Genomic DNA, 140,390 nt, shown 5'->3' with positions numbered 1-140,390 from the left:
AGAGAAAGGTCTTCTATCCGATGGTTCACTCCCCAGATGGCTGCAACGGCTGAACTGCACTGATCTGAAGCCAGGAACCAGGAGTTTCTTCTGGGTCTCCCACGTGGGTGCAGGGGCCCAAGGACTTGGGCCATTTTCCACTGCTTTCCCAGGCCATAGCAGAGAGCTGGATCAGAAGAAGAGCAGCTGGGATTAGAACCGGCATCCATATGGGATGCTGGCACCACAGGCACAGGATTAGCCTACTGGGCCACGGTGCCGGCCCCACAGCCGTGTGTTTTAAGGCTTAGACTCAGTGAAGAATGCACAGCCTTGTAGAGAAGCAACTGGAAAGCAAGACTGGGCTCAAAGGGTAACAAACGGAGGGGGCCCAGCCTGGCCCTGCTGCTCAGCCCCTCTCAGCCTCTGGGAGTCCATACCCAGCTCCAGTACATGGCATGGCACTTGTCACTTGAGGTTCTCCAGGGAGAGAATAGAGAGGCATTTTCCTAGGTTGGAAGAGGAATCTTTCTCTCTCTCCTTTCTCTCTTTCTCTCTCTCTCTCTCTGCCTCTCTCTCAGATTTATTTATTTACTTGAGAGGCCAGACAGAGGGAGAGACAGAGAGAGAGGTCTTCCATCCACTGGTTTACTCCCCAAATGGCCACAATAGCCAGAGCTGAGCTGATCCTAAGCCAGGAGCCAGGAGCTTCTTCTGGGTCTCCCACATAGGTTCCCAAGCACTCGGGCCATCTTCCACGGCTTTCCCAAGCCATCAGCCGGGAGCAGGATCAAAAGTAGAATAGCCAGCACTCAAACCAGTGCCTCTATGGGATGCCTGTGCCTCAGGCAGATGCTTAACCTACTACACCACAGTGCCTGTCCTGAGGAATCTGGCTTCTATGACTTGTTTTGGGACAAGGGTTGGGGATTGAACTAACTGAAAGCATATTACTCATCCAACAAATACTTGCCAAGCAACTATGAAAGGCACTGTTTATATATAATAGGGAAAATCACTGAATAAGAAAAAAAAAACTCTCCCTTCACATAATAAGGGGAGAAAGGCAGAATATAATAAAATGAATGAATGAATAAACTTGACAGTATGTTCTTCATTAATAAGTGGATGGAATAGTTTAATCAGCAGTAACAGATTTAATCCGTTTATTTATGTATTTGAGATACAGACAGTTTCCCATTTGCTGACTCACTCCCCAGATGCCCACATCAGCTGGTGCTGGGCCAGGGACAAAGCCAGGTGCCTGGGTCTCCATCTGGCTCTTCCACATGGGCAGCAGGGACTTGACCACATCTGCTACCACTGCTGTTCCCAGGGCGTGCCTCAGCAGGAAGCTGGCATCAAGAGTGGAGGCAGGACTTGAACCCAGGCCCTGCAAAGTGGGACTTGGGCCTCCCAGCTGGTATAGTGACTGCTAAGCCAAACACTTGCCCTGCCAGTAATGGATTTAAAGTCCTACATTTAAGTTGGTAAAAGGAACTTTCAAAAACCAAAACAAAGTCTAAAATAATGCTCTAGGGCCAGCATTGTGGTGCAGTGGGTTAAGCTGCTGCCATGCGACACCAGCATTTCATATCAGAGCACCGATTCCAGTCCTAGCTTCTCTGCTTCCCATCCAGCGCCCTGCTAATGCACTTGGGAGGCAGCAGAAGACAGCCCAAGGGCTTGGGCCCCTGCACCCATGTGGCAGATCCAGAATAGGCTCCTGGCTCCTGCTCACAGCCTGGGAAAGCAGAAGATGGCCAGAATGCTTGGGCCCCTGCTACCCACATGGCAGATCCACATGGAGCTCCTGGCTCCTGGCTTCGGCCTGGCCCAGCCCTGTGTTGCACGCATTGTACAGGGTGAACCAGCAGATGAACAATCTCTGTCTCTCTCTGTTACTCTGCTTTTCACATAAATTAATGAAATCAATCTTTTTAAAAAATAAAATAATGCTCTGAGATATTTAAAGGTACATTTTAAGGCAATAAATATGAAAATGTGACTGAATATCTCTGAGGAGAGAGAAAGGGAAATAGGATCTGGAAAATATGAATTACTTTATCTGCAACTGTTTTCAATAAAAAGTGTAAAGCAAATAAATAATAGAAGTTTCAGTAAAAACAGAATGTGACCGGTTCACTAGGAGACAGAGCAGGAAACATAAGACTACTGCAGTGCCAGGATCCCATCTGGACACTGGTTCAAGTTCCGGCTGCTCTACTTCCCCTCCAGCTCTATGCTATGGCCTGGGAAGGCAAGAGAAGATGGCCCAAGTCCTTGGGGCTTGGCACCGATGTGGAAGACCCGTAAGAAGCTCCTGGCTCCTGGTCAGATTGGAGCAGCTCCAGCTGTTGTGGCCATTTGGAGTGAACCAGCAGATGGAAGACCTCTCTGTCTCTACCTCTGCCTCTCTGTAACTCTGTTTCAAATAAATACATAAATCCTTAAAAAAAAAAAAAGATTGGTGGAAAGAATTGTGGAAAGACCCTTGATGGCTACAGGTTTCTGCTGGCTCTGACACACTGCCATTGGCGGGGTCAGGGTCTGGAGAACAGCGGGGCTCCATGGCAAGCAGGCCAGACCTTGCAGCATGGGGCTCGGAGAGAAACCATGTGGTGCTCAGGAGCCTGCTGAAGCTGACACTCGTGTTTGAAGGCTTGGGGGTGTCTGAGACATGGGAAGGCAGTTCTGTCCTTACAGCAGGGCAGAGTGCAAACACTTTTTCCAGCTCAGAGATTTTGACTTGGGGGCAGCGTCTGAGCATGGGAACAACCAGGACCAGACCCGACTCAGGATGGAGGGCCACCCTTGTGGAGTGGAGAAGACCCTGGCCCAGGCTGGGGCTTCCATGGCTCACTCAAACTCCAGGTGATGCCATGACCTAGCCATGAGTTCCACCATTCAATCTCAGCATTCTAAATAAAAGCTCACACAGGAGCTGGTGCTGTGCTTTAGCAGGTGAAGCCACCACCTGCTGTGCCAGCATCCCTTAGGGGTGCCGGTGTGTGGCTCAGCTGTGCCTCTTCTGATTCAGCTCCCTGCTAATGCGCCTGGGAAAGCAGCAGAAGATGGCCTAAGAACTTAGGGCTCGTCTAAGACACTGCCCTTGGCTTTCCTCACTGACCTTAGCTTGGATTTTAGGGGCCTTCCTAAGAAGCAGGCTGCTGTCTTTGGGAAATGATAGGAAAAGGAGGTTTAGACTCCAACTGAGTGCCCTTCAACCTGGGATCCTGACCCCATCCAGGTCTCCCAGGCACTGAGGGATGGGGCTGTGTTTGCAGAATTGTGCACAGTCAAGGGGATGGCATCAGGGCAGGAGAGGAACAGTCAGCAGCCCAGAGGGCCTTGGGAGCTCTTCCTGCTGGAAGGGTCCATGTCCTGGACCTGGAGGAAGTGACCTCACTTCCTTGGTGACGGGCCACAACAGAACATGGAACTCTGGTAACCAGGCACCCACATTCTAGTGGTAGCCATTGCCAGCTCACTTGATAGGAAACGTTGCAGGGAGAACTATGTTCCCTTGCTGCTGCCCTTCAAGGCGAGGCTCTCGCAGAGCCAAAGCCCAGAATGAAGGTCTCTTCCAGCGTGTAACACGCTGGCTGAGCTCTCACTATGGATGCCTGTGGCCACGGGGGAGGAGGCAGCCACAGGTAACAGGGTTTAGCAGCCCCGGGGAAGTCCTGTCCAGGCCTGGCGTCTCTGGTGACCCCACATGGGCTGTTCTCCCGTCCCCACGAAGGGGACAAGAGGAGGGGCCCTTCCTGCACAGCACCAGGACTCAGGTGTTGGAGGACGGCTGTGGTGCCATCTGTACCCATTCCAGGGATGGTGGATGGGAAAGTGGGTGTTGGGGGCCCTTTTGTCTACTCAGGAGTTACATCTGAGTTCTCCTGTGTCCCCTGGAGTCCTCCTGGCTGGGGGTATATACAGATGTCCCTACATATGTGACCTGGGGAGTGGAAATACTCACGGGGTGTCTCCTGTGGGACACTGACGCCTTCTGGCCTGGCTCCGGGCACTCTGTTTGCAGGGCTCCACGCTGGAGATCAGCAATGATTCCCATGAGGAACTCATCTTCTCAGGCAACGGACAGGTGCGTCAGGCCAACAGCCATGGACAGTGCTGGGCTGGGCTGAGGGAGGGGCCTAGGGAGATACACAGGCAGGGACTCAGATGAGCAGGCTGGGCCGAGGACCAGAGCCTGGATATAGGCACCTCTGGGCCCCGTCCTGGTGTTTCCCACCTGAGTGACTGACCCCAGTCTGGTTCCTCAGAGATCTCGCCCCTCTGCTGCCCACTGACAGCTGGGTTATGGCAACCCCATGTCGGGCCCTGGTGGGATTTTCAGGGGACAGGTTACTACTGGTTCCCTGGATACGAAGTCAAGAGCGTCCGCGTGTGGGACAGCACTGTTTTCCCACCCAGCCCGGGAATCCCGGGCAGGGGTCACCTCCGCTGTGCTTCCAGACCTCCCCAGAGCCCATGACAGAGAACCCAAACCCCACACACAGGCGTGAGGCTTACACTCAAGAGAGAGAGAGACTACTCCATGCACGTGTCGGCAGTGTGTCTCTCGGTCAGCCCTGGAGCCCCCACCCGTCTCCATCCTGTTCCATGAGAAAGGACATTTGTACTGCAGCTCAGCTGGGATTCCAGTGCTCGTCCCCGGCTACCCTGCTTCAGGTCACAGCCTCAGAGAGCGCCCCTGGAAGCCTGGTCTGCTGGGCAGTCACAGCCCAGGGCCCACACGAGGGCAGCTCTCACACAGCAGTTTGCACACAGTGCTGGGGGCTGGATGTGCCTGTGTCTCCTGCTTGTACATGTCCATCTCTGTTCCCATGTTCTCGTGTTCTCCCGTGCTTCTCTGTGTCCTTGTCCCCTCTCCTTATCAGCATGGCAGAGCTGGGGCCCACACCATGGCCTGGCCTAACGTCCATCACCTCCTCAGGAGCACATGGCACATGCAACCACACTCAGGGACGCAGAGTCAGAGCGTCACCGTCGCTCTCACAGGAGCTAATGCCCTGCTGAGACAGAGGCCCAGACAGCACTTGCTGGGGAGAGGGGCTGAGGTGTCCCCTGGAGCAGCCATGGTCAGATCACCGTGCAGAAGGGCTGTGGCCGGGACACTGCCAGCTGCCATCTCTGCACTGCTGCTCCCAGCTGCTGGCCTCCCTGGGGGGATACTCTGCCCTCCCCACTCTCCCACGCTGCTCTCTAGGCGGCCAACAAAGTCACTTTGGGCCTTTCATTCCCAACCCCCCAGGGATGTGAGGGGTCACCTGGTGCAGCTGGATGCCCTCTGTGAGGGGGTCTTCTCCCAGCCCAGACTCCCATGGTCGGGGGTCCCTGGAGCTACCTCTGAATCCTGTCTCTGCTGGTCCCCCCTAGTTTGGAGGTGTGTCCACACTGCACCTGGCGGAGGTCTGGCCCCTGCGGAGCCTGCAGCCAGGCACCGGGGTGAAGCTGGAGGAGTCCCTGGTCCAGGCCTCCCCAGGAAGAACCATCACTTACCTGTCCACTCTGCTGTGCTCATATGGTGACTTCAGCACTGTTCCGTATTTCCTGGACCAGATATTCCATAGGTGAGCGTCTGTGCTCTCCAGGCACATGGGGCCTCTGCTGCCCCCTAGCCGTGGCTCTCTGTGCCTGTGTGCTCCTCTGAGAAGTGGGGTGGTGTGGGCGTGAGCCTCAGGGGTTGACAGGGACCATGTGACTGCAGACATGGCAGGGGCCTGGTGCCTGCTCTGTGGCCAGGGCTGCTGGCGCTGCGCTCATCCCTCTTCTTCTGGTCTCTGCACCCTCGGGACTCAATAGCCCATGGCCCTCGAGGTTTGGAAGACCCCACAGAGAGCAGCCCTGCCTTCCCATCTGTAAAGGAGGCCTCCCAGCCCCAGTCCCTGATTCAGACAGAGCAGGGCCCGGGCACTGGGTGTGGGGCCCAGGCCCCTCAGCTCTCTGGCAAGGGTCTGTGTGTGGTTCATCCCCACAGCACGTGAATGTTAAGCGCTGGGCAGTCACTTTGCAGACACATGTCACAGCTCAGCGAGCAAAGCAGACAGCATTCACAGGGCCTCTTGATCTGGGAGGATCCAGACTCTCCCAGCTGAACGCCTGCCCGGATCCTGTCCACAGGGTCAGAGGGGAGAGGATCGTCCTCCCATGGTCTTGCCAGGATGTCAGAGCCCAGGCCCCACTAGGACATCACGGACTGTGGGTCCAGGCAGGGGTCTTCTGTCCCTACAAACTGTAGGAGCGAAATGTGGGCTGCGGCTGGGGAGGGACAAACAGCGTGTGGATCTCCCACTTCCTGTGACTCCTCTGAGAGTACTGAGGACCAGGGACTCCCCGCAAAGGAAAGGAGAACAGAGCTGGGAATGGGGTCCCAGAACTGCAAAGGAGAGGGGAGGCTGGGGCACAGAACAGCCAGGGGTCCATGCCCAGCACAGGTGCTTCCCAGTTCTGCCCACGCTCTCAGCCCACCCCAGGAGGCCCAGACCTACAGAGATCCTGAGAAACCTGCTCCTAAGTCTGCCTGGAGCCTCCGTGCTGAGTGCTGGGGGCCCTCCCCTCAGGAAAGAAGGTCACTGGGAGGCTGTCACCACGGGGTGTGCACCAGCCCTGTTGACCAGGTCTCCCACGGCCGGGGCAGCCCTGGAGGACTTGGGGGTGGGGTCATGCTCTGGACAGGCTGAGGCATGCCCAGGGTCCCAGAACCACAGAGGGGCCCCAGGCAGTGCAGTGTGACGGCCAAGGCCAGCCTCTGACCCCACTGCCCTCGCTTGTGTCCCCAGCAACATGGCTTCCTTCCTGGGACGCTGCAGAGACCTGTACAAAGCAGAGCTCCATGGCCGCACCAGCCTTCCACTGCTGAAGATGAAGGTGGGCTGCAAGCCTGTCAGCCTGCCTGGAGGAGACCTGGGGACCCAGGTGTACTTTCTGTATGCCCTGCCCGGACACGCCCAGCACCCTGAGGCCAAAGCAGACGGTGAGGGGCAGCGCAGTCTGCAGGTCTCTCAGGGGTGGTGTTTGGGGCTGGAATAACCTTCCAGGCAGTGCGACCTCTCAGGGTTTGCAGAGGCCACTGGAAGGTGATTCACGTTGGCGACCCTTTCTCTTCTTCCAGCTCCTGCTCTGCGTGCAGGGCCAGCACCCTTCCGCGCACTGGCTCTGGAGCCAGCTGCAGCACCACTGACTCAGCCAGGACCTGCTCCAGAGCCAGGGCCAGCTTCCCCACGGGGCCTGCCTCCATGCGCACAATCAGCACCAGGGCCAGCTCCACAGGCCTCCTCTGGCTGGGCTGGGACTGCAGAGGAGCTGCCTGGGGCGGAGATGGTTGACATCACCGCCTTCTCCCCCAGGACGATGGCAGAACAGCTCACACTTCTGGATGCGGTGAGCAGCCGGCTCTGCTGGGCAGGGCCAGGACCACGGCGTCCCTGTGGCACCTGCTGTCCCACACAAGCCCTGGCCAAGTCCAGTGTTCTGAGTCAGCCCAGGCTTCATGTCTCAGCCCCAGTGTGACCCGGGCTCGTTTCTCATGTCCTAACCCACCTGTCCCCTGTGCACAGCAGAGATGGGACACACTCATGCCAGGTGCACAGAGCGACAGACAGAAAGCTGGGCACGGTGTGGCCCAGTGGTGGTGGAGGGCACTCACTGAGGTGCAGACAGGCCCCCGTCCTTGCTGGTGTGCCCAGAATGCCTACCTGTCTCAGCACTGATCAGGCTTCAGAGTTGGACGGGGTCCCAGAGCAGACACACAGAGCCCTTGTTGTAGCTGCCACAGGGAGGTGCGCTGGGATGGGCACATCAGCACAGGGCTTATGGCGATGGGCTGAGGGATGGGGAGTTGGCCAGGATGCCCGGGAGAAAACACCTCTGTGTCTTCTCTCCAAGAATGGGCTCTGGGCCGTGGGGCTCTGAGCACCCTCAGTGGGCTGCTGCTCCCACCGCTGTGAGCCCCATGCACAGCACTCCTGCACTCTGAGTGGGGGTGGCTGTGCCCATGGGACACTCTCCTCCCCAGGAGCTGTTCCAGAAGGTCATGCCCTTCCACTGCCTGGGCTCCGTCTGGACCAAGAGCAACAAGGGAGGCAAGGAACACCTGGCCTCCACTGTCCATGCCACCGTCCAGCAGTTCAACTGCGTGACAAATTGTGTAGTAACCACATGCTTGGGGGACCCCAGCATGAAGGCCACGGACAGGGCCCGTGTGGTGGAGCACTGGATCAAGGTGGCCAAGGTCAGCCATGGGCAGACAGGGCCCTCACTCACTGCACTCTGGGAATGGCCACTTTGCTTTATCAGCCGTCGGGAGTACACCCTGTGGCTGAAGACCCTGCACAGACCCTGGGCCCTTCCTGGCAGGGAGGGGCCTGACCTGACTCACTTCCCCCAGGGGTGCATGCTCACCTCCCACCTGAACCTCCGTGTGGGTTGAACCCAATCCTCTCCCTGTGAGGGTGGCCACAGTGCCCTCGTGCCTTCCTGTGGCTCCGTGGGCATCTGATGCAGCAGGGGGATGTCAGCCCAGGGGGATCAGGTGACTTCTCCCTCATCTGCTCTGCTCTCCAGGAGTGCCAGACCCTCAGGAACGTTTCCTCGGCCCATGCCATCCTCACTGCTCTACAGACCTCCCCAATTTGTCGCCTGCAAGAGACGTGGGGAGAAGTCTCCAGGTGGGTGCCTTCTCCCACAGGAGCACCAGGGTGTACCTGGGACCCTAGGACTCAGCACTAACCCCCATGACTCTGGGAGGGGCCAGACATGGACTCTAAGTGGAGGCATGGGGAATGGCACCTTCGAGACCCCTAGACCTTCTGCCTAATTTTTGCTGCAGGATTATATTTACTTTGCTGAAGGCACCAGTTCTTTAATAGTGCTCCTGGGCAGCACCGGAGCTCCCTGTGCAGGTGAACTTGAGGCTGAACAGTGTTGCTCAGTGGAGGGGAGGGGCCCAGGAGAACCACTTGAGCTCCCCGCCTGTCCCCTGGGCACCAGGGCTTAGGGAACTCAGTGGGAAAGTCACCTGGGCCGTGTGTATCCTCCTTGCTCTCAAGAAATGGGAGCTACACTCACCACCCTCCCATCACACCGAGTAGCTCTTCCTGGTTTCCCATCTCCACAGGAATAGCTGCAAAAAATTTGAGCGCCTGTGTGAGAAGGACAATGGCTTGAGCAGAGATCGGCTCACCAAGGTAGGGAGGCTGGGAGGCGGGGCAAGTGCTTGGGGGGTAGGGAGGGAGCAAAGTGTCGCCACCCAGAGCCTGTGCAGGCCCTGCCTGTCACTAGAGATGATCCCTGGGGTCCACTCCCTGAGTGGCAGGGGAGATGTGCAGCAGAAGCTGTGGTTCGTGCTCAACCCTGCTGGGGCTGGGGGGAGCACCCAGTGGGGCTGGGTGGCCAGCACCTGTCAGTCAGGCCTCCTGAGACCACCTGGCCCTCTCTCTCCATGGCGGTGCCTGGCCAGGGACCAGGACACAGAGAGCCCTGATGGACTCCTGGCCAGGGGTGCAGCTGGAGCTGGGGTGAAGCAGTGGGGTGCCGGTCAGCTGGGGGCAGGGCAGGCTCTCCTGTGTGGCCCTGGGCTGGTCACTGCCCATGGCCTCTGATTTCTCAAGTAGAGGATGGGGCTGATGAGCCTGTTGTGCAGGGCTCCCGGGGATCAGTGAGGCACCAGGAAGGGTGATATGCGGTGCAGGGCCTGGCCTTCCTCCCAGGGGACAGTGAGCAGGAGGAGGGCAGGTGTAGGATGCTGAGTCAGAACAGCTGTGGTGGGGGGGCACCCAGCACCCTCGCCAGTCAAGGAGCAGACCCAGGGAGGCCCCTTGCTCAAGGTGCCCCCAGTGAGGGTGGCAGCCACAGCATCCAGATAGAGTACATTTGGGGGAGGGAGTCAGACATGCAGTGCCTCAGCAGAGGGCCCAGGTGTGGGCAGGGGTCAGAAGGACAGGCCCTAAGACCCTGACCTTGATCCTGGCAGAAGGGAGCCTTCAAGCTTGCTGCCCGGGAGAAGAATCCGCAGAGAGCACAGATGAGGCTGCGGAAACAGCAGAAGGTGCGTGTGCCCGGGTGAGGGGACTCCTCCGTCACACCGGGGCCCGAGCCACAGGAGCAGGGCCTCCACCTCCAGCCCTCCCTGCAGTCCCCACACTGCCTCAGTGGCCTCCACCAGAGAGACCAGAGCCAGGGCCTGGGGCAGCTGGGCTCTCAGTGCACTTGGGGCTGAGGTGGCACTCGGGGCCACACGGCCTGTGTGCCCTTGGACATCCCAGCAGGAGTCCTAGGGGTGCCTGCTGTCCTGGGAGTAGCTGGGAGGATGGAGAATGGGGGAGGCTGCCAAGGTCCTGGATGGCTCCCAGGGGAGACATGAGCCAGGGTCCAGGAGCTGGGGTGGAGGGGTCTCTGGGGCCAGGGCTCGGGGGGCAGCTGAGAGCAGGTGCTCATCACCACCCCCTGTGGCACAGGGAGTCGTCCCCTTTCTTGGCACCTACCTGAAATACCTGGTGATGTTGGACACTGTGATGGGGGACTCTGTGCATGTGAGTGATCCTGGGGCAGGTGGGGTGGGCCCGGGTCCCTGAGGCTCAGGGTGGGGGGTGTGGGGAGAGCCTGGACTGCATTCTTAGCCTTCAGCGCTGCCCCCCTCTCCTGAACCTCACAGCCATCCCTGGGGCTGGGGCTTCACTGCCTCTGCCCTGGGAGTGTCGGGGCCTCCAACCGGGTGCCCCTCCCTTTCCTGGAGGGACAAAGCTACACAAGGTCTTGGCTGAGCCTCCTTGGCCTCCCCTCGGGTAGGCTCCATGGGCAGAAGAGAAATTGGGCCCAGCAAGGTCAGGAAGCACTGACATGGTCAAGCACTGCCGCCCATCCCAGCCTCTGTTTCCCTCCTGTCACCAGGCAGGGGAGAACAGCAGGTGCCTGAGCCTCAGCTGCCATGTCCCCTCTCCAGAGCTCACCCAGATCCTTGTCCTTTCCCACCCACATCCCCTTGATGACCTCATGAAGGGGAGGGTCGGGGCTGGGCCCGGCTGGGGGCGGTTATGATGGACTCTGTCTGCCTTCCAGCAGGCTGATGTCAGCTTCCAGAAACTGAATAAGGTGAGCAGCTGTGGCCTCACTCAGGGCAGGAGGGCACTGGGGGTCACAGGTGGCCCCGGTCGGGAACCCCATGCATCACCCCTGCAGCTTTGCTCTATTAGGAGGGCTGGGTGCACATGAGGGGGAGACCCATCCTAGGGCGGGTGCGGGTAGAGGACTGGAATCAAGGAGAAGCCCCTGGGGAGGGGCTGTTTGCACCCCCATCGGAGGCCAGGGTGGGGCCTGCATGGGCTGGAGGGGAGGAGGCCTCTTAAGAGGAAACACCCAGAACCCCACAGCCCCTCCCCTACCAGGTCCCCACAGCGTTCCCAGCCCAGGCCCTGACAGTGTCCTGTGTGTCCCTCCATCCCCAGGAAATGAAAGTCCTGCAAGAAATCCAACTGCTTCAGGTGGCAGCGAGCAAGTATTATTTTAAGCGTGATGAGGAGTTTGGCGTGTGGTTCCGGTCTGTGGAGTTTCTCACTGAGAAGGAGAGGTGAGTGATGGGCAGGAATCAGGTGAAGCCTAGTGTGGGGGTGGGGAGGGCTCTCCCTGCTGTGCAGCTGCGGGGAGCATCATCCAGGCCCCCTGGTGGGCAGCAGGCCCTGTCCCATGGGCACTGCTGGCCCCAGGACTGCAGCTCCTGGACAGGCCCTGGGAGGGAGGCCTGAGCTGAGGCTCTTGGTGGACTCATGGCTGTGCTCTCTCCGTTAGCTACACCCTGTCCCGCCAGCTGGAGCCCCCTGTCAAGAAGCCCACAGCAGCCTCAAGGCCATGAACACCATCGTGATGCCCTCGTGACCAAGTGCCTGGGACCTCAGGGGCAGATCTGAGCTCATTGTGAGCCTGGTGCCTGGGACAGTGGCCTCCCTGCTGTGAAGCTGAGGCCTGCGTTGTATCAGTTTAATTGCCCCTCTTATGTTTTCTCTTTTCCTCCATTTAACTATAGTCACTGTTAGTAACTCCCTAGTAGAGTTTTATTAAAGTTAACATAAATATGTTGCACCATGAGTTTCATTCTTCCTCGTCATTGCTTCCCCATTACTGAGGTTGTGAGCGGTGTTCCACCCGTGCAAATGTGCCGCGGACATGGGCCCCTCCTAGTTGCAGCTCCTGGAGCTGCACCTGCTGGTTGAGGTTCCCTGAGGTTCTTCTCCTAAGAGGAGCTGGCAGATCATGTGATGCCTGGTGTAAAAACACTACCTCACTCCTCCTGCATTTGCTGCCCTGGGTTTAGGATGTTGGGTCCAGCCTGGCCTGGCCTGACTGTGGTGGGCAAATGGGAGGTGAACCAGCAGATGGAAGGTCTCTCTCTCACTTTGCCTTCTAAATATATAAAAGAGGGGATGGTGCTGTGGCATAGTGTGTAAAGCTGGCACCTACAGTGCTGGCATCAGGGGTGTGTTTGAGTCCCGGCTGCTCTCCTTCTGATCCAGTCTCTGCTATGGCCTGGGAAAGCAGTGGAGGATGGCCCCAGTCCTTGGGCCCCTGCACCCATGCAGGAGACCCTGAAGAAACTCTGGCTCCTGGCATCCGATCAGCCCAGCTCCAGCCATTGTGGCCATTTGGGGAGTGAATCAGCAAATGGAAGATCTCTCTATCTCTCTGCCTCTAACTCTAGCTTTCAAATAAATAAATAAGTAAAATAATAAATCTTTAAAAATAGAAAAAAGAATAAAAAGCATTTTAGATGGAATGTAGAAATACTACCACAATGTCAAAATGCTTTATCATAAAAGTTTGTTTTGATATCTGTATCACTACGGGACACATTAATGGCTAGTATCCCTAAGACATCCAAATGAATGTGGTGCTTATTTTCATAGGAACAAGCCGTCTGTTTCTGGAAATAATGGACACACTAAGGGCTGGGCTTCATGGCAGCAGGTGCCCCTTCCTGACACTTGCTTTGGTCTCTCATTCTCCATCTTCTCTGTATTAACTTTTCTATGTCCCCACATTTTCACTGGAACTTGCATCTTCAACCTGCGAGGCGACAGCAGTGCTGCAGGGTCAGCACCTGTGCCTGTGGACGGCACATTTGTCTTCAAGTCCCCTCAGGCAGAGCTGTCTTAGGAAATGTTCCTGACACACCTGGGAGCCACCAGCTTTGCAGAAGCTAGGCACACCTGAGGGGAGTCCCAGGGCCTCAGGCACCAGCGCTGACACACAGTGGGGCCAACCGACACCTGACGCTTGCTGTAAATGATGTCGGAGGGCAGGGACTCTACCTGGTCTTTCTGATTCCAAAGGCTGACTTGAACTTGTCTTCTTGCACTTTGCTGTGTCTCACCTTTGCCAGCGTTGAATCATTGCGTGAGTAGTCACCATCAGGCACATGGCAGTGTTTTCCGGTTGGGGCTCTGAGTGCTGGTATTTAAACTCTGGCACAGGTTTTGGTGACACGGCACAGATCTGTCAGGTATGTACATAGTGGAGGAGCTACAGCGTAGAAGCTGCATCTCTGCACCCTGGGAGACACTGCTGGTTCCTGGAACGCTTGTAGCATTGCACACCCACAGCACGAGCTCCCTTGCATGGCCGCGTCCCTGCCAAATGGTGCTGTCATTCCCATTGTGATTGCCTGACTGCTCTGTGCTTTCAGGCTCCATCTGAGTGTACCTGATTCCTAAAGAACTTGAACATTGTTGCAGGTGTTGGTCACTGAAGAACCTCTTTTATAGAGACATTAGGGGTGCGTGATGGGGTGCTGTGGGGTAGGCCGTTGCTTGGGACAGCTGCATGCCATATTGGTGTGCTACCCTGCTTCCCATCTGGCTCCCTGCTAGTGCAACCTGAGAGGTAACGGATGCTCGCTCAAGTGCTTGGGTCCCTGCCGCCCACACCGGAGATCTGGATGTATTCTGGGCTCCTGGCTCCTGCCTGGCCCAGCCCTAGTTGCTGCAAGCATATGGGGCCATCAGCAGATAGATCTCCCACTCACCTTGCCTTTCAAACAAATAGTTATTTTTAATTTATTTTAAAACATTGTTGCTGGGGCCGGAACTCAGCTTAGCGGGTAAAGCTGCCACACCTGCAGTGCCGGCATCCCATATGCGTGCTGGTTTCGATTCCCAGCTGCTCCACTTCTGGTCCAGCTCTCTGCTATGGCCTGAGAAAGCTGTAGAAGATGGCCCAAGCCCTGCACTAGCGTGGGAGACCCAGAGGAAGCTCCTAGCTTTGGATCCGTGCAGCTCCAGCCACTGAGGACAATTGGAGAGTGAACCTGCAGATGTAACACCTCTCTCTCTATCTCTGTAACTCTGACTTTCAAGTAAATAAATCAATTTTTAAAAAATAAACACATTGCTGCTTTTTTTTAATTTTTTTATTATTTTTTTTATTTTTATTTTTGATAGGCAGAGTGGACAGTGAGAGAGAGACAGAGAGAGAAAGGTCTTCCTTTGCCGTTGGTTCACCCTCCAATGGCCGCCGCTGCAGCTGGCGCACCGCGCTGATCCGATGGCAGGAGCCAGGAGCCAGGTGCTTTTCCTGGTCTCCCATGGGGTGCAGGGCCCAAGCACCTGGGCCATCCTCCACTGCACTCCCTGGCCATAGCAGAGAGCTGGCCTGGAAGAGGGGCAACCGGGACAGAATCCGGTGCCCCGACCGGGACTAGAACCCGGTGTGCCGGCGCCGCAAGGTGGAGGATTAGCCTATTGAGCCACGGCGCCGGCTCACACATTGCTGCTTTTTATTTTTAGGTTTATTTTATTTGCTTGAAAGTTACAGAGAGAGGGAAAGAGATCTTCCATCCATTGGTTTACTCCCCAAATAGCCGCAGCAGCCAGTGCTGGGCCCGGCCAAAGCCAGGAGGATGGAACTGCACCCAGGCTTCCCACGTGGATGCTGGTGTTGCCAGCTGTGACTTTACTTGTTACGCCACAATGACCTCCCCCGCCCCTAAATAATCTGTCTACAGGCACTTCTTCAGCTGCCTCACAAATACCTTGTATATTTTACCCACCTCAGCTGAGGCCAGAAATGCCCGTGGCCAAGGGAAGACAGATGCTTCTGCTCCAGCACCCTCGGGCCTGGTGGGCTGGGGGCCGCAGGTTCTCTCAGAGAAGCCCCTGGCCATGCCCCAGCCCTGCAGGCTCTCCAGACACAGGCCACAGTCTTCCTGCCACCAGGTACCTGGCTGTGAATCACAGCTGGGCGCCCTGACAGTACCTGGGGGGTGAGACTGCCTCCTCTGGGCTCCAGTCCATCACAAAGCCCGACTTGCAGGTAGACACTCACCGGAGAGCAGAGGGCTCCTCTCCCAGCCAAATGTCCGCAGCCATAGGAGAAATCACCTCCCTGAGGCCAAGGACGTGCTGGGCACACACGGGTCTGGCTGGGATGTCACAGAGTGGACGTCACAGAGGGCCCATCTTCTGCATGGCAATGCCCCCATCCTGGCTGACTAGAAACCAAGGGCTTCGCCAGTTCTCTGAGGTCTGACTGCAGGGTTGGACCATGGTTCCTGTTCCTAGGGAGTGGGTCCATCTACCCAGCACTCACTGAGGCTACAAAGCCTTGTAACTGGGTGTCAGGCAGACGCCTCTTGGTGTGAAGTGACGGGGTGACATGGAGCACTGGGCACCTCCACCCAGCCTGCTGCCCAGCGGTGGGCCCGACACAGGAACACCCAGCTGATCCTGGCACCCCAGCTCAGCTGCACAGCCCCCAGGCCTTCTCACTGGAGCGGAGCTGACACAGCTGCCTCCCGGGAGCAGCAGCACCAGCTCCAGCAGACCACGGGTGCAGGGCCTGTGCTGACACAGGTGTGACCATGGGTGCAGGGCCTGTGCTGACCCAGACGTGATCATGGGTGCAGGGCCTGTGCTGACCCAGACGTGACCACAGGTGCAGGGCCTGTGCTGACCCAGACGTGACCACGGGTGCAGGGCCTGTGCTCACCCAGACGTGACCACGGGTGCAGGGCCTGTGCTGACACAGATGTGACCAAGTGCAGGGCCTTTGCTGACCGAGACGTGACCACGGGTGCAGGGCCTGTGCTGACCCAGGAGTAACCAAGTGCAGGGCCTGTGCTGACCCAGACGTGACCACGGGTGCAGGGCCTGTGCTCACCCAGACGTGACCACGGGTGCAGGGCCTGTGCTGACTCAGATGTGACCAAGTGCAGGGCCTGTGCTGGCCCAGAAGTGACCACGGGGGCAGGGCCTGTGCTGACACAGACGTGACCACGGGTGCAGGGCCTGTGCTCACCCAGGTGTGATCACGGGTGCAGGGCCTGTGCTGACCCAGACGTGACCACGGGTGCAGGGCCTGTGCTGACCCAGGTGTGACCACGGGTGCAGGGCCTGTGCTGACCCAGACGTGACCAAATGCAGGGCCTGTGCTGACCCAGGTGTGATCACGGGTGCAGGGCCTGTGCTGACCCAGACGTGACCACGGGTGCAGGGCCTGTGCTCACCCAGACGTGACCACGGGTGCAGGGCCTGTGCTGACACAGATGGGACCAAGTGCAGGGCCTGTGCTGACCCAGACGTGACCACAGGTGCAGGGCCTGTGCTGACCCAGACGTGAACACACATGCAGACTGTGCTGACCCAGGTGTGACCACGGGTACAGGGCCTGTGCTGACCCAGACGTGATCATGGGTGCAGGGCCTGTGCTCACCCAGACGTGACAACGGGTGCAGGGCCTGTGCTGACCCAGACGTGACCACGGGTGCAGGGCCTGTGCTGACTCAGATGTGACCAAGTACAGGGCCTGTGCTGACCCAGGTGTGACCACGGGTGCAGGGCCTGTGCTGACCCAGGTGTGACCACGGGTGCAGAGCCTGTGCTGACGCAGGTGTGACCATGAGTGCAAGGCCTGTGCTGACCCAGACGTGAACACGGGTGCAGGGCCTGTGCTGGCCCAGAAGTGACCACGGGGGCAGGGCCTGTGCTGACACAGACGTGACCACGGGTGCAGGGCCTGTGCTGACCCAGGTGTGATCACGGGTGCAGGGCCTGTGCTGACACAGATGTGACCACGGGTGCAGGGCCTGTGCTGACCCAGATGTGACCACGGGTGCAGGGCCTGTGCTGACCCAGACGTGACCAAATGCAGGGCCTGTGCTGACCCAGACGTGACCACGGGTGCAGGGCCTGTGCTCACCCAGACGTGACCACGGGTGCAGGGCCTGTGCTCACCCAGACGTGACCACGGGTGCAGGGCCTGTGCTGACACAGATGGGACCAAGTGCAGGGCCTGTGCTGACCCAGACGTGACCACAGGTGCAGGGCCTGTGCTGACCCAGACGTGAACACACATGCAGACTGTGCTGACCCAGGTGTGACCACGGGTACAGGGCCTGTGCTGACCCAGACGTGACCACGGGTGCAGGGCCTGTGCTCACCCAGACGTGACCACGGGTGCAGGGCCTGTGCTGACCCAGACGTGACCACGGGTGCAGGGCCTGTGCTGACTCAGATGTGACCAAGTACAGGGCCTGTGCTGACCCAGGTGTGACCACGGGTGCAGGGCCTGTGCTGACCCAGGTGTGACCACGGGTGCAGAGCCTGTGCTGACGCAGGTGTGACCATGAGTGCAAGGCCTGTGCTGACCCAGACGTGAACACGGGTGCAGGGCCTGTGCTGACCCAGACGTGACCACGGGTGCAGGGCCTGTGCTGACCCAGGTGTGACCACGGGTACAGGGCCTGTGCTGACCCAGGTGTGACCAAGTGCAGGGCCTGTGCTGACCCAGACGCGACCACGGGTGCAGGGCCTGTGCTGACCCAGACGTGACCAAATGCAGGGCCTGTGCTGACCCAGACGTGACCACGGGTGCAGGGCCTCTGCTGACTCACGTGTGACTGCACTGCAGAGACTGTGTACTGAATATCCCCTCCTGTTAAAACCATCTTACCAGGGCGGACATTGTGCCCACCTCGTTCAAGTCCAGCTTCCTCCACTTCCCAACCAGCTTCCTGCTAATTTGCTCCTAGGAGGAGCAGGCGAGGGCCCAAGTTCTGGGGTCTCTGCCACTGATGGGGAGCCCCAGACTGGGCTCCGGGCTCTCCGGCCTCGGCATGGCCCACTGTGGGTATCTGAGGAGTGAACCAGCTAGTGGAAGCTGTTTCTCTCTCTGCAATTGCGTTTCTAATAAGTGAAAACAAACACACACAAATTTAAGAAGGAAAAATGAAAGCCGCCTCGCCTGGGTGAGGGTCAGAGGGCGCACCCCCGCGTCACCCCCTCTCCTGCACTCTGTCCCACCACTGGCTGCTGAGCCCCCAGGGCCCACGCCTGGCTCTTTGGCCCCTGAGCCAGGAGGAAGACACAGCCTTTGCTTGTCCCTCCTGGCCCTGGCCAAACCCTGCACCTGCTTCCCTGCGGCCCCGTCACAGAACGAAGCAAACAGGTCCCCAGGGCTGGTGTGTGGAGCTGAGTGAGCTGAGCTTCTCTGCCCTGCTCTCACTGCCCGGAGGGACGGCTCAGGGTGGGGGGAGACGTGAGGTCCCCGGCCACGCAGGAAGCAGCAGCCGCAGCCTGCCCAGGGGGCCACTGCTCTGCCTGCCGCTGGCTTAGCCGTCCAGGGAGCAGCTGCAGAAAGGGCGGCGGGAGCTGACCCAGGGCCAGCTTCTCCCCTGGGCTGCACCAGGGGCCCCCGGCGGCTGGGCGAGGCCTGGTCCCCAGCCTCACTGGCCAACTCACCAGGACCTCCTGGGTGAGAACAGGTGTCTGGGGTCCTGTCCGCTGCCGGAACTCCCCCACTCAGCCACAGTTGAGAGCCGCGGTTCTGCAGTCAGCGCCTCTCACCTGTTCCCCTGGCGCCTCAGGAGGCAGGAAGCTTTGCTCTGGGTGAGAAGTCAGTGCTTTGCCTTGGGCGCAGAGATCATCATTCAAAGATGGAGACATGCCAGCAATCGGGTGCTTAGCAACCGGTTAAACACGAATTCTCTCCCTAAATACAACTGCAGCGACCGGACTCATCTTACTTTACAAAATACTTCCTTGCTCAAAGGATTTGTGTCAGGAGCCCGACTGTCAGATGATGTCGCCGCCTACTGGCCGCGAGCGAGATTGCAGCCCGGCCAGAACAGGAGAGAGGAGGAAGAGCCCTGAGCCCCATGCAGGAGACCCTGGATTCCAGCTTGGGCTTGCGCCCTTTCCCGCCTCCAGCGCTGTGGGCCGCAGGGACTGGGGCCCGCGCCTGACGCGGGGCCTGAACGCCACTTAGTGTTGGATCACATTGTGCCTCAATACAGAGAAGAACAAAGTACGGGAAGTAAGAACTCAGAATATTGGTGGAGTAATTTTTTTGACTACTTTTTACTTGTTGAATGCTATGGTTAGTGGTGCATTAAGCCTGTGATTATAGAGCACATTGAAATCAGGCTTTTGCAAAAATTAAAGAAAAAAAGGAAGGAAGCAAGGATAGAGGAGGGGGATTGATGGGGGAGGGAACGTGGCTGTCTTCTTGGAATTGTACCTATGAAATATATGAAATCTGTTCTCTTTATATAAATAAAAAAATTAACAACAAGATGACAAAATAAGCACAAAAATAATTGCTGGGACATCAACATTAACTTTTCAACTGACAGAATAACTCTAATTCTTGAATCTACATGATTGAGACATTCCCAAATAGTTGATTTTGAAGAACGGAGATTTAATGGGGGAGGGGATTCTTGGATAGTTCACCATAAACTATTTTGGATTTTTCAAGAATAAAAATGTTGTAATTTTTAAGATTTATTTCTTTATCTGAAAGAGTTACAGAGAGAGAAGGAGAGACAGAGAGGGAGGTCTTCCATCCTCTGTTCACTCCCCCAATGGCAGCAGTGGCAGGGGCTGGGGTCAGGCTGAAACCAGGAGCCAGGAGCTTCATCCAGGTCTCTTAAGTGGGTGCAGGGGCTCCAGCGCTTGGATCATCTTCTGCTTCTCCCAGGCTCTTTAGCAGGGAGCTGGATCAGGAGTGGAGCACCTGGTATGGGATGCTGGTGTTGCAAGCAGTGGCTGAACACGCTGCACCACAATGCTGGACTGATGGGGTAATCCTAAAAGCCTTCGAGGGTTGAAGCAAAGCACCACAGAGTTATGGATCCACGGTACTGGAAACCCCTCCGAGTGTCTGAGTCCTGCTTTGCTGTCTTCATCAGCCCTGCAGCAAGCAAACATTTTACTTTATTTGTAAAATGTCTCCCCACTGATTCACTTCCCAAAAGCCTGCAACAGCTGGAGGTCAGCCAGGCTGATGCCAGGAGCCAGCAAATCCATGTTGGTCTCCCAGGAGGGTGGCAGGAACTCAAGTACTTGAACCATCTCCTGCTGCTTTTCAGGGCTTGCATTAGCAGGAAACTGGAGCTGGGGCTGGAGCCCAGACTTGAACCAGGCACCAGGGTGTACGGGTGGGGGGAGGCTCACTGGGGTCTTCACCGCTGTGCCCAGCTGCTCCCCCTTCTGTAAGTGGAGAAACCTCATCATTAGTCACCTTGAATGTAAATGGCCTAAATTCTCCAATTAAAAGATGCAGACTGGCTGAATGGATTTAAAAGCAAGATCCATCTACTTACCATCTACAAGCAATGTACCTCACAAACAAAGATACACACAGACTGAACGTGAAAAGATAGAAAGAGATAAGGAGATATTCCATACCAACAGAAAGCAGAAATGAGTAGGCACAGACATCATAGTATCAGACAAAATAGACTTTAATACAACTGCTAAGAGAGACAAAGAAGGGCACCTTGTAATCATGAAGGGATCAAGTCAACAGGAAGAAGTGACTGTAGTAAATGTATAAACCCCAGGGGCCTGGCTATTTAACACTCTAATACAATAGAGATGGGGGACTGCAACGCTCACCTCCCTCAGTGGACAGATCAGCTGAGCAGAAAGTCAAACAAGCAACAGCGCTAATGGACACTATGACCAAATGCACCTAACTGACATCTAGATACTTTCATCCCACGGGTGCAGAATACACATTCTTTCCTCAGTGCATGGAACTATCTCTAGGATAGACCACACGCTAGGCCATAAAGTAAGTCTCAGCAAATTCAAAAAAAATTGAAACTATACCATCTGTCTTTTGTGACCACAATAGAATGAAGCTGAAAATCAACAACTCAAGAATATCTAGAATATATGCAAACACATGGAGACTGAACCACATACTCCTGAATGAACAGTGTGTCGTAAAATAAATCAAAAGAGAAATAAATAAAATTTCTGGAAACAAATGAAGATGACAATGCAACATATCAAAACTTCTGGGATATAGCAATTTGTGCCTATATCAAGAAATTGGAAAGGCATCAAATAAGTGAGATGTAAATGCATCTCAAGGATTTAGAAAAACAACAAACCAAACCCAAAATTAGTAGGAGAAAAGAAATAATTAAAATTAGAGAGGAAATTAACAAAACTTAATGAAAAAAAATAAAAAAGATCAGTGAAATGAGGAACTGCTTTTTTTGAAAAAATAAACAAAATTGAGACATCATTGGCCCAACTAACCAAAAAAGAGAGGAAGAAGACCCAAATCAGAGATCAAAATGTAAATGTAGAGGCCAGCACTGTGGCACAGTGGGTAAAGCTGCTGCCTGCAGTGCCAGCATCCCAAATGGGTGCGGGTTCAAGTCCCAGCTGCTCCACTTCTGATCCAGCTGTCTGCCATGGCCCCTGCACCTGTGTGGGAGACCTGGAAGAAACTTCTGGCTCCTGGCTTCAGATCAGCACAGCTCTGGCTGTTGCATAGAACTGAGGAGTGAACCAGTGGATGGAAGACCTCTCTCTCTTTCTCTCTCTCTCTCTCTCTTTCTTTCCTTCGCTCTTTGTGTAACTCTGACTTTCAAATAAATAAATAAATTTTTAAAAAATTTTTAAAAAATGTCAATGTAACAACAGATGCCACAGAAATACAAAGAATTATCAGGAATTACTGCAAAGAGCATTATGCCAACAAAATGGAACATCTAAAAGAAATAGATTCTTGTACACATACAGCCTACTAAAATAGCCATGAAAACATAGAAAGCCTAAACAGACCAATAACCAAGACAGAGATTGAATCAGTATTAAAGACCCTCCCAACAAAGAGAAGCCCAGCACCAAATGGCTTCACTGCTGAATTCTACCAGACTTTTAAAGAAGAACTAATTCCAATTCCTCTCAGGCTAGTCAAAACAATATAAAGGGAGGGAATTCTCTCAAACTCCTTCTATGAGGTCACCATCACTTTAATTCTTTTTTTAAAAAAATTGTATTTATTTATTTGTAAGTCAGAGTTACACACAGAGAGAAGGAGAGGCAGAGAGAAAGAGAGAATTCTTCTATCCGCTGGTTTACTCCCCAATTGGCTGCAATGGCCACAGCTGCACCGATCTGAAGCCAGGAGCCCGGAGCTTCCTCTGGGTCTCCCACATGGGTGCAGGGGCCCCAGGACTTGGGCCATCTTCCACTGCTTTCCCAGATCACAACAGAGAGCTGGACTGGAAGTGGAGCAGCTGGGATGCCAGCACTGCAGGTGGTGGCTTTACTTACTATGCCACAGTGCTGGCACCACTGTAAATCTTAAATCAAACAAAGATACTACAGAGAAAGAGAACTATAGGCCAATCCCTGATAAACTTAGATGCAAAAATACTTAACAAAATACTAGCTAATTGAATCTAACAAGACATCAAAAAGATCATTCACCAGACCAAGTGGGATTTATCCCTGTTATTCAGGAATGGCTTAACATTCATAAATCAATAAATGTGATACATCATGTTACCAAATTGAAGAACAAAAGCCACGTGATTATCTCAATAGGTGCAGAGAAAGTATTTGATAAAATATAACATCTTTTCATGAAGAAAACCTTAAGCAAACTGAGTATAGAAAGAACATTTCTTTTTTTTAAGATTAGAATATTGGTATTTTCATTACTCACTGATGGTATTTCATTGTTTTATAAAGCAAATTACACTGGTTTCTATTTTTATTTATTTTTTATAAAGCTTTATTTAATGAATGCAAATTTCATAGGTACAGCTTTAGGAATACAGCGGTTCTTCCCCCCATAACCACCCTCCCACCCACAAACCATCCCCTCTCCTACTCTCTCTCCCATCCATTCTCATTAAGATTCATTTTTAATTATCTTTATAAACAGAAGACCAACTCTGTACTAAGTAAAGATTTCAACAGTTTGCACCCACACAGACACACCAAGTGTAAAGTCCTGTTTGAAGACAAGTTTTACCATTAATTCTCACAGCACAACTCAACAAGGACAGAGGTCCTACAGGGGGAGCAAGTACACAGTGACTCCTGTTGTTGATTAAACAACTGACACCTTATGTATGATGTCAGTGATCACCTGAGACTCTTGTCATGTGCTGCCAAGGCTGTGGAAGCCTCTTGAGTCCACAAACTCTGTCAGTATTTAGACAGGACCATAGCAAAGTGGAAGTTCTCTCCTCCCTAGAAGGATCATTTCTAAAGACAATCAAGGCAATTTATGGTAAACTCACAGCAAGAATCTTATTGAATGCAGAATAGTTCGAAGAATTTCCTCTAAGATACAGAACCAGATAGAGATATCCACTCTCATTACTGCTATTCAATATAGTCCTAGAAGTCTGAGCCATCAGGCAAGAAAAAGAAATCAAAGGGATAAAAATTGGGAAGGAGGAAGCAAGGTACACCTGTTTGCAGATGACATGATTCTGTATATGTAGGGGATATAAAATACTCCACTAAGAGAACTTTGGATCTCATAAAGGAGTTTGGGAAAGTGTCAGGATGTAAAATCAACACACAAAAATCCTTAGCCTTTGTATACGCAGACAATGCCATGGCTAAGAAAGAAATTCTAAGATCAATCCCATTCACAATAGCTCAGAAAAAATTAAATACTTTAGAATACATTTAACCAATCAGAAGAAAGATATCTATGATAAAAATTACAAAACATTAAAGAAAGAAATTCAAGACACAAAAAATGGCAAAATCTTCCATGTTTGTGTATTGTAAATTAATATTATCCAACACCAAAAGCAATTTACAGATTCAATGCACTGCCAATCAAAATACCAATGACATTCTTCTCAGCTCTAGAAAAAGCTAGGCTAAAATTCATATGGAAACACAAGAGTCCCCAAATAACTACAGCAATCTTATACAACAGAAACAAAGCCAGAGATGTCACAATACCGGATTTCAATACATACTCCAGGCAGTTCTAATCAAAACAGCTTGGTACTGACACATAAATAGACATGTAGATCAATGGAACAGAATAGAAACTCCAGAAATCAGTCCATGCATCTATAATCAACTAATCTTTGACAAAGGAGTTAAAATCAATCCCTGGAAAAAGGGCAGTCTCTTCAACAAATGGTGCTAGGAAAATTGGATCCTCATGTGCAGAAGTATGAAACAAGCCCCTACCTAACACCCTATACAAAAACCAACTCAAAATGGATCAAGGATCTGAATCTATGACCTGATACTATCAACTTACCAGAGGAGAGCCTTGGGGAAACTCTACAAGGCATTGGCATAGGCAGACTTCTTGGAACAGACTCCAGACGCACAGGAATTAAAGCCCAAAATAGACAACTGGGACTACATCCAACTGAGACGCTTCAATATTGCAAAAGCTTCAGCAAATTCAAGAGGCAACTGACAGAAGGGGAGAAATTATTTGCAAACTATACAACTAATAAAGGATTAATATCCAGAATATATAAAGAGATCAAGAAACTCAACAACAAAACAAACAGTTCAGTTAAGAAACAGGCAAAGGATCTGACATTTTTCAAAAGAGGAAATTCAAGTGGCCAGCAGACACATGAAAAACGCTCAGGATCACTAGCCCTCAGAGACATGTAAATCAAAACCACAATGAGATCACCTCATTGTCAGAATGGCTTCCATACAGAAATCAACAAACAACACATGCTGGCAAGGATGTGGGGAAGGGTACCCTAATCCACTGTTGGAGGGATTGTAGACTGGTATAGCCACTATGGAAGACAGTATGGAGATACCTCAGAAAGCTGAAAATGGACCTACCATATGACCCAGCCATCCCGCTCCTGGGAATTTACCCAAGGGGAATGACATCAGCATATGGAAGAGTGATCTGTACCCCCATGTTTATTGCAGCTCAATTCACAATAGCTAAGCTATGGAATCAACCCAAATGTCCATCAACTGATGACTAGATAAAGAAATTATGAGATATATATACACTATGGAATATTACTCAGCCATAGAAAGAATTAAATCCTGTCTTTTGCAACAAAATGGGTGCAACTGGAAACCATCATATTTAGGGAAATAAGCCAGTCCAAAAAGACAAATACCATATGTTTTCCTTGATCTATGGTCACTAATAAAATACCAAAAATGTAATGTATAGGACTGAAATTGACATTTTGAGCTTTGATGATTGTTTACAGCCCTTGTCTCTACTATTTAGGAACAGTGATTTTTCTTCTTACTATGTGTTGAACCCTTTACTTAGTATAGGGCTAATCTTATGAGTATAAAGTAAATTGAAAGTAGATCATTGTAAAAACTAAGAGAGGGATAGAGAGGAAGGTGGAGGGAAGGCGGGAGCCTAGGCAGGAGGGAGGGTGGGGTGGGAAGTATCACTGTTAGTAAATCTGTACATGAAATTCATGAAATCTGTATACCTTAAATAAAATGTAAAACAAACAAGAGGCAATAAAACAACTGGGAACACACTCACACAATACAGGAGCAACTGAATACCCACAAATGGGAAGGCAGAAGCACAGTAATGCAGCAACAATAGGGGACAATGGAGAGGCCACCAGACATAAAGTCACCAGGAAATACCGGGACTGAACTACACTGTGAACCAAAGAGACCCACGAGGCACACGCAGCGCATGCTGCCCAACAGCAGTGTCAGCCACGTGGAACAGTCTCCATGATAGGTCACTTGGGAGGCCACAAAACAAGGCTCACCAAGTTCAAGAACACTGAGATAATTGTATTTTCCAACCACAATGCTATGATGATAGACATCAACCACAGGAGAAAAATAGAAATTTTTAAGGGAAAGATTTATTGTTGGGTGGGGGAAACCCAATGGGCCCAAGGGAGGGGGCAAAGAAGAGAGAAGAGTGAAGAAGAGGGTGCGTGTGTGGGAAGGGGGTCCTGTTATACCCTTTGTCAGGTGCAGGGAAACAGGAGCAGCGAATCCCGTTAGGGTGGGGGGTAGAGCTGACACCTGTGCTTGGGCCTTCTGGTCACCTGCCGTCCAGAAATGGTGGCAGGGCCTAGAGCCTAGGATAGTGTCTGGGACATAAACTGGACCACAGACAAGACCATGCTATTTTACTAACAATAATTAGATGAAATTTCCAACTTAATCCATCGACTAGAAATATTCATCTATTAACCGTTAACATAAAACATTGAAGTTTAAACAACCGAATCAGGTTGGGAAGCCAAGTTCTGTTCAATCCATAACAGTATCCTATCTTAATATTCTGAAATCTAGAAAGTAAATTAGAAAGTTAACCACAACCAACACACCCTATATAACATCACAAGGGCAAATGTAATCAGAAAAAAGAATTAGCTAGTTAATTAAAAAAAATGGATCAACAACAGAGTAGTAAGGGCAAATAAGATAGCTTCTGCCTTCTGGATTCTTCAGTTAGTAAGGAGACTAAACATACTCCATAGACTCACATCGGATTTCCTAGGTCTGGTTTACATTCTTCTGAAAAATAGGAAATTGACAATCTGTGAACGTAAAGCCAAATGCTACAGAATAAACAATAAGGTAAAGAGAAAATTACAAGGAATTAAAAGAAACTTTAGACAATAAAAACAGAAATACAAGATATTCAAATTTGTGGGATACAGTAAAAGAAATTCCAAGAAAGAATAGAAAGCAATAAAACAAATACTTTAAAGAGAAGAAATATCTCAAATAAACAAACTAAAATCCCACCTCAAGAAAGCAGAAAAAAGAATGAACAAAGAGCAAGTAGAAGAAAGAAAATTATGAAGTCAGAGCAGAAACAAATAAAACAACAGAACTGATCAACAATGCAAAGAGGGGTAAAAACACTGACAACACTGCAGTCAGTCAGAGGACACAGAGAGAGAAGTGCAGACTCAGCAACGCGGGGAGCTATCACAACAGATGCAACAGAAAGACACAGCGGCCGTGAAGGCACTGTGCAAAGGTGTGCGCTGTCAGACGGGGGAATCTGGAAGAGATGGAAAATCTTAGACACCTCTCTGCCAAGACTGCGCATGAACAGAACATCAGAACAGACCAATAACGAGTAACAGGATTAAATCACTAAAACCCTCCAAAGACATTCCCAGGTTGGCTGGCTTCAGGGTAAGTTTTTAAAGAGTTAATGCCATGCTTTCATGAACTCTTCTGAAAGGCGTGGCAGAGCAGGGGACGCTTCCACACTCATGTCATAAAGCCAGAACCACCTGATACCTAAGCCATTCAAGGACATCACAAGAAAAGAAAATTGCGGATCATTAATCATGATGACCGTATATGCAAATATCCTCAACAGGATACTGGCAAAGACGCTTCACCATGACAAGTGGGATTTGTCCTTGTAATTTAAGGAGAGTTCAACATAAGTAAGTCAGGAAGTGTGATCCCTTCCACTAACAGAAAAATAAAAACATGACAGTATCAGCAGTTGCAGAGAATGCACTTCACACATTTCCGGATTCTTTTATGATTAAAAAACCTGTCATCAAACTAAGTACAGAGGGAGGTACTCACCACGATAGAGGGCGCAGCGGCCAGCTCTCAACCAGCCTCCTACTCCGTGTGACGAGCAGGAAGCTCTTCCTCTGCAGATCAGGAACAAGCCACAGCCTGGTTCTCACCTGCTGTGGTCAACACAGCGTCCTAGCCAGAGCAGTCAGGCAACAGAAGCAAGTGTAACGCATCCACATGGACAAGCAAGAAGCGACGCTGTCTCTGTTAACAGGCAAAAAATGAAGGTATACACAGAGCATTCTAAAGACTCCATCAAAAAGGGTTTACCATTTGGAACCGGTAAGGGCAGTAAAGTTGCAGGATACAGAATCAACATACAAGCATCAGCAGTGGTCATCGCAGGTCAACAGGATGACTGGCTAGAGGTGCAGCTCTGCTGACCCAGCCCTGTGAACCAGCCCATGGCCCCACCTACCCGACTAGGGCCCTGGGAGGCCCCTGGGTGACCCACCCTGAGGGGCTCCACCTGCAGGGGCTGCAGGAAACAGCTGGGCGGCCCCACCCACACGCTGCTGCTGCCCTGGAAGCCATGAGGCAGCCCCGCCACCCACTCAGGAGCCAGGAGGGGCAGAGCAGGTGTCCAGGAAGCAGCTGAGTGGCCCTGGCCTTCATCCTGTGTCCCCAGCAGGCTGCGATGAAAAGGCTGGGTGCTCACAGCTGAAGAGACGCTTCACATCGCCGGGGGAGTGTACAGAGTGCAGCTGCTGCGGGGAATGGCACGGAGCTCCTCGGAAAGCCGGAGCAGAACCAGCACAGGACCCAGCCACGCCCCCAGCGCCCATGCGTTCACGGGGACGCGGGTCGGGCCGCTGAGGAGACACCTGCGCTCCCACGGTCTGCAGCACTGTTCTCAGCAGCCGGGTGAGGAGTCAGTCTCGGGGCCCATTAACAGACAAAGAATAAACACACACATGTACGCACACGCATGCACACATGCACACACATGCACACACGCACACACGCACACATGCACACGCACTGCTGTACTCTTCAGCCTTATAAATAAGGACGTCCTGGCATTCGTGCCAACACGAGGAAGCTGCAGGGCATCACGCTAACTCTAAAAAGCCCAGCACGGGACAGACCCACAGTCTCTCTTACACAGGAAAGCTGAGAGGTTTCCACCCAGGGAGTGGACAACGGTGACCACAGGGGATGGAGAGCTGATGACCAAAAGGCTCAAGCCTTCAGGGAGACGAGAGTGAGCCGGGCCTGCTGTGGGCAGGGTGCCTGCACTCACGGGTCGCGGACGGTGGGGCTTCAACAAATCACCACCTCATCGTAAAAGAGTGCTGACGCTGTATCATCAGCTTAATTATTCCACATCACGCGTGTACATCACATTTTCCTCATCAGTGCATCCAAAGACACAGGATTAATGTATCCAGATTATATAGAAGTTATAAAAATACTAAATAAAATATAAAATTGGCGATATAAAACAGAAGGATTACAAATGTAATCATAGCTATATATATATAGTTATTGAGAAAGACTTAACTGAGAAGTTAGCTAAATTCTATGCTGAATCCCAAAGATAGCACAAAACACAGAAAATGTGAATGGATTGGAAAAAAGCTTACACAAATGTGAAAGTTAACCGGAATGAAGTACAAATGCGACATGAACATCAGAGGGGCAGACAAAGAGGCCGCTGCCTGGGACGCCTGCACCCCTAGCCTGGGGGCCTGGGCTGGAGCTCCCCCTCCGCTTCTGTGCACCCTGGGGGCAGCAGGTGACCGCTCAGCTACATGGGTCCCTGCCACCCAAGCAGGAAACCCGGATGAGTCCCTGGCTCTTAGCTTCAGCCTGGCCAGCCCTGGCTATTGTGGGTGCTTGGGAAGCGAGCCTGCAGGTGGAAGACATCATAGCTTCTCTCTGCTTTCCAAATAAGTAAAATTAAGCACATGCACTGTGGAGTGTTAGTATCAGAAAAGGTAGTCGGCAGGTGTGCTGGCTGCGGGTCTGAGAGGAAGCCGTGAGGCTGCACGGGAGGCCGCGCTGAGCCAGCAGGAACCCGGGTGGGAGACTGCGCGTTGCCTGACGGGGCGGCACGCCCGGGCGCTGCTCGTGGCAAGGCGGGAAGCCACAATTAAGAGTAGGATCTCGGGTGCCCAGTGCTTCAAGATCCAAGGTTCCAAAGAAGGAGACACCCAGCAGGAGTGGCGTTTGGTTTCTGGGTCCCTGTGAGGTGCAGGGTCAGTGTGAGAACCATCGGTGGGGCCGGCCCTGGTGAGGGCAGCGGACTCACAGGACAGGGTAAACCAGGCGGCGTTTCCAGAGGAGGCGACGCCGACAGGCCGAGCTCATCAAACGCCCGGCACTGTTGACAGAACGGTGTGTGCATTGCATTGTTTGTTCATCTAGAACTCTTACTAAAAATATCCTTAGGCTACTGTGTTTAATTGGAGTCCCGCAGGTCATCGTCCCTCAGGGATCCCATAGGGGTTTGTGCTCAAGCCCGAGCCGCTGACTTGAGAGCTGCGCAGATTGTCCCTGTCGGCAGTCCCTGTCGGCTCTACCAGCGAGGCTGCATAAAGCCCCCGCAGGCCCCGTGGCCAGAGTGCAGAGGCGCTGCGGAAGCCGCTGAGCCTGGCGACAGTTAGGCCACGGCAGAGCGAGGGCAGGTGCACAGACCTCGGCCGAGGCCAGAGCACTGAAGGTAGGAAACGCGGCAGGGACCCTGCTGACCCCCGCTCCGTGTGCTAACAGCCCCTCCCTGACAAGGTGAAGGCCAGCCAGGTAAGCAACCTCACAGCTCTACACTGGTGTCCCCCGCGTGTGCTTGTGACAGGTTAGAACGGAGTGCTCTGTGTCTGCACGTGGCCAGGTGCGACGCCGAGGCCGTGCTGAGCTGTGGATCCACAGAACCCTGTGCGCACACTCTTGCCCGCCGCCTGAAAATGGTCTGGCACGGTTTTCTTGTCAATTGCCTATGAAGCAGCAGGTCAGAGCTGTCCATTTTAAGTGTTCATATTTTGTTATTTATTTATGCACACATGCAAATAATAGCTCATACACACCTGCAAATAACATGCATGCAAATACATATGTGTAAATGCACACATGCAATCATACATGCAAATACTAGCAAACTGAGAGCAATGGCTGTCTCAGGTGCTGGACTCAGCATTCTGTTTACTGTGGTCAACCACATGACATGGAATACATGCTGAGGGTCTAAGCATTCCTCTCCTGGCACAGCACACACTCACGGCGCCGTGCAGTCCTTACTGCGATCCAGTTCCAGAAAGCTTCCCCTGGTTTCCTGGTGGGGAGGGGTAGAACTGAGGTGCTTGTTTATGCACAGGGCTGAATGTTTCTAATGCACCCCTCCCCTGACCCCCCCACCTCTCCCTGCTCCCTCCCTCACCCCTCCCTGCTCCCCACTCACCTCTCCCCGACCCTGATTACCACAATGAATGAGAAACACGTTGTGATCTTGAGAACAGAATGGGTGTAAGAATGAAAGGCAAAGGAGGAATGGCATCCCACTCAAGGCTCTGGGATGCCGGCCCTGCTGCCCTCCGTGTCCTGATTGTCCTGCCTCACCCCTCCTCCTCCACACCTCGGATGTCAGGCTCAGAGCCCCGCTTCCGTTGGGGTGCGTAAATGTGAGCCCAGTTCCTGCAGCACCGGTGTGGCTGCTCACACGTGTGAGCCAGGCAGATGTGGGGAGCGCTGGCCAGGGCTCTGTCTGGTAAAGTCATTGGGGCCACTGGGCATCTTACAGAAGAGCTGTCAGGCACCTCAGGTGGGCACAAAAGCCTGGAGTCGGGGAAGCAGGGAGGGGTGAGTGGGAGTGCAGGGGAGAGATGAGTGGGGGTACAGGGGAGGTGTGAGTGGGGAGCAGGGAGGGGTGAGTAGGGGAACAGGGAGTGGTGAGTGGGGGTACAGTGAGGGGAGAGTAGGGGTGCAGGGGAGGTGTGAGTAGGGAGCAGGGAGGGGTAAGTAGGGAGCAAGGAGAGGTGAGTGGGGGAGCAGGGAGAGGTGAGTGGGGGAGAAGGGAGAGGTGAGGGGGAGCAGGGAGAGGTGAGGGGGAGCAGGGAGAGGTGAGTGGGGGAGCAGGGAGGAGTGAGTAGGGAGCAGGGAGCAGTGAATGGGGGTACAGCGAGGTGAGAGTAGGGGTGCAGGGGAGGTGTGAGTAGAGAGCAGGAAGGGGTGAGTAGGGAGTAGGGAGAGGTGAGTGGGGGAACAGGGAGGGGTGAGTGGGGGAGCAGGGAGGGGTGAGTAGGGAGAAGGGAGAGGTGAGTGGGGGAGCAGGGAGGGGTGAGTAGGGAGCAGGGAGCGGTAAGTTGGGGAGCAGGGAGGGGTGAGTGGGAGAGCAGGGAGGGGTGAGTAGGGAGCAGGGAGAGGTGAGTAGGGAACAGGGAGAGGTGAGTGGGGGAAAAGGGAGAGGTGAGTGGGGGAGCAGGGAGAGGTGAGTGGGGAACAGAGAGAGGTGAGTGGGGGAGCAGGGAGGGGTGAGTAGGGAGCAGGGAGGGGTGAGTGAGGGAGGAGGGAGGGGTGAGTAGTGAGCAGGGAGAGGTGAGTGGGGGAGCAGGGGGGGTGAGTAGGGAGCAGGGAGGGGTGAGTAGGGAGCAGGGAGAGGTAAGGTGGGAGCAGGGAGAGGTGAGTGGGGGAGCAGGGAGAGGGGAGAGGTGAGTGGGGAACAGGGAGGGGAGAGTAGGGAAGCAGGGAGATGTGAGTGGGGGAGCAGGGAGAGGTGAGGGGGGAGCAGGGAGAGGTGAGTGGGGGAGCAGGGAGAGGTGAGTGAGGGGGCAGGGAGAGGTGAGTGGGGGAGCAGGGAGAGGTGAGTGGGGGAGCAGGGAGAGGTGAGTAGGGAGCAGGGAGAGGTGAGTAGGGAGCAGGGAGAGGTGAGTGGGCGAGCAGGGAGGAGTGAGTAGGGAGCAGGGAGAGGTGAGTAGGGAGCAGGGAGGGGTGAGTGGGGAACAGGGAGAGGTGAGTGGGGAACAGGGAGAGGTGAGTGGGGAGCAGGGAGGGGTTTGTAGGGAGCAGGGAGGGGTGGGTATGGGCGCCTTGCTGGGGCAGACTGAGGTCAGAGGAGCCTTGACAATGACAAGCAAAGGGACTCCTCAGGTCCAGATTTAAGGTAAAAGCGCGCGCCCACATGCACAGACGCACCGTTGGGCCCTACTGCCCAAGGAAACACCTCGCACCCGGAGGGAAGCGGCTTAGGCAGAACTTAGCTGGCGGTGGGGGAGTGTTCTTTCTACCGTGAGGGCTTTCCTTGCCAGCGGTCTGCCTTCTGCCCTCTCCACACCGAGCCCGGCCTGGCTGGCCAGGCTCCTGGCAAGCTGCCTGGGACACACCCGGCACCTCATGGGCGGTTTTCTGCAGACAGCTGCCTTCAGGAGGAGCCGGGGCAGGCCAGACCCGGTGTGTCCCGGACGAAAGAGAGGTGGCTCGGGTGAGACACTAGAGGAGGCCGCTACAGAGCACGGGGAGAACGAGGCTGGGAGAGCTGTGTGCGCGCCCGAGGCCCCTCGGCTGCGGGACGCAGGGAGTCACGGAGGGACGAGCGGTAACTCACGGGGCGCCCCTCTGCTCCTCTGTACACAGGTGAATGCAGGACGGGCTCCGTTGTATCAGCACCGCGAGAGCACGTCAGAGGCGCCTGAGCGTGGGTTTGAGGCAGAGGCTTGCAGCGTACACAGAGCAGGGCGGTGCCTGCTCCTAGAACTCGCGGTCTTTGTGACCCGTCCCTTTCCAAGTGAGGCCGTGGACTTGGACCCATGAGCAGAGGGAATGAGACGACAGGCTCGGAGTTTGTGCTCCTGGGACTCTTCCCGGGCGTGCCTAATCCGGGCATCCTCATGTGCCTCACCGTCCTGAGCTACGTCCTAGCCCTGGCTGCGAACGCCACCCTGACTGTCCTCATCACGCTGGACGCCCGGCTCCACAAGCCCATGTACTTCCTCCTCAGCCAGCTGGCCCTGCTGGACCTGCTCTTCACATCCACCACCGTCCCCAGGACGGCCGCCGCCTTCTTCCTGGGGACCCAGACCATCTCCAGCACGGGCTGTGGGACGCAGCTGTTTTTCTGCCTCGTGCTGGGGGGAGCAGAGTGCCTGCTCCTGACTTGCATGGCCTGCGACTGTTACGTGGCCATCTGTCGCCCTCTGCGGTACCCTGTCCTCATGAACGGGAAGACCTGCCTGTCGATGGCCGTGGGGTCCTGGGTGGGGGGCAGCCTCAATTCCCTAGTGCAGACTGTGTATACCATGTGTTTGCCCAAATGCGGCCGCCTGGAGATTGACCACTTCTTCTGCGAGGTCATGGCCGTTCTGAGGCTCTCCTGTGGGGACACCTTGACATACAGGTTGACGATACTTGGGGTGGGCATTGTGCTGCTGCTGGTTCCCTTTGGCGTCATCTTCTCCTCCTACGCCATCATCTTCCTCACTGTCCTGCGCATGAGTTCCCGTGAGGGGAGGCGGAAAGCGCTGGCCACCTGCTCCTCCCACCTGGTGGTGGTGAGCCTCTTCTACGGTCCCACTGTCGTCACCTCCATGACCCCCGGTTCCACACACAGCCCGCCCAGGACCAGGCCGTGTCTGTGTTCTTTGCAGTCGTCACCCCCACGCTGAACCCCTTCGTTTACAGCCTGAGAAACAGAGACGTCTTAGAGGCATTGAGGAGGGCTTTGAGACCCACAGCGCTCTTATCTCCTACAGTCCTGTGACCGTTTGGTGATGGCTGTGTAAGTCATCAACCCCACAGCCCGCCATGCCTGCCTCTTAAGCACGGCCGGCCGGTCTGACTCCTGAGGACTCGGTCACTTGCTGACACTGCTCGGGCAACCCAGGCACATGTCTTTGGTGTGTTAGGTCACTTTTGTTTTTTCCCCTCTGCTGATATTTTTATCCTGAATGACAGCGCAGTGGGTGCTGGCTTGCTCATGCCTTTCACAATGCTTATGTCACACGTACTCACGGCAAACTCACAAAGGCAGAGAACAGGATGGTGGTTACGAGAGCCTGGGGTTCAAGGGCAAGGGGAGAGGGCGAGGGTGAGGGCACTGCATCTCAGACAGGAGGGGCAGGCCCAGTGACCTACCGCACAGTGCTGAGCACAGCTAATGAGCACACGTCCTGCTCCCAAAACTGCTGCAGGTGCAGACTGCAAGCTTCACCCCAAAAAGAAGAGGAAATGAGATGAAGTGATGGGTAAGCTAACTAGCTGGATTTAATCTTTCTGTAATGTACACAAACTGCATAAGTAATACAATCACAACTTATAAATTGAAAAATCAAATGACCTGACAGGTGAACGTTTATTCTTGAAAGGATTAACAATAGAAAGAACGCTTGCCCATCGTTGTTGGGACTCCACACCCAGCCACTGCTGGCGGCACTGAGGCTCCTCAGGACAGCTGAGGCGGCGCTGCCCACGGTCAGCAGCCCCACACGCAGGGGCTCGCGGGGAGCGGAAACCGATATACTGAAGCACACTCACTCTCCCGTCTCACAAGAGCCAAGGCATGGAGCCAACCCAACTGTCCATCCCAGATGGATGGCTAAGGAAATCCCTGCATGAGGTCACACAGTGGGTAGGAAGGCACTAGATTCTGTCACTTAAGACAAGACGCTCGGGTGAGCGTGAGTGAGATGAGCCAGGCTCAGAGAGACAAATCCTGCAAGGCCTCACTCACCTAGGGGACCCAAAACCGTAGATTCCTATGAGCAGCCCAAGTAGGTAGCAGAATGGAGGTTAGCAGGGCTGGGACGCATGTATGAATTTCAAACATTTTTACCATAAAAACATTTCTAATTCCATTTTTCCATGAATTTTTCAAAGCACCCATATACTTCATAACATCATGTTGTACAAAATAATGTTATCAGTCAATTTAAGAATTCAAACACCAAAAAGGGCTTCAAGGCCAGAAATTAGTAAATTTACTGAGATATGTAAGTATTAGGCAAACAGAAAAAGCAAGTTAATGCTGTAACTTCGACATCATTTAAGTAAATAGGCAGGTCAGACGCTCATCGGACACGTGGCATGACCACAGTGCGCGTAAGCTGTGCTTGGGGGGGGGGGCTTTGCTCTCCTTCATTTTTGGGGTGCAGTTTTCTGTATGCTCCCCAGAGGCTCCCCGAGGCCAATACCCTGTCCACATTGGTGTGGTCCGTGCCTGGTCATCCCACCCAGGCACTGAGCCCAGCGTCTGCAAGCACGTGCTCCCGGAAACTGCACCCCCCCAGGGAGCGGCGGCCTCTCCCCCACCCGGGTTGCACCTGGCCAGGACTGGACCCTGGGACCACACGTAGATACAGTCCCAATAACAGGCACGACCCCATGGAAGTGACAGGTGCTGAGATGACCACACGTGGGAGCCAGGCGAGGGAAGGCTGGTGTGAGGCACAGAGATCCCGGCAGGACGGCGGGGTGTCGTAGCAGGGTCCCCTGGGCCCCCCGAGTCCCCATGGTTTCTCCAGCACTGACTGCTGTTGGGAAGCCCTCCTGAGCGCTGCCGCCGTGGCGAGGAAGCTGGATGCGCGGCTCCGTCGCTGAGGGTGGTGCATGGGGAAGATGAGGAACAGAGCCACGGATCCCCTGCCAAGGACAAGTCTCCTGAGAAGAGATGGGCCTTGGAGGCTCACGCCCCGATGGGCTGTTAGCACGCCCCAACCTGGCCCATCCTCAGTGGAAGGAGAGAAACGGAACCCAGTGCTGACGGGCTGGGCACGGGTGCTCTCCTGCCACAGCGCTGGTGGGAGTAGTTTCCCTCGTTTCTGGGGAAGACTGGATAGTCTAGATTTCGTGAAAGCAGAACTCTGTGTGTTAATTTCCCCAGCCCCAGAACCTAGAGGGTCACTTTGGACATACAAGTCTCAGTCAACAGACACTTGGCCAAATGGACACTACGTGTCGGGTCCTGTTGTCACAGGAGTTCTGGGGCTGGCGTGCGGGAGGCGTGCGGGAGCAGTGGCCGCAGTCTGCTGCTCCACCACTCAGGTCTGGGTCTCTTCCCCACGAGGGGTGCCGGCTGCTTCCTTTTACCCAATCCCTCGGAAGTGACACCACGTCCGTGTCGCAGCTTGTGCTGTTACGGTTCTGATGCTACCGCTCTGTGGACCACTGCCTCTCCTCTTCCACCGGACCACAGCTTCTCTCCCATTGGCTCACCGAGCACCGTGGTCTCCTGGGCTACAACTTTTCTTCTCTGCCAGGTTCTCCGAGGAGTGCGGCAGTCTTCGGTGCCACAGCTCCTGCTGTCTGCCGGATCCTTGTCTGGGACGAGTGAGGCACTGGCACAAGGAGGGAGTGAGTAAAGCGAAGGTTTACAGAAGGAGGCAGAGAAAGCCCCCTCCCTGGTAGCCACAGGGCTGCTCCCCAAGTGCCACCTACGGCACTGGCATCCCACCTGGGAGCTGGTTTGAGTCCCTGCTGCTCCACTTCTAGTCCGGCTCCCTGCCAATGAGCCTGGGGAGAGCAGCAGAGGATGGCCTGGGGGCTTTGGCCCCTGCCACCACATTGGAGACCCAGAAGAAGCTCCTGGCTCTGGCTTCAGCCTGGCTCAGCCCCCGCCACTGCGGCCATCTGAGGAGTAAACCAGCTGAAGGAAGTTCTCTCTCTCTCTCTCTCTCTCGCTCTCTCCCTCTCTCCGTCTCCCCCTCTCCCCCTCTCCCTGCCCCCCTGTAACTCTGACTTTCAAATCAATAAATCTTAAAAATCAAAACTGCCTGGCTGGGATTTTTACACAATTCTAAAGGTTCAAGTTCACCTGATTGGTCAAGTTGCATGATAATGAGGTATTATATATAAACCAATCAGGGAGTCAGCAGAGCCTGAGTATGATTGGCTTGACCAGGAACCAATCACAGAGCCCACGCTACATGTGGACGTGGGGAGTGTGTTCAAACAGGTCTGTGGCAGGCGGCTCTGCTCAGCAGATGGAACCACATCTGGAGGTGACGTTGAACCTGTGTCCCACCCTCCGTCCCTCAGAGTTCCTGCATGGCTAAGTCAGGCGGGGGTCTTCCTTTCCTTCCCAGGGCCCTGGGGTCCCTATCAGAGGCAGGAGGAGTCTATGTCTCCTCCCCAGGAGATGGGGCACATGCTTTCAACACATTCCATTTTTTAAAATTTTTAAAAATACTTACTTGAAAGAATTACAGAGAGAGGGAGAGACAGGGATAGAGGTCTTCCATCTACTGGCTCACTCTAGATGACCACAATGGCCAGGGCTGGGCCAGGCTGAAGCCAGGAGCCAGGAGCTTCTTCCAGGTCTCCCATATGGGTGCAGAGGCCCAAGCGCTTGAGCCATCTTCTGCTGCTTTCCCAGGCCACTGGCATGAAGCTAGATTAGAAGTGCAGCAGCTGGGAGAGGAACAAGCACCCAGACAGGGTGTGGGCATACTGGGCACCAGCCCCCTCCACATTCTCTGATGGAGCACGACTCTCTGTTCTAACTTCTTGGCTTACACAGAGGCTCCTGTGTGACAGCCTTCTGTCACACAGCTCCCTCTCTGGTGTGTGACAGCCATCTGTCGCACAGCTTCCTCTCTTGTGTGTGACAGCCATCAGTCACAGCTCCCTCTCTCCTGTGTGACAGCCATCTGATGCACAGCTCTCTCTCTCCTGTGTGACAGCCATCTGTCACAGTTCCCCCTCTCCTGTGTGAAGGCATCTGTCACAGCTCCCTCTCGCCTGCGTGACAGCTGTCAGTCACAGCTCCCTGCTCGTGTGTGACAGCCCTCAGTCACAGCTCCCTCTCTCCTGTGTGACAGCTGTCTATCACAGATACCTCTCTTGTGTGTGACAGCCATCTGTCGCACAGCTCCTTCTCTCCGGTGTATCAGCCGTCTGTCGCACAGCTCCCTCTCTTGTGTGACCGCCATCTGTCATAGCTCCCTTTCACCTGTATGACAGCCGTCTGTCACAGCTCCCTCTCTCTGTGTGACAGCCATCTGTCACAGATACCTCTCTCCTGTGAGACAGCCGTCTGTCACAGCTCCATCTCTCCTGTGTGACAGCCATCTGTCACAGCTCCCCCTCTCCTGTGTGACAGCTGTATGTCACAGCTCCCTCTCTCCTGTGTGACAGCCATCTGTCACAGATACCTCTCTTATGTGTGACAGCCATCTGTCTCACAGCTCCCTCTCTCCGGTGTATCAGCCATCTGTCGCACAGCTCCCTCTCTTGTGTGACCGCCATCTGTCACAGCTCCCTCTCACCTGTATGACAGCCATCTGTCACAGCTCCCTCTATCCTGTGAGACAGCCGTCTGTCACAGCTCCCTCTCTCCTGTGAGACAGCCATCTGTCACAGCTCCCTCTCTCCTGTGTGACAGCCATCTGTCACAGCTCCCTTCTCGTGTATGACAGTCGCCTGTCACAGCTCCCTCTCTAGTGTGTGACAGCTGTCTGTTGCACATCTTCTTCTCTCCTGTGTGACAGCCATCTGTCACAGCGCCCTCTGTCCTGTGTGACAGCCATCTGTCACAGCGCCCTCTGTCCTGTGTGACAGCAGTCTGTCACAGCTCCCTCTCTCCTATGTGACAGCCGTCTGTCACAGCTCCCTATCTCCTATGTGACAGCCGTCTGTCAAAGCTCCCTCTCTCGAGTGTGACAGCCGTCTGCCTCACAGCTTCCTCTCTGCTTGGGTTGAGTTGTGTTGCAGTGTTCTGTGCTGCAGCTTCTCTTCTCTGTTCCGTTCTTTGTCTCCTGCCCACAAGGAACGAGGCCACAGGCAGGAAGGGGAGCCGAGTAAGGAAGTTTACTGAAAGAAAAGAGAAAGCACCAGGCACCTGCGGCCCCAAGAGAGGGGCTGGGCAGCACCGCCTGGCTCTCATATGTATGTGTTTCTAAAGGAGCAAGTTTGCCTGATTGGTCAAGGTATCTGCTAATGAGGTAGTCTATGAGAACCTATCAGGCAAGCAGCTGAGCCTGACTGTGATTGGTTTGGCCATGAACCAATCATCAGAGGGAAGTTAGACCTAAGCCCACATGGGCCCACGGTGGGCAGGACCTGGTGAGAAGCAGGAACCAATCAGCAAGGCCAGGAGGGGCCGGCAGCCACAGGACTCAGTACGGTCACCCAACAGCAGTGTCCTGGTCTGCTCAGCTGGGTGCCTGCCCTCCAGGGGCTGCTGCGTCACTACCATAATTTTCAAGATAACACATGGACCTTCTGAGCCAGCACTTCATTAAATTTGCCCTTGAAGAGTTAAAAATAAAAGTGTTGGCCGGCGCCATGGCTCAATAGGCTAATCCTCCGCCGCGGCACCGGCACACTGAGCTAGACACAAAGCTGGTATCCCGAAGCTGCAGAGGCTGGCGGCAGCGATGACTACACAAACGTGAACCAGGAGCTTGGCGGGACCAGCACGTGGGGAGTGTGCAGACGGCCAACTGCAATCTTAGGAGCAAACAGACGCACAGGCAGCTTGCGCTTAGCATAAGCAACCCCCAAGGCCGACATCAGAGGTGGAGACTAAGGCTGTTGTCCAGTCTAGAGTCCCAGTTCCAACTTTGTTCTCTGTCCCTACACAACACTCAGGGCCAGAACCCACCGATGGAAGCAGTGCTAGGATTGGCAGAGTGAGCAGCCAGCAGGGCGGCGGCGAGCGTGTCCAGGCGGCACGTCTCTATCTGAGGTGCTCCCAGATTGCTCCAACAGCCACACTTCCCACGCACTGGTGGCAGCTGCCACAGGAAGGTTCACGCACAGAACTGTGCAGCTACGTGTGGACAGATTGCTCAGGGAGGGGTGCAAGTCTGGGAAGAGACCCTCTGAGGTGTCAGGGAGGGCCTCACAGGAAGAGAGTGAACAGGGAGAGAAGCCCACGTGGCCGTCCATGGACACAGTGGCCCCGGGGTGTGCAGTGCACTGACCCAGAGTCCGACCCTTCCCCTGCAAGGCAGGGAAGCTGGAGCGTGGAATTGCATGCTTAGCTGTGGAGATCATGACAGCTCATCGTGTGAGACAAAGGCATACTCACATGACGCTGCCCTGAAGAGTACACGCTCACACCTCTAACGTGTACCCCGATAGGTGCACCCCACACCTGGGGCTCAATAAGCCCCTTTCATGAGCATCTTGCAATACAGGAGATGCCATCAGGGTGCAGACTGGCCTTTGGAATTCCAATGATTTGCTCTGCCAAATACCACGCACGCTTGGCAAAGGTGAACCCATTTTGAGACCCCAGCATGGGTTCCGAATATATATATGTAGGAGCTTTAGAGATTTCAGAGCTGATTTAATGGAAACATAAAAGAATTTTAATATGTCCCTACTTCATAAGGCTCCAGGGATATTTACAATAAAAGCAAAGCAGCCTCCCGCGGAGGTCTGGGACTCACAGCCGAAACTTCATTCAGAAAGAACTCTCATCATGGTCTCCTAAAGCCATGAGTGCAAAACGGCTCCCCCCAGCCCGGCCACTGCTCTGCTCACCCCCACAGCCTGTCACTGTCTCTGCTCCCTAGGAAGCCCCGCACCTCCCCGCCAGCTTCCGGAGTGCAGCCAGCACCTCCTTGTTCCTCAGGCTGTAGATGAGGGGGTTCAGCATGGGGGTGAACACATTGCTGAACACAGACAGTGCCTGGTCTTGCTCTGGGCTGTGGGAAGAGGTGAAGCTCATGTAAATGAAGATGTTCGGACCAAAGAAGAGACTCACCACCGTGAGGTGGGAGGAGCAGGTGGCCAAGACCTTCTGCCTGCCCTTGACAGAGCTCATGCGGAGCACGGCGAGGAAGATGAGTGTGTAGGAGGCTGTGATGAGACCGAAGGGGACGACCAGCAGCACCACGCTACTCACTACTACCACCGACTGATACACGGATGTGTCCTCACAGGACAGCTTGATGAGGACGGGCACCTCGCAGAAGAAGTGCTGGATCTCCCGGGACCCACAGATGGGGAAGTGCAGAGGGTAAACCGTGTGAACCAAGGAGCTGACCAAGCCTCCAACCCAACACCCAGAAACCATGTGCAGGCAGAACCTGGGGCTCATGATGGCGGGGTAGCGCAGCGGGTTGCACACAGCCACGTAGCGGTCGTACGCCATGAGGGTCAGGATGAGGCACTCGGACGTCCCCAGCAACAGGAAGAAGAAGCTCTGTGTCCCGCAGCCAACCCAGGAGATGCCCCTCTCCCCTGTGAAGAAGTTGGCAGCCATCTTGGGGACGATGGTGGAGGTCAGTGTCAGGTCGATGAGGGAGAGCTGGCTGAGCAGGACGTACATGGGCGTGTGCAGCCGGGCGTCCCCCAGGATCAGGACGATCAGAAGGGCGTTTCCCAGGAAGGCCAGGATGTAGATGAGGACCACGGCGGCGTTGAGGAGCAGGGAGTGCCGGGACCCAGGGAAGAGCCCGGCCAGGAGGAAGTCCGTGGCCGAAGAGGCGTTCCCACCCACCATGCCGCTGCACGGCCACGAGGGAGACCACTGGAGTCACTACCACGTGTGACACCTCGTGTCAGTCTGGGGGCCAGAAGTTCTAGAACCTTACCCCCGGCTCCGGGTTCTCACGTAGCCTTTGCCCCCATCTCAGGGAGAGCACTTTCCCGTGTCTCTTGAACAATCGCCTGACTTGGTAAATACAGAAGACTGGACACACGATCCACGCCAGCACTAACCGGCCTCTGCTGAGCTGAGTTCTTCCGATTTTCTTCTTTCTTTCTAAGTTGGAGAATCCTGTAAATACTAACACCCATTTCTAGAAATACAGGCTTAAACTGCTGTACACTGCTCATGTTAGCCATGGGACCTAGCTAACAACTTTTGTGCATCGGAGCAAAAATGAAGGAAATTCTAATCAGTTCTTTCAATTTGGCTTTATAAATTATAAATCAATTACTTGGTTTCATTCTAATGAAATATCCTACTGTTTGCTTGCCTCTTGGTGGGTGATTGTCCTTATGCTATACATAGGGTGAGAGAAATTGCTAGACACACAGAACTGCCAAGCATCAGTTTTCAGTTTTACTGACCAAGGAAAGCTCTTGTATTCAATAGAGAATCCTGCACCCACAGTGACTGATGAAACGTCTGTCCTGTGCTTAGATACAGACCTCGAGCTCTGCTCAGTGGTCTCCGTGCTCCCGGCCCCGCTGCTCGTGCCGCTGCACCTCTGCTCTCTGCAGGGTGAGCAGCTCCAGGAGTGCAGCCGTCCGCACTTGCACAGGCACCTGCATGCATTGATCTTCTGGCGAGCGCCAGGCCTTTCCCTGGCAAGTCGGCTCACCGAACAGTGGCCGCCCCACCCCAGCCGGGAGAGACAGTGCTGCCAGGCAGAAGTTTCCAGATGCTCGGCCTCCCGACCAGAGGGGCTCTGCTCAGCACGGTCAAAACTCCCTGAAGTCCAGTCTGTTGCTGCAGCCAGAGACCCCTAATGTAAAGCCGCGCCCCGCTCGGGCTTACACTAGCTGTTCTCCCCTGGCCGTCTGTATTCACAGTACTGTGTGGCTTTTGGACAAAAGATCAGTTAAGAAGAAAAACCACTGCTTTGACTTGAGCCGTCGCTCTGGTGAACTATAAAATGTGGCGGGACTGGCTGACCTTGCCGGCCAGTGACCATGAGCACAAATTCACTTCTCACCACACTCACATCAGTTCAGGGAGTACCACTGATGAGTGTGTGGGCAGCCTGCGTGGTCCACTCACTATCATAGCACACTTGCTGAGCGCTCACGAGGGCAGCAGTGACCTGGGACAGGGCCTAAGCAGAACAGAGGCCAGTGTGCAGCGCTGCCCAGCACCAGCCCCTGCGGTGCCCCTTGACAGTGGGCGTCAGCACCTTTAACTGTCCCATTCTCTAATCTGCCTGCGCTCCAGACACCACCTGTCTGCTATAAGGCTGTGGGCTTACAACTCAGAGAATGCAACTGTCAAGTTTAGACAGCCAACTGATCTTAAACACTAAAAACTGGAGCAAAGGAACATTCAAATGTGTCTAGCTCACTCCCGCTTTAACTTAACAATCATCAGACTTTTACTTTGTATCTTGTAAATGCATATTAACTAGCAGCCAACGAGCTGAACCAAGCGGGGGATACCTTTTAGGAAGGAAAATCTGTGGGGACTGAAACCACACCCAAAGTCAGCAAACGGCCATAGCTCAGGAAGCAAACCACCACAAGCCACAGGATAAGTTCACTGTGTTGTGCTACCTGCTGACTGCGTTTGGGCACATGATGGTGCCCCATGTTCTACTGGGTTTGGTCAGACAAGAGTACAGATCACACCACAACCCCTGCCTTAAACCCTCAACAAAAAGCAGCTCAAAATGGATCAGTATTTTAAACGTAAGACGAGAAACCGTAAAACCACTGGAGGAAAACACAGGGCAAGGACTCCAAGACATCGGCACAGGCAGTGGCTTTTTGGATCAGACTCCCAAAGTCCCAGCAATAAAGACAAAAGTAGACAAATGGGAGTGCATAAAGCCAAGGAGCTTCTGCACAGCCCAGGAAAGCACAGAGGGAGGAGAGAGCTGACAGAATGGGATCATATGTCTGCAAACCTTGCGTCTGGATCTTCCACACAGACCCCAAAGAGAAATACCGATTCCAGGCAGACTTCCCCTCGACGCGGACCCTGAGCAGGCTGAGCCTAACACAGGTGCTTCCACCTGTGAGAGACACAGTCGCCGAAGTCTGACATGTGCGAGAATCAGCATCGGCCACGTGAATTCTCTACAGAACGAGCGTTACCAGGCAAGCAGTAGGATGTGTTCCTTCCTGTATGGCATTGGCCTTGCGCACTGCTTGTGTCCAGCCCCTCCCCCGTGGGATCCCGTGCTGACACAGGACCTTCCACAGTCACACACGGCTTCTCATGGTGCAGCATGAGTCCCCTCTGTGAAGGGGAGTGAGTGCAGCTGGCCCCACGCAGATGGAGGATCACGCATTTCTGCAAATGCCCGCCGTGTCCACGGTTCTGAACACTCGGAAGGGGGGAGGCTGGTGTGTATTTCAGCTGAGCTCTGCCCGGCAGAGCTGTAATTTGTCATCAGGTCTGGGGCTGAGACCTTCACAGGGAACAGCCCCGGGGAGCAGAGTCCCCAGACTCCAATTAACTTGGATCTCAGACCAAAACAATGAACCTCAGAAATTAGGAAAAACGGTGTGAAACAGATTTTCCTCACCATGGAAAATATTCCAGTGCTTCCAGCCCCACGGTGAATGCCAGGCAGCGTGAGGACAGTTCAGACCGGGCTTTGTGGATTTCATGTGAGGAGGGTCGGCTTGCACTATCCTCACCCTCTCTCTCACACTCTGTCCCTCGTATGTCTTATAAAGTAGTTCTTTTTGAAGCAGCTGGAGAATCCCTTAGCTTCTTTTCAGTGTATAAATAATATTAATATTGAAGATCAAACATATCTAAATGAAAAGACCATGTCTCCCACTTGGTGACTATCATTTGTTCAGATAATTTGATTATCTGAGCATTATGTATGGTATCTGTAATGGCCTCACCAGTGAGGGTCTCTTGCATAATCATATAAGATGTGCTGTACCATCCTCTAGAATGTTCCCCAGCCAGTGAGCGTGATGAACATCCCAGCCACCCACAGCCGGGTCTCTTCGCCCCACCCGAGGTCCCACACATCCTCTGAAGTCCCAAAACTTCCTTTCTCTAGGAACAGTCTGAGGGCCTGGGACTCATTCAGACATAGGCACAAGAAAAACAACAACAACAAAAAATTATTGGGTGGGGCTGGTGCCATGGCACAGTAGGTTAATCCTCTGCCTGTGGCGCCAGCATCCCATATGGGTGCCAGTTCTCATCCCGGCTGTTCCTCTTTCAATCCCGCTCGCTACTATGGCCTGGGAAAGCAGTGGAAGATGGCCCAAGTCCTTCAGCCCCCAAACCTACGTGGGAGACTCAGATGAAGCTCCTGGCTCCTGGCTTTGGATGTGTGCAGCTCAAGCCATTGTGGCCATTTGGGGAGTGAACCAATGGACAGAAGACCTTGCTTTCTCTGTCTCTCCCTCTCACTGTCTGTAACTCTAGCTCTCAAATAAATAAACAAAATATTTTTTAAAAATTATTGGAAAATAATCAGTAAACACACATATCCACTGAATTCCTTTGGCACCAACAGGGAATTGTCAGCTCAAAGTGAATGGAGAGAAAGGGAGGCAAACAGGTGTTTTCCATGAGCTGGAGACAAAAGCATCAGAGTGAAACTCACATCTGCACATGTCAGAAAGGTCCACACCTGCGGCTCTCAGGAGGCTTCTAAGGACCAGGACAACTTCCCTGGGCTGTGCAGTAGAGCACTAGACAAACCGCTGTTTAGGCTGAATGTGGACGTTATCAAATGCATGAAGCTTATATACCTTAAATAAAAGGTGTCTTGGTTAAAAAAATTAAAAAGAATATAGCTCCTTAAGGACAAAGACAACACTGATTTATTTGCTTATTTGTTTTTGCGTTAATTATACATAATTATCTTTATATATTTATGTATGCATGTATGTATATCACATCTGATTTATCTTTATATCACCTGCACTAGTGGTTAGCAAAATACCACCAAATCCGGCTGGCTGCCTGTTTTGGGCTGGCCTGTGAGGTAAGAAATTTATGGAAGGGGCCAGCATTGTGGCATAACGGGTTAAACTGTAGCCTATGATATAGGCATCCCATGTGGGCACCAGTTCATGTCCTGGCTGCTCCACTCCCAGTCTAGCTCCCTGATACAGACCTGGGAAAAGCAGCAGAAGATGGTCTAAGAACTTGGGCCCTGCCATCCAGATGGGAGACCCAGATGAAGCTCCTGGCTCCTGGCTTCAGCCTGGCCCAGCCTTGGCTTTTGCGGACATCTGGGGTGTGAACCAGCAGGTGGAAGATCTCCTTCCCTGTCTCTCCCTCACTCTCTGCAGCTCTGACTTTCAAATAAATACATCTTTTTAAAAAAAAAGAAAATCATGTACGATTCCAATTTCAGGGCCTCTAAACACAGTTTATTGGAATATGTCAGGCTCATTCTGGCACACACTGGCCGCAGCAGTGTCCACACCTGCAGAGCTGAGAGTGCGACAAAGCCTGGACCATTTACCATCTGCTCTTTACAAAGGCGTGTCAGCCTGTGGCTTCCGCTACCTCTCTGCTTTGTGGACATCATGAGGGGATGATACCGCCTTCAGTGGAGTCGCCTTTCAGAGAGAGGAGTTGATACCGTATGCATACGATGGTGGATGAGGGGACACTTTTGACTCTTTGACTCCTGGATCCTGGCTTTGGATTGGCCCAGACCTTCTCATTGCTGCCCGCTGGGGAATGAACCAGCAAATGGAAGATCTCTCTCTCTCTCCCTTTCTCTCTCTCCTTTCTCTTTCTCTCTCTTTGCCTTTCTAACAAATAAATATATATTTGTCTAAAAAAAACTCTGGAAATCCATGCATATAAGAGGTCTTCAAAAAAAACCTGTGAATTGTGAAAAACCATGCATAGATTTCAAAGGTGTTTTATATCAAAAGAAATGGATGTTTTTGTTGTATTTCCATGAGCTTTTGGAAGGGTCCTTGTATAGGTGAACACTTCCTCAGAAACAAGGACAAAAGAACCACTCAAGGAGTCAATGTCAAAGTCACTGCTGGGTGCCTCTGGAGTCGTGGAAAGAGGGGTGACCTACACTCTCGAGGCTGAGAAGACTGTGCATCCCGAGAGGCTGACGGGGCACAGAGGAAGGACACTGAGGAGGCAGACAGCGATACCGGAGCAGCACACATCACTCCCCAAGGACACATCATCCCAAGGCCATCAGGTCACTGCATCCATGATGGACACCCCAGGGTCACTGAGAAGCTCAAAGTCAGGACTGAGGTGAGAGAGTGTCCTGAAGCCGCAGAGGCTGGCGGCAGCGATGACTACATGCACATGAACCAGGAGCTTGGAGGGACCAGCACGTGGGGAGTGTGCAGACGGCCAACTGCAATCTTAGGAGCAAACAGATGCACAGGCAGCTTGCGCTTAGCAAGAGTAAGTAGAAGAAAGAAATTTATGAAGTCAGAGCAGAAACAATAAAACAACAGAACTGATCAACAATGCAAAGAGGGTAAAAATACCGACAACACTGCAGTCAGTCAGAGGACACAGAGAGAGAAGTGCAGACTCAGCAACGCGGGGAGCTATCACAATGGATGCAACAGAAAGACACAGAGCAGCCTTGAAGGCACTGTGCAAAGGTGTGCGCTGTCAGACGGGGGAATCTGGAAGAGGTGGAAATTCTTAGACACCTCTCTGCCAAGACTGTGCATGAACAGAACATCGGAACAGACCAATAACGAGTAACAGGATTAAATCACTAAAACCCTCCAAAGACATTCCCAGGCTGGCTGGCTTCAGGGTAAGTTTTTAAAGAGTTAATGCCATGCTTTTGTGAACTCTTCTGAAAGGCATGGCAGAGCAGGGGACGCTTCCACACTCATGTCATAAAGCCAGAACCACCTGATACCTAAGCCATTCAAGGACATCACAAGAAAAGAAAATTGCGGATCATTAATCATGATGACCGTATATGCAAATATCCTCAACAGGACACTAGCAAAGACGCTTCACCATGACAAGTGGGATTTGTCCTTGTAATTTAAGGAGAGTTCAACATAGGTAAGTCAGGAAGTGTGATCCCTTCCACTAACAGAAAAATAAAAACATGACAGTATCAGCAGTTGCAGAGAATGCACTTCACACATTTCCGGATTCTTTTATGATTAAAAAACCTGTCATCAAACTAAGTACAGAGGGAGGTACTCACCACGATAGAGGGCGCAGCGGCCAGCTCAGCCAGCCTCCTACTCCGTGTGACGACCAGGAAGCTCTTCCTCTGCAGATCAGGAACAAGCCACAGGCCTGGTTCTCACCTGCTGTGGTCAACACAGCGTCCTAGCCAGAGCAGTCAGGCAACAGAAGCAAGTGTAAGGCATCCACATGGACGAGCAAGAAGTGACGCTGTCTCTGTTAACAGGCAAAAATGAAGCTATACGCAGAGCTTTCTAAAGACTCCATCAAAAAGGGTTTCCCAGTTGGAGCCGGTAAGGGCAGTAAAGTTGCAGGATACAGAATCAACATACAAGCATCAGCAACAGTCATCGGAGGTCAACAGGACGACTGACTAGAGGTGCAGCTCTGCTGACCCAGCCCTGTGAACCAGCCCATGGCCCCACCCACCTGACTAGGGCCATGGGAGGCCCCTGGGTGACCCACCCTGAGGGGCTCCACCTGCAGGGGCTGCAGGAAACAGCTGGGTGGCCCCACCCGCACCCTGCTGCTGCCCTGGAAGCCGTGAGGCAGCCCCGACACCCACTCAGGAGCCAGGAGGGGCAGAGCAGGTGTCCAGGAAGCAGCTGAGCGGCCCTGGCCTTCATCCTGTGTCCCCAGGAGGCTGCGATGAAAAGGCTGGGTGCTCACAGCTGAAGAGACGCTTCACATCGCCGGGGAGTGTACAGAGTGCAGCCGCTGCGGGGAATGGCACGGAGCTCCTCGGAAAGCCGGAGCAGAACCAGCACAGGATGCAGCCACGCCCCCAGTGCCCATGCGTTCACGGGGACGTGGGTCGGGCCGCTGAGGAGACACCTGCGCTCCCACGGTCTGCAGCACTGTTCTCAGCAGCCGGGTGAGGAGTCAGTCTCGGGGCCCATTAACAGACAAAGAATAAACACACACACGCATGCACACACACACACACACGCATGCACACACACATGCACACACGCACACACGCACACGCACTGCTGTACTCTTCAGCCTTACAAATAAGGACGTCCTGGCATTCGTGCCAACACGAGGAAGCTGCGGGCATCACGTTAACTCTAAAAAGCCCAGCACGGGACAGACCCACAGTCTCACTTACACAGGAAAGCTGAGAGGTTTCCACCCAGGGAGTGGACAATGGTGACCAGAGGGGATGGAGAGCTGATGACCAAAAGGCTCAAGCCTTCAGGGAGACGAGAGTGAGCCAGGCCTGCTGTGGGCAGGGTGGCGGCACTCACGGGTCGCGGACGGTGGGGCTTCAACAAATCACCACCTCATCGTAAAAGAGTGCTGACGCTGTATCATCAGCTTAATTATTCCACATCACGCGTGTACATCACATTTTCCTCATCAGCGCATCCAATGACACAGGATTAATGTATCCAGATTATATAGAAGTTATAAAAATACTAAATAAAATATGAAATTAGTGATATAAAACAGAAGGATTACAAATGTAATCATAGCTATATATATATATATATATATATGTTCAACCAGTTATTGAGAAAGACTTAACTGAGAAATTAGCTAAATTCTATGCTGAATCCCAAAGATAGCACAAAACACAGAAAATGTGAATGGATTGGAAAAAAGCTTACACAAATGTGAAAGTTAACCGGAATGAAGTACAAATGCGGCATGAACATCAGACGGGCAAAGAGGCCGCTGCCTGGGACGCCTGCACCCCTAGCCTGGGGGCCAGGAGCTCCCCCTCCGCTTCTGTGCACCCTGGGGGCAGCAGGTGACCGCTCACCTACGTGGGTCCCTGCCACCCATGCAGGAAACCCGGATGAGTCCCTGGCTCTTAGCTTCAGCCTGGCCAGCCCTGGCTATTGTGGGTGCTTGGGAAGCGAGGCTGCAGATGGAAGACATCATAGCTTCTCTCTGCTTTCCAAATAAGTGAAATTAAGCACATACACTGTGGAGTGTTAGTATCAGAAAAGGTAGTCGGCAGGTGCGCTGGCTGCGGGTCTGAGAGGAAGCCGTGAAGCTGCACAGGAGGCCACGCTGAGCCAGCAGGAACCCAGGGGGGAGACTGCGCGTTGCCTGACGGGGCGGCACGCCCGGGCACTGCTCGTGGCAAGGCGGGAAGCCACAATTAAGAGTAGGATCTCGGGTGCCCAGTGCTTCAAGATCCAAGGTTCCAAAGAAGGAGACACCCAGCAGGAGTGGCGTTTGGTTTCTGGGTCCCTGTGAGGTGCAGGGTCAGTGTGAGAACCATCGGTGGGGCCGGCCCTGGTGAGGGCAGCGGGCTCACAGGACAGGGTAAAGCAGGTGGTGTTTCCAGAGGAGGCGACGCCGACAGGCCGAGCTCATCAAACGCCTGGTACTGTTGACAGAACGGTGTGTGCATTGCCTTGTTTGTTCGTCTAGAACTCTTACTAAAAATATCCTTAGGCTACCATGTTTAATTGGAGTCCCGCAGGTCATTGTCCCTCAGGGATCCCATAGTGGTTTGTGCTCAAGCCCGAGCCGCTGACTTGAGAGCTGCACAGATTGTCCCTGTTGGCAGTCCCTGTCGGCTCTACCAGCGAGGCTGCATAAAGCCCCCGCAGGCCCCGTGGCCAGAGGGCAGAGGCGCTGCCGAAGCTGCTGAGCCCGGCGACAACAGTTAGGCCACTGCAGAGTGAGGGCAGGTGCACAGACCTCGGCCGAGGCCAGAGCACTGAAGGTATTTAACGCGGCAGGGACCCTGCTGACCCCCGCTCCGTGTCCTCACAGCCCCTCCCTGACAAGGTGAAGGCCAGCCAGGTAAGCAACCTCACAGCTCTGCACTGGTGTCCCCAGCGTGTGCTTGTGACAGGTTAGAACGGAGTGCTCCGTGTCTGCACGTGGCCAGCTGCGACGCCGAGGCCGTGCTGAGCTGTGGATCCATAGAACTCTGCGTGCACACTCTTGCCCGCCCCCTGAAAATGGTCTGGTGCGGTCTTTTTGTCAATTGCCTCTGAAGCAGCAGGTCAGAGCTGTCCATTTTAAGTGTTCATATTTTGTTATTCATTTATGCACACATGCAAATAATAGCAAATACACACCTGCAAATAACATGCATGCAAATACATATGTGTAAATGCACACATGCAATCATACATGCAAATACTAGCAAACTGAGAGCAATGCTGTCTCAGGTGCTGGACTAAGCATTCTGTTTACTGTGGTCAACCACATGACATGGAATACATGCTGAGGGTCTAAGCATTCCTCTCCTGGCACAGCACACACTCACGGCGCCGTGCAGTCCTTACTGCGATCCAGTTCCAGAAAGCTTCCCCCGGTTTCCTGGTGGGGAGGGGTAGAACTGAGGTGCTTGTTTATGCACAGGGCTGAATGTTTCTAATGCACCCCTCCCCTGACCCCCCCACCTCTCCCTGCTCCCTCCCTCACCCCTCCCTGCTCCCCACTCACCTCTCCCCAACCCTGATTACTACAATGAATGAGAAACACGTTGTGATCTTGAGAACAGAATGGGTGTAAGAATGAAAGGCAAAGGAGGAACGGCATCCCACTCAAGGCTCTGGGATGCCAGCCCTGCTGCCCTCCGTGTTCTGATTGTCCTGCCTCACCCCTCCTCCTCCACACCTCGGATGCCAGGCTCAGAGCACCGCTTCCGTTGGGGTGCGTAAATGTGAGCCCAGTTCCTGCAGCACCGGTGTGGCTGCTCACACGTGTGAGCCAGGCAGATGTGGGGAGCGTTGGCCAGGGCCCTGTCTGGTAAAGTCATTGGGGCGACTGGGCATCTTACAGAAGAGCCGTCAGGCACCTCAGGTGGGCACAAAAGCCTGGAGTCGGGGAAGCAGGGAAGGGTGAGTGGGAGTGCAGGGGAGAGATGAGTGGGGGTGCAGGGGAGGGGTGAGTGGGGAGCAGGGACGGGTGAGTAGGGGAACAGGGAGAGGTGAGTGGGGGAACAGGGAGAGGTGAGTGGGGGAGCAGGGAGGGGTGAGTAGGGAGCAGGGAGGGGTGAGTAGGGAGCAGGGAGGGGTGAGTAGGGAGCAGGGAGGGGTTTGTAGGGAGCAGGGAGGGGTGAGTCTGGGCGCCTTGCTGGGGCAGACTGAGGTCAGAGGAGCCTTGACAATGACAAGCAAAGGGACTCCTCAGGTCCAGATTTAAGGTAAAAGCGCGCGCCCACATGCACAGACGCACCTTTGGGCCCTACTGCCCAAGGAAGCACCTCGCACCCGGAGGGAAGCGGCTTAGGCAGAACTTAGCTGGCGGTGGGGGAGCGTTCTTTCTACCGTGAGGGCTTTCCTTGCCAGCGGTCTGCCTTCTGCCCTCTCCACACCGAGCCCGGCCTGGCTGGCCAGGCTCCTGGCAAGCTGCCTGGACACACCCAGCACCTCGTGGGCGGTTTTCTGCAGACAGCTGCCTTCAGGAGGAGCCGGGGCAGGCCAGACCCGGTGTGTCCCGGACGTAAGAGAGGTGGCTCGGGTGAGACACTAGAGGAGGCCGCTACAGAGCACGGGGAGAACGAGGCTGGGAGAGCTGTGTGCGCGCCCCCGAGGCCCCTCAGCTGCGGGACGCAGGGAGTCACGGAGGGACGAGCGGCCGCTCACGGGGCGCCCCTCTGCTCCTCCGTACACAGGTGAACGCAGGACGGGCTCCGGTGCATCAGCTCCGCGAGGGCACGTCAGAGGAGCCTGAGCGCGGGTTTGAGGCAGAGGCTTGCAGCTTACACGGAGCAGGGCGGTGCCTGTTCCTAGAACTCGCGGTCTTTGTGACCCGTCCCTTTCCAAGTGAGGCCGTGGACTTGGACCCATGAGCGGAGGGAATGAGACGACAGGCTCGGAGTTTGTGCTCCTGGGACTCTTCCCGGGCGTGCCACACCCGGGCATCCTCATGTGCCTCACCGTCCTGAGCTACGTCCTAGCCCTGGCCGTGAACGCCACCCTGACCGTCCTCATCACGCTGGACACCCACCTCCACAAGCCCATGTACTTCCTCCTCAGCCAGCTGGCCCTGCTGGACCTGCTCTTCACATCCACCACCGTCCCCAGGACGGCCTCCGCCTTCTTCCTGGGGACCAAGACCATCTCCAGCACGGGCTGTGGGACGCAGCTGTTTTTCTGCCTCGCGCTGGGGGGAGCAGAGTGCCTGCTCCTGACTTGCATGGCCTGCGACCGTTACGTGGCCATCTGTCGCCCTCTGCAGTACCCTGTCCTCATGAACGGGAAGACCTGCCTGTCGATGGCCGTGGGGTGCTGGGTGGGGGGCAGCCTCAATTCCCTAGTGCAGACTGTGTATACCATGCGTTTGCCCAAATGCGGCCGTCTGCAGATCGACCACTTCTTCTGTGAGGTCATGGCCATTCTGAGGCTCTCCTGTGGGGACACCTTGACGTACAGGTTGACGATACTTGGGGTGGGCATTGTGCTGCTGCTGGTTCCCTTTGGCGTCATCTTCTCCTCCTACGCCGTCATCTTCCTCACTGTCCTGCGCATGAGTTCCTGTGAGGGGAGGCGGAAAGCGCTGGCCACCTGCTCCTCCCACCTGGTGGTGGTGAGCCTCTTCTACGGTCCCACTGTCGTCACCTACATGACCCCCGGTTCCACACACAGCCCGCCCAGGACCAGGCCGTGTCTGTGTTCTTTGCAGTCGTCACCCCCACGCTGAACCCCTTCGTTTACAGCCTGAGAAACAGAGACGTCTTAGAGGCATTGAGGAGGGCTTTGAGACCCACAGCGCTCTTATCTCCTACAGTCCTGTGACCGCTTGGTGATGGCTGTGTAAGTCATCAACCCCACAGCCCGCCATGCCTGCCTCTTAACCACGGCCGGCCGGTCTGACTCCTGAGGACGCAGTCACTTGCTGACACTGCTCGGGCAACCCAGGCACATGTCTTTGGTGTGTTAGGTCACTTTTGTTTTTTCCCCTCTGCTGATACTTTTATCCTGAATGACAGCGCTGTGGGTGCTGGCTTGCTCATGCATTTCACAATGCTTACGTCACAGGTACTCACGGCAAACTCACAAAGGCAGAAAACAGGATGGTGGTTATGAGAGCCTGGGGTTCAAGGGCAAGGGGAGAGGGCGAGGGTGAGGGCACTGCATCTCAGACAGGAGGGGCAGGCCCAGTGACCTACCGCACAGTGGTGAGCACAGCTAATGAGCACACGTCCTGCTCCCAAAACTGCTGCAGGTACAGACTGCAAGCTTCACCCCCAAAAGAAGAGGAAATGAGATGAAGTGATGGGTAAGCTAACTAGCTGGATTTAATCTTTCTGTAATGTACACAAACTGCATAAATAATACAATCACAACTTATAAACTGAAAAATCAAATGACCTGACAGGTGAACGTTTATTCTTGGAAGGATTAATAATAGAAAGAACGCTTGCCCATCGTTGTTGGGACTCCACACCCAGCCACTGCTGGCGGTACTGAGGCTCCTCAGGACAGCTGAGGCGGCGCTGCCCACGGTCAGCAGCCCCACACGCAGGGGCTCGCGGGGAGCAGAAACCGATATACTGAAGCACACTCACTCTCCCGTCTCACAAGAGCCAAGGCATGGAGCCAACCCAACTGTCCCTCCCAGATGGATGGCTAAGGAAATCCCTGCATGAGGACACACAGTGGGTAGGAAGGCACTAGATCCTGTCACTTAAGACAAGACGCTTGGGTGAGCGTGAGTGAGATGAGCCAGGCTCAGAGAGACAAATTCTGCAAGGCCTCACTCACCTAGGGGACCCAAAACCGTGGATTCCTATGAACAGCCCAAGTAGGTAGCAGAATGGAGGTTAGCAGGGCTGGGACGCATGTATGAATTTCAAACATTTTTACCATAAACACATTTCTAATTCCATTTTTCCATGAATTTTTCAAAGCACCCATATACTTCAAAACATCATGTTGTACAAAATAATGTTATCAGTCAATTTAAGAATTCAAACACCAAAAAGGGCTTCAAGGCCAGAAATTAGTAAATTTACTGAGATATGTAAGTATTAGGCAAACAGAAAAAGCAAGTTAATGCTGTAACTTCGACATCATTTAAGTAAATAGGCAGGTCAGACACTCATCGGACATGTGGCATGACCACAGTGCGCGTAAGCTGTGCTTGGGGGGGGTGGGCTTTGCTCTCCTTCATTTTTGGGGTGCAGTTTTCTGTGTGCTCCCCAGAGGCTGCCCGAGGCCAGCCCCTGTCCACATCGGTGTGGTCCGTGCCTGGTCATCCCACCCAGGCATTGAGCCCAGCAACTGCAAGCACATGCTCCCGGAAACTGCACCCCCCAGGGAGCGGCAGCCTCTCCCCAACCTGGGTTGCACCTGGCCAGGAATGGACCCTGGCACCACACGTAGATACAGTCCCAATAACGGGCACGACCCCATGGAAGTGACAGGTGCTGAGATGACCACACGTGGGAGCCAGGCGAGGGAAGGCTGGTGTGAGGGACAGAGATCCCGGCAGGACGGTGGGGTGTCGTAGCAGGGTCCCCTGGGCCCCCCGAGTCCCCACGGTTTCTCCAGCACTGACTGCTGTTGGGAAGCCCTCCTGAGCCCTGCCGCCGTGGTGAGGAAGCTGGATGTGCGGCTCCGTCGCTGAGGGTCGTGCACGGGGAAGATGAGGAACAGAGCCACGGATCCCCTGCCAAGGACAAGTCTCCTGAGAAGAGATGAGCCTTGGAGGCTCACGCCCCGATGGGCTGTTAGCACGCCCCAACCTGGCCCATCCTCAGTGGAAGGAGAGAAACGGAGCCCAGTGCTGAGGGGCTGGGCACGGGTGCTCTCTTGCCACGGCGCTGGTGGGAGTAGTTTCCCTCGTTTCTGGGGAAGACTGGATAGTCTAGATTTCGTGAAAGCAGAACTCTGTGTGTTAATTTCCCCAGCCCCAGAACCTAGAGGGTCACTTTGGACATACAAGTCTCAGTCAACAGACACTTGGCCAAATGGACACTACGTGTCGGGTCCTGTTGTCGCAGGAGTTCTGGGGTTGGCGTGCGGGAGGCGTGCGGGAGCAGTGGCTGCAGTCTGCCGCTCCAACCACTCAGGTCTGGGTCTCTTCCCCACGAGGGGTGCCGGCTGCTTCCTTTTACCGAATCCCTCGGAAATGACACTGCGTCCGTGTCGCAGCTTGTGCTGTTAGGGTTCTGATGTTACCGCTCTGTGGACCACTGCCTCTCCTCTTCCACCGGGCCACAGCTTCTCTCCCATTGGCTCCCCGAGCACCGGGGTCTCCTGGGCTACAACTTTTCTTCTCTGCCAGGTTCCCCGAGGAGTGCGGCAGTCTTTGGTGCCACAGCTCCTGCTGTCTGCCGGATCCTTGTCTGGGACGAGTGAGGCACTGGCACAAGGAGGGAGTGAGTAAAGAGAAGGTTTACAGAAGGAGGCAGAGAAAGCCCCCTCCCTGGTAGCCACAGGGCTGCTCCCCAAGTGCCACCTACAGCACTGGCATCCCACCTGGGAGCTGGTTTGAGTCCCTGCTGCTCCACTTCTAGTCCGGCTCCCTGCCAATGAGCCTGGGGAGAGCAGCAGAAGATGGCCTGGGGGCCTTGACCCCTGCCACCACATGGGAGACCCAGAAGAAGCTCCTGGCTCTGGCTTCAGCCTGGCTCAGCCCCCGCCATTGCAGCCATCTGAGGAGTAAACCAGCTAAAGGAAGTTCTCTCCCTCTCTCTCTCTCTCTCTCCCTCTCTCCCTCTCTCCCTCTCTCCGTCTCCCCCTCTCCCCCTCTCCCTGCCCCCCTGTAACTCTGACTTTAAAATCAATAAATCTTAAAAATCAAAACTGCCTGGCTAGGATTTTTACACAATTCTAAAGGTTCAAGTTCACCTGATTGGTCAAGTTCCATGATAATGAGTTATTATATATAAACCAACCAGGGAGTCAGCAGAGCCTGAGTATGATTGGCTTGACCAGGAACCAATCACAGAGCCCATGCTACATGTGGACGTGGGGAGTGTGTTCAAACAGGTCTGTGGCAGGCGGCTCCGTTCAGCAGATGGAACCACATCTGGAGGTGACGTTGAACCTGTGTCCCACCCTCCGTCCCTCAGAGTTCCTGCATGGCTAAGTCAGGCGGGGGTCTTCCTTTCCTTCCCAGGGCCCTGGGGTCCCTATCAGAGGCAGGAGGAGTCTATGTCTCCTCCCCAGGAGATGGGGCACATGCTTTCACCACATTCCATTTTTTAAAATTTTTAAAAATACTTACTTGAAAGAATTACAGAGAGAGAGGGAGAGACAGGGATAGAGGTCTTCCATCTACTGGCTCACTCTAGATGAACACAATGGCCAGGGCCAATGGTAACATCAATGGCAGGTCCTGGCCTTCCTGGGAAACGCCCTTCTGACTCACCACCGTGAGGTGGGAGGAGCAGGTGGCCAAGACCTTCTGCCTGCCCTGCCGTCTGTCGCACAGCTCCCTCTCTCCTGTGTGACAGCCATCTGTCTCAGCGCCCTTCTCGTGTGTGACAGCCATCTGTCACAGCGCCCTCTCTCCTGTTTGACAGCCGTCTGTCACAGCTCCCTCTCTCCTGTGTGACAGCCATCTGTCGCAGCGCCCTATCTCCTGTGTGACAGCCATCTGTCACAGCGCCCTCTCTCCTGTGTGACAGCCATCTGTCATAGCTCTCTATCTCCTGTGTGACAGCCGTCTGTCACAGCTCCCTATCTCCTGTGTGACAGCCATCTGTCACAGCTCCTATCTCCTGTGTGACAGCCGTCTGTCACAGCTCCCTCTCTCGAGTGTGACAGCCGTCTGTCTCACAGCTTCCTCTCTGCTTGCATGGGTTGAGTTGCGTTGCAGTGTTCTGTGCTGTAGCTTCTCTTCTCTGTCCTGTTCTTTGTCTCCTGACCACAAGGAACGAGGCCACAGGCAGGAAGGGGAGCCGAGTAAGGAAGTTGACTGAAAGAAAAGAGAAAGCACCAGGCAACCACCTGCGGCCCCAAGAGAGGGGCTGGGCAGCACCGCCTGGCTCTCATATGTATGTGTTTCTAAAGGAGCAAGTTTGCCTGATTGGTCAAGGTATATGCTAATGAGGTCGTCTATGAGAACCTATCAGGCAAGCAGCTGAGCCTGACTGTGATTGGTTTGGCCATGAACCAATCATCAGAGGGAAGTTAGGCCTAAGCCCACATGGGCCCATGGTGGGCGGGGCCTGGTGAGAAGCAGGAACCAATCAGCAAGGCCAGGAGTGGCCAGCAGCCGCAGGACTCAGTACGGTCACCCAACAGCAGTGTCCTGGTCTGCTCAGCTGGGTGCCTGCCCTCCAGGGGCCGCTGCGTCACTACCATAATTTTCAAGATAACACATGGACCTTCTGAGCCAGCACTTCATTAAATTTGCCCTTGAAGAGTTAAAAATAAAAGTGTTGGCTGGCGCCGTGGCTCAATAGGCTAATCCTCTGCCTGCGGCACTGGCACACTGAGCTAGACACAAAGCTGGTATCCCGAAGCTGCAGAGGCTGGTGGCAGCGATGACTACATGCACGTGAACCAGGAGCTTGGCGGGACCAGCACGTGGGGAGCGTGCAGACGGTCAACTGCAATCTTAGGAGCAAACAGATGCACAGGCAGGTTGCGCTTAGCATAAGCAACCCCCAAGGCCGACATCAGAGGTGGAGACTAAGGCTGTTGTCCAGTCTAGAGTCCCAGTTCCAACTTTGTTCTCTGTCCCTACACAACACTCAGGACCAGAACCCACCGATGGAAGCAGTGCTAGGATTGGCAGAGTGAGCAGCCAGCAGGGCGGCAGCGAGCGTGTCCAGGCGGCACGTCTCTATCTGAGGTGCTCCCAGATTGCTCCAACAGCCACACTTCCCACGCGCTGGTGGCAGCTGCCACAGGGAAGGTTCACACACAGAACTGTGCAGCTACGTGTGGACAGATTGCTCAGGGAGGGGTGCAAGTCTGGGAAGAGACCCTCTGAGGTGTCAGGGAGGGGCCTCACAGGAAGAGAGTGAACAGGGAGAGAAGCCCACGTGGCCGTCCATGGACACAGTGGCCCCGGGGTGTGCAGTGCACTGACCCAGAGTCCGACCCTTCCCCTGCAAGGCAGGGAAGCTGGAGCGTGGAATGTGCATGTTTAGCTGTGGAGATCATGACAGCTCATCGTGTGAGACAAAGGCATACTCACATGACGCTGCCCTGAAGAGTACGCGCTCACACCTCGAACGTGTACCCCGATAGGTGCACCCCACACCTGGGGGCTCAATAAGCCACTTTCATGAGCATCTTGCAACAGGAGATGCCATCAGGGTGGAGATTGAGCTTTGGAATTCCAATGATTTTCTCTGCCAAATAACACGCACGTTTGGCAAAGGTGAACCCATTTTGTGACCCCAGCATGGGTTCCTAATGTATTTGTAGGAGCTTTAGAGATTTCAGAGCTGATTTAATGAAAACATAAAAGAATTTTAACATGTCCCTGACTTGATAAGGCTCCAGGGATATTTACAATAAAAGCAAAGCAGCCTCCCACAGAGGTCTGGGACTCACAGCCAAAACTTCATTCAGAAAGAACTCTCATCATGGTCTCCTAAAGCCATGAATGCAACCGGCTTCCCCCCAGCCCGGCCGCTGCTCTGCTCACCCCCACAGCCTGTCACTGTCTCTGCTCCCTAGGAAGCCCCGCACCTCCCCGCCAGCTTCCGGAGTGCAGCCAGCACCTCCTTGTTCCTCAGGCTGTAGATGAGGGGGTTCAGCATGGGGGTGAGCACATTGCTGAACACAGACAGTGCCTGGTCTTGCTCTGGGCTGTGGGAAGAGGTGAAGCTCATGTAAATGAAGATGTTCGGACCGAAGAAAAGACTCACCACCGTGAGGTGGGAGGAGCAGGTGGCCAGGACCTTCCGCCTCCCCTTGACGGAGCTCATGCGGAGCACGGCGAGGAAAATGAGTGTGTAGGAGGCTGTGATGAGACCAAAGGGGACGACCAGCAGCACCACACTGGTTACCACCACCACCGACTGATACACGGATGTGTCCTCACAAGACAGCTTGATGAGGACGGGCACCTCGCAGAAGAAGTGCTGGATCTCCCGGGACCCGCAGATGGGGAAGTGCAGAGGGTAAACTGTGTGAACCAAGGAGCTGGCTGAGCCTCCAACCCAACACCCAGAAACCATGTGCAGGCAGAACCTGGGGCTCATGATGGCGGGGTAGCGCAGCGGGTTGCACACAGCCACGTAGCGGTCGTACGCCATGAGGGTCAGGATGAGGCACTCAGACATCCCCAGCAACAGGAAGAAGAAGCTCTGTGTCCCGCAGCCAACCCAGGAGATGCCCCTCTCCCCTGTGAAGAAGTTGGTGGCCATCTTGGGGACGATGGTGGAGGTCAGTGTCAGGTCGATGAGGGAGAGCTGGCTGAGCAGGACGTACATGGGCGTGTGCAGCCGGGCGTCCCCCAGGATCAGGACGATCAGAAGGGTGTTTCCCAGGAAGGCCAGGACATAGATGAGGACCACGGAGGTGTTGAGGAGCAGGGAGTGCCGGGACCCAGGGAAGAGCCCGGCCAGGAGGAAGTCCGTGGCCGAAGAGGCGTTCCCACCCACCATGCCGCTGCACGGCCACGAGGGAGACCACTGGAGTCACTGCCACACGTGACAGACCTTGTGTCAGTCTGGGGGCCAGAAGTTCTAGAACCTTACCCCCAGCTCCGGGTTCTCACGTAGCCTTTGCCCCCATCTCAGGGAGAGCACTTTCCCGTGTCTCTTGAACAATCGCCTGACTTGGTAAATACAGAAGACTGGACACACGATCCACGCCAGCACTAACCGGCCTCTGCTGAGCTGAGTTCTTCCGATTTTCTTCTTTCTTTCTAAGTTGGAGAATCCTGTAAATACTAACACCCATTTCTAGAAATACAGGCTTAAACTGCTGTACACTGCTCATCTTAGCCATGGGACCTAGTTAACAACTTTTGTGCATCAGAGCAAAAATGAAGGAAATTCTAATCAGTTCTTTCAATTTGCCTTTATAAATTATAAATCAATTACTTGGTTTCATTCTAATGAAATATCCTACTGTTTGCTTGCCTCTTGGTGGGTAATTGTCCTTATGCTATACATAGGGTGAGAGAAATTGCTAGACGCACAGAACTGCCAACCATCAGGTTTCTGTTTTACTGACCAAGGAAAGCTCTTGTATTCAATAGAGAATCCTGCACCCACAGTGACTGATGAAACGTCTGTCCTGTGCTTAGACACAGACCTCGAGCTCTGCTCAGTGGTCTCCGCGCTCCCGGCCCCGCTGCTCGTGCCGCTGCACCTCTGCTCTCTGCAGGGTGAGCAGCTCCAGGAGCGCAGCCCCCGCACTTGCACAGGCACCTGCATGCAATGATCTTCTGGCGAGCGCCAGGCCTTTCCCTGGCAAGTCGGCTCACCGAACAGTGGCCGCCCCACCCCAGCCGGGAGAGACAGTGCTGCCAGGCATTAGTTTCCAGATGCTCGGCCTCCCGACCAGAGGGGCTCTGCTCAGCACAGTCAAAACTCCCTGAAGTCCAGTCTGTTGCTGCAGCCAGAGACCCCTAATGTAAAGCCACGCCCTGCTCGGGCTTACACTGGCTGTTCTCCCCTGGCCGTCTGTATTCACAGTACTGTGTGGCTTTTGGACAAAAGATCAGTTAAGAAGAAAAACCACTGCTTTGACTTGAGCCGTCGCTCTGGTGAACTATAAAATGTGGCAGGACTGGCTGACCTTGCCGGCCAGTGACCATGAGCACAAATTCACTTCTCACCACACTCACATCAGTTCAGGGAGTGCCAGCGATAAGTGTGTGGGCAGCCTGCGTGGTCCACTCACTATCATAGCACACTTGCTGAGCGCTCATGAGGGCAGCAGTGACCTGGGACAGGGCCTAAGCAGAACAGAGGCCAGTGTGCAGCGCTGCCCAGCACCAGCCCCTGCGGTGCCCCTTGACAGTGGGCGTCAGCACCTTTAACTGTCCCGTTCTCTAATCTGCCCGCGCTCCAGACACCACCTGTCTGTCATAAGGCTGTGGGCTTACAACTCAGAGAATGCAACTGTCAAGTTTAGACACAGCCAACTGATCTTAAACACTAAAAACTGGAGCAAAGGAACATTCAAATGTGTCTAGCTCACTCCCGCTTTAACTTAACAATCATCAGACTTTTACTTTGTATCTTGTAAATGCATATTAACTAGCAGCCAACCAGCTGAACCAAGCCGGGGATACCTTTTAGGAAGGAAAATCTGTGGGGACTGAAACCACACCCTGACAGTGTTCTTTGAGTAGAAATGCAAACATCACAGCAAAGAACTCTGCATCACTTCATACCATAAAGCCTATTTCCCCATTGCATGATTTCAGCTGACTAAGCCTTTTTGGGGTCAGCTCTGAACATGTTTCTGTTACTTGCTTTGTACACAAGAAGACTGAGCCGTGGGAGGGAAGAGTGTGATGCTGTGTGCGTTAGCCTGTGGCCTCAATGCAGTCTCCCAGGTCCGGACGACTTTCCCGGCTCTGGGCCCCTCTTCTTAGGGTGCTCGAGGTTGGGCTGTGAGGGCACAGACAGCACAGGCATCGACAAAGTCAGCAAACGGCCATAGCTCAGGAAGCAAACCACCACAAGCCACAGGATAAGTTCACTGTGTTGTCCTACCTGCAACTGCATTTGGGCACATGATGGTGCCCCGTGTTCTACTGGGTTTGGTCAGACAAGAGTACAGATCACACCACAACCCCTGCCTTAAACCCTCGACAAAAAGCAGCTCAAAATGGATCAGTATTTTAAACATAAGACGAGAAACCTTAAAACCACTGGAGGAAAACACAGGGCAAGGACTCCAAGACATCGGCACAGGCAGTGGCTTTTTGGATCAGACTCCCAAAGTCCCAGCAATAAAGACAAAAGTAGACAAATGGGAGTGCATAAAGCCAAGGAGCTTCTGCACAGCCCAGGAAAGCGCAGAGGGAGGAGAGAGCTGACAGAATGGGATCATATGTCTGCAAACCTTGCATCTGGATCTTCCACACAGACCCCAAACAGAATACCGATTCCAGGCAGACTTCCCCTCGACGCGGACCCTGAGCAGGCTGAGCCTAACACAGGCGCTTCCTCCTGTGACAGACACAGTCGCCGAAGTCTGACATGTGCGAGAATCAGCATCGGCCGCGTGAATTCTCTATAGAACGAGTGTTACCAGGCAAGCAGTAGGATGTGTTCCTTCCTGTCTGGCATTGGCCTTGTGCACTGCTTGTGTCCAGCCCCTCCCCCGTGGGATTCCGTGCTGACACAGGACCTTCCACAGTCACACACGGCTTCTCATGGTGCAGCATGAGTCCCCTCTGTGAAGGGGAGTGAGTGCAGCTGGCCCCATGCAGATGGAGGATCACGCATTTCTGCAAATGCCCGCCATGTCCACGGTTCTAAACACTCGGAAGAGGGGAGGCTGGTGTGTATTTCAGCTGAGCTCTGCCCGGCAGAGCTGTAATTTGTCATCAGGTCTGGGGCTGAGACCTTCACAGGGAACAGCCCCGGGGAGCAGAGTCCCCAGACTCCAATTAACTTGGATCTCAGACCAAAACAATGAACCTCAGAAATTAGGAAAAACGGTGTGAAACAGATTTTCCTCACCATGGAAAATATTCCAGTGCTTCTAGCCCCACAGTGAATGCAAGGCAGCATGAGGACAGGTGCGGCCCGGGCTCTGTGGACTTCACGTGAGGAGGGTCGGCTTGCACTATCCTCACCCTCTCTCTCACACTCTGAGAACTCCCCCGTATGTCTTATAACGTAGTTCTTTCTGAAGCAGCTGGAGAATCCCATAGCTTCTTTTCAGTGTATAAATAATATTAATACTGGGGATCAAACAAATCTAAATGAAAAGACCATGTCTCCCACTTGGTGACTATCATTTGTTCAGATAACTTGATTATCTGAGCATTATGTATGGTATCTGTAATGGCCTCACCAGGGTACGTCTCTTATAATTCTATAAGATGTGCTGTACCTCGGCTGGCGCCGTCTCTCTCTAGGCTAATCCTCCACCTGCTGCGCTGGCACCCCAGGTTCTAGTCCCAGTTGAGGCACCAGATTCTGTCCTGGTTGCTCCTCTTCAAGTCCAGCTCTCTGCTGTGTCCCGGGAAGGCAGTGGAGGGTGGCCCAGGTGTTTGGGCCCTGCACCTGCATGGGAGACCAGGAGGAGCACCTCCTCCTGGCTTCGGATCAGTGCAGCACTGGCCATAGCAGCCATTTAGGGGTTGAACCAACGGAAGGAAGACCTTTCTCTCTTTCTCTCTAACTCTCCCTGTCAAAATAATAAAAGACATGCTGTACCGTCCTCTAGAATGTTCCCCAGCCAGTGAGCATGACGAACATCGCAGCCACCCACAGCCGGGTCTCTTCTCCCCACCTGAGGTCCCACACATCCTCTGAAGTCCCAAAACTTCCTTTCTCTAGGAACAGTCTGAGGGCCTGGGACTCATTCAGACATAGGCACAAGAAAAACAACAACAACAAATTATTGGGTGGGGCTGGTGCCATGGCACAGTAGGTTAATCCTCTACCTGTGGTGCCAGCAACCATCTGGGCACCGGTTCTCCTCCCAGCTGCCCCTATTTCAATCCAGCTCTCTGCTATGACCTGGAAAAGTAGTGGAAGATGGCCCAAGTCCTTCAGCCCCCGGACCTATGTGGGAGACTCAGATGAAGCTCCTGGCTCCTGGCTTTGGATGTGTGCAGCTCAAGCCATTGTGGCCATTTGGGGAGTGAACCAATGGACAGAAGACCTTGCTTTCTCTGTCTCTCCCTCTCACTGTCTGTAACTCTAGCTCTCAAATAAATAAACAAAATATTTTTTAAAAATTATTGGAAAATAATCAGTAAACACACATATCCACTGAATTCCTTTGGCACCAACAGGGAATTGTCAGCTCAAAGTGAATGGAGAGAAAGGGAGGCAAACAGGTGTTTTCCATGAGCTGGAGACAAAAGCATCAGAGTGAAACTTGTATCTCCACGTGTTAGAAAGGTCCACACCTGCAGCTGTCAGGAGGCTTCTAAGGACCAGGACAACTTCCCTGGGCTGTGCAGTAGAGCACTAGACAAACCGCTGTTTAGGCTGAATGTGGACGTTATCAAATACATGAAGTTTATATACCTTAAATAAAAGGTGTCTAGGTTAAAAAAATTAAAAAGAATATAGCTCCTTAAGGACAAAGACAACACTGATTTATTTGCTTGTTTTTGCGTTAATTATACATAATTATCTTTATATATTTATGTATGCATGTATGTATATCACATCTGATTTATCTTTATATCACCTGCACTAGTGGCTAGCAAAATACTACCAAATCCGGCTGGCTGCCTGTTTTGGGCTGGCCTGTGAGGTAAGAAATTTATGGAAGGGGCCAGCATTGTGGCATAACGGGTTAAACTGTAGCCTATGATATAGGCATCCCATGTGGGCACCAGTTCATGTCCTGGCTGCTCCACTCCCAGTCTAGCTCCCTGCTACAGACCTGGGAAAAGCAGCAGAAGATGGTCTAAGAACTTGGGCCCTGCCACCCAGATGGGAGACCCAGATGAAGCTCCTGGCTCCTGGCTTCAGCCTGGCCCAGCCTTGGCTTTTGCGGACATCTGGGGTGTGAACCAGCAGGTGGAAGATCTCCTTCCCTGTCTCTCCCTCACTCTCTGCAGCTCTGACTTTCAAATAAATAAATCTTTTTTTAAAAAAAGAAAATCATGTACGATTCCAATTTCAGGGCCTCTAAACACAGTTTATTGGAATATGTCAGGCTCATTCTGGCACACACTGGCCGCAGCAGTGTCCACACCTGCAGAGCTGAGAGTGCGACAAAGCCTGGACCATTTACCATCTGCTCTTTACAAAGGTGTGTCAGCCTGTGGCTTCCGCTACCTCTCTGCTTTGTGGACATCATGAGGGGATGATACCACCTTCAGTGGAGTCGCCTTTCAGAGAGAGGAGTTGATACCGTATGCATATGATGGTGGATGAGTGAGTGGACATAGTTAATTCTCGTTCATTACAGATGAAACAAACCTGCACTTGACAGCATCCTCTTTTTATGATAAAAGGGATGCTATGGTGCTTAACGCAACCTACTTTTCAGGGAAAATCTACAAGAGCTCAGTGATAGCCCCTGTGTGCTGTTGGTCTAAAGCTGGTATCTTTTCTACGAGAAATAACCACAGCACCTAGGACTGGTATGTCTCCATGACTGCTGTGAAAGTCTTCTGTAAACTCATCAATGAAAGCATCACACACTGTTCCCTCTATGTGGGAAGTCCAGGCTTAACTCAGAGGTGCTGCAGGTCTGGTTCCAGACCACTGGGATAAGTAAACACCACAACAGACTCACAGACCTCCTGGCTTCCTGGCCCGTGTAACAGCTGTGTCTGTGCAACGCTGTAGTCTGTGAAGTACAGGATTGCATTACGTACACACCGTCATGGGCACAGGAGCACAGGGAATTCTAACAGTCCTCAGCCCAGTAGGTCAATTACGGTTGACAACAGTTAATTCATTTTTCAAAACAAGTAGGACAGAGAATTTTGAGTGTTCCCAAATTGAAGACATTCTGCAAGTTTGAGGTGCTGGATACCAAGTTACCCTTATCTGGTCATTACGCACTCTGTATGTGTGTTGACATGACACACTTTACCCCTGTACTGTCATGTGTTGATGAAAAATTACACCTGTGTTTTAAAACACACTTTATTGCCTTAAAAATGCTAATGATCACCTAAGCCTTGAGCAATGCCTAACCTCTGCTGGTGCAGGGTCCCACCTTGAGGATGGCTAGGAATGGTAGGGGCATGGCAGTCTCCCAACGTAAGACATCCATGGGGTTTGCCTCATCAGCTCTGTCCCTGTAGCACACCATGCTGGAAAAGATGATGGCATTTTATGCCCCAGGTTCTTTCAGATTTGGGCTCAGTCCCCTCGAACGGTGCCACCGGCTGCCCGCTGAGTTTCCATCATTTTCTAGATGCTGTGGTGTCACTGCAGCCATGGGCACAGCCTCTTCACCTCGATGGGTTCTCCCTTCAGCACCTGTTCCTGCGCACCAGCTCCACCTCGGGTAATGCTGAATCCTGAGACCACGTCACCTCCAGCCCTGGCTCTCACTGCTTACACCACATCTGCACTCACCTCCTCCCCTGAGCCCTTGCAGTCACCTGTGGGGATCGCAGTGGACGTCTTCCAGACTCCTGCACGTGCAGGAAAGTTCTCCATGAGCGATAATGGGGCATTGCTTCCAGAACCTTCCAATTCATTGTGCCCACCTCCAACAGAGGAATCATCGTCAATGGGGTGGAAGCCATGCAAAAAGCAAGTCTGAACGCGACTGCAGGGTCAAAATCTCTCCTCAGCTCATGGGATGCAGAATGGACACTGGTTAGCAGGCAGGGAGCTCTCACGAGAATACGGTTTTCTAGGATAAATTTTATTGTGTGCATATTTAAAATATACAGAAGATATTATAGAGAATGATGTTATGAGATATATAGAGAGAGACAGAGACAAAGAGAGTACAATGATCACTCTAGTGAAGCAAATCCACACACACACACACACACACACACACACACACTCACACGCGGCAAGAGCAGCAGTACTGTATGCCTTTAGCAGAAGTCCTGAACACGACGCACTGGGACGATGCTTCCCGCCCACCTGAGCAGACCCCACGGCCAGGCGAGGGTCCTGGGCCTGTGTGCGCTTCCCCGTGGTGATGCTTCCCGGAGGACTTGCTAAGGGACAACTCTCCCAGCATCTGGGGTAAAGCTCTCCCTGCAGCCACACCCAAGTCGCTCCGGTCTGTGCAGCCACCTGGGCATGCGGGGCCTCTCATGCAGAGTTATCGAGAATTCAAGAAAGCAACAGGAGCATGAAACCAGGCCGGCGCCCTTCTCCCCTTCTCCTCGGAGCTGTGCCTGGCTGAGAGACAGCTGTGGTCAGGGCGTGGTCCACGCCACTCCCCGGCCAGCTGAGCGCAGCACCACTGCTTGGTCAGCGTTCAGATACTCAGCAAGTTTGTCGCTACTTCCCTGGCTGAGTTTTAAGGAATCTTTTTGCACAAAAATACGAGTTTTCTTCCTGACAGCTTGCACCGCCATCCTCACACATTTGCCTTCCCAGTTCCCATCCGTTTGAGACCAACTCCCTCCAGCACAGCCTTCATAAATCCTCACCATCATCTAACTTCTTGAACCCATGACAGCATTCTTCTTGTTTTCCCCCAAATAAACCATTTATTTAAGGAACACAAACTTCATGCATTTCAGAAATACAACTTTAGGAACACAGTGATTCTTCCCACCGTACCTGCCCTCCCACTCACTCTCACCCCTCCCCTTCCCTCTCCCATTCCCAGGCTTATTTCTACTAAGATCTATTTTCAACTAACTTTATACACAGAAAATTAACTCTACACTAGCTAAAGAGTTCAACAAATTGTATGAAAAAAAAACTTCCTCAACAGTCAAGACAAGGGCTGTTCAAAGTTACTGCATCTTGAAGTTAATTTCACTTTTTTAAGCATTTTTTGAGAAAGTTAATTAGCTTTAAAGAACCCAAGAATGATACATTATTTTGTGAGCACTTAGACATAACTGTAACTTAGAGACATAAGAATATCCTCCACTTAATACATAAAATGAAGTAAATCTTTGAGAACAAGTTTTACTGTTAACTCTCATAACACAACTCTTTGAGGACAGAGGTCCTGTATGGGAAGTTCGTGCACAGTGACTCCTGTTGTTAATTTAACAATTAACACTTTTATGTATGATGTCAGTGATCACCTGAGGCTCTTGACATGAGCTGTCTGGGCTACGGAAACCTTTTGAATCCATGATGTCCTTCCGTATTTAGACAAGGCCATAAGCAAAGTGGAAGTTCTTTCCTCATTTCAGAGAAAAGTACCTCCTTCTCGCTCTCTCCACTGGGGTCTTACCCACCGAGGTCCTTCATGTAGGACATACTTTGCCACAGTGTCTTGGCTTTCCATGCCTGAAATGCTCTCATGGGCTTTTCAGCCAGACCAGGAAGCCTTCAGGGCTGATTCTGAGGTCAGAGTGTCAGCAATCTTCTGAAGCCTTCCCCAAACCCTCTCTGTTTTCTGTCAAACCAAAAAGGGATTTATCCTTTCTCTGAATTCTTTTTTTTTTATTTGACAGATAGAGTTAGGTAGTGAGAGAGAGAGACAGAGAGAAAGATCTTCCTCCCGTTGGTTCACCCCACAAATGGCTGCTGAGGTCTCCCATGTGGGTGCAGGGGCCCAAGCACCTGGGCCATCCTCCACTGCACTCCCGGGCCACAGCAGAGAGCTGGACTGGAAGAGAAGCAACCGGGACAGAATCAGTGCCTATATGGGATGCCGGCGCCGCAGGCGGAGGATGACCCAAGTGAGCCACACAGACAGCGCACGTTGCTCCGGCCTGCCACAGCACATGGGATTTTACCTCCTCCCTTAAGGACTTCATTCCCCTTGAACTGCAACTCCTGCAGGCAGCTTTGAAACACTGACTCAAGTTTCTCTCCCCACGCTCACTTAGTACAGCATTATCAGGCAGTAGTAGTGAGTGCATTAGAAGGTGCTGGAATGTAGACATCTCAGTATTATGTCCCTGCTGTTCTTTGCTTTTGTGAACACAATGTGTCACTGTGAAACATTTCTTCACTTCAACTTTCAGGGACACGCTGTGATGCTGTCACAGCTAATCCAAGCCTGCAGTTAAATAACGCTAACGAGAGACAAAGGTGAAGGCTTCACGACGCTGTGAGGGAGACGTTGCAATCTCCACTTCTCAGATTAGGAAGCTGATGCTGAAAATCCTCGACTTGGCGGAGTTTTCACACCTGTATAACAAGCCCGGGTCCCACTCCACGCCAGGCTCAGCACACAGGGAATGGGGACATCGATGCCCACTGTCAGCTGACCTCAGGACTCACGTGCCACTCCACTGTGAGAGGCAGCAGGGTGGGGCGTGCACTGGGTGTCTCTCCTGAGTCTTGGGAGCTTTCATTCTGAACAGACTCCTACTGTGACAAGAAGCAGCAGGGATATTTGCAAAGGGGATTGATTCCACCCAGAGGAGAGACTGAATGTGATGTGCAGGTGGATGATTACTGTCCCAGCCATCACACATCCCTGCCACTACCCCCGAGCCCCTCTCAGCCAACTGCACCCAAGATTGGAATCTCACGCATCACAGAGTGATTAGATTCCAGGAAAAGCACAAACCTCGCATGGTGGGTCCAGCAAGGCGCCCATCACCGCTCAGTGTCATTCAAGCTCAGACAAGTTCTTTTCCTGCAAATGCCTGTTTTCAGAGCTCGGTGACTGTTCTCACAAGATCAGCAACTGCCTGCAAGGAATGGCATGCTTGGATCTAATGCGACATTGACCGGGTTTGTCGGCCAGGCCCTGGGGCCGGCACATCACCACAATAATCGGAGAGTTAAATATGAGCGAGTGAGATATGTCATTAAAGGAGGAGAGCCTGCTCGTGCCAGCAGCTTTGGTGGTGACTCCGGAGCTCATCTGCATGCCCTGTGGGAACTCTTACTTGAACTACGGGATCTCCCTCTTGTCTGAACTTCCTGGATGTCCTCTGAGGAGCCTGGAAAGGAAAACAGCCACTTCCTCCCCAGGGCAGTGCCAGAGGCCAACCATTCAGCCTCCCTGGGGTTCTGAGCCTGTAGTCATCTTGGAGATTTCTCTGGGGTCTAGTTCCCTGTTGATGAGCGGAGGTCTGTGAATTCTTAACACACCATGAAAATAGCTGTGTGAAAAACGGACAGCCTCTCCTGATAAAATCATTGGTCAGTATGATGGACGTGGACACCACAACTGTGCACCAAGAATGAAGCTGAGTACTGAGGTGCTCCGGGGAAGACAGAACAGTGACTCTGAAATCTAATTTTCCAGGAAAGATTTGGCGTCTATATGCAAAAACTACCGAAAGCTGCATTTGGAAAACATGTCAGTGCTAACTCCAATGGGTTCAAAGCCAAGCTAATGGCCCCTCTCTTTAAACTTGCTCCTCTGTTTACACTTGCATCTGTGACCACTCTCAGAGTAGCTGTTCAAAAACTCCAACTGGAAGTCAGCGCTGCTGCAAGTCTCATCCCCATGACTGTCACAATGTGTGGGCCAGCAAAGTGTGTCCCAGGCACTGCTTGTCCTCTGGTGTGGGCGCCAGGCTCCCCACCCCCACCCCGCTGCTTCCTTCCAGCCCACCTGTGGTCCCTGTCTATAACTACAGACCTACAGACCAGACTCCAGACCACAAGATTTGAAATACACACTGCTCCTCTTACTCTGTGTACTCTGTTCCGTGAGTCTGCTTCATAGGTTCCATGGGGTATCTCTGATTTGTGACTTCCCTTCCTTTGGGTACACGTGCAGTATGGGGTAGCTGGATCTTACTGTAGTTTGATTTCAGTTTCTGCTCTCCACACAGCTGTACTAATCAACATCCTCACCAGCAGTGTGTCAGGGTCTGTTTCTCTCCGTATCCTTGCGGCATTTGTGACTTGCCTTTGTGACGGTGGGGGCAGTGTGATACCTCATCCCCGACGATGAGTGACGCTAGGCGTGTTTTATAGACCTGATGGCCATTTGTGTGTCTTCTTTTGCAAAATGTCTGTTCATACCATTTGCCCATTTTTAGGTCACGGTGTTCGTTTTCTTGCTGTGGAGTTGCTGGGTTTCCTGCGTATCCTGGGTGTTGATCCCTCACAGATGAAGAGTTTACGCATTTTCCTCCTTTGATTTGGGTTGTCTTTGCACCCTATGGATTGTTCCCTTTGCTGTGCAGATGTTCCTTCCTTTGATGCAATCACATTTATCTAGTTTTGCTTCTGCTGCTTCTACTCTTGGGGCATTAGCCAAAGGAATCATTGCCTATGCTGAAGTCCTGAAGTGGTCCCCATGTTTTCTTCTAGTGGTGTCACAGTGTTGGGTCGTACTGAGTTGGGTTTTGTGTATGATGTGAGGCAGGGGGCTGGTTTCAGTCTTGGTGCATGGGCTTTTCAAGTGTGACTTATTGAAGAGACTGTCTCCTATGAGGTGTTGATCCTTCTTTCTGGGATCCCGGCTATATTCCCCTGGCCGCTGAGTCTGGCTTTCTGACAGTGCCACACTGTGTGTCGATGACTCTGGTGTATTTTGAAGTCAGGTAATGTCATGCCTCCAGCGTTGTTCTTTTTGCTCAGGACAGAATTGTCTGTTCAGAGTCTTTTATCATTCCATATGAATTTTAGGATTTTTTTCAGTTTCTGTGAAGAATGTCACTGACATTTTGATGAGAACTGCAATGAATCTGTGCATCACTTTAGCTAGTATGGACATTTTCACAATGTTGTTTCATCCAATCCAGGAACATGGAATGTCTTTCCAGTTTTTTTTTTTCTGTTCTATTCCATTTGATTTATCAGTGTTTTGTAACTTTCACTATATAGATCAATTACTTCCTTGATGAAATTTCTAGAATTTTATGGTTTTTTAAAATATTTATTTGTTTGAAAGTGTGACAAAGACAGGAATGGAGTGGGGGCAGAGAGAGAGATCAATCTTCCATCTGCAAGTCCAGGGCCCAAATGGCCACAACACCCAGGACTGCCACGTGGGTGGCAGGGGCCCAAGCACTTGGGCCATCATCCACTGCCTTCCCAGTGCTTTAGAGGAAGTTGGATCAGAAGCAGTGCAGCAAGCACTTGAATCGGTGCTGCGACATGGGGTGCTGGCATCACAAGTGTTGGCTTAACCCAAAGCTCCGTAACAGCAGACCAAGAATTTTGGTTGTTTACAGCTATTATGATGGGGTTGCTTCCTCGGTTTCCTTCTCCACAAGTTCATTATTGGTGGATAAAAAATGCTACTGATTTTTATGCATTGATTTTGCAGTTTGCTGAGTTAGTTTATCAGCCCTGATGGTTTTTGGGAGGATTAGGAAGGTTACTATACTGAGAATCATCTCATCTACAAGCAGGGTGACTTTACTTCCTCCTTCCCTACGCAGAGACCTCTTATTTCTTTCTCTTGCTTAGTGGCTCCAGCTAGCACTTCCAGTGTTATATTAAAAAAGACCAGTGAGAGTGGACAACTCTGTCTTGTTCTGGATCTTAGAGGAAATTATTTCAACTTTATTCATTGATTTTAGCTATGGGTATACAATATACTTCAAAAAGTTCATAGAAAATGGAATTAAGAGATAAGTTTGGTAGAAAAACAACTTAAAAACTATGCAAACAAGGATCTTCAAAAATTAATGGGTATATATTATTTTTAAATATATCTCTTTTCATTTTTTGCACAAATAATCAACTTATACTTTAATTCCATGTTTTTCATGAATTTCTGAAGTGCTTTCATACACAACAGTGAGTGACACATGGGACCCCATCTAAGACACAGTCTGGCGCCTGAACAGGGACCCTTGGCACAATGTGCAAGGGACAACTCACCATGCCGCAAGGGTTACAGACGCATCATTTCATCTCTTCAAGAGCCTGGTGAGTGATCAGCATGAGGAAGTTCCTGTCCCCGGCACAACGGAAACATAAGGCGGAACTGCTTTATCTCCTTAAGAAAGTAGGACAGTCTTTATCAGAAAAGGCAATTGGATGCTTGCTGCAAAAAATTAATAGTTGCTGCCCTCGGTACCTTGATGAAGGCACTTTTCAGGAAAAGAGTTCCTGTGTCCTGTCTCTCCTTTTGCTTATGTACCCCAACTGTGCAGAACTGTAATGTTCTGTAACTAAGAGAAGACCTAGGCTACAGTCATCAAAACACACAGACACTATCATAGCTGGCAAATAGTCATCGAATGCGTAAGTACACATTTATCATACATTGTGTACTATACATTAGCATTATACATCTTATTATATAAATAGGTAGTTTTGCACTCTTAAAACAATAAATTATAATACTTGAGCACAAAGGAATCTCTACATGCAAAGGGAAAATGTTAAACATGCAGCCTTATGGAAAGCCAAGGCACTGGCAAAATATGTCCTTCATGGAGGATCTCGAAGGGTGAGACCCCAGTGGAAAGAAGTGCTCATCAAAGAAGGAGGTACTTTTCTCTGAAGGGAGGAGAAAATGTCCACTTTGCTTATGGCCTTGTCTAAATACCGATGGAGTTTGTGGATTCAAAAGGCTTCCATAGCCTTGGCAACTCATATCAAGAGCCTCAGGTGATCACTGACATCATACATAAAAGTGTTAATTGCTAAATTAAAAACAGGAGACACTGTGCACTAACTTCCCATGCACAACCTCTGTTTTCAAAGAGTTGTATTATGTCTAAGTGCTCGCAAAAGATGTATCATGTTTGGGTGCTTCTTTAAAGTTAATTAAGTTTCTAAAAAAAAAAGAAGTGAAATTAACTTCAAGATGAAATGACTTTGAACTCAACTGTTGAGGAGCAGTTTTTTGTGTGTGCAAATTGTTGAACTCTTTACTTAGTATAGAGTTGGTCTTCTGTGTATAAAGTTCATTGAAAATGGATCTTAGTGGAGAATGGGACTTGGAATGGGAGAGGGAGGAAGACGTGTGGTGAGAGGGAGGGCATGGTGGGAAGAATCACCATATTCCTAAAGTTGTACTTATGAAATGTGTACTCATTAAATAAAAGGTTTCTTTGGGGAAAAAAACATGCAGCCTTGTAAACAATGGATTACTTATGTCCGCAACATAAAGCAATAAGCTTGGCCTGTATTATGTTTTACTGAATTGTTTTGTTGAGCTGATTAGCAGTTTTGACACTGAGAAGATAAAAGGAGTTCAATGACTCACAGGCTCACTCAAAGAGTTACACTTCTGAAGAAACCAAAATCAGAAGTCGTCATTGACCTAAAACATGTGTGCAATTCTCCCCATTCAAAATAAAGCTTTTAATTTGTTGCGATATGATTAAGAGACAAGGATTGTGTCAATGTTGATTTCCTGGTTGCAACTTGGAAAATTGTGATATATTTATGACATCACTCCACTATTTCCCATAACTACATGTGAGTTCATGATTGATTCAGAATCAGAATTAAAAGGGAGTTGAGGCAGTACAGGCCAGGTTTTTCCAGGGGTGAGTGAGTGAGTGTGTGTGTGTGTGAAAGAGAGAGAGAGAGAGAGAGAGAGAGAGAGAGAGAAGGGGGCAGGGAGGGAGGGAGGGAAGAAGAGAGGAGGAGAAGAAAGAATGAGAGGAAAGAGGGAAGAGGGAAGGAGGGGGAGAGAGCAGCGCGCTGTCCAGATTCCATGCAGTCTATGTGGCTATCTTACCCTTAAGAAGAGCTCAACCCTGCTCCCCTTGACTGGGGCTGCACTCACTGTCTTGCCCCCAAGCAGCAGGATATAGGATAAGGGATAAGGGAGAAAATGAGCTTTCTGGTAGAGAACGCTGGCAAGTGCTGCCTGAGGCAAGTGGCCAGGGGGAACACCATAGGCAGTAAGTCAGGGGTACCCTTGATACCCCTCAGAAGTCAGCTTCCACCCCTGCATCTTCTACCCCAACACCTACAGCTCTGGCTAAAAAGAAAATGTCAAACACACACAAATCAAGGGATATTCTGTAACGCACCTGACCAGTACTCCTCCAACTGACAAAGCCATTAATAGCAAAACAGGACTGAGAAGCTCACAGCCCAGAGCCCAAGGAGACAAGGGAACGTATGTGGACCCTGAATGGGATCCTGGAAAAAGGGAGTAAGAGGAGACAGTGAAATCAGCAAGGGGCAGTGTTCATGTCACGGTTGACTCCGCGGTGACTTACGTGTTAACCACTTGGGAAACCAGGGGAGGGCGTTGGGAAATCTCTGCACTCTCTCTGCAATTTCTCTGCAAACCTGGAACTTTTCTCAAATTAGAATTTCCCTTAAAGATATCACTGGTCTTGTGAAGGATCTAGTTTAAGGAGCCATTCAATTTCTTTGGAATCAGGGATCAACTTGGCTCCATATTTTGGAGGAAAATGTCCACAATGAAGCCTAATAGTGTTTGGCAGTGAGAAGAACTTGACTGGAACCCATGAAACAACTGTGCGGAGAAGGAGGGGCATGGTGTAGGAAAGGGTGAGGGCTCTGTGGACGCGAGGCATCCCCACACTGCCTCTCACTCTCCCTGCTCCTTGCTGCGTCAGGCTGCACTAACGTGACCACTGTAAGATGCTGCCTATTCCAGTACCTTCACCTGTTTCACACACTAGTGGGTTTTTTTTTTTCATTTTAAAATATGGATAAGACGAGCAAGTGCCACATGTTTCATAGACACAGCTTTAAGAGCGTAATGATAATTCCCATCCTACCCTCCTTCTGCCTTCCTTTCTTTTTATTTTTTACAATGACATACCTTCAATTTACTTTATAATCAAAAGCTTAACCCTCTACGAAATAAAGAATCCAGCAAGTAGTAAGCAGAAAACCCACTGTTCCTCAAGAGTAAAGGGCTGTAAACAGTAATCAGATCTCAAAATGTCAATTTCACTCACATATATTACTTGTTTTATACTCTGGATATTAGTTAGCCACAAATCTGGGAAAACATGATATTTGTCCTATGGAGCTGGCTTATTTCACTAAGCATAATGGCATCTAGTTACATCAATTTAGTTGCAAATGAGAATTTCATTCTTTATGGCTGAGAGGTACTCCATAGTGTATATATACCACATTTTCTTTATCTAGTTCTCATCTGATGGACATCTGGGTTGATTCCATATCTTACCTATCGTGAATTGAGCTGCAATAAATATAGGGGTACAGGTAACTCTCATATGCTGATTTCATTTCCTGTGGATAAATTCCCAGGAGTGGGATGGCTGGGTCATTTGATATATTTTAAGATTTCTGAAGAATCTCCATACTTTCACAATGGTTGTACCAGTTTACATTCCCACCAATAGTGTGTTAGGGTACCCTTTTCTCCATAGTCTCACCAGCATTTATTATTTTCGGATTTTTTGATGATAGTCATTCTAATTGGAATAAGTTGAAACCTCATTGTGGTTTTTATTTGCGTTTCCCTGATGGCTAGTGATCTTGAGCATCTTTTCATATGTCAGTTGGCCATTTTTACTTCTTCCTTTGAAAAATGCTGTTTATATCCTTAACCCATTTCTTTTTTAGAAAGATTTATTTATTTATTTATTTGAAAGGCAGAGTTACAGAGAGAGGAGAGAAGAGACAGGGGAGAGAAGAGACAGCAGAGAGAGAGGAGGGGGAGATGGAGAGAGAGGGAGAGAGGAAGAGAGAGAGAGAGAGAGAGAGAGAGAGAGAAGGAGAGAGGGGGAGAGAGAGAGAGAGATGTTGCATCTGCTGGTTCACTCCCCCAAATGGCTGTAATGGCCAGAGCAGGGCCAATCTGAAGCCTTGATCCAGGTCTCCCATGTGGATGCAGGGGCCCAAGCACTTTGACATCTTCTGCTGCTTTCCCAGGTGCATTAACCGGTGCTAGATTGGAAGTGGAGCAATCGGAACATAAACCAACACCCACATGGGATGCTAGCACTGCAGGTGGCAGCTTTATCCACTATGCCACAGTACTGGCCCCATAGCCCATTTCTGAACTGGATTGTTTGTGTTGTTGTTGAATTTCTTGAGCTCCTTATATACCCTAGCTATTAATCCTTTATCAGATGTGTAGTTTGCAATATTTTTTCCCATTCTGTCAACTGCCTCTTCACTTTGTTGAGTGTTTCCTTTGCTGTGCAGAAGTTTGTTAGCTTGATGTAATCCCATCTACTTTTGCTTTTATTTCCTGTGCTTCTGGGGTCTTATCTGAGAAGTCTTTGCCTATTCCAATGTCTAGAAGTAATTTGATGGTTTCAGGTCTTAGGTTTAGATCCCTGCTCCACTGTGAGTTGATCTTTTTATAGGGTTTAAGGTAGGAGTCTTATTTCTTCTGCATGTGGACACCAAATTTTACCAACACCTTTTATTGAAGCGACTGTCCTTTCTCCAGGGAGTGACTTTTGGTTCATTTGTCAAAGACTAGATGGTTGTTGATGTGTGGATTTATTTCTGGGGTCTGTTCCACTGCTCCACATGTTTACTATGGAGTCTAAATCAAGCTGTTTTGATTATAACTGCCCTGTAAGGTGTCATGAAACCGGTATTGTGATGCCTCCAGCTTTATTTTTATTGTTTAGGATTTCTTCAACTATTCAGGATCTCTTGTGAGTCCATATAAATGTTAGGGCCATTTATTCCAGATCTGAGAAGAACATCTTTGGATTTTTGATTGAGATTGCATTGAATCTGTAAATTGTTTTGGGTAGTGTGGGCATTTTATGATATTAATTCTTCAAGTCCATGAACATGGAAAATTTTTTCCATTTTTCCTGTCTTCTTCTATTTCTTTCCTCAATGTTATAAATTTTCATTGTAGAAATCTTTTACATCCTTGGTTAAATTTATGCCAAGGTATTTAAATTTTTTGTAGCTATTGTGAATGGGACTGATATTACAAGTTCTTTCTCAGCCATAGCATTGTTTGTGTATACACAAGGCTATTGACTTTTGTCTGTTGATTTTATAACCTGTAACTTTACCAAGCTTTCTTATAAGTTCCAATAATCTCTTAGTGGAGTCATTTGGTTTGCCTATATTCAGGATCATATCATCTGTAAACAGGGTTAATCTGACTTCCAACGTGGTCACAAAAGACACGTGGTACAATTTCAATTCCTTTTTGGATTTGTTGAGATGTGTTATGGCTAGCATATGTTCTATCCTAGAGAAAGTTCCACGCACTAATGAAAGGAATGTGTATTCTGCACCTGGGGGATGAAATGTCCTGTAGGTATCAATTAGGTCCACTTGGTGCACAGTGTGGGTTAGTTCTGTTGGGGTTTTTTGTCTAGTTGATCTATACATTGATAACAGTGGTGTGTTGAAGTCCCCCCATTATTATTATATTGAAGCCTGAGTCTCCCTTTAGATCTATTAACATTTGTGTTAAACAGTCAGGCACCCTGGCATTGGATGCATATACATTTTACTGTAGTCACATCTTCCTGTTGAGTGATCCCTTAATCATTACATAATGCCCTTATTTGTCTCTTTTAACAAAGTCTAAAAGTCTATTTTGTCTGCTGTTAGGATGGCTATTCCTGCTCAGTCTGGCTTTCCATTAGCATGGAATATCTGTTTCCATCATTTCACTTTTAACCTGTGCATATCTTTGTTGGCAAGATATATTTCTTTTAGGCAGCAAATAGATAAATCTTATTTTTTAATCCACTCAGCCAGTCTGTATCTTTTTTTTTATTTGACAGGTAGAGTCACAGACAGTGAGAGAGAGAGACAGGGAGAAAGGTCTTCCCTTCATTGGTTCACTCTCCAAATGGCTGCCATGGCCGGTGCTGCGCTGATCCGAAGCCAGGAGCCAGGTGCTTCTCCTGGTCTCCCATGTGGGTGCAGGGCCCAAGGACTTAAGCCATCCTCCACTGCACTCCCAGACCACAGCAGAGAGCCAGACTGGAAGAGCACCTGGGACTAGAACCCAGTGCCCATAAGGGATGCCAGCACCACAGGCGGAGGACTCACCAAGTGAGCCATGGCACCGGCCCCAGTCTGGACCTTTTATTGGAGAATTTAGGCCATTTACAGTCAAAGTTATTATTGATAAGTAACTTCTTGGTCTTGCCATTTTTCCATAAATATTATGATTTCCCTAAATATTCCTCCTACTGTTTGCTTTGGATTTCCTTTGCACTCTGCAAGATCTTCTGCCTTCACATTCTTTCATGACGCTGACCCTCTTTCCGTTGCTGTGTGTAGCACATCCCTAAGTATCATTCATCAGGCTGAATGATTGGTGAGAAATTCTTTCAATTTCTGTCTGTTTTGGAAGGTCTTTATTTCACCTTCATTTATAAATGAGAGCTTTGCTGGGTACAGTATTCTGTGTTGAAAATGTTTCTCCTTTTAGGACTTGGACAATGTCTATCTACTCTCTCATAGCCTTTAGGGTTTCTGATAAGAAATCAGCTGTCAATCTAACTGGAGATCATTTGAAGGTGATCTGGCATTTCTCTTGTGCATAAACATCTTTATGTTTTACTTTTGAAGGCTTGGGCATCATGTGTTGTGGTGGAGATCTTTTCTGATTATTCCTATTAGGAGTGGTATGTCCATAAGTTTTCTGCTATTATTTTCCATATACTTGTTAATCATAGTACTCACATGCAATGACATCATCACATCACTGATACTCTGCCACAGCCACATCACATCTACACACACATCTGCATCTTCCTGCTACTCATCACCACTACGGTGACACCTGCACACACACATCATCACCACTATAGTGAAACCTACACACACACATCTTCACACCACTCATCCTTGCTACAGCAGTATCTACACACGTCTATACCATCCTGCCACTCATCACTATTATCGCAACACCTGCACACACACATCATCACCACTATAGTGACACCTACACACACACATCATCACACCACTCATCCTTGCTATAGCAGCATCTACACACACATCTACACCATCCTGCCACTCATCACTATTATCGCAACACCTGCACACACGTCTACCTCATCACACCAGTCATCCTCTCCGTAGCAGCATCTACAAACACACATAAACATCATTACATCACTCACCACTGCTACAGCAGCATCTACACACACATCTACACCCTCCTGCCACTCATCACCACTATGGCGACACCTGCACACACACATCATCCCTGCTATGGCGACACCTGCACACATACATCATCACCACCATAGTGACACCTACACACACACATCATCACACCATTCATCCTTGCTACAGCAGCATCTACACACATATCTACACCATCCTGCCACTCATCACCACTATGGCAACACCTGCACACACATCATCATCACTGCTATGGCGACACGTGCACACACATGTCCACCTCTTCACACCACTCATCACTGCTAAGGTGACACCTGAACACACACACATCACTGCTATGGCAACACCGTCACATACACATCGTCCCTGCTATGGGGACACTTGCACACACATGTCTACCTCACCACACCACTCATCACTGCTAAGGCGACACCTGCACACACACACACATCACTGCTATGGCAACACCGTCACATACACATCATCACTGCTATGGCGACACTTGCACACACACGTCTACCTCGTCACACCACTCCCCATCACTGCTAACACCTGCACACACACACATCACTGCTATGGTGACACCTACACACACACATCATCACACCACTCATCCTCTGCTACAGTAGCATCTTCTCACATCTACATCACTGCACTACACATTTGCTTTTACAGCAGCATCTATATATATTATATATATATACATATATATATACATATACACATCATTGTACCATTTATGTCCTGTATCATGGTTTTTTCCCTTAAATAAGTTCCCCTACATTATGCCAAGTTTTAATGAATTAATATATTTAACTAGAAACAGCACTGTTGATTTTATTAACAGGCTAGTTAATATTGTTAAGTGGGTACATGATGATAATAACACAATCTATCATGAATGAGGAACACAGGGAGGATTAGAACAAAACCCAAGGCTTCCTTAGTGTAAGGTCCCATTGCCAACCTGCAGAGGGTGGGAACAGATCAGTAAGGGCACACGTGGGTGTGAGAAGCAGAGAGAGACAGACAGAGAAGCCATAACTAAGAAAACTGTATTCACCATGGAAACAGCAGGAGAGAGGGGCAACACTTTATTCTGATCTTGAAGTAAGGGGAGAATTTAGGTAAGAACTGAGCATAAAATGCATAATTTAGAGGGGAGGTATGGTCTGGTGGGTGCTTCCTGGGAAGAGAGAGGACAGCAAGAAGCAAGATGTTGGACAGAAAATATCAGTAACTTAATGGACGAGTGCATGAGATTAGGGATAAAAAGTCCATGAAAATTCCAACTGGGCTCTTGGAAAATGGCAGCAGCACTGACCAAAAACTAACCAAAACAAACTTCCGAGACTGGCTGGAGGCTGGTTTGAAAACCCCTAATTATGTCCTAGGGAGAGGATTCCTCTAGGACACCGCGCCTGGGCACCTCTGCCCTTAATGAGCAGCTGCAAGGCTGAGCTGGGAGTTGGAGGTGGTGGGGCTCAGGCTGGCTGGCCCCTGGCTCCCAGCCCACCAGCTCAGGGACACAGGCTGGCCGGCCCCCAGCTCCCAGCCCAGCCCACCAGCTCAGGGAGCCAAGGCATTCAGTGCACTTCAAGGATTTCTGTATGGCTCATCTGCTACTGAAACCATTTACTATCTTTCTGTCACGAGCACCCGTGGGCAGAAGGAACTCTGAGCATTCCGCACTTTCTGAGAAGCAGTGATGGCTGCACACACACGATAAGGTAAGCACCTAGAGAGGAACAGGAAGGCCCCAAGGTTTCCAGTTTGTGAAAGTGCATCGCACAGCGCTGCTAATCATTTGTCAGTCCCATACAGCATGCTCAGTCTAGGCAGAGAGCACCACCAGGAGCAGGAATGCTGTCAGCTGTGTGATCAGACTAAGCTGCACACCACTACTCAGATGGGGGTACAAGAGGGCCAACCCCCTTCCTCACCCCCTGAGACAAGACACTGCGAAGCGCTGGGAAGCCCACAGGAACCACAGGGCAAAGTAACCGTTGCCTTTAGTTAGAAGCACAACTTCTATGGTACAAGTCTCTCGCTCTGTCCAGCCACTACCCGGAGTCTGAGGGCCTAGAGTCCACTGAATGGATCTCAGCTTCACAGATTTCACTGACGATTCTGCTGGTCGGGCACACGACAGATCTGGAAGGAGAGGTGGAACACAGCCAGCACGATTCCTCTGTGACCATCATAGACCTCAGGGCTTGGCAGATGAGATGGAGGGGAACACCTACAACTGCAAATGAAGGGAAAATTCAGGCTTCAACCCAGGCTACGATGAATAGTCTAGAAGGAGAGCTTATGAAATTAGAACCTGGCCAAGTCCAGGAGTGCGAAAATCGTGGGAAGCAGCACTTGATGGGAAATGAGGCCAGACTAGGAAGCCATGTAGGGCAGCTGCTAGCCTCCCGAGCCCCCGGGGCTGCTCTGAAGTACACCAGCTTCCCCAGATCTGACGTCTCAGCATCTCAACAGTTAATAGCTCCAGGTCAGGCACAGACCAGTCACTGACCACACCAAGATGCACTTGAAGGCAGATGAGAATAAGACGTGTGCTGGACAATCTGCTCATTAAAAGTGTCAGTTGTTAAAGTCAATACACATTGCACATGTGTTTATATTATATATATGAAGTTATGTACAGAAATGCATATTCTGAGGTACGGTATGATGATTCAGCACAGGTACACATGGTGTGATGATGAAATTGGGGAACTGCTGTGTCCATCACCTTTAACATTTATTAACCTTTCTTCAAGCTATCTGAAAATAAACAGTTACTATCATTATGACCCTACTGTTTTCTGTAAGGATCTAGAACACAAGAATTCAATTCTCCTGGAACATGGTCTTTGTGTCCCCTAACCATGAGAATTCATTTGTCCTGTAATGTGGTCACTTTGTACCCTAACCAGCCTCTCCCTATGTCTTCTGTTCCCCTACCTTCCCTAACCACAATTCCACTCTTGGCTTCCGTGACATCACTTATCTTTCAATCCTAAATTTATATCCACCTGCAAACTCAAAATTCATCATCTCTCAAATACCCATAAACACATAGACAATGGACCATGATGAGTAATAATCCCTCAACTTGAAGGTGATGGCCAGAGAACGCTTCAGCGAAAGCTGGCTCTGGAGACGGAGACTGGTGGCTACTCAGGCAGTGCCAGACCCCAGAGGGCTGCTAGCTATTCACAGGAAGTTTGCACAGCTCAGTGGCTGTGCAAGGGAGAACAGCTGCTGGATTCCAGACTGATCACTGAGTACGTTAAATAATGTGTAGCACAGGAGCAAGGCAAGGAGCCCACTGCACCAGGCTCCGCTCTCACTCATCGGAGAGGGTGGGGGAGGGCACAGATTCTGCAGGATCAAAGGGAACCAGGACTTCTTGTGAACCTCACTGACATGCACATCAACACACCTTCCAGCAGGCAGCCTGGGGAGAAGCCCAACCATTCAGAAAGTACGTTTTCAGTGATGTCACGGAGACGTGATGTCAGAGACTGTCAAGGAGATAACAGAAGAATCTACTGCAGTATTTAATTCTGCTATTGGCTTACTAGGGTTGTTCTAATGTTTGATGATTAACTGTATCAGTTTCATGTAACTAACAGACATATTGGTCTTTAGTGTGTTCTAATGAGTTGAGCTGTTAAACATTCTAAGATTAATATTCCCTTATGTTAAGTTTACAGTTGTAATGCTTTTAACTATAGATTGCTAGAATAAATTTGCTCTTATTCAGAATTTTGGCAGCTATCTTTGTGGCTACTTTTTGTTTACAATTATCCTTTCTTCTTTGTGATGAGGTCATAGGAGCCTGAGGGAAGAAGGCTGAGTTCTCTCCTATTAAAAACTAGCCAGAGTCTGTGCAGAGTTCGAGGGTTGAACATGTGCCGGTGCAGGGCAGAGCGGGCTAAGCAAGCTGGAAAGGAAGCCGTCAGCCAGCCTGGGGAAGAAACCCTCCAGCTTCCCTGTGCCGCTGAGTGTTTACAGCTAGCGTGAGATTCAACTGCACTGAACTACGACATTCACTGCAGACCACGTAACTATCAGGGGCTTCAAAAAGCTTTTGGAAATGGAATTGAAAGATAAATATGTCTTGGTGCAAAAAAATTTGAAATCCATGCACAGTTGTTCTGTAACACACATTTTCCTGGAAGTTTTTGAAGACCTCTCAAATGGGTAGATTTCAAAACATTTTGCATCCAGTCAAGTTATATTTAAATTTAATTTTAAACAAACTTTTTGAAGCACCCTCACAGAATGAATCTTTTCTTGGATAGCAAATTGGGCCAATTAGGTTAAAAACTGAAATAACCATGTGTACAGCACAGTGCACAGCCCCACAGACTACTCTTCCCTCAAACTGTTTTGGCCAGAATCAGATTTCTAGTACAGCATGAATATTTTTAAAATCCTCTATAAGTTAAATTAGCAATGTCAGTCCTTGTCCTTGGTGAAGCCAAGCGTATCATTTTTTAAACCTGGAAATAAGCATAAATCTTTGCTGAAACATTTTACTGACAGAAGCACTGAACTCTCACAGAGCAATGGGAAACTAATGGGACACATCTTCACAGGTGTACTCTGGTCTCTAAAGAAAGTAACACAAGGACTAGAAAAAGCAGGAAAAACATTAAGAATGGCCTCATTCATGGTCAAGGTCATGGGGGAAATTGTCTGAACTGGTCACAGTCACAACATTGCTCTTTAACAAACTTGAATGACTAACACTTCACTTTGATGACATCTCTCATAACTCCACAGAGCACCATGGGCAGAGTGAACGAGACAGGCACCACTGGCTTCATCCTGCTGGGCTTCTTCCCCGAGCTCGGGCACATCACCGCCGTGGTGGTCCTCATCCTTCTGGTCTATGTGGCTGCCCTCACAGGCAACACCCTTCTCATCCTGCTCATCTGGCTGGACAGCCAGCTCCACACACCCATGTACTTCCTGCTCAGCCAGCTCTCACTCATGGACCTGACCTTGACGTCCAGCGTCATCCCCAAGATGGCCGCCAACTTCTTCTCCGGTTGGCGGGACATCTCGTTCCTGGCGTGCGGGACCCAGATCTTCTTCTCCCTGACCGTGGCCATTGCGGAATGCATCCTCATAACACTCATGTCCTTCGACCGCTACGTGGCCATCTGTAATCCACTGTGGTACCCCATCATCGTCAGCCCCAGGGTCTGCTTGCAGATGGCTGCCGTATCGTGGACTGGGGGGGCACTTACTTCCCTGGGCCACACGGTGTTCACCTTGCATTTTCAGATCTGCAGCCCCCGCGAGATCCCCCACTTCTTCTGCGAAGTCATGGCCGTGCTTAGGATTGTGTGTGAGGACATCTCTGCCTACGAGAAGGCAGTGGTAGTAACCAGCATCCTCGTCCTGCTGCTGCCTTTGTCACTCATCCTGTCCTCCTACGTGCTCATCTTCCTGGCCGTCCTCCAAATGAACTCCTCCGAAGGCAGGAGCAAGGCTCTGGCCACCTGCTCCTCTCACCTCTGTGTGGTGAGTCTCTATTTCGGTCCAGGGATGTTTATCTACATGAGACCTGGTGCTGCCAAGACCCCGAGGCTGAACCAGGGTCTCTTTCTGTTTGGAACGGTCCTGACTCCTCTCCTGAACCCTCTCGCCTATAGTTTCAGGAACAAGGATGTTCTGGGCGCACTGAAGAGGTTGATGGGGAGGTGTCTGTCCTCCACGTAGAGGGGAAACACCATGGTAGCTGAAGGAAGATGCTCGGGGCACCAGCAAAGGGCCATTTCTCAGTTCAGTAAGAACCCTTGTGAGATCTTGGAAAAGTCAGCTGACTACTGAGTGGCACTGTTTCTTCCTCTGCAGAAAATGTGCGTAGACCCACTTCCTCCCTCCATACTGGAACCACTGCCCAGTTGTCTTGGATGACACTGTGGCGAGGGGCGGGACTCTGCCCCGTAGTCCTCTCGGCAGTTCCTGTCTGACAGCCTCGTGCTCCGTTCTTCACAGACGTGTGCAGCGTCCACGAGGAGAGGGCAGTCAGAGCCCAGCACGCTGTCCAGAGCACAGACACTGCCTTGGAAGCGTCAGGTTCAGAGAACAGGAAAGACAAGGAGATGGCTGAGCGTCCGCAGTGTTTCATTCAGCCCCAGCATGGCTCATTTCCTTCATCTTCTGACTGTGCAGTCTGCAGTTGGCATCTGAGCTTCCAAACAGCACTCTCTGCTCACCTGCAGTCTTGGCTGCCAGCGTCAGTTCTGTGCTGGTCTGAGGCCTACGAGATTAGAATCTGTGACTTGGGCCCAGGAATCTCACAGTGAAACCTTCAGTGACTTCTGCATGCATCCGTGGATGGGAGCCGCTGTTGCTTGTTGACCAAGTTACCTCTTTAGACTAGCTTAGCAGACAACTTATCAGTCGCGAAGTTTCCCCATCTCTTTAAAATGTGCCTGCAGGATGTGATGGGGTCGTTAATAAAACTAGCATTATTATTCTCATAAATGATAGGGAATAAACTTTTCCCTGTACTTGGAACAGTTCGTACTTTTAAAGTTTTAAGCACATAAAATGGAGTGAGTAGTAAAAAGAAAAAAGCTAAGTGTTTATTCAAAATAAGATTTAAATATTTATAACAGAATATAATTTTAAGCAGGATATATTGCAGATGATTGCAAAATGTTGACATATTCTGTATATGCTTTAAAAAAGTGAATACTTTATGTGGGTAAAAGGAACATTAAGACTAATTACATGTGTTTTTAATAGGCATGTGAAGCAACAAAATAGAAGCTACATTTTCAGTGAAGACCAAACATTCAGAAGGAATTACCAATTTCTAGAACCTTCCCCTCTAATATACCACAATCACTCCCTTGGAGATCTTATTATGGAAATGCAAAAACAGAGCTTTAGGAAATTAAAAATATATTTTAATTGAGAAGTAAAAAATATATGTGTTTATAATATACAATATGTGATTTTGAAATATACATTTTAGGATGGTTACATCAAAATAATCAACATATGTATTACCTCAGATCTGTAATTTTTCTCATGGTGAGAACACTTAAAATCTACTCCCTTAGCAAATTTATAGAATACAATATGTTGTTATTGATTATAATCATCACCTTATGTAATAGGTCCCTTGAAATTATTTTTCCATTTAATGGAAATTTTCTGCCCTTTATCTAATATCTTCCCAACTCCCTCCTCCCCGCCCCTGGTCGCCACCATTCTATCTGCTTCTGTGAGTTCAATTTTTGGCTCCACAGATGTTTGAGACCATGTGGTGTTTATATTTCTGTGCCTGGCTTATCTCGCCTAATATAACCTACCCTAGGTCTATCCCTGCTGTCTCAGTGATGGGTTTTCCTTCCTTGTTAAGGCTGCACAGTTTTCCACTGCATACACACACACACACACACACACATCACGTTTTCTTTACCCATTCACCCGTTCACAGTAAGCAGTTAATTCCATGCCTTGGCTATGGTGAATAATGCCGGAATGAACATGGGAGTGCAGATAGCACTTTGATATACTGATTCTGTGTCCCGTGGACAGGCCCAGTATGGAATTATTGGATCATATGGCATATCTGTTTTTTTTTCTATTTGAGGGGCCATTTTCCATAATGGCTTTACTAATTTACATTCTATTAGCAGTGTGTAAGTGTTCCCTTTTTTCTATATCCTGTCCAACACTTCTCAAATTTTATCTTTTTTTAAATACCAGGTCTAAGGAGCTATCACCTTGTGTCATCGCTGTACAGTTAATGACTTTGAGCACATTTCATGTCTGTGTTGGCCGCTTGTACAGAATGTTTTCAAAGTCCTGAGTAATGTGGTTCCTTGTGTGTTTTGGATACTGACTGCTTATCAGATGTGTGGCTGCAAATAGGTGTCTCCCACTCTCTAACTTATCTTTTCACCTGCAAATTGCTTCCTTTGTTAGGTAGATTCCTTGTTTCATGCACACTCATTTCTCTGTTTTGGCTTTTGTTGCCTGAGCTTTGGGGCTAATATCCCAACATCAATGTCTACACCAATGTCAAAGAACTTTGCTCCTGTGTTTCATAGCGTTTTCGCAGCTTCACATTTTGTAGTTCAGAATTCAATCCAGTTTGTGTTGGCTGTGTCTTACGATGTGGCAAGAGGGTCTGGTTTCATTTTTCTGTGTGGTTATCCCGTTGTCCCAGCTCTGATTTGTTGAATAGTCGTCTCCCTGTTGTGTGTTATTGGCATCTCTGTTGAACGTCAATTGACAGTCAACGTGTGTGTTTATTTCTGGGTTCTTTGCTCCAGTGAATTCTATGTCCTTTTTATGGCAGTACTATGCTTTTTTGGTAACTTATGGTTCTGCAGTGTGTTTTCAAGTGTGATGTCTCTAGCTTTATTGTCTATTGCTCCATATTATTTGGCTATTTGAGATATTTTGTGGTTCCATACAAATATAGGACTGTTTTTCACTATCTGTGAAAAAGGTCACAGGAAGTTTGATAGAGAGTGCACTGAATCTATAAATCACTTTAATATACACATTTTAAAAACAGTAACTCTTCTAATCCAAGAACACAGTATATCATCTTATTTATAAGTTTCTTCTTTAATTCCTTACTTCAGTGATTTATAGTTTTCAGCATGTAAGTTTTTTGCATCTTTGATTAAATTAATTCTTAAGTAACTTTTTTTTTGCTATTATAGATTGGGTTATTTTTTGGAGAGTTTGTTATGAGTTCATTAAAAAAAGCTATTGATTTTTGTATGTTGTTTTATATCATGCAAATTTAATTTGTTAATTAGTTCTACAGTTTTTTGGTGGAGTGGTTAGTGTTTTCTATGTGTAATATAATAAGTTTCCCTGCAAACAGTGAAATTTCATTTCTTCCTTTCCAATTCGTATGTCACCTATTTCTTTCTCTTGCCTGCTTGTCTTGGCTAGACTTCCAGGATTATACTGAACAGAAGTGATGAGAGAGAGAATCCTTGTCTTGTTCCATATCACTGAGGGAAATCTTTGAGCTGAAACTTTTCCCCACTAAGTAAGATACCAGCTGTGGATTTGCTATGCGTGGCCTTTACTGTGTTTGAGTATATTCCTTTCATACCTGATTTGGTGAGAGCTTTTATCCTGGAAGGATGTTGAGTTGTTGGGTTTCTCAAACACTGTTTGCATTTATTGAGATAAATTGTGTTTGCCACTCATTCTGTTAGCATGGTGCTTCATATCCAGAGATCCGCGTACGTTGAACCATCCTTGCACTACTGTGAGGAATCCCATTTGATCATGGCTACTGTTCCCTCCAATGTTCTGTTCCATTTGATGCACTAGTATTTAATTAAGAATATTTGTATCTTATTTCATCAAAGATACTGGCCTGAGGTTTCTTTTTCTTTTCTTTTTTTTTTTTTTTTTTTGTAACACTGTTGTCCAGCTTGGTCAAGAAAATGCCATCTTCATGAAATGAGTATCAAAGTGTTTGTCCTCCACTTTGGGGGAAGATGTTGAAAGGGATGGTGTGAGTTTCTCTTTAACTGTTTCACAGAATTCAGCAGGAAGGCATGTGCTTCCCTTTGTGGAAAGATTGTATTGCAGGCTCAGCATCCTCCCGTGTTCAGGTTTTCTCTTTCTCCATGGTTCAGTCACAGTGGGCTGTGTGTGTCTAGGAACTCATCCATTTCTTTGTGGCTATCCCGTTTTTCGGATATAAGTTTTTCATAGCAGTCTCATATGATTCTTTGTATTTCTTGGTATCCATTGTAATGCTTCCCTTTTAATTTCTAATTTTACTTATTTGAGTCGTCTTTTTCCTTAGCCAAAGTTTCATCAGTTTTATCTTTTCAAAAAACAAAACAGGTTTTCTATTGTTTATCTAAAATTTAAAGAATTTGACATCAAATTTCAAACCATGGCAACAATATCAAAAATGGCTCCTTCAATTTTTTTCAGAAGAATGAGTCATGTTTTGGGAATCGGATTCAATGAGGGGACCAGAGAACTTCCCTTCAAACCTTGCTGTCACAAAATAATCATCCTTACAAAGGGAAAAAATTAAATTTAAGAATTTCAGAACAAAGTAATGCTGAGGAAGTGTGACTCTGTCTTAGTGGAATAAAAATCCCTGTCCTTCTACCCGTTCTCTTGTTCATGCTTTTTATTTTCTGTCTCTGACAGTTCTCCCACGTGCATTTTGTTGTTGCTGTAGGAAAACTCATGTCTATTCCATAAATAAGTAAAATGCAAAACAGCAAAAACAGCCTAATAAACACATTCTCAGTGGAAAATCTTGTTACTGAATAAATAAGGTTTTGAGATGGGGACTGGGGTGTCTGGGACAGGAGGGTAAAATTTATTTTTTTTCTGAAGGAAAATATAAGATAACCACCTTTCAGGAGCTAGAGATGCTACAAGTGGGACATGGACACGGCACATGGGCACGCAGGGGAGAGACAACCGAACACAGGGCCCTCTGGCTGCCAACGTTTCCCAGAACCCAGGGACAACTGGAAATAAAGAACATTAGGGTGATTATTTCCACCCAAGAAACTGAGGCCTTTTGCACAAATCAGCATGTTGATATCACAACGCCCACCAGCCACAAGGATAGAAAATCCTTTAATATCTTAAAAGTTAAAAATCCTCTAAACATGAGACTGAAAAGTGAAAGGTCTTGCTCCTTCCAGTGGTCCTGAGTCTGCCTGCGGAGCTCTGAACTCAGTGGGGAGAGCCACAGTGGAGCAGGGTGGCCATTCAATGGCAGTGAAAGGACGGACTGCGAGCTATGAGCACTGACACAGCCCAGGCTGCCAGCCCTGCCCAGGGAACCAACACAGCCCAGACTCCCATCCTGATCCAGGGAACCAACACAGCCCAGGCTCCCATCCTGATCCAGGGAACCAACACAGCCCAGGCTCCCATACTGATCCAGGGAACCATCACAGACCAGGCTCCGAGCCCTGCCCAGGGAACCAACACAGCCCAGGCTCCCATCCTGATCCAGGGAACCAACACAGCCCAGGCTCCCAGCCCTGCCCAGGGAACCAACACAGCCCAGGCTCCCATCCTGATCCAGGGAACCATCACAGCCCAGGCTGCCAGTCCTGCCCAGGGAGCCATCATAGCCCAGGCTCCCAGCCCTGCCCAGGGAACCAACACAGCCCAGGCTCCCATCCTGATCCAGGGAACCATCACAGCCCAGGCTGCCAGCCCTGCCCAGGGAGCCATCACAGCCCAGGCTCCCAGCCCTGCCCAGGGAACCATCACAGCCCAGGCTCCCATCCTGATCCAGGGAACCAACACAGCCCAGGCTGCCAGTCCTGGCCCCTGACTCTGACACAGCACTGAGCTGTACTCCTGGCCCCCAACATTGGTACATTCCGGGCTGCCAGTCCTGGCACAGGCAGGAGGCTGAACTGTCCCAGCTGTGCCTCAGCTGAAGCAAGGTTTCTTCACGCGTGCTCATGGTTAGGGCAGGAGAAACCCATGTGCTTCATCCACACAATCAGTGTTCCTGGCAGGCCACTCTACTGCCTGTGCCGCGTACACGGCACGGAACATGATGTGAAGAAGAGAAACCCACAGCTTTCATGAAGCTTCCGTTCTAGTGGGGAGCAGCAGCTAGAACGATGAAAACTCGGGAGACGTTCCAGTAGGCCGAGGAAGACTGACAGATACCCCGATAATGTGTGCTTGTGCGTGTGTGCGTGCGTGTGTGCATGTGTGTGCATGTGTGCGTGTGTGTGCACGCGCGTGTGTGGCATGGTGCTCATGCTTCTGCTTCCACAGGACAGGGTGGTTCCACTGAACAGCGTGGACCACGTGGCTTATCTCGTGGCTCTGCCATTTGTGCAGGCTGGTATGTGTGTTGAAACGCATGTCGTCAGGCTGCTTTCCCGAAAGGCTGTGACAGGAGCCCTCCCGCCAGGTCTGTGAGATGGCACACTTTCGCTGGACACTGACCAGCATGGACAGATACCACGACACATGCATGTAGCCCGTGAAGCTTTATACACGCAATGAAGTGTGGCTAAAATGGTTTTCACCTTGGACTTTGCCACTAGCAACACAATAATCCCTATAAAGCTACCCAGGCAGCTGCCCGTGGAGCCCAGAGCATGGAGGCTGATGACTGGTGACAGGTTGCCAGCACGCGGAGATGAAATGTGCCCTCTCCAGTACCTGCTGTCAGCCCTCATCCCTCATTCATGCTCTGGGTAATGGATATTCTGTCAGCTTCATGGACAAGGCACTGCAAACTCAACTCCCAGGGAAGTGGCCCCAGGCCCTGTCCTCCTCTTGCTACCTCAGGGAGCACAGGGTGGGGCAGGGGAAGGCGGAGCCAAGGAAAGCTGCCAGGCAGCCCTGTGGCAGCCCGGGGCCAGAAGGCCCTGTGCGGGGCGCTGCTTCTCTTTGGAGAATGACTGCGGAGTTCGGACCAAGGACACAATGTCGCACTAATTGAAGTCTGGGGACAAGACGCTTCCAGGACACCCCCTGGAGGCAGGCACTTAGCCAAGTCTGAACCACATCAGACACGCCGGCCCTGACCGCACCCTCGGCCTCTGTTCGCTCCTCCTGTTCATGGTAAGGGTCTTTGGACAGACCCGGAGCGGGGAAGCGAGCCCCAGTTCTCCGGAGAAGGAGCTCCCGCTGCAGCTGACCAGAGCACAGCCGGCCGCGAGGTAGCCAGCACGATCTGCAAGCCCTAAGGTACAGCACAGGTGCGGGAGGTTTTCCTGACTTCCTAAAAGGAAAGCAACCATTTTAATACTGAACAACTGGTGACTCACTTTAAGCATGACAGAATTTCAGTCACCCCTAGGTATGAACTCTGGTGGGCCCACCAGGTGTGCGCGGCTGGAGCAGGGCTGTGTGCTCGGTCGATGCAAGTCCCTGATACTCTTCAGGTTCTGGACGAGGGTCTGCACTACCAGCGCTTAGGCTAGGATCAGTTTCGGCTCTCTGCTTTGCCCTCCCAGCTCAGGACCTGGAGGACATCACTGTGTCCCCCACAGAAAATCTCACAGTGAGATTGGCTCTGGAGAAGTTAGGGGCTCAGCCCCACCGCTCCTGTGCTCTGAGGCCTCAGGCTAAGACCTGACCTCTCTGGACTTGCACTTTGACACCTGGATGTGCGGGAGCACCCACCCCTGCGGAGCAACACTGGGACCAATGTGGCCATGCGTGCGGACTGAGCACCCGCCTGCTGTAATGAGGAGCTCAGAGGGGGAGACTGCACAGCCCACGGCTCGGCTTCCTCAGTTAATGAAGGGTGATGGGGCAGGGTCTGTGCGGCCTCCTCTGGGATTACCGCAGCTCTGCTTGGTTTGCACAGGGAGGAAAGCACCACACATAGAGCCCATCACAGTCATGCGCAATAAAAATGAAGTGCTAGCTAAACATGAGCCAGAATAGATAAGCAATACGTAATTCAGGGCAATTGACAAAGGCAGATGGTGGAGGAAAGTCCAGGTACGTAACTACCACCACATTAGCCAGGACCACCTGGTCCCACCGGTCCCTCCTGACAGAAAGCGCTGGGAAAGGAGGGTGCATCCAGAGCCACGGGTGGCTGTGGCCGTGGCCGTGGCCGGATCTGAGGTTACCACTGCCGTTTGGTGGAGGGTGAGGATGTGGCAGGCATCCCTCGCCCGGCCCCAGGGCAGGGAGGAGTTGTGCTTCTGCCTTAACACTTTCAGAGCTGCTCCAAAGCTGAGCACAGCCCCAGATGCTGTGTAAGGGCAAGAGCTGAGGGTCAGACAGCCCTGCAGGGTGCTGGGGCACCCGGACTCCGCCACAGGCAGCATGTTCCCTGAAGGCAGGCCAAAGGGTGCCAGGTCTCTTTTTCACTCCTAGGCAGGTGGTAGAACGGAGTCTGATTCTATCTGATCTCAGGGACGACAGAAAGCAGAAGGAAGCGCGGATGCACGTGGAGGTTTGTGGTGTGACAAGGCACGGGCAGTGAATGGTGTCACTTTGCTTTCAATGTAGTAGACTGAACTGCAGTATCTAAATGCTTTCAGCTCTGAGGAACCAGATATTCTTTCTTGACTACCCCCAAGGTGTCTGTTCTGGCTGTAAGTTGATTATGTTTAAATACTTACATTGACCAAGAACAAGAGACAATAGACATTCCGAGAGCTCCCCGGAGTGAACTCTGTAGAAATGGGCCCCCCTGTGTACGCTGCCCCTCTGGGCTGCAGGACCGTCCTTTTCCTAAGTGGACAACATGGTCCAGTCCCCGTGTCAGGCAGAATCTCCAGGAGGCCAAGGAAAAACGGGGGATTGCAGGCTGGGATAGAGGGGAGGGTTCATCCCTGGGTGAAGGCACTGAAAGAAAGACGGCAGAACGCTAAACGGATAAAAGAGGGCGAGCAGAAGACAGGCAAACAGTGTGGGCACAGGGTCCCTGAAAATCTCCCTGCCGAGTGTCAGGGCGGCTGCTGGAACACAGCTCAGCGGGGCAAGGCCAAGGTGGCCCAGGCTTTCCCCGTGCACTGGCTCCGCGGCTCAGCCTGCTGACGTTACAGAGCCCGGTTTTTCCTTGACCACCTAGACGGCAGGTGAAATGGACAGGATGTGTAGTGCGAGTGATGCTCTGGGGGCCCTGGGCTCATGAGATGGGCCAGGGAAACTGGGAGGAAGAAAGAATCTAATGGAGAAGTCAGCTTTGGATCCTGAAATCAGGACCGTGACCGAGAACAGTGGTGCGCTCGCGGTCCAGACAAGCATGCGCGTGCCCGGGCAGCACTGGAACAGAAACTGCCCTTCCTCTGCTCTGTGCCTCCTAGAGACGGCCAAGGAAGCTGCCCCACAGCAAGGACTGCAGCGCTGAGCACCACATGCTGCTGCTTACATTTTTTGCCTCCGGGTTGCATGAACCCCATCTGACTCTGACGAACCGAGCCCTCAGCCAGCCTTTGTGACTCGCCTAGGGAGGGCACTGCATCCTCACTAGTGACACAGCACATGACCGTGCCTGCCGCTTAGTCAGACTACAGCCAGAGCTCAGGGCATGGGCACCGGGAACCCACAGAGTCCGGGTGCTGCCTGCTCCCCTGTCCCGGGAACTCCCTTCCCAGTGTGATTGTGTTGGTGCCATCGCCGCCTTGCCCAGCCACCAACAGGCAAGCTCTTGCCCACGCCTCATCCCTGTCCCTCCCTGGCCTGAGCAGCCTGGAACCCTGTCCTCTGCTCCCCGCACCGGGAATGCCCTGTCCAAGAGTAACCCTTCCTGAGGAGCCCCTTACTTCTCTGTAGCCCTCGGCCCGTGTGGTTCCGCAGGATTTTAGCGTGATCGCAGCACGTCTATTCCCCTGGGGCTCCCTGAGGCTGGAGCTGAGGGCCTTCCCACACCCGACTGCTGATAGCCTAGGCTAGAGTTTGTCCAGCATGGACACTGGCCCAGTAGACACCCACAGAGTGAGGGAGTGACCAAGCGAATGAATGAGAGAAGTGAGGGGGAAAGATGCGGAATTAATTTCCAGATCTGTTAACACAGAAGACGCTGAATGCATGCATCTGCCGTTTACCTAATAGATCATAAATATGGCTTAAGTCAAGCAAACGACTACCTGGAACTCATCTGAGATCATCCTGTTAAAAAGGGGGAACTGACGGGAAGACCAGGACTCATTCTGCTCTGGCAGCCTGATGTTGCTGGAAGACCCGGCGGGTGGAGCCCAGGTCCTCCCTGACCCTGTGTGGGCTCTGACTGCACAACGGACGCGTCTCTCGGCCAAGTGGCTCAGCCTCCACAGGCTTCTTCCCTTATTATTCAGGGCACAGGCTACACCTCGCTGGTGCCCCTCGGCCCGGCCTCATGGGCAGAATCGTCCAGAGGGTGTCCTCTGGCCCTCTGGGGAAGGCGCAGTGGCAGGCGTTTTCTTATTACCGGCGAACACCGGGTTAGTTTTTTTATCCATCAAATTTAATTTCCTAATGGTCGATTGTTATGACTTACATGAAACTCTGAGGATCAAATTAGTAATTTCTCAGAAGCTCTTAATCAGAAGGCATGCAAATAAAATTAAATTTTTTGCACCATCGTTGAGCACCTATCTCTTCAAGTCACAAGGCCAGGAAGTCTTGGAGGTTCAAAGTATTTAAGCAGGAAGAAAAGCAGAGCTCTGCTTCTGGGAAGATTGCAACGCAGAGAGGTGAGAGAGAGGCGGTCCGTCCACAGGCAGCCGTGCCAGGAGGTACACTGCCACCTGCACTGGCACAGGCTGAGGACAGCAGGGCACAGAGGCATGGAAGCAAACACCTCCTAGGAGGGCTGGGGCGGAGGGAGCGTGGAGGGGGCCTTGGAAGAGGTCCTAGGGCTCCAGCCACTAAAACAAAGCTGACTTTCAATGCCTCCAGCCCGCGAACTGCTTACTGCCCTGACCCCCACCACTCCTACACCAGCGACAAGTTCTTGGGCAAAATATTGCATTTTAGTTGCCCCTCTGGGTATGGGTGTAACCGCAAGACACACAGTAGAGGCTCGGCCTGTGGAGCGCAGGTGTAGACAGCTGAGTGAGTCATCTGGAGCCTGAGGCACCGATCTTGCCCCTTCCGAGAGGCCACCTTCCAGCTGTGCCTGGCGTGGACGAGCACTGTTGACCAGGCTGTGTTCTAAATGCCTACAACCCATGGCCACTGCTGACCGTGGCATCACCCTCGTGTGGCTGGGACATGTCTGCACCGTGGTCCAGGGATGCGAGGCAGACACGGCTGACAGCCCAACCTGACCAAGGCTGCAGAGAGCGGGGCCATTCGGGGAAGGTGGCTTCTACCTCGGTACCAGCCCCTAGCCCCTGCACCCTCCTTGGCCCGCAAGCCTGCCTCTAATTCTGACCAAGCTGGTGCTAAACAAGAGAGGCTTGCTTCAGGCAAATCATCTTTTCGCAAGCCAGAGCCTAACCGCGTTCTTCACCACGTCCTGTGAACTCCCCTTGGCGGCCTCAGCTCCCATCGTGGCTGAGCCTGGTGATGGATTCAAAGGGCATTCAAGGTGGGCAGCGGGTGTGACTGGCAGCGGTCGCAGGTAGGAAGCCACTCCCTGCGCTAGGGCCCAGCAGGCTTCTGTTCTTGTTCAGACCAGAGCAGGAAGGGTTCACGGGGGGCGGGGCGGGGGGGGGGCTCCTGCAGTGGGAGGCACACGGTGCGCACAGCCCACACTCAATTCTGCAGGCATTTTTCCCCCCAGGTCTCGCCTCTCCCTTCTGTCAAGACAAACTCCATCGCCATGACACTTGGCAAGACCACGTCTTACGTGACCCTAACTCCTCTCTGTGTCTGCAAAGGACCTCGAGCTGGTGATGCAATGGCTTACTGAAGAAAGCACGTGGCAAACACTCATCAAATGATTGCCTTTTGTTGATAGGACATTAGAAGGGACCTGTGTTCTTATTTGGTTACCATCAGTGATTACAGTTTCTAATCACAGGTAAATAAACTTACCAAGCAACCCACAAGAAAAAACAAAATCCTGCATGTTGAGAAGTGGCTCACGGTGCTGAAGAGACCACAGCCAGGAAAGCAGCGGTCACAAGCCTATTTGGAGGAGGCCTGGGGGATGAGGAGGTAGACCAGTTGCACGGTATCCTAGGAAGCAATTCTCCTCCCTGGGATCTCAGGGCACTGGTGACGGCCGGCCATGGAGGCCAACAAGACTGTCACCACGGACTTCGTTCTCCTGGGGCTCTGGCCCAAGTTCAGCCACCTCATCGTCCTCATGGGCCTCGTTCTTCTGGTCTACACCGTGGCTGTCATGGCCAACGCCGCCCTCGTCGTCCTCATCTGGCTGGACACACGGCTCCACGTCCCCATGTATTTCCTGCTCAGCCAGCTCTCCCTTATCGACTTGGCGTTAATTTCAACTTCTGTCCCCAAAATGGTCGCAAACTTCTTCTCGGGGAAGAGAACCATATCGCAGGTGGGCTGTGGAGCGCAGATCTTCTTCAGCTTAACTCTGGGGATCACGGAGTGCCTCCTGCTGACCTTCATGGCCTTGGACCGCTACGTGGCCATCTGTAAGCCGCTGAGGTACTCGACCATTGTCAGCCACGCCACCTGCACGCACATGGTCACTGGCTCCTGGGCGGGAGGGGCCGCGACGTCCCTGGCTCACACGGCCTACGCCATGCACTTCCCCGTCTGTGGTCGCCGGGAGATCCCACACTTCCTGTGCGAGGTCATGGCCCTGCTCAAGCTCACCTGCGAGGACATCTCCGCCTACGTAAAGTCAGTGGTGGTCTCCAGCTTCCTGGTGGTCCTCATCCCCCTGGGCCTCATCCTGGCCTCCTACGCCCTCATCTTCCTCACTGTCCTCCGTATGAACTCCCCTGAGGGCAGGAGCAAGGCTCTGGCCACCTGCTCCTCCCACCTATGCGTGGTCAGTCTCTACTTTGGCCCTGCAATCTTGGTGTACATGAGGCCTGGCTCCTCTAAGACCCCCAGATTAAACCAGTCTCTCTTCATGTTCAACGCCATCCTCACGCCGATGCTGAACCCCCTCATCTACAGCCTGAGAAACAAGGACGTGCTCGCGGCTCTGAAGAGCACCGTGGCTAGTGCACGCCCGCTGCGGAAGCTGGAAGACTCCTTCCGACGGCTTTCCAGGGCCTGGAGGATGGGACGCGTTCTAGGATGAGATCCTCGACGCCCTGGCTGTGTGTAAAGAGTTAAAACAACCTGGCCATGGCTCCAGACATGGTCCAAAGCAGTTCTTCTGACCGCAGATCTGAAGCCACAGAACTCTCTCAATGGCACCAAGCACCAGCTTTGCCCACAGAGGCCCAGGACACACGTGCACTCATTGGCTCAAACACCCTGTGCTGAGGAAGACACGAGCTGTCCTCAGGGCACTGGAGAGCTCACAGTTTGGGGGGGGGGGGTGTCAGGAAGCAGAACCTCTGAAAACAGTGTCACCTGCCCTGACTGACTGCAGGCAGCCGTCACCCAGCTCGCCCACCTGCAGCCCAACGGTGGCCACAGGCTTCGCAAGGAACCCGGAGTAAAACTCCCTCCCTCCCTGAGTGCCTGCACGTCCTCCTGTTCTCCGCACTGCTCCCGAGGTCAACCCATCGTCCAGTGCAAACGCCTGCAGGAGCTGGAGGCTCTCTTTCCAGCGATCTGGAAAACTGGAATGAAATAACGGCTCCCGCCCCCGCACTGCCGAGGAAACTAGCAAGCTCACACACCATGCACTTGGAGTGGGGCAGGCGGGCAGGCTGTGCCGTGCCACACAGGTGCACACGCCTGGAACCCAGGCTGCACGGCCAGACCTGTTGCTCAGCTGAGACTTGCTTCTGAGTGTGCAATGGGCTCTGTACTGGTCTTGAAATCTACACTATTTGCTTTAGGCTGAACGTCCAGTGGCTGAGTATTAAAACCAGCCTCAGTCAGGGCTGAGACAAAACCAAAAATGAATGAACAACCAAAACACCCACACCACACTTTCTTCTAGGACACAAAATAAGCTTACTGTATTCAAGGAATCTGTAAGAATGCAAAGTTACCACCTCATTAATAAAAATTCAGTAGTGTCCTCTAAAGAACTGGAATTATTACAGAGCTCAGGAGTGTCCCGGTGCTGCCAGCGTCCATGAGCCCCTTCTGTCACTCCAGGGAGACGCGGCGTTGCAGTGGACACGTCCTCTTCAGCTGAGGCGAGTGAGGAGCAGGCCGTCCCAGAGCTGCCGGGACGCAGGCTCCTCCACGGGACTGGGCCCCTCCCACAGGAACGCCCTCCCCGAGGCTCGCTCCTCCCTGTCCTGGCTGGGACTGGGTGGACGCAGGCTCCGCCACGGGACTGGGCCCCTCCCACAGGAACGCCCTCCCCGAGGCTCGCTCCTCCCTGTCCTGGCTGGGACTGGGTGGACGCAGGCTCCGCCACGGGACTGGGCCCCTCCCACAGGAACGCCCTCCCCGAGGCTTGCACCTCCCTGTCCTGGCTGGGACTGGTTTGGTTTGCAGAGTTTGCCTTCCTGAAGAATTCCTCTTTCTTAGTATTTCGGTAATGGACTTAGCACTGCTGCTCACGCTTATTTCTAACGTTTCTTCATATGCTGCTGTTTGTCCACACACTGGGGGAATGCGTGACTTGAGATCTGCACAAGACGTGTGCCCTGGAACGAGCAGGCTGGCTCTGCGCAGGCTGTCCCTGCAGCCCCTCTCAAGAACCTCCACGAATGAGACACGTTTTAAACATAAAACAAAGCACGCACCCACCCCAGTTTTGTACTGTTAACAGCAGGCTGCTGCCATGTGTCATCGTAGGGGTGATAGCACAGGTGCAGCAGGCACTCACTGGGTCCCCTCCCCCACAGAAATCCACGCACCTGTCCCCAGGCGGCACTGCCTGGAATGTCCCTGAGCGCAGAAGTGAGGTGGGGACGTCCCGGGGCCGCAGAACGAAGGAAAGTCTTGATCCAGGACGGATGATTCTTTTGGGCCCCATCTCCCTTCCCCACCCTGGTGCACAGCCCTGTCGAGAATTCTCCCAGGATGCAGTTCCTGCCATGACACCAGCTCTGGCCATTCAGCTTCCCCAGCACTCTGGGACCCTCCACAGGAGGCCCACGCTCAGCTAACCCACGGGCAGCATCGGCAGCATCGGCAGCATCGGCAGGGCTGGCCTGCCTGGGATCACTGGGAAGCTACACGTGCAGACCTCAGGGTTGCCCTCCTCTGGCCAGCGGAGTCAGACCAGGGAGACCGGCCAGCACTCTTGCCTGCAAGAAACAGGGGCCATGGTCTGCAGGCTCGGATCACTGCTCAGCTTCCCACACAGCCCAGGCTTTCTAGTCAAATTTTCCTCAGATTGGGAAGTAGCCGGTGACTGCCCACAGAGGCTGTAGCTGTCCCTGCCCACTGCAGGTATCGAGCAGGGACCTCACTAACCCCCCATGCCCTGCTCAAGCCTACGCTGGGCATGGAGGCAAGCCCATGACCACGCACATCTGTGAGCTCAGCCCCTGGCCATGCCCACTACATGTGTCTGAGCAAGCCCATGACCACGCATCTGTGAACATAGCCTCTGGCCATGCCCACTACATGTGTCTGAGCAAGCCCATGACCATGCATCTGTGAGCTCATCCTCTGGCCATGCCCACTACATGTGTCTGAGCAAGCCCATGACCATGCATCTGTGAACATAGCCTCTGGCCATGCCCGCCAGAGGGGGTCCTGCTACCCCTGCCTGGTGACCACAGAGGCTCTAGCGAGCTTTCGGGAGCACGGAGGCCAACAACTTTGTGGGAGAATGGAACTAGACGTCTATTGTGATGCAAACATTTTGAAATCTGTGCTTTCTCAGAATATCCCATTTCCAAGAACGTTTTGCAGACCTCTTTTCTGCACAGATGACAAAACTTTCTGCACCAAGACAAGCTTATGGCTGACTTCCCGTTCCCAGAAACTTTGTGAAATGCTCTTATGGCACCTGCATTCTAAAGAAATGAATACACGGTCTGTGCCTGCGTGTAATGAGCCTTCCTCAGCCCACTGCGCTGACGCTCATGCCGTCAGTCACCCCTTTTCCATATTTACACGTAGGAAGCAAACTGTTGTGCTAGGGGAGAAAATAAAGAATTGTCTGCACCACAAGCTCTCCTAGCTTTCTGTGACACTAAACCCCCAGAGGAAACGCAGACTAATGCCAGGTCTCTCAGCAGAGCAAACACAGCGAGAGCAAGCGCGTCCAGGAGCCATGTCCCCTGCACCGGCAGAACATGCGGAGCAGCATTTGTAACCCCCTCAGACACGCACACACCTCACCTTCTCCCCATCATTCCTCCTGCCCTGGCACCTCTGCCCCTGTCCTGGGCCATGGCTACATCACAATCCACCCCTGCGCCTGTAAGCGTGGTTCCTGGGTGCCACACCTGCCTTCACCTGCTCATCATTCATCTGGGCTCTCCCACAGCTTGCAGGGTGCACCATCAATTCTGTACCCAGCAGCAATGTGGCCTGGCCAACATGGCCCAGTGCTGCCATCGCTCTGAGCTCCAGCAATGCCCGGCGCCATGCACAAGGTTCCCTCTCCCTGGAAGGCTCCTCCCCCACCCCATCCCCCAACACACACACTCCCAGGTCCCTGTCCTCTACCTGGACCTCACAGCTCTCACTCACATCTTGTTTCAGTGCCTCCCACTCTGCACAGCCTCCCACCCCGTGCACTCGTGAGGTCGGCTCCTCAGGACAATGTCTGGCAAAGCACACACCTGTTCCTGCTCAGTAGTCTCAGCCATGCGCGCGATTGGCAGCACCAGTGAATCCTGTTACCCTTCCCATGCTGATCCAGGGGAGTGGGTGCCTCCCGGGCCACCTCCTGCGGCTCTGCTTCCTTGGCCAAAGCCTTTCGGAAATGCTCACAGCTGATGCCGCCTCTCCATCTGCTGTGCAGGTCAGGAAGTGGAGGCCCCAGCTGGCGACTCTCCCAGGTGGACAGTACTAAACAGCTCAAAGCAGCACCAGGCAGGCCGCCTGCAGGCTCACTCAGCTAAGGGCCAACCATAATGAAGGGTCTGTGTCTGAGACCTGAGGCCTTGAGAGCCTGCGGGTGCCTCCTCCTCAGACACGGCCCCTCCAAGATGTATCTCCATGGACGCTGCCCTGGGCCTCAGCCCTGAGGGTGCGGCTACACTGGTGGTGTCCACGTGGAGCCACAGAGGTGGCCACCTCTGCTGACACTCACAGGAAACACTCATAGGCTCTCCACCCGCTGCCTTATTCCATCTACACTGGCTGGTGCTTCCTGCCTCGAGCCCCATGCTGGACACATGGAGCCCACGGCAGGGCTGGCCATGGAGAAGCTTGCCAGCCATGGACATTCCACCCTGATAAGAGGGACTGCAAGGAGGAGGCCACAAGCATGCTGGGAAACACAGAATGCAATTAATCTGAGAATCACAACGTGTCTCTCTATGCTCCCAGCAAAGCCAAAATCTTGCACCAGGCATTCAAGTCCCTCGCAATGAAAGGACGCTCTTACCTGTGCAGTCTTCCACTAAGCAAGCTCTGCGGCGGCTTTTCCAGGCCTGGCCCTCTCTCCCTGGCACATCCCATCGGGGCTGGGCTGGCCAAGGGCACTGGTGAACCTGCAGCTCAGCGCGGAGTCACACTCGAACATGGGGGTGTGAGGGTGTGAGTGAGTGAGTGAGTGAGTGAGTGCAGCCGCAGGACCCACGGCTGACCAGAGCGGTGGGGAACTCCCAGCATTCTGAGCTGTTTCCTGTGGGCATTCCAGCTCCACCTGCTGGGGTGGAGGCCGCTAGCTCCTGTCGAGGAGCCAGCATGGCCACCAGCGGGGAGCCTGCTCAGGCAGTGGGGTGGAGTCCCTGCAGACAGATTTCCTGGGCCCAGGGCCCCACCCTCATCAGCTGTCACATGTGCTGACACCGCTGAACACCTCTAGCTTCAGTCAGCATCCTACGGTTCAGAGGTGAGGGTGCAGAACCCACCACGGCCAAGTGTGCCCAGACTGGAGTGAGCTCACGTTTGCAAAGTCCTAGGAAGAGTTCAGGCTCATAGCAGTTGCCCTGCAAGTGACTGTCACTTCAGAAAACAAGTTGAAAGCATTTGTACGAGAAGCGCTATTACCTATTAGCAAGCCCCTCGTTCCTTTGATACTGAGATGAATAAAACACATTTATCAAGCTCCTCACTTAACATCAAGATGAATAAAAAGAATTCCCACCAAGCTCTTAGAAATTTCCAGGAACGTTGCTGGGTTTTGCCTCAAAGTATTTCTTAATCACTTGGAGGAACGGGAAGGGGCACAGACTCCTGCGTGCACTGGAACCTGTACAAACGTGAGGCTGAGGAGTGAGACCCAACCCGGTGCCAGTGCCGGGCGACTCCTCTCAGCAGCTGGAAGTTTTCCGTGGGGTTGGAGAGGGTGAGGCCACAGCTGCTGGTGTGTCCGGCTGTGCTGACACCACTCCACACAGCACCCCTAAGGCAGACCCTTCCCCAGCATTATCCAAGCCCCCCGCTCATGAGTCTGGCTCTGCCTTAAGGTAGGACTGGGGGCATTTTTGGTTGACTTGCATGCACTGACAGCAGCCATGCTCAGTGACACCACAGCGAATGCAGGTCCCATGCATGGCAGCCATGCTGAACCACACTTTCCCTCATGGGTCCCCTTAACAGACTGGCGACCAGGCCAGGATCGTCCACCTGTCCATGTGAGTCCTTCCAGCCCACCCTCACACAACCTGTGGGTATCTCCACGTTGTAGAGGACGCAACAGAAGCCTGGTAGGTGACAGGACCTCCCCAGATACACAGCTGTAGAGAGTGAAACTGGGTTCAAACGCAGCTGACCCTGTAACCTCCATCCTCCCAAGCCTCCCTGGGGGTTGCAGCCCGGCTCTCTGACACCTGCGCTCATTAACTACCTGGGCTTAAGGAGCCAACACGGTCCCCAGAGGGCTGGCTGCATCCTCCCCAGTCCTCCGTCCTGCTTTTAGCCCAGACGCTCGGGGTTTGGCCTGGGTGCTGGCTTCAACGGGATCCACAGCTGTGGAGTAGATCGTCCACAGAGCTTCATGTCCCAATGGACGGGCAGAAAGATACAAAGAGGGATGGAGAAGAATGCAGACTCCCGGAGGGCACAGGGACCGCCACACACCTGATGACGAGGTAACACCACCAGAGTACTGGTGGGGGTGAATCTAGAAGCACGAATTAGGCAGAGACCCCATGTCCCACGGTGCTGCGCACGGGCAGATGAGCAGCCAGGTCCACTGTGGGGAATGTTGGGTGCCGTCTGGATGTGACGCCTGCACACGTACGGGGCTTTTCCTATCGACTAGAATCCACCCTGGTAGTCCTCACGGGATGACGGCCGCACTGTGCCGCAGAATGCAGAAATGTGCTGATGACAGAGGGCTTCATTCCTGTCATTCAGCATTCCTGTCTGTGCTGGATCACACGGCTCCACAGCAACAGGCATCAGACCACCGATCGGCCCCACTGAAACACATTGCAACATATTTGTTTTCACTTGGTAAAAGCAGGAGTTGCAGAAATTGATTCACATCAGCGACAGTTTGACAGTTTCGTGGGCAGAGTGACTCCCGGTGTGTTTTTCTGCCATGGTCCTCCAGTCCTAGATGGCAGACTAAGACATGGGGCGAGGAAATGGTTCTTCCGCCACTGACTTCATTCTCCTGGGCCTCTTCTCTGCCTCCCAGCATCCCGGCCTCTTCGTCAGCATCATCCTCCTGTTTCTCGGGGTGGCCGTCATGGGAAACTCTGTCCTGGCCCTGCTGATCTGGGGCAGTGCCCGCCTGCACACCCCCATGTACTTCCTGCTCAGCCAGCTCGCCCTCATGGACCTGACCCTAATCTGCACCACCGTGCCCAAGATGGCCTCAGACTTCTTCTCGGGACACGGGAGCATTTCCCATAGCGGCTGTGGAGTTCAAATCTTCCTCTACTTGATGCTAGGGGTGGCCGAGTGTGTTCTTCTGACTTTCATGGCCTTTGACCGCTACTTGGCCATCTGCAGCCCCCTCAGATACCCAGTCATCATGACCCCGAGTGTCTGTGTGCAAATGGCCGTGGGGTCGTGGGCTGGGGGTGTGCTCATCTCCCTCATGCACACAACCTATGCCATGCACCTCTCCACCTGTGGCTCCAGGAGAATCCACCATTTCTTCTGTGAGGTCATGGCCCTGCTGAGGCTCTCCTGTGAGGACACCTCTGCCTACGAGAAGATGGTGCTGGCCTCCGGCATCGTTTTCCTGCTCATCCCTTTTGGACTCATCCTCACCTCCTACGTGCTCATCTTCCTCACCGTGCTCTGCATGAACTCCCCCGACGGCAGGAACAAAGCTCTGGCCACCTGCTCGTCCCACCTGGCTGTGGTCAGCCTCTACTTTGGCCCAGCCATGATCATCTACATGACCCCGGGGTCCTCCCTGCCCCCCGAGGTGGACCAGCGTCTGTTTGTGGTTGACGTTGTCATCACGCCCATGCTGAACCCTCTCATCTACAGCTTAAGGAACAAGGATGTGCTGTGGGCCCTGCGGAACGTTCTAGGGAGCAGGCTGATGCTTACACAGAAAAGGTGATGCTGCTTTTCATTCAGACGCCCAGATTCTCAACGCTTCTCCCACGGAACGCTGGTTCTCTTGTGAAAACTGAATTCTGGATTTCCATTTTCAGCCACACTGGGGAAAGGACAGTGCCCCCTTTAATGTCACATTTGTAAGGGTGTGAACTATGCTGGAAAGAGGGGCGTGATCCTTGTGGGGCCTCTGATGTCCATCAGAAGCTTCTGGTGAGCGGTGCAGCCGAATCAACCTTGGAAGGCAAATTTCCAGTTTCCATGAGCCTCGCGTATCAAAAACTTTTTCCAGAGGACCCTGGCATATGCATGACAAAACATTTATGTGATTCAAGACACCCTGCGTGGTGACACGGTGCTAACACACCTGTCTGACCCCGTGTCTGCCACCCACCTCCAACACACTCCACACTGCAGCTGTTTGGGCCTTTCGGCCTGCACCCACAGACAGGCTGACGAGTCGCCGCCTTTTATTACCGCCCCAGAGCAATGCGGCCACCTGCAAGCTCCCATTCAGTGGTGCTGTCCTGTGATGCTGCTCTTAGCTCTCCCCTCGGTTTACTGGCTTCCTCCTTCTGGCTCCATCAGAGCTTCCCCTTTCTAAGGGAGTGTATCCTCTCCGCCTGGTAGAACCCCTTGTTCACGTGTCTGCCTCCTTCCTGGGACAGAGGCTCTGGCCTTACTATTTCTCAATGGTCCATGTGGTTTTTGCATCAAGCCTCCCAGGAAACACGAGCTGAAATCCAATGGTTTCAGCTGTGCTCAGCGTCTTTTACTGGAGAACAGACCTCGGAGCTCTTGTTCTCGGTGTCTAACTACCTAGCAGGAACTCTTTGGACCAGACTAATCTCCCAGCCTAGGGCGAGACCCAACTCTAGCTCCATTTATGTGGCTTTGAACAAACTGAGTGTGATATCATTGTTACACTAGTGCTAATAACACAATACAAATACACTTGCTTGTTTATTATCCCTTGTCTCTGCCTATGTATTCAATTATTTAAATGTTAACATCTGATAGATTTAGGATGTTTACTGAACGGTGTTGCACAGTCAGCCAGTGAGGTCACTACTCTATGACTGACCTAAATGGAAACAGCATAATATCTGCAGATAATGGATCCCACAAGTTTGAAGTGGAATCGGAAATCAGACATTCCCATCAGAAAGTGACTCACAGGAAGGAATCTTCAAGTCCAGCCCAGGATGCAAAGTCTCAGGCATGGACCTGATGAACTCATCTCTTTATTATTTCAGGAATAGGTCAGTTCTAAATGTCTCCACCTGCCAGTCACCTTCTCCATGTGTAGATGTCTCCTGTGGTCAATTTTACCTCTCAGTGCAACTCAAAAATATTTTATTTATTTATATCTCATAAATACAACATTAGGAACATAGTAATTCTTCCCATTGCCACCCACTCTCTCCTGTCCCTTCCCCCTCTCCTGTTTGGTTCAAGAAAGAAAAGGAAACAGAATGAAAGAAGAAGAAAACAAGAAAGAAAGAAAGAATAGAGGACAAAAACTAAGGGAGCTGTTCCCAACCATCTGAACAAGGGCTGTCCTCCGTCAGTGCTTCCCAAAGACAGCTGTTCCCAACATTTCCTTTTTCATCTCTGATTTTGTTAATTTGGGTCTTCTCTCTCCTTTTTCTGGTTAGTTGGGCCAATGGTGTGTCAATTCTATTTATTTTTTCGAAAAACCAGTTTTTTGTTTTGCTGCTCTTTTGTGTTGTTTTATTGGTTTCAATTTTGTTGATTTCTTCCCTAATTTTAATTATTTCTTTTCTCCTATCAGTTTTGGGTTTGGTTTGCTATTGTTTTTCTAGATCCTTGAGATGCACTGATAGCTCATGTATTTGGTGCCTTTCCAGTTTCTTGATGTAGACTCCAATTGCTATAAACTTTCCTCTTAACACTGCTTTTGCTGTATCTCATAAGTTTTGATATGTTGTACTGTCATCATCATTTGTTTCCAGAAAGTTTTTGATTTCTCTTTTGATTCTTTGATGACCCACTGTTCATTCAGGAGAATGCTGTTCAGTCTCCATGTGTTTGCGTATGTTCTGGGGATTCCTGAGTTGCTGATTTCCAGCTTCATTCCATTGTGGTCAGAGAATATGCATGGTATGATTTTGATTTTTTTTAATTTGCTGCGATTTGCTTTATGGCCTAGTATGTGGTTAATCCCAAGAAAGTTCCATGCACTGGTGAGAAAAATGTGTATTCTTTGGCTGTAGGGTGCAAAGCTCTGTAGATATCTGTTAGGTCCACTTGGTCTATAGTGTCAATTAACTCGGCTGTTTTTTGGCTGATTTTCTGTCTGATTGCTCTGTCCATTTCCGAAAGTGGAGTATTGAAGTCCCCCATTACTGTTGCATTAGAGTCTATGTCTCTCTTTAGATTCCTTAACATTTCTTTTAAATATCCAGGTACCCTGTAATTAGGTACATATACATTTTTAATAGTCACCTCTTCCTGTTGAACTGATCCCTTAATCATTACATAGTGCCCTTCTTTTGTGTCTTTTAACAGTTTTTGTGTTAAAATCTATTATGCCTAATATTATGATGGCTACATCAGCTCTTTTTTGGTTTTTGTTGGCTGGAATATCTTTTTCCAAACTTTCACTGTTAGTCTGCGTGCATCTTTGTTGATGAGATGTTCTTCTTGTAGATAGCAAATAGATGGGTTTTGTTTTGTAATCCATTCAGCCAGTCTGTGTTTTCAACTGGAGAGTTGAAGCCATTTACATTCAAGGTGTCTATTGGTAAGTAACAACTTTGCTCTGCCATTAATAGTCTATTTTTAACTTTGGGTTACCTTTGTATTTTTACTGGGCGATTTTCTGCCTTCCCCTTCTTTCACAGATGACCGTGTTTCTGTGTTTCTCTGTGTAGCACATCCTTGAGTATTTTTTGCAGGTCCGGGGGGTGGGGTGGGGTGGGGTGGTGGTGGTTACAAATTCTTTCAATTTCCATTTGTCATGGAAGATCTTTATTTCACCTTCATTCATAAGTGAGAGCTTTGCAGAGTATAGTATTCTGGACTGACAGTATTTTTCTCCAAGGAGGACTTGGAATATATCTTGCCATTCTCTCCTAGCCTGTAGGGTTCCTGATGAGAAGTTAGCTATGAGTTTAATTGGGGATCCTCTGAATGTGATTTGGCATTTCTCTCATGCACATTTTAGAATCTTTTCTTTATGTTTTACTGTGGAGAGTTTGACTACAATGTGTCGCGAAATTGGGAGTTCTATGTGCTTCCTGTACTTGGATGTCCGTTTCCTTCTCCAAATTGGGAGTTTTCTGTTATTTCATTAAGAAGGCATTCTAATCCTTTCTCTCTTTCCATGCCTTCTGGAACTCCTAGAACCTGTATTTTGGGTCATTTGATAGTATCTTATAGATCTCCAACAGTGTTTTTTAGTTTTCTAACTTTTTTTTTGGTCTGACCATAAAATTTCCAGAAATTTGTATTCTAGTTCTGATATTCTTTCTTCTGTCTCACTCACTCTGTTGCTAAGACTTTCCACTGCATTTTTATTTGATCTATAGAGTTCTGCACTTCTAGTATTTCATTCTGATTTCTCTTTAATATCTCAATGTAATGGGAAAATTTTTCATTTAGTTTGTGAATTTGCTTTTGGTTCCTTCTAAGTAGTCTGATGATTAATTTTCTGAATTCCATTTCTGGCATATATTCAATCTATTCATCTTCACCTTCTACTATTGAGTGCTGCAGGGTTCCTTTGGGGGGGGGTCTCATAGTATCATCCTCATTCTCATTTTTTCCTTTGTTTTTTCAGCATTTGTGTGGGTCAGGCTCAATGAGCTCCACAGGATACTCCGCTGGGTGTGGGAGTTTGAAAACTTAACATCTGGTATAAACCCTCAGGTTTGCACGTGAAAATAAAGCATGAGCAGGCGATATTGTGATTCGATTGAGGGGCTGGGCTGGGCATGAAAAAGCCAGAATTTCTCCCTGATGTACCAGGTCCCGAGACACCAAGCTTCCCCCAACACAGCCGCCCACCCACACTTAAGAGGCTCACCACAGACTTCAGGTTACCACTGTAGTTAATGACTTGACCCGGAACAGGCTGCAGGGAGGGAGAGCTCAATACCAGATAACAATAAGCCACGCAATGGCAGAAAAGAAAAAAGCACTATTTTCACAGGTATTGTTAAATGTAAAGCAATTTCCATGGAAAAAAATCTCATCTCACCCTATGGCACTAGGAAGCCTGTCGTAACTTGAGGCCTTCCACCCAAATCTGTAAATGGGTCCTTTTCACTACTTAGGAGTGGACAGACAGAAGGACACAGAACATGAACAACACTCCACTGCCGCTATGATGGTTAAGATTCTGTGACCAGGCTGGCGCCGCGGCTCACTAGGCTAATCCTCCGCCTTGCAGCGCCGGCACACTGGGTTCTAGTCCCGGTTGGGGCACCGGATTCTGTCCCGGTTGCCCCTCTTCCAGGCCAGCCCTCTGATGTGGCCAGGGAGTGCAGTGGAGGATGGCCCAGGTGCTTGGGCCCTGCACCCCATGGGAGACCAGGAAAAGCACCTGGCTCCTGGCTCCTGCCATCGGATCAGCGCGGTGCACCAGCCGCAGCGCACCCGCCGTGGCGGCCATTGGAGGGTGAACCAACGGCAAAGGAAGACCTTTCTCTCTGTCTCTCTCTCTCACTGTCCACTCTGCCTGTCAAAAAAAAAAAAAAAAAAAAGATTCTGTGACCAGAGACAACAATGTTGTTTACCTAAACTGTGAGCCTCAAAGGGGTGATGGCACCTGGGACTTGGGATTCCTCAGCCCTGGCTCAGCATAGTTCCCTTCCATGTCTGCTTCTCCAATAGGGACGCTGGCCTCAAGAGCACCTGCCTTCTCTACTAGCAGAGAAACTTTGGGATTCAAACACTGGGACAGGGCTGCTGGGATCTGCACGGCGCCCCAGCAGAGTGTGGGAAAGAGGCAATCACTCATCCCCCTGGCTTCCCAAACAATCTGACCGTCTCTCAAATTGCAGGACATGAACACGCCACAGGGCACCCATCCATAATTCAGGTTTCAACCCATAGGAGAGCTTTCCTCTCTCTGGCCCAACATAACAAAATTCACACAGGGACAAGTAAAAGGAGGCATAAGAATGATGCAGTCCAGAGAATGGAATGGAAACTGTAGTAATTTAATACGTGTTTTACAGTAACTGATGACATGAGTTTTAGAGTAAACAAAGACAAGATTTTGCATAAAGTTGAAATAAATTTGTTTTACTTCAGTAATTTCAACTTTATAAAGTTTTCTAAACTCTAACACTTCTAGCGTTCCTACTAAAACAGCTGATGATACACCAGAGAGAAGCATTGGTCAGAGATTCAACAACAATAATTACAAAAGAACAGCCAGTGCCACGGCTCACTAGGCTAATCCTCTGCCTGCGGTGCCAGCACCCTGGGTTCTAGTCCCGGTCAGGGCGCCGGATTCTGTCCCGGTTGCTCCTCTTCCTGCCCAGCTCTCTGCTGTGGCCCAGGAGTGCAGTGGAGGATGGCCCAGGTCCTTGGGCCCTGCACCCACATGGGAGACCAGGAGAAGCACCTGGCTCCTGGCTTCGGATCAGTGCACAACGTGCCGGCCACAGCGGTCATTGGGGGGGTGAACCAACGGAAAAGGAAGACCTTTTTCTCTGTCTCTTTCACTGTCCACTCTGCCTGTCAAGGAAGAAGAAAAAGAAAAAGAAAAAGAAAAAGAAAAAGAAAAAGAAAAAGAAAAAGAAAAAGAAAAAGAAAAAGAAAAGAAGAAGAAGAAGAAAAGGAAGAGGAAGAGGAAGAAGAGGAAGAAGAAGAAGAGGAAGAGGAAGAAGAGGAAGAGGAAGAAGAGGAAGAAGAAGAAGAGGAAGAGGAAGAAGAGGAAGAGGAGGAAGAGGAAGAAGAGGAAAAGGAAGAAGAGGAAGAGGAAGAGGAAGAAGAGGAAGAGGAAGAAGAGGAAGAAGAGGAAGAGGAAGAGGAGGAAGAGGAGGAAGAGGAGGAAGAAGAGGAAGAGGAGGAAGAGGAGGAAGAAGAAGAAGAAGAGGAAGAAGAAGAAGAAGAAGAAGAAGAAGAAGAAGAGAAGTAAAACCACTTATCTTACATGAAAATATGTGCAACAGACATTCAGAACCTTGGGAGGACTTGGATTGATTATTTTATTCATCAAACATTTTAGGAAAAATGCAGTGTTTCTATGGAAGACCCACTATTTCCACAAAAGGTAAATGTTGAGAGGAATACGAGGTTGGGGAAAGCTGTATCTGCCTGGCCACCCCTTTCAGATGTACCCTGTCCTGTGTCAGTGGCTCCCAGGCACACACCCTCCTGCCCCATGATGCAGCCCAGGCCTGCCATTCCCACAGGAACACGCCTGAAATGCCAAGATTGCTTTGCTAAAAACAACACCTTGAGGCTTAGGATTACATTTTGTAGTATGTGAGAGGAAACAAGCATTTGTAGGGCCTGCCCACGCAGGAACAAACAAGACAGAGAATTGACTCAAACCAAACCATGACACCTGCAAGAAGAAGGGTGCAGACTGTGCCTCCTCACACAGGACACCAAACCAAGAAAAAAGGGGGTGCAGAACAGAGGGGAGACAGGGTACAAACTTATGGCCAGACCACATTTACTCAAAGAAAACAAATCCGCAGAGGTGGGTGTACACAGACTGAACCCGTGGCAGAAGGCCCAGACCCCAGGGGCTTTTTTGTATCTTATGTGGGCTAGGAGTGGGGGTGTGGGGCAGCAGGCAGAGGTGAATTCCCACACCTGGGAAGAACGAGGGGCATGTGAAACCAAACTGAGATGCAGGGGACAAGGGATAGAACCCTACTTCATCTCTTGGGCAATGAGCTATAGTGGCTGAGGCTTATGTCTTTGTCCCATAAAACACATTTCACTCACACTTCAAACATATCCTTGGGCTGTCACTTCTACCACACTTCCTGTTCAAGTTGTTTCCACTGAACGGCATGAACTCTGTGTGGCTCAAAACGGGCATCTCTGTATTTCAGGATTTTCCTCACACTGACAGCAAAGCAGAGCTTCCTGCCCATGCCTGAGACACTCCTGACTGACCTCATCTCCAGTCAGGGCTGGCCGAGCCAGCTGTTCCACAATCAGCCTGGTTTGCCATGTTCAAACAACCAGAACAGCAAACCCACACTTCTGCTTCTCAGCAAGATAGGCAACAGCATCCAGATGTGCCCTCGTGTGTGTGTGTGTGTGTGTGTGCCCACGCCAACAGGCTTCAGGACATCAGACACCAGGAAGCGCCTGAACACATCAAGAGGAAGAAGCCTTGAGACACAGGAGGGGTGTGGAGGGGGCATGGTCATCAGTGCAGGGAGTAGAAAGGATTGCAAAGTTCCAGCACACAGAATCGAGAATGTCTGCGGTGATGGATACGCCCCGTACCCTGATCTGATAACACACAAGGAACACAGGCTTTGAAATACCACATTTTCTCCCTCAACACGCACAATAATTATGTGCAGTTAAAAGATCAAGAGGCAAAACTGGGTCCGTAGCTCCTCTTTGAGTCTGGATTGAGGGGTGATTTTCCTCAAAATTAACTCTCAACGTGCCCCCAGAAAGCAGCTGGACTGCGTTTTAGGTGAGTTACGCAGCAACTTGTTGAATTGCTCGCCCAACCTTCTTAAATGAGAAACTCTCAAACAAAACACTACCCAGATCTTCCCCATTTGCCAGATGTGAGCCTACAACATTCCTTTTAATTACACACAGCTGAGACGAGGCTCCAACGGGCTCACTGGAATTTTTCTAAGCCACCCACACTGTCTTTCTCACACCTCACATTTGCTATTTGCTTTCATGGCAAAACAAGTAAACAGCTATAAACTTGCTCAGAACCTCAACCCTTTCCTTTGGGTAACTACACTGTTAAAATGTGAAAAGTGAGTTCTTTCTATGAATACTGAAGCTGTTCTGACATTTAAAATGCAAACAGTGCAACAAGAGTCCAGCACAAGACCTGCCTCACGGTGCTGCCTGCACGTGGCACACAGCTAACACTGTTTGCCACGCTGCTGCTGTGTGGCTGGCCAAGGACTAACACTGCCTCCTGGGGGGACAGCAAAGCTACTGGACCCCAAGCACTCATATTTAGGAGACGACCTCTAGGGCTACAACCAGACCAAAGGCAGTATTAGACCAGGCAGTACTAGAACCAAGAAGGAAGTGGGCACTTAGCGCAGTTAGTAGCCGATGTCCTCGGCCTCCCAGATACAATGCAGGCATTGCTCTAGATCCTGGGAAAGAGCAGCAAATGCATAGAGACCAGACCTGGCCTTCTCCGATGTTACTCTTCACGAGACAGAGCATGACAGCAGGAGTGTCAGGAAATGTATGTGCTGATCCATGAGGTGAAATAACAGCTCCTGGACGCCATGTACACACAGACACACACTCACATACACATGCTCCATAAAGCTCATGGAAAGTAGGAGTAAGACAAGCTTTTTGGTGAAAAATTTTTTTTGAAATTAAAGCATAATATTTTGGGGGGATACACATTGTTCACGAAATTTTGAAGACCCATCTTTTTTTTTTTATAAGAATGGGTTCATGTTTATTTCCCTGTAGACTTGTATGTGTAAATATCGGGATATGGTGAAAATTTTCCTTTAATTTTTTTTTTATTTTTTGACAGGCAGAGTGGACAGTGAGAGAGAGAGAGACAGAGAGAAAGGTCTTCCTTTGCTGTTGGTTCACCCTCCAATGGCCACCGCGGCCGGCACACCGCGCTGATCCGATGGCAGGAGCCAGGTACTTATCCTGGTCTCCTATGGGGTGCAGGGCCCAAGGACTTGGGCCATCCTCCACTCCACTCCCTGGCCACAGCAGAGAGCTGGCCTGGAAGAGGGGCAACCAGGACAGAATCCGGAGCCCCGACCAGGACTAGAACCCGGTGTGCCGGCACCGCAGGCGGAGGCTTAGCCTAGTGAGTCACGGCGCCGGCCTTGAAGACCCATCTTGTGCCTGTATATACGCCAGGGGCCTCCCCAAAACCCCACAACCAAATAACATCACATCATTTAATATGAACTATGAGACAGTATAGCACATCCTGGACTACATCACATAACATCAGTTCCACATACTATAGAAACATACAGTGCAGAGACCCAGGTGTGGTGCAGCCACTATTAGTTTCAAAACTGACCATGTCACCTTCCTGCCATCTCAGCAGGGTCTCTAAGGTCATAGGTTCCCAACTGTTATCACACTCAGGGAAACAAACACACCTGATGCTAAGTGTACACCCACGCAGTATTTGCCTTTTGGTCCAGGGACACGTCTGTTTGCCAAGCGTTCCCAGGATATTTTTTTTTTTATTTTTTGACAGGCAGAGTGGACAGTGAGAGAGAGACAGAGAGAAAGGTCTTCCTTTGCCATTGGTTCACCCTCCAATGGCCGCCACAGCCAGTGCGCTGCGGCCGGCACATCGCGCTGATCCGATGGCAGGAGCCAGGTGCTTCTCCTGGTCTCCCATGGGGTGCAGGGCCCAAGTACTTGGGCCATCCTCCACTGCACTCCCTGGCCTGGAAGAGGGGCAACCGGGACAGAATCCGGCGCCCCAACCGGGACTAGAACCCGGTGTGCCAGCGCCGTAAGGCGGAGGATTAGCCTAGTGAGCCAAGGCGCCGGCCCCAGGCTATTTTGAAACGAGCCATCTCCCCAGGGCCTTCTTCAGAGCCCTCACTACTTCCTTGTTACGGAGACTGTAGATCAGAGGGTTCAACAGGGGTGTGATTACTGTATCAAGTACAAAGAGATGTCTGTCCAGCTCTGGGGAAAGAGTAGAACTCGGTGTCATGTAGATGACCATGGCTGGACCAAAGTAGAGACTCACCACAGTGAGGTGGGAGGAGCAGGTGGCCAGGGCTTTGTTCCTCCCTTTAGGGGAGTTCATGTGGAAGACAGTGAGGAAGATGAGGGCGTAGGAAGCCAGGATGAGGCTGAAAGGGATCAGGAGCAATACTGTGCCCGTGATGAGCACCACTTTCTCATAAACGGAGGTGTCCTCACAGCAGAGCTTCAGGAAGGCCATCACTTCACAGAAGAAGTGCTGAATCTCCCTGGAGCCGCACGTGGGGAAGTGCATTACATAGATGGTATGGGATAAGGAAGCAAGAGAACTCCCCACCCAGGTCATGGCGACCATGAGCAGGCAGACCCTGGGACTCATGAGCGTGCAATATCTCAGTGGGTTACAGATGGCCACGTAGCGGTCATAGGCCATGAGGGTCAGGAGGACACTCTCTGCCGCTCCTAAGGTCACATAGAAGAACATCTGGGTCCCACAGCCGACCTTTGAGATCTGTCGCGTCCCAGAGAAGAAGTCGGTGGCCATCTTGGTGACGGTGGATAAAGTCAGAGTCAAGTCCATGAGTGACAGCTGGCTGAGCAGGACATACATGGGGGTGTGGAGCTGGGGGTCCAGCAGGATGAGGGTGATCAGGGTGGCATTTCCAGAAACAGCAGCAACATAAGTCAGAAGAACGATGGAGATGAGAAACTCGGGGTGCCTGGAGTCGGAGAAGAGCCCCAAGAGGACAAAGCTGACGCTGGCTGTCTTGTTCCTGTTCCCCATCCAGGGTTTTAATTACCTGAGCTGATTCTGATGAGAGTAGGAAAATAAAATGCACCTTAAGGCTTTGTGAACACCCTACCATCTTATTCAACCTTTCTCTCTGATTGTTATGGAGATTTAAATAAAGCCAGAGGTCTGGATATAAGGAAATGTTTTCTGCATGTTTTTTCCTGTATTCAGTCATTTTCAAGTGACAACTGAGGAGGACAGATCATGGTACCCGGTTTACACAGCCAACACAGGAACTGGGGTGTTTGTTCCTGTGGAATGCATTTATCATTTCACGGAAAGTCATGGTTGTAGCTGCCTGGTGTTTGCTGGGACTGTGAGACTGCCAAGACCCCAGAGCATGCCGGCCACTCTATGCCGTGGCCAGGCCAGGAGTGGTGGAGGCGATGTGAGATGAGGAGTGAGATCAGACCGCACAGCTGAGTGTGCTGCGCCTCACCCTGTGCTTTGGAAGGAGGCTTCGCAAGGCAGTGAATGTCAGCGATGATGTTGCCTCGACTCCCAGAAACCTAAAGACACAGCAAAAAGAGCCCCAAAGTTCCAGATGCCTTGGCAAAACAAGCTAGATTTCCTACACATAATGTATTGATCCTTCTCTCTGCATATGAAACACCCACCCTCTCCACAAGACTTCCGATTCTCCTCCCCATGTTTTCCTCTGACTCGATCCTTACAGGATTCTCCCAAATCCTGCTCACTCCTGGGTCCTACCAGACTTGGATCAGATGTGTCACTTGACATCATCTTGCAGGGGTTACACACTCCAAGCAGCACTTGGGAAAGATAAGCCAAAGGAGGAGTGGGCGGAGACCATGATGCACTGCTGTGCCTGATTCATAATCACCGCCAGTGGAGGAGAGGTTTGAGCACTTCCCACGCCCTGCCCAGAATCCTCCCTAAGCAAGAACCTACTCACAAAGCACCTACTGAGGCCCCAAGCACCTACAGATCTTTCCACTTACCAAGCACTTACTGAGCGCTTCCTCATGCCAAGCATGGATACTCACTATCACTCCACCATGAGAGCAGGACCACCTCTGGGGAGACAGCATTCATCAGAATACCAGGCAGGGAGTAGGCAGGCAGGCACACAAAGAACTCCCTGCAGGTGTCATGAGCACGGCGACGGAGGAGCGGAGGTTCTGTAACTCCGTCATGTACCTGTTTCAGATGAGGTGCACGTCAGGGAAGGTAACTCTTAGAAAGCATCCACTCGGGACCCAAAGGAAGAAAAGGCACAAGCTGGCCACTATGAGGACCAGAGGGGAGGGAAGCTCCATGGCCCTGACCTGGGGCTTCTGTGGGTGGCACCTAGAAGAAAGTGGAGGACACGACTTGGTTGGGATTTTTGCTCACTTCCAAAATACCTTAATGAAGGTGCCTGGTGACCTGAAGCCCTGGTTTCCTCATTTGGGAAGCACACACAACAAAACAATGCTAAAAGACAATAGAATCTGGCCACATGCGGGCTACCGGAATCCTCCACACTGGAGTCCTCCTTCATTGTTCACAAACAACTCTGAGTGGGGGCAAAAGCACAGAGGGCAGCCCACTCACCCCACAGCACACAGCTCCTGACCACCCAGGCAGGGTTCCAACCCATGCAGTCTGGTGGCAGAGCCCCTGCACTCAGCCACTCAAACACCTGCATGATGTGCGTTGCCAGCATGGGATGAGCAGGTGCTTACACAGCATGGGCCACAGAGCCTGGGCAGCAGTAGGGGTGATGGCCAACACTCTCACTGTTCTCTGTGAGTACACAAGAGGGTGTCCTGGCCACGTGCATCACAAGGCAAGGTTTGCTCTGTAGGCGTCAGCCTTGCCAGGAATGCTCTGCCTCTCCCCTCGCTCAACCAGCCTATACCTGGATCCTAAGTAGTTTTTCCCATGTTCATCTGGGATAAAACAGCAAATCAAGAAAGGATTTTCTTTCCACTGCATTTCTGTCTCTTCTTCCTGAATCATAACTGCCAGGCCTGTGGTCATCAAAGCTGACTCACGTTAACCGGGAATGTGGTCCAGATGGCATCCGAACAGAGCAATGTACAGAGTCAGGACATGGCTGCCCACCTGGTACGCCGGACACAGCAGGTGGCAGGGAGACCAGAGCGAGGCTGTGAGGCTGAGATAAACACGCAGAGCGAGACTGCGGCTGGCAGCACCCTGCGCGGTGCCCACACGCTCTGAACGGCCCCTGCCTTGGTCAGCACTCCCACCACCCCTGAACAAGGGCTGCTCCCCCAGAGGAGAGACTGGCACTCTGGCACATGATCCGGCCATGCTGTCCCCAGGGAGCTGACCTCATACCTCTCACTCAAGCCCGCAGGGGCAGGCCCTGGGGAGGCGCAGAGACGCACTCCTCCCCTCTGGGCATGAGCTGAGGCTGGCGAGGCAGGAGAACTTGCAGTGCTGGGTGGGTGCCAGCCAGCACCTTCCTGCCTGACCATGCTGTGCCCATGCCCCAGGCACAGCAGGGAGCGCACGCAGGGGATGCCGATCGCAGAGCAGCTATCTTGGGGGAGCGTCCTGGTCCAACAAAACTCTCAGGCGTTAATTATTCCAAGTCCCCAGACCAAGCTGCCGCCATCAGGCAAAAAGTCACACACATGCCTGTGCTCGGGTCTGGACAGCCAGACAAGCGGTCATGGCCCTACCCCGGCCCGTCCAGCACTGCCCCATGCCCGCCCTTCCCACCCGGTCAGCCGTGGATGCCTAAGCAGAGACGCGGTGACTACAAACTGTCCTCCTCGAGAGTGTAAGGACAGTGTCAGGCACGTTGATTAGACAATCTGAGGTGGGTGCAGGGAGAGAGAGAGGATCTCTTTGATGCACTCTATACTGTTTCTAAAGGACATCTCCCTTACTCCCTGAAGTGTCTCTTCCTGTATTCAGCTCTGGGCTCTGCTCCAGTGGTTTCCATTTCTCTTTCACACACACACACCCCTAACCACCACCCCGTACATTTTCTGACTATTATCAAACATTGTAAACTCTTTAAAAAATACTTTTCATTTGGAAATATCTTAAAGGCACAGCCTGTTGTATAGAAACCATAACAGATGAACAAGAGATGGGCCCTGCAATGAACAGCCCCAGCAGGGAACGCTGTGGTGGAGTAAGTGGGTGAGGAAAGAGATCCAAGGAAAGCTACCTAACTTTTCTGAGAGCCCAAACCATGGACTGAGGCTACGAGTTATGAGACTCCTGAAAACAAACCCAGTGGCCCAGGAGGCTGAGGTGGCCCCTGGAAAGAAGAGCAACAGATGGAAATAAGGTTACACCGCTTTAGACAATGACAGAGAGTCCCACAAGGTCACTGAAAATGTTGATTATTAAAAAACTATGGGGCTGGCACCGTGGCACACTTGGCTAATCCTCCACCTGCGGCACTGGCACCCCAGGTTCTAGTCCCGGTTGGGGCGCCGAATTCTGTCCTGGTTGCCCCTCTTCCAGTCCAGCTCTCTGCTGTGGCCCGGGAGTGCAGTGGAAGATGGCCTAAGTGCTTGGGCCCCTGCACCCACATGGGAGACCAGGACGAGGCACCTGGCTCCTGGCTTCAGATTGGCGTAGCTCCAGCCATAGTGGCCATTTGGGGGTGAGTCAACGGAAGGAAGACCTTTCTCTCTGTCTCTCTTTCTGTCAAATAAATTTAAAAAAATTTTTTTTAAAAAAAAACTATGCATGGGTTTCCAACACTTTGTACCAAAGTGAACTTATATTTTAATTCTATTTTCTGCAGACTCTTTGACTACCCTGGCATTCCCAAGAGCCAACTCCAGAGCTCCCGGTCACAGTTCAGTTCCCTGGGACATCTCAGGCCCCCCCATCAGAAATGGCTCTAATGCATGCCTTGGAGGCCCTGCCTTTGATCCTCTGCCCCGCACTCACTCCCCCAATTCCATGACAAAAAATAAGCCACTGTCCATAGTGGGATGTCAATGTGTCTACCCGAATAACGTCCACAAAGCATACACTAATGTCATCTATGAACTGAGTTTCAACATCTCTCCTGTAAAGGAACTCCCAAAGTAACCACGGTTCAAACAGGCACTGTTAAACAAGCATTCCTGCAATCACTGACCCTCGGAGTATAGCCACAGGCCCTGAGATACAGACACTGAGGTACAGAGCTATGCACTGAGGTGCCGGCGAAGATGTTGTATAGGCCTCAGAGAAGTGCCTCTTGTTTTTAAATCAAGCATGCAGCTGTTTAAATCTTGAAAGTGATGGAAGAACTTGTGACGACCATTAATGATGACCTCACTGGGGTCTTGGGAGCACTGCGAGGATTCACTGAGACAACACAGAGACCTTACACGAGTTCCAAGTCTTAGAAAACGCATCATAAGTTAGTTATTATTATTTATGTTGTTGTTATCCCTGCCTTAAATAGAATAGACTGCATTGAAAGGCAGCTAAAATCAACAGAACAATTCGATCAAAACTAAAAACTGGGTATGCGAAGCATGATATGACTGTGAAGAGTGGAAATAAATCCCCTCCTCCAAGAAGGATTTGCATCCCTAGGACATTCCTCACCTTATCTTATTTCCAGTCATGCCAGCGACATCATCCTATATTTGAAGACAATTACAATGCTTGGCTAACTTGCTATTGGGATTTCAGAGTTAAAGCTAATCCTTGAGTTTATTCAACAGATATCAGTGTTAACCTAGCACACATCCAAAGGTGTTTCTGATTGAAAGCATTTATAGGGGCCAGTGCCATGGTGCAGTAGGTTAATCCTTTGCCTGCGGTCCCAGCATCCCATATGGGCGCTGATTCTAGTTCTGGCTGCTCCTCTTCCAATCCAGCTCTCTAATGTGGCCTAGAAAAGCAGTAGAAGATGGCCCAAGCCCTTGTACCCCTGCACCCGGAAGAAGCTCCTGTCTCCTGACTTTGGATCGGCGTAGCTCCAGATGTTGTGGCAATTTGGGGAGTGAACCAGTAGATGGAAGACCTCTCTCTCTGTCTCTACCTCTCAAACAAATAAATAAATAATCTTTTTTTAAAAAAGAGCATTTATAAAATACACTGCATGTACCTGGCTACTTAATGCTTACACACACCCAAACAATCACTCCCACATGTACAATCTGGTGAACCAAAGAAACTACCTCTTTTTAAAAAAAAAAATATGGAATACTTCACGAATTTGCATGTCATCTTTCTTTTTTAAAAAAAATTATTTATTTTTACTTGAAAGTAACAGTTACAGAGAGAGGAGATGCAGAGAGAGAGAGAGAGAGGTCTTCCATCCATTGGTTCACTCCCCAGATGGCTGCAACGGGTGGAGCTGTGCCAATCCAAAGCCAGGAGCTAGGAGCTTCTTCTGGGTCTCCCACATGGGTGCAGGGGCCCAAGGACTTCAGCCATTTTCTACTGTTTTCCCAGGTCACAGCAGAGAGCTGGATCGGAAGCAGAGCAGCCTGGTCTTGAACCAGCACCCATATGGGATGCTAGCATTGCAGGAGGTGGCTTTACCCACTATGCCACAGCGCCGGCCCCATGCATGTCATCCTTCTACAGACACCATGCTAATCTGTATCATTCCAAGTTTAGTATATGTGCTGCCAAAGTGAGCAGGAAAGCACCTCTTAAAGATGAGTCTTTTCCAACTCGAGGTATACCTGAGGTTGAGGGCAGGTAGGAGGAAGGCAGGTGGAGGTTTCATTTTCCTATTGGTTATTTTGGAAACAAAACAAATTCAGGGGCCGGTGCTGTGGCATAAAGGGTAGAGCCGCCACCTGCAGTGCCAGCATCCCCTATGGGGGCCAGTCCAAGTCCCAGCTACTCCTCTTGTGATCCAGCTCTCTGCTATGGCCTGGGAAAGCAGTAGAAGATGGCCTAAGTCCTAGGGCCCCTGCACCTATGTGGGAGACCCAGAAGAAGCTCCTGGCTCCTGGCTTTGGATTGGCCCAGCTCCAGCTGCTATTGCAGCCATTTAGGGAATGAACCGGTGGATGGAAGACCTCTATGTCTCTGCCTCTGCCTCTCTGTAACTCTGCCTTTCAAATAAATAAATAAATAAATCTTTGAAAAAAAATTCAGTGGGAGCAGTTTGAACAAAAAATCCAGGGTTATCTGCAATTAGGAAAGAAGGTGTGTGTTACTGTCCTGAACCTCAGGAGCTACATGACTTTGAATATCGCTCTTTCTGAAATGTTGAGATGACAGAGCATAGTCTCCACCTCACATCATGCTCCTGAGCACACAACAGGAGGTACATGAAAGCATTGCTCAACTGTACGTTCCAGAACAAATGCAACGTGTTTTCCAATCTCAAATCTCGACTGCAGCCCCACCACATTCCCATGTGCAACTGGCTCAGAGCAGACCTGGAGCAGGCACCCAGGACAATCAAAGGATCTACAGGGACCGGAGAGGGCTTCGAGTCCGTGTTCACTGTGTCTCTTGGGGAAACACAACATAGAAAGGGCAGCTAAAGGTCCTTGTCACTGCAGAGAACTGTGCGGAGAAATGAGTGCCTCCATCAGCTAGATGAAATCCCAAACTATGGAGAAAAGCTTTGCATAAAATCCCACCTAACAATACCCAAATTTTCTCATATAGATGGCAAGAAGAAATCATAGCTTCTGTCTACCTGACTTGATGGCCCCCAAGAAAATGGACAAGAGCCAAGACATGCATAGGTTGTCAACCCACATATCCATAGATTCGCCCAGGAAACCAAGGTAAGATGAGGGGGAGGGGAGCCAGTCTCCTTGACCCAAAATCTGTCTTCATTGTATTCAACGTGTGTCATTAGCAGCCTTATTTCAGTGGAGTCAGAAGTCAGTTCTTTGGACTAAGATAAAAAACATTTCACAAACAAATCCAAAGTTTCAGATTAGCTTCTGTTCTGTAAGATGTTTTTACATCGCTGTGAGTTGCCCTTTAAATGACTGCCTTTGAACTAGAAAAAAGGAACAACCCTCATCCTCTTTCTCCCCACTGTTGAACTGACTCAAAAGTGATCCATTGAGGAAATTTCCCCAAAGTGATCAACTTTACAAAACAAATCTTTAAAAATAAGGAAAACTCCAGTAGTGGCCATGGATTACGGGCTCCTCTGGCCATGTGATGTCCGTGAAGGGAAGCAGGCTCCACCTGTCATGTCACCCATCAGAAGCTGGGGAGACCCATTTCCCCAACATCAGTGACACACTTTCTGTTCAAATACATTTTCCTCTTTCTGAAAACGATCAGGAAAATCAGACTTTGCTTTTTCTCTGAAAGTGAAGGTGAAAGGAAAAGAAAATTACAGGAAACATGTAAAAGAGTTGACAGCTCACTGGGAAAGGGAAGCCAAAAGAAACAGGAGAAGAACAGTAAAACACCAGGTCTAGCAAAAGAAAAGTGGGCCGGCATGCTGGATACTGAGGCTTACTTCAAGTCATAGATTCCACCCGAAATCAACTGCTGTCAACTGCTGTCCCCAAGCAGAACGTTGTTCTGCTCTTTCCAGCACCTTGCAGACCGACTGAAATGATCATTTTCCTGACAGTCCTGAAAACTGCTGATCTGCTGAGACACGGACACACCCAAAGCATATACTGACCACGTGCATATGTGCAGACCTGCTTTCAAGGCATAAAAGCTAAATGTATCTCTTTTAAATGGGTATACTTTTAAAGTTTCAAGGAAATTCATAAATATACAAAGCTGTAATACATGAATACTTCACGTATGTTGTAGATCTAGAAATCTCTACATAATTTTAATAAACTAATAATGTAAAAGTTACACTCAGATTTCTAAATATCCATCCTTTCCTTGTGCAGGAAAGTGAATTACTGTATACTGACTTGCAGCATCTTGTTTGTCCCCTCAGTGATGTGCAAGTAGAAGAGTTAACGTGAACAAGCTGAACACAACTCAAGACATCATTTATAGGAGAGCTCTCACAGTAAGTTGAGGGAATGTGGGAGACCCAGGCCCTTCATGGGTACAGATTCGGGTGGTCCAGGACCAATCATTTAGAGCTTTTGTGACTCATAATTTCTTTATCGCCAAGTAACAGGAAGATATCAATGACTGGGGATTAAGAGGGAAGCTGACTCTTAAGGCATCCTTTAAGCCTGAACTTTAAGGGTATGACAAAAATACAATTAATTTGGAGAAGCTTTGTATCAGGCAGGCCCAAGGAGAACCCCAATGATCCTGCCCACTGGTCCCCAAGCCTTTGTGCAATTTTTCCCCAGACAAAGGCTGGACCCATTCATTCAACAATGCTGACCCTAGGTTCAAAAAGACCAGGACTTCCATCTTTCTCTCCCTTTCCCCTCTTTATCTTCCTATCTTTCCTGAAGGAAGCCATATTGTACATGGTGCCTTGTGCCACTCAAGTGCAGGAACTGAGACCTCCCGCTAACAGCCAGCCAAGAATTGAGGCTCCCACCCCAACAGTGCACAGGGCTTAACTGAACACTGACGGCAGGTAAGCTGGGTAGCAGCCACTGGAGCACTTCTGAACTCCCCCACTCTCACGTCTTTCCAGGCACGACTACTCTCCACTAACAAGGCAGTCATGGACAGCAGGAATAAGTCTTCAGACATGGACTTCATCCTCCTGGGCCTCTTCCCTGGCATGAACCACGTCACCCTCCTTGTCTCTGCCATCCTCCTGATCTACACGGTGGCTCTCACTGCAAACTCTGCACTAATTCTTCTGATCTGGGTGGACTCTCACCTCCACACACCCATGTACTTCCTGCTCAGCCAGCTGGCTCTCATGGACCTGACCCTAATCTCTAGCACCGTGCCCAAGATGGCAGCCGACTTCTTCTTAGGGCAGAGAAACATCTCACGGGTGGCCTGTGCAGCTCAGATCTTTTTCTTTCTGACTCTAGGCATTGCTGAGTGTATCCTCATCACCTTCATGTCCTATGACCGGTACGTGGCCATCTGCAACCCTCTGAGATATGCCCTCCTCATGAGCCAGAGGGTCTGCCTGCAGATGGCTGCCGTCTCCTGGGCTGGGGGTGCCTTTTTATCACTGGCACACACTGCCTACGCCATGCACTTCCCAATCTGTGGTTCCACAGAGATTTCTCATTTCCTTTGTGAGGTCATGGCCATCCTCAAGCTGGCCTGTGAGGACATCTCTGCCTACGAGAAGGCTGTGGTGGCGACCAGCATTGTGGTGCTCCTCATTCCCCTGTCCCTCATCTTGACTTCATACGTGCTCATCTTCCTTGCTGTTCTCCGCATGAACTCCCCTGAGGGCAGAAACAAAGCCCTGGCTACCTGTTCCTCTCACCTGGCTGTGGTGAGCCTCTACTTTGGCCCGGCCATGCTGGTCTACATGAGGCCAAGCTCCTACCACAGCCCCAAGCTGGACCAGGTCCTCTTCTTGCTTGGTGCCATCCTCACCCCCATGATGAACCCCCTCATCTACAGTCTGAGGAATAAGGAGGTGGTGGGGGCTCTGAAAAAGGTGCTGGGATGCTGTCCAACCTCACTCTAGACCACAAACATACGGCAAACCTTAGCCATGAGCTCTGTTTCAGCTCAGTCAGCCCTGCTGGACATCGAGGCCTCTGGTCATGAGGTTGAAACTGCAATGGCACCACTGGCTCCATGGATTCAGGACACACAGACGTAAAACTGGTGGAATGTGCTGTGGCCATTCAGCCCGAGTATGCTAGGTTCACACTCTGGGACTATGATCCTCAAGGAGTGGGCATTCCAGAGTTGATGATGATGGTGACAGTAGTGGTGGTGGTGCCAACGGCATTGCTGTGGGTTTGAGGGGAGTCACTGTGGGAGGAGTAGTGATGGTGATGAGGTTTTGCCAAGAAAAGGATGTGAATCAGCGATGCTTTATTCAAGGAGATATGAATCAAGTCTGGTCGAGAAAGGTCAACCACGACAGAAAGTCCAGAAATGTTCGTTTCCAAACTATCCTAAAGTGAAGGTGAAAGCTTAAGAGTGTAAAATGAAGGGGCTTTATTAGATGACATCTACGGCATTTCTAAACCTACCCAAAAAACTCATTTTATTTTTAAATACCATGCTGCCTCTTAAATTATTTTGTGTAATTGTCCTTGTTACCAAAAAAGAATATAAAGACCTTTTAAGTTTCTTTAGTTTTAAGAATGCAAAATTATATCAGGCTTGATGGAAATGGAAAGTTATATGCAGATTTACTACTCGTAGATTGCATCTGAGTTTTTTTTGTTTTGTTTTGTTTTTACATTTCTATCACCTCTCTGCCATGTAGTGAATTAACATTCACATTTCAGGAAAGGATAATAAGGTGAATGTGGCTGAATCTACACGTGTAGAAATATTACCATTCCTGGATGTCCTAAATAGCACTCTGGCCTCAGAATCAGCCCTAAAGGCACTCGGATCTGGCTGAAAAGCCCATGAGAGTATTTCAGGCATGGAAAGCCAAGACACTCTGGCAAAAAGATCTCTGTGAGTGAGATCCCAGTGGAAAGAACAGGTCTTCAAAGAGGGAGGTGCCTTTCTCTGAAGGGAGGAGAGAACCTCCACTTTGACTATGACCGTGTCTAAACAAGATAAGAGTCGGAGAACTCAAGGGGCTTCCATAGCCTTGGAAACTCATAACGGGTGCATAGGGAGATTACTGATGCCATAAACAGGAGTGTCAATTGGTAAAGTCAACAACAGGAGTCACTGTGCACTTACTCCTCATGTAGGATCTCTGTCCTTAACGTGCTGTACACTGAGGCTTAATGCTATAACGAGTACTCAAACAGTATATTTCACTTTGTGTTTCTATGGGGGTGCAAACGACTGAAATCTTTACTTAATGTACACTAAACTGATCTTCTGTAAAAAAAAAAAAAAAAAAAAAAAAAAAAAAAAAAAAGAAAGAAAGAAATTATCAATTCCCAACTTGACTCTCACTGGGATTAAACATGACAATAGGTCTGATCTGATTTCATCATCATTTAAAAAAAATCATCTATTATTTTTCACTTTATGTTTCTGTGTGGGAGCAAACTGTTGAAATCCTTACTTAAGGTATACTAAGCTGATCTTCTGTATATTAAGATAATCGAAAATGAATCTTGATGTGAATGGAAGGGGAGAGGGAGTGGGAAAGGGGAGGGTTGTGGGTGGGAGGGACGGTATGGGGGGGAAGCCATTGTAACACATGAGTCGTACTTTGGAAATTTATATTCATTAAATAAAAGATTAAAAAAAATAAAAAAAATAAAAAAAAAAAAGAAATATTACCATTCCAACACCTGGCAGTGTGAGCATAGACTGGAACTGAATTTAACAGTTCACTGCCGCACCCACCACTAGTTGACTTGGTTGAGTGACCGAATTAGAGAATGGAAAGCTATTTATATGTCATTAGAAATCCAGAAGATTCGCTGAGGAACATGGCTTGCTAAGAATATAACAAAGGACTGAGAATTAGAAAGAATACCCTTAAGTCATCCTGAAATTCCTCTCCAAGAGATGATTGTATTTAAATTCAAAATATGTTGGGCATGGTGGGGGGGGGGGGTATGTGAAAGAAATATTTTGATCTAAAAATTAATATGTAACAAGCAAAAATTTCTAGGACATTCTTCACATAAGAGATTACTGTAAATTATCCATGCAAAGGAGAAATGAATGTGCCATAAATGGCATATGGCAGGTAGGGCTGGGGGAGGAGTATAAACCAGGGTTCTTTCTGATAGTGGTTGGGTATATAAAAACAAGAACATTTGCTCTACCCCTTAGCATGCACGCAGGTATCAGCCATCATTTCCATTTCTGACAATAAACCTGAGTTCCTTGCACTAAATTAAAGAAAAAAGGGGATAGTTTATATAAAGTCTGACCTGTCGGATTAAAAGCATGCTTAAAGACCCAGGCTAGCACTGTCTCAGGGAAGTGATGCCATGGTGTGTGCAAGGCCATGATGATGTTGATTACGTCTCATTAACCACCTGCAGCACTTTGTCCCATCCCATCAACCCACATGCAGGTGCAGCAAAGCAGGGGGTGGATTCCACTGGAACGGGATTCACCCGGAAAAAGGAAGAAGAGCCACGTGTCTGACTCGCTTCTGAAGTCTGTTGGCTTCACACAAACAAAATTTTATATATGCCCTCTTCTGCAAAGCAAGGACAAAATAAGGATTTGATGTATGTACTTGTTTTTAAGAAAATAAAAGAGAAAAGAAAATCACCAGGCAAAGATCTCTTGTCACCAGGGTCTTGGTGGAAAGGAGGCGCAATCAACTAAGTTGGCAGTGAAGACAAGGCAGTCCCAGAAGCCCGGAAGAGCCTACTGCCCAGCCAAAATCTCCACAGCCAGCAGTTACAGGGGAGGAAGCAGCAGTTCCTGATGTAATTGGAAATCTTTCTTTAGAAATGTCTCACGAAGGGGCTGGGCTGTGGCGTGGCAAGTAAAACCGCTGCTTGTGGTGCTGGTATCCCATATGGGAACCAGTTCCAGTCCCATCTGTTCTACTTCCCATCCAGCTCCTGCTAATGGCCTGGGAAAAGCAGCAGAAGATGGCCCAAGGGTTTGGGTCCCTGCCACCCATGTGGAAGGCCTGGAACCCTGGCTTTGGATTGGCCCAGCTCCAGCTGTTGTGTCCATTTGGGGAAAGAACCAGCAGAAAGAAGATTCTCTCTCTCTCTCTGTCTATCCCTCACTCCCTCCTTCACTCTCTCCCTCTCTCTCCATTACTCTGCCTTTCAAATAAATAAATATATCTTTTTAAAAAGGAGGTACACAAATGCATGAAGACTCGTTACTGCCCAGAGTATCCTAGGTCCAGAGGTCTCAGTATCGCCCTGAGATTTTCAACTCTCTTAAAAAGAAGAAAGAAAAGAAAAAGAACTGTTTGATGAGAGAAGATAGTTATTTTGTGCAACTTCATTACCTAAAGTCCTAAAAAGAAGTGAGATGCTTCAAAATATAGGAAACATCAAACAAAAACCTGCCACTTCACCCCACATACACATATGCACACCCATGTAAAAAGCAGCACACGACTGTAAATGTAAAATAGGATAAATCATATAGGACTTCTAAGATGGCCAAATAGAGAGAACCAGCATTCCGCTTCTCCCCTCCTCCTTCAGAGAGAAGCAAACAATAAGGAAATGGCATACTTTGAGGTCAGTATCCCAGGGTGGCCCTGGAGCCCAGCAGAGACACACGGACATCTCTAGGGCGGGGAGAACTGGGGTGGCAGTGGAGAGAAAAACACAGCACACCAGCAGCCACGGCCCTGGCCCCGTGACAGGGGAAGGGGCACCGGGGAGGTCCCTCACAGGCGCCGTCTGCGGACACTGGCAATGCCACCTCAAAGGGATCCACGGGCACCGCAGGTTTGCAGCCCAGCAAGGTGGGGTGGGGGCACCTGGAGCGCTCCCGGCAGCTGTGCTCAGAGAAGGAACGCACACCTTCTTGTCAACCCCCCCAGAGCGCGGGCCCCGGTCAGTAGGGGACAGAGGGCCTGCGTATCCCATCTGCGGGACCCGAAGGTATTCCACTACATCAGGAAGAACCACTCGGGCCTCACAAAGCCGAGTAAACGGAGCAGTGCGGCCGCGATCCCAGAGCCCTGCCTGAGACAGGCGGCGGGGGGGGCTGGCACAGCGCGGGACTGCGGCTCCCCGGACCCAGGAACTCGGAGCCCGTCCCCGTACTGCTCTCCCTCTCCTGCTGCCCCGAGCAGCCTGTACCAACACGGCCCCCACACCCGCGCCAGCCACGCGCGGGCAGGTGCTCCCGCACACCACGGCTGCGGCCTGCTGGTGAGGGCGCGCGTGACCCGTCCGTCACTGATGCCACCACCACCAGCCCTTGGGCGGGGCCGGGACCCCACGCCCTTGCCAGGGCTGCCATCGGCTACACAAGGACAAAACGCCGAGACTACGGCGAGATGTCCAGCTGGAACCCAAGCACAGCGGCCTAGCAGACTCGCCCACGACACACCATCTAGGAAAGCCGCGCTCTGCAGGGACGGAGACGGGGCTCTGCCACCCTCGTCAACGCGGGGACAAGGCCGCGGGGCGTCCCCCAGGAGCGGGGTGACCTGGCCAAGCGCGAGAAAGGGGAGCCCACGACCCCCGAGTACACGAAAGCAGGACGTGGGCGCCGCGTGGCGCGAAGGCGCCCACCGGGTGGCGGGGCGCTCCCGAGGCGCCTGCACTGGGACGACGCGGGGCTCGGCGGGCGCGGGGACGCGACTGCGCAGGCGCCAGAGGCCGGCCCGGCGGAAGCGAGGGCGCCACGCGCACTTCCTGCGGCGCAACCGTCGGCCTGCGGAGCGGCGCCGGGCGGGAGCGGCTCTCGAGGTGAAGGCCCGCGCCGCGGCCCGCACCCTCCCGGCCCCCTCGCGCCCGAGTGCCCCCGCCACACCGGGCCTCGGGGCCCGCGGGGCTCGGGCGCGCCTCGGGCTAAGCGTGCCTGCTGGCTGGTTGGTTTGGACGGAGGCCTTGCTCTGCGGCAGGCCGTCTGCGGGGCCCGGCGCGCCTTTCCCGTGCCTGCCTTCGCCTCACCTGACTCTTCTTTTCCAGTTACCTGTGACCCGGGAGTGAAGCCCCGGCCAGCCTCCGCCGCGAGATGGCAGCGTCCGCGGACAAGGCCCTGCCGCTGCGGCTGCCCGAGCTGTTCGAGGCCGGCAGGCGGCTGCTGGAGCAGGCGGAGGCCGCGGCCGAGCCCAGCGGTTCCCAGGCGGTCCAGGACGCCGTGGCCGAGGGCTTGGAGCTCCTGGGGAAGGCCGCCGACATGCTGTCGCTGCTCGACCTGTTCAGCCGAAACGAGGACGTGGAAGACATCGCCTCCGCCGACCTCAAGTACCTGCTGCTGCCGGCGCTGCAGGGCGCGCTCACCGTGAAGCAGGTGCGCCCCGGCGAGCGTCTGGCCCACCTGCAGCAGGCGCGGGAACACTTCCTGAACTACCTCACGCAGTGCCGGCACTACCGGCTGGCCGAGTTCCCGCTTCCTGGAACCCGCGCCGGCGCAGCCGAACGCAGTGCCGCTGCGCCCGCCGCAGCCCGGCCTGGCCTCGAGGCCATGGCGTCGCAACGCGAGGCTAAGATAGAGAGGTACAGGCAGAGGAAGGAGGCGGAGAGCAGGCTGGCCGCGCTGAAACGCGCTGTGGAAAGCGGGCAGGCAGCGGACGAGCGTGTCCGTGAGTACCACCTCCTCCACCTCTGGAGGTGGGCGGGTATCAGCTTGGATGAGATTGAGAGCATTGACCAGGAGATGGAGATTCTGCGAGAAAAAGACTCCGCAGGAGAGGCGGCGGCGCCTCCCGCATCTCGCCAGGAGAGGCCTCCAGTGAAGCCCTTCATTCTCACTCGCAATGTGACCCAAGCTAAAGTGTTCGGAGCCGGTTATCCGAGTCTGGCAACCATGACCGTGAATGACTGGTACGAGCAGCATCAGAAATTTGGAGCGTTGCCAGATCAAGGAATAGCCAAGGAGACACCAGAGCCCTCTGACACCGAGAGCTGACTGAAACACTTCAGAACCTGCAATGCAGGTTCCGCTCAGCTTACAGTGAGCTTACATCCAGATAAACCCACTGTAAGTTGACAGTATCCTAGAGCAGCAAGATACAGGAAGACAGGAGGTGGAGCATGGTGAGAACACCACAGAGCAAGGGGGGGGGGGGGTGACTGGAAAGGCACCCAGGCTAGGGGCTGTGGCAACTGACAGGTTGCTTCCCAAAACTGAGGGGACTGCAGAACACACCAGCCCCACCAAGGGGAACCATGCAGTCCCCTCCCTGGGCTGCTGCCTCAGCTCTGTGAAACAAAGGTAAAGGCTGTAATCTTGCTTTGCATTTAATAAAGTGTCATTGTGCAGTTGTGTCCTAGATGGTGAGCCAACAGTCTTGTTTTTGGTGTTATGGTGCATCCCAGTTTATCACGGGGAAAGAAACAAGTACTGAAAAGGTAAAATTATATAATTTTTATATAATTATTTATATATGAGAAATCTATTTTAAAAATTACTTAATAAATTGCTGTGTGATTTCTCTTTGAAAAATAATAAGCATCCATTCTACTGCAAAAAAGTAGGAAAATAACTCATAATGTGAATGAGAAATTCAGCACAGAGACTGAAATCTTGAGAAAGAACCAAACAAATCTGGATTTCAGAAAGTCAGATTTTAAAAGTCCAGTTGAAAACTTCCAGGATGCTAAACCACACAGAAGGACTGAGCTTGAAGCCAGATCTTTTAAAATATCCCAGTCAGGGGCTGGTGTGGTGGCGCACAGGGTTAAGCTGACACCTGTCACGCAGGCATTTCCTATTGATGTTGGCAGTGAATTAAGTTTTAGTTCAGGTTCTTTTCTCCTGCAGATGTAGAAATATTAAGCAGAGACTGGTATTGCATGTAAACAGAAAATGAGAAAGTGGAGAAATAAGCTTTCATTCACAAGCGAGTGTGGGCTGCTCTACACAGAAATATGCGAAGTGAATGGGCCAAAGAGTTGCTGATAAGTGGGAGGAAAACTGAAAATGTTACCTGTGGTTGGGAAGGTCTGTCTGAGGGCAGGAGAGTGAAAAATGTACATTGGAGAGGGGCCAGCACTGTGGCGTAGTGGGTAAAGCCACCGCCTGCAGTGCCGGTATCCCGTATGGGTGCCGATTCAAGTCCTGGCTGCTCCAGTTTGGATCCAGCTCTCAGCTATGGCTTGGGAAAGCAGTGGAAGATGGCCCAAATCCTTGGGCCCTTGCAACCACGTGGGAGACCTGGAAGAAGCTCCAGGCTCCTGCCTTCGGATCAGCATGGGTCTGGCTGTTGCGGCCATCTGGGGAATGAACCAGTGGGTGGAAGACCTCTGCCTCTGCCTCTCCTTCTCTGTCTGTGAAACTCTGACTTTCAAATAAATAACCTTTTTTAAAAAATTTTTTTTGCCAGGCAGAGTTTGAGAGAGAGAGACAGAGAGAAAGGTCTTCCTTCCATTGGTTCACTCCCCTAATGGCCGCCAGAGCTGGCACTGCGCCGATCGGAAGCTAGAAGCCAGGTGCTTCCTCCTGGTCTCCCATGCGGATGCAGGGACACAAACACTTGTGCCATCCTCCACTGTACTCCCAGGCCGCAGAAGAGAGCTGGACTGGAAGAGGAGCAACCGGGACTAGAACCCCGGGGTGCCGGAGCCACAGGCGGAGGATTAGCCAAGTGGACCATGGCGCTGGCCCTCAAATAATCTTTAAAAAGAAAAAAAAAGGTACATTGGAGAACCAAAAAGGCACAGAACCGCAGTACCTCTAAGCAAGATCCAAGATAGAAAGGGCACACTCTTGCCTTCCACCTCCTCATCATCTCATTAATCCAGGTCCCAGATGTAACAGATACATCATGAAAAGGTGAGAAAGTGGGAGGCTTGTGACTTCTGGGTCCACAGACAACTGCCTGCCTGCTTACAGTATATCATTGTGAGTGCCAGTTTGAGTCCTGGCTGTACCACTTCAGATCCAGCTCCCTGCTAAAGCACCTGGGGAAGCAGAAGATGGCCCAAGTGCTTGGGCCCCTGCAACTACGTAGGAGACCCAAAAGAAGCTCCTGTCTTCTGGAATCAGCCCAGTCCCAACCGTTGTAGCCATTTGGGGAGTGAACCAATGGATAGAAGATCTCTTTCAAGTAAGTAAAAATCTTTTTTTAAAGATTTTATTCGAAAGGCAGACTTACAGACAAAAGGAGAGGCAGAAAGGTCTTCCATCCAATGGTTCACTCCGCAAGTGGCCGCAAAAGCTGGAGCTGGGCCGATCCGAAGCCAGGAGCCAGGAGCTTCTTCCAGGTCTCCCAAACGGGCGCAGGGGCTCAAGCACTTGGGCCATCCTCTACTGTTTTCCAGGCCATAGGCAGAAAGCTGGATCAGAAGAGAAGCAGCAGGGCCACAAACCAGCACCCATGTGGGATGCCAGCACTACAGGGGGAGGCTTAGTTTACTATGCCACAGCATTGGCCACAGCAAAAACCTTTTTTTAAAAAGGGGATGGCCAGTGCCGCGGCTCACTAGGCTAATCCTCTGCCTTGCGGCACCGGCACACCGAGTTCTAGTCCCGGTCAGGGCACCGGATTATGTCCCGGTTGCCCCTCTCCCAGTCCAGCCCTCTGCTATGGCCCGGGAGGGCAGTGGAGGATGGCCCAAGTGCTTGGGCCCTGCACCCGCGTGGGAGACCAGGAGAAGCACCTGGCTTCTGGCTTCAGATCAGTGTGATGTGCCGCAGTGCGCTGGCCACGGTGGCCATTGGAGGGTGAACCAACGGCAAAAAGGAAGACCTTTCTCTCTCTCTCTCTCTCTCACTGTCCACTCTGTCAAAAATTTAAAAAAAAAAATTAAAAAGGGGGGGAATAATAGTTTCTGGGGTCTTCAGGGTACCATTAAATGAGCAAATGTTCACATTTGGGGACACAGAAGGCTAAGGGGACAGGCACAGAAAACCCATTCACTGTAAGAACAGCTTGGAACTTTCCTGGCCTTGGAGCAGGGGTGTGTATCTAGGGTCAGGCACAGTTATTGGAAGAATCGCTAGAAACTTGCTCAACCTTGGAGCAGGTGTGTACAAGCAGGGCAGGAGAGATGTGGGGCCTCAAACAGAAAGACCAGATGAAAATCTAAACCATGCCATGTTACAAACTTCAAGAGCGCAAGACAATTCTAAAAGTGCCGAATCACATTTAGGTGAGCCATCCCTGGACTGAGGGCAGATTGCTCAGCAGAAACCTTGCAGACCAGGAGCAAATGCAATTACGTATTCCAAGATCTGCAAACCAAGAATATGAAATCCAGCAAGAATATCCTTCGTTTCTGAAGGAGAAATAATTTCTAAGACAAACAAAAACTGAATTCATCACCACCAAGCTGGCCTCACAAAAAAAGTGTTTAAGGGGCTGACACCGTGGCACAGAGGTTAAGGTGCTGCTCGAGACACTGGCACCCCATACCGGACCGCTAATTCAAGTCCCAGCTTCTCACTTCTGTTTCAGCTCTCTGCTGATGTGCCTGGGAAAGCAGTAGATAATGGCCCAATACTTGGACCCCTGCAGTCCACGTGGGAGACCCAGATGGAGTTCCAGGGTCCTGGCTTCAGACTGTCCCAGGCCTGGCTGTTGTGGCCATTTGAAGAGTGAACCAGCAAATAAGGCAGACACAGAAAGGTCTCACATGTTCTCCCTCCTAAGTAGAAGCTGAAAAGTCAGTCTGAACATAGAGTAGTGATTGCCAAGGCTAGGAAGGGTAGGTGGGGAGGGAGGCATTAGGGGCTTGGATAACAGCTACCAAAACACAAATAGAAGAAATACGTCAGTGTCCAAGGCACAGTGGGGTGACCGCAGTTCACCATAATCTAGTATATATGTTATGATTAACTAGAAGAGAGGGCCTGGAAGGCTTCAAACACAGAACACATAAGGAGATAGAAATGGTAATGACCCATATTTGATCAGTACACAATGTTTATATGTGTTGAATGTTGAAATATCACACTGTACCCCATAAGTATACAATTCTTACATGTTAATCCAAATTTTTAAAGGTTTTTTATGCATCTAAAATAAATAGAGTGGAAGGGAATCTACACAATGGGGGAAAATATCTGCAATTCCTTTAATAAGAGGTTAATAGAATATATAAAGAATGCCTACAACTTAACAACAAATAATTTTAAAATGGGCAAAGGACTGAATAGACATTTCTCTAAAGGAGATGTAAAAATGGCCAATGAGCATAAGAAAAATATCACTAATGAACAGCCAATTGTCAATCAAAACCTCAAGGACAACGTCTCATACCTATTAGGATGGCCACTGCCTACAGAAGAGAAAATAACAAGTGCTGGTGAGCGTGTGCAGAAGCCAGAGCCCTGCAGGTGGGAACGGAAAGTGGTGTGGACGCTGTGGGGAACCATGGAGGCTCCTCAAAAACTTTAAAATAGAACTGAGATAGAAAGATGCAGTCGTCTCCTACTGGGGACAGGTGCAGAGAACTGAAAGCTGGGTGTGGACGGGAGATTTTCCCATGTGTGTTCACGGCAACATATTTACATCAGCCACCAGGTGTCCCTCGACAGGTGAATGCACTAAGAAAATGCATCATATACCACACAGATGGTTTAGCCTGTAAAAGAACAGAACCCTGCCATGTGCCACACATGGCTGAATCTCGAGGGCATTACCCTAGGTGAAATAAGGTAGGATTCCACGCACGTGCGGTGTCTGAAGACTCAGTCTCACAGAAGCAGAGCAGGATGGGGCTGCCAGTGTTGGGGAAAGGGGAAAATGGGGTATTGTTCACAGTTTGTTTTACGAGATTTGGGGCAGACCTCACTAAGCTGCCTCCAGAAAGGGACAGAGTTACACTCCCTCGGGTACTACGGGAGTCTGCCGGCTTCCCGGCCCCACAATGCCACTGATGATCTGTGACAAACGCATCTGATGAAAAACGGGTATCCAGGACTGCTTGTGACGTCACAGTTATTGCTCCAGGGTCTCACCCTGTCCATTCTTCAACATTTGACTTTTTATATAGCACTGCACTTTTTTTATGCCATCTATGTGTTTATGAGGTCTTTTTCACTTTGGGTATCACAAATGTGATTTAGAGTATATTTTCCCAATGTCTTTGCATTTTAATTTTGTTAATGAAAATAAATCTCACAGCATTTTAAAAACTGCTGATTTCCATCTACTTGAAAGGCAGAGAGAGAGAATGAATATCTTCTATCACTGAATACCTCTCCAAATGCCCACACAGCCAGGGCAGGGTCAGGCCCAAGCCATGAGCCCAGAGCTCCATCCAGGTCTCCCATGTGGGTGGCAGAAGCCCAAACACTAAGCCATCATCTGCTTCCAGATAACATCAGCAGGAAGCAGAGGAGCTGGTACTGACCCAGCACTCTGAGACAGAATGTGGAGGTCTCAAGTGGTGGTTCAGTCCACAGCAATACAACACCCACCCCAATCTTACAGCTGTGTATCGGTAAACCTACTGATGGGTCCTCTTCTATCTACTGTTATTAAAAAAAAAAAAAAGTTCTTACCCAGAAAGAAGACATTCAACATGCTCTCTTAGATTTTACACTATTTCTCTTCTTGGTTTTGGTTTTGTTTTTTTAGGATTTTATTTATTTATTTGAGGGGTAGAGTTACAGACAGAGAGAGGGGGAGACAGAGAGGTCTTCCTTCCACTGGTTCACTCCCCAGATGGCCACAATGACCAGAGCTGTGCTGATCTGAAGCCAGGAGCCAGGTGCTTCTTCCCGGTCTCCCAGGCAGGTGCAGGGGCCCAAGGACTTAGGCCATCTTCTACTGCTTTCCCAGCCCATAGCAGAGACTGGAATAGGGGGCCATCGGGACTAGAACCGGCGCCCATGTGGGATGCCGGTTCCACAGGTGGAGGATTAACCTACTGCACCACAGCACTGGCCCTGCATTATTTCTCTTTCTTTCTTCATTTCACCAGGTTTTCATACATAAAAATATTCCCTTGTCCTAAAACATTCCCCTTAAACACGGGAATTTATAAAGGTGGAATTTAAAGCAGTGGTTAAATACATGTAATTGTCAATAGCCACCCACCTGGGAGGAAAAATAGATTCTTACATCATGCTGGTTATAAAAATGGATTCCACATGAATACATGTCTATAAGAAAAATATCTTTATCAGGAAACATGAATCCTGCAGCTCTAGTTCTCTGAATAAACACATAGCAAGTTACCTATCCCTGGAGTTTGACAGCCTTGGCTTAGCGCTCTAGAAGTTGTTGAAATGTGAACAGAAATCCTTCATCATGTTATACTTTTTTTTTTTTTTTTGACAGAGTGGACAGTGAGAGAGAGAAACAGAGAGAAAGGTCTTCCTTTTCCATTGGTTCACCCCTCAGTGGCCTCTCTGGCTGGCACACCGCGTTGATCCGAAGCCAGGAGCCAGGTGCATCCTCCTGGTCTCCCATGCGGGTGCAGGGCCCAAGTACTTGGGCCATCCTCCACTGCCTTCCCAGGCCACAGCAGAGAGCTGGACTGGAAGAGGAGCAACTGGGACCGAATCCAGAGCCCCAACCGGGACTAGAACCCAGGGTGCCAGTGCCGCAGGCGAAGGATTAGCCTATTGAGCCACAGCACCAGCCCATGTTATACTTCTTAACCATCGCCTCCAACTTAATCACAGGGAAGCATGTGGTTCAGTGGGTTAAGCCACTGCTAGGGATACCCACATCTCCTATCGGAGTGCCAGTGTGGGTCCTGTCTGTGCTTCTGATCCAACTTCCTACTAATGTGCAACCTGGGAGGCAGAGAGCAGCCCAAGTTCTTGGGTGCCTACTACCCACCTGGGAGACCCAGATGGAGCTCTTGGAACTTGGCTTCAGCATGGGCCAGACTTGGCTGTTGTGGCCATTTCAGGAGTAAACCCACAGATGGAAACTCTCTCTGCTTTGCTCTTCGTCACTCTTCCTTTCAAAGAAATGAATCTTGGGGGCTGATGCTGTGGCGCAGCAGGTTAAAGCGTTTGCCTGCAATGCCAGCATCCCATATGGGTGCTGGTTCAAGTCCCGGCTGCTCCACTTCCAATCCAGCTCCCTGCTAATGTGCCTGGGAAAGCAGCAGAGGATGGCCCAAGTCTTTG

General features: G+C 51.2%; 10 protein-coding genes and 1 long non-coding RNA gene across 15 annotated transcripts; 7 read left to right on the top strand and 4 right to left on the bottom strand.

Moving 5' to 3' along the window:
• Positions 1-3,810: 3,810 nt before the first annotated feature.
• On the top strand, positions 3,811-11,960 carry LOC138850047 (ral-GDS-related protein-like). The gene is made up of 15 exons (XM_089335764.1): positions 3,811-3,825; positions 4,016-4,078; positions 4,290-4,320; positions 5,096-5,175; positions 5,377-5,570; positions 6,780-6,973; positions 7,112-7,380; positions 8,015-8,230; positions 8,563-8,666; positions 9,116-9,185; positions 9,971-10,045; positions 10,455-10,529; positions 11,056-11,088; positions 11,442-11,563; positions 11,782-11,960. Exons 1-15 carry the CDS (start codon positions 3,811-3,813, stop codon positions 11,843-11,845), a joined length of 1,605 nt encoding a protein of 534 aa, XP_089191890.1. The 3' UTR covers positions 11,846-11,960.
• A 21,587-nt stretch (positions 11,961-33,547) lies between these two features.
• On the top strand, positions 33,548-34,508 carry LOC149125948 (olfactory receptor 2AJ1-like). Its single transcript, XM_089335758.1, has 2 exons — positions 33,548-34,288; positions 34,419-34,508. Exons 1-2 carry the CDS (start codon positions 33,548-33,550, stop codon positions 34,506-34,508), a joined length of 831 nt encoding a protein of 276 aa, XP_089191884.1.
• A 574-nt stretch (positions 34,509-35,082) lies between these two features.
• LOC149125945 (uncharacterized) lies at positions 35,083-104,510 on the bottom strand. Of its 5 annotated transcripts, none has more exons than XR_016235005.1 (4): positions 104,070-104,510; positions 91,473-91,590; positions 73,922-74,039; positions 35,083-37,069 (listed from the first exon to the last, which is right to left on the bottom strand). It is a non-coding gene; the product is annotated as an uncharacterized LOC149125945 (long non-coding RNA). The 5 variants fall into 5 exon arrangements; XR_016235004.1 differs by lacking the exon at positions 35,083-37,069 and adding an exon at positions 54,790-56,802; XR_016235007.1 differs by lacking the exons at positions 35,083-37,069; positions 73,922-74,039 and adding an exon at positions 48,579-48,732 and having other exon boundaries at positions 104,070-104,499.
• Positions 41,082-42,408, bottom strand: LOC149125947 (olfactory receptor 2L3-like). Its single transcript, XM_089334630.1, has one exon. It carries the CDS (start codon positions 42,184-42,186, stop codon positions 41,251-41,253), a length of 936 nt encoding a protein of 311 aa, XP_089190756.1. The 5' UTR covers positions 42,187-42,408; the 3' UTR covers positions 41,082-41,250.
• On the bottom strand, positions 60,077-61,012 carry LOC100347882 (olfactory receptor 2L3-like). Its single transcript, XM_051828557.3, has one exon. The coding sequence runs from the start codon at positions 61,010-61,012 to the stop codon at positions 60,077-60,079; it is 936 nt and encodes a 311-aa protein (XP_051684517.3).
• On the top strand, positions 85,433-87,530 carry LOC149125946 (olfactory receptor 2V1-like). Its single transcript, XM_089334752.1, has one exon. The coding sequence runs from the start codon at positions 85,847-85,849 to the stop codon at positions 86,813-86,815; it is 969 nt and encodes a 322-aa protein (XP_089190878.1). The 5' UTR covers positions 85,433-85,846; the 3' UTR covers positions 86,816-87,530.
• Positions 98,369-99,919, top strand: LOC100354405 (olfactory receptor 2AJ1-like). The gene has a single exon (XM_002723751.5). The coding sequence runs from the start codon at positions 98,730-98,732 to the stop codon at positions 99,723-99,725; it is 996 nt and encodes a 331-aa protein (XP_002723797.4). The 5' UTR covers positions 98,369-98,729; the 3' UTR covers positions 99,726-99,919.
• Positions 104,511-105,118: 608 nt separating the features above from the next.
• Positions 105,119-108,467, top strand: LOC149125944 (olfactory receptor 2T2-like). Its single transcript, XM_089334753.1, has 2 exons — positions 105,119-105,720; positions 106,275-108,467. The coding sequence occupies exons 1-2, from the start codon at positions 105,673-105,675 to the stop codon at positions 107,154-107,156; spliced, it is 930 nt and encodes a 309-aa protein (XP_089190879.1). The 5' UTR covers positions 105,119-105,672; the 3' UTR covers positions 107,157-108,467.
• An 8,110-nt stretch (positions 108,468-116,577) lies between these two features.
• On the bottom strand, positions 116,578-117,808 carry LOC100354918 (olfactory receptor 2M3). Its single transcript, XM_051828573.3, has one exon. It carries the CDS (start codon positions 117,798-117,800, stop codon positions 116,862-116,864), a length of 939 nt encoding a protein of 312 aa, XP_051684533.3. The 5' UTR covers positions 117,801-117,808; the 3' UTR covers positions 116,578-116,861.
• An 8,531-nt stretch (positions 117,809-126,339) lies between these two features.
• On the top strand, positions 126,340-132,332 carry LOC100355177 (olfactory receptor 2T27-like). Its single transcript, XM_089335757.1, has 3 exons — positions 126,340-127,248; positions 131,891-132,222; positions 132,323-132,332. Exons 1-3 carry the CDS (start codon positions 126,340-126,342, stop codon positions 132,330-132,332), a joined length of 1,251 nt encoding a protein of 416 aa, XP_089191883.1.
• On the top strand, positions 131,721-133,639 carry LOC100352638 (immunoglobulin-binding protein 1). The gene is made up of 2 exons (XM_051828562.3): positions 131,721-132,100; positions 132,323-133,639. The coding sequence occupies exon 2, from the start codon at positions 132,369-132,371 to the stop codon at positions 133,263-133,265; it is 897 nt and encodes a 298-aa protein (XP_051684522.3). The 5' UTR covers positions 131,721-132,100; positions 132,323-132,368; the 3' UTR covers positions 133,266-133,639.
• The last annotated feature ends 6,751 nt before the right edge of the window (positions 133,640-140,390 follow it).

Source organism: Oryctolagus cuniculus, chromosome 6 (assembly GCF_051225735.1).
Source record: "Oryctolagus cuniculus isolate XC-2025 breed Fujian yellow rabbit chromosome 6, ASM5122573v1, whole genome shotgun sequence".
NCBI lineage: Eukaryota > Metazoa > Chordata > Mammalia > Lagomorpha > Leporidae > Oryctolagus > Oryctolagus cuniculus.
The sequence above is the reverse complement of the archived record's forward strand: the minus strand, read 5'-3'. Positions and strand labels throughout refer to the sequence as shown.

What these genes read in the sequence shown, in the direction of transcription:
- LOC138850047 (XM_089335764.1), top strand. An exon ending in CCTCCCTGGGGGGATACTCT is followed by an intron (nt 5,176 to 5,376) that starts GCCCTCCCCACT and finishes GGTCCCCCCTAG; the next exon opens with TTTGGAGGTGTGTCCACACT. An exon ending in ACTGGATCAAGGTGGCCAAG is followed by an intron (nt 8,231 to 8,562) that starts GTCAGCCATGGG and finishes TCTGCTCTCCAG; the next exon opens with GAGTGCCAGACCCTCAGGAA.
- LOC149125948 (XM_089335758.1), top strand. Translation starts at nt 33,548, where the DNA reads ATGAGCAGAGGGAATGAGACGACAGGCTCGGAGTTTGTGCTCCTGGGA. An exon ending in GCTCCTCCCACCTGGTGGTG is followed by an intron (nt 34,289 to 34,418) that starts GTGAGCCTCTTC and finishes CTTCGTTTACAG; the next exon opens with CCTGAGAAACAGAGACGTCT.
- LOC149125947 (XM_089334630.1), bottom strand. Translation starts at nt 42,186, where the DNA reads ATGGTGGGTGGGAACGCCTCTTCGGCCACGGACTTCCTCCTGGCCGGG.
- LOC100347882 (XM_051828557.3), bottom strand. Translation starts at nt 61,012, where the DNA reads ATGGTGGGTGGGAACGCCTCTTCGGCCACGGACTTCCTCCTGGCCGGG.
- LOC149125946 (XM_089334752.1), top strand. Translation starts at nt 85,847, where the DNA reads ATGACATCTCTCATAACTCCACAGAGCACCATGGGCAGAGTGAACGAG.
- LOC100354405 (XM_002723751.5), top strand. Translation starts at nt 98,730, where the DNA reads ATGGAGGCCAACAAGACTGTCACCACGGACTTCGTTCTCCTGGGGCTC.
- LOC149125944 (XM_089334753.1), top strand. Translation starts at nt 105,673, where the DNA reads ATGCAGACTCCCGGAGGGCACAGGGACCGCCACACACCTGATGACGAG. An exon ending in GCCACACACCTGATGACGAG is followed by an intron (nt 105,721 to 106,274) that starts GTAACACCACCA and finishes TCTGCCTCCCAG; the next exon opens with CATCCCGGCCTCTTCGTCAG.
- LOC100354918 (XM_051828573.3), bottom strand. Translation starts at nt 117,800, where the DNA reads ATGGGGAACAGGAACAAGACAGCCAGCGTCAGCTTTGTCCTCTTGGGG.
- LOC100355177 (XM_089335757.1), top strand. Translation starts at nt 126,340, where the DNA reads ATGGACAGCAGGAATAAGTCTTCAGACATGGACTTCATCCTCCTGGGC. An exon ending in TGGTGGGGGCTCTGAAAAAG is followed by an intron (nt 127,249 to 131,890) that starts GTGCTGGGATGC and finishes ACACGAAAGCAG; the next exon opens with GACGTGGGCGCCGCGTGGCG.
- LOC100352638 (XM_051828562.3), top strand. Translation starts at nt 132,369, where the DNA reads ATGGCAGCGTCCGCGGACAAGGCCCTGCCGCTGCGGCTGCCCGAGCTG.